Genomic DNA, 143,200 nt, shown 5'->3' with positions numbered 1-143,200 from the left:
GCGGCCACCGCTGTTTTCAATGAAGCCCTTTGTGTGAAAGAACAATGCATAACTGGCTGTAAATCAAGATGCCCAAAGATTCACTGAGAGAAATATGTGCGACAACTGGAGAGGATATTAATCTGACTTAAAAGATCTTACAGCAACTTTTTAAAATTAAGAATTTCGTGATTTTCATTGACGTCTTCTACGCACATCTGGGATATTTTTATTCTTTTTGTTTATTTTTGTTTCATCAACACATTTTCACTCACTCGCTGTTCAGGAGATTGCTTTTTTGTCACTTACTTTTTTTATTTTTGAGATTTTATTTGGTGTTAAATACAACGAAAGCTTGCACAGAAGTACACACTGACAAAGTTACAACACAGTCCCAAGAACAACAACATGAAAATGTGATTAAATAAATAGGAGCCAAGTGAAGTGGCCTCTGCTCTGCGTGCTGTCACTCTGCAGCCCTGTAATGCTACGTGGCACAGCAGGCTGTTCTCAGCAGCACTTTAGTCTTTCACTCGGGCCACGACGGTCTGACTGAGGCGGCGCACACTGCTCGAAAGGGGAAAGCACATGCGGATCAAAAAGATGAACTCAGTTTTCTCAGTTCAACCAAATGTCACGTTATTGACCACAATGCTTGCAGCTGTGTGGGCTTGGCCTTTTGCAGATGAAATGCCTGGAGCTTGAATGTGGGATCTTCAGAACTCCTTGGTGGTTTAACTATGTTTGTCTAACACTGGGTTTTAAAGATTAAGTACAAATGCAGAATGTGTGAGACGTCGCAAACATTCAAACCTTTATTTCCGTGGATTAGCCGGTTTTCTCTGATATGAAGAGATGCATGGCGGCGCTGACAGACTCCGCACACGGTGCCAGGGCCGCCGAGTGGCTTGTTTTCAAAGGCGGGGGGAGTGGTCTCGTGCTTCGCCTCCAGTCACCAAATATATGTCCTTGTTCAGGCATGAGGGTTCATTGTGTTAGTGCTCAGAACAAAGAGTCCCCTCTGAGTCCGGCTAAAAATACTGCACAGCACCTCTGCCCCGAACTACACAGCAAGGGACAGGAATACAGAGAGTAAACACACACACAAACACAAACACACACACAAACACACACACAGCTAAATGCAGTACACTTCTTAAGCATTAAAGACTTAACTAAGCTCTTAATTTAATCCACTGTTAAAATAAACAATAATATATAGACATTGCAAGATGGGGCATTTTTTGACATTTTCCTTTCTCAGAAAATAATTCATGGATTTTGATTTAAAAAAAGGACACATTTAGGGAACTGGAATCTGTCAGTGTGGGAAATTTGGAGCAGCCTGATTGAATTTCAGGGGATAATTGGTCCTTGGCGGAGGAATGTGCTCTGCTGAGGAATCCAATAATTCACCTGTATTACATCGACTGCACCGAAATGGGCTGAAACGTAAAATTCATATTTCACGACTTGTACTTGTATTTTCACAGTGTGATTTTTACTACCAACTGTTACCGTCGGAGCGTCAGAGACGAGTCTTGTGCTTTTATAACATCTGTTTAATAAAAGTAATCGTGCCAAGTCGTGGCTGATTCACGTCGTTATGAAGAAGTCGTTTTTTTTGCTGTGAAGTCTAATATTTGCAGGAATCAGGCCTGATGCTGTTGCTCGAAAAAGACTCGGAGTGAGGCGGCCTTCCGTCAAACCGAGGGTCAGCCAGTCTCACACTGGGCGACAGGAAGCCGGGGGGGCCGCCATTTGGAAACGCCTAATTAGCCTCTAATTGATATCCAGCTGAAACCCCCACAGTGTTAATGCCAGTTTGAAGGAAAGTGCAGAATGTCCCCTCTTCATTTAGCCAACAAGACACAGGAGGCCCCCGGAGCATTTTTTTCACATGGTGTCACGGAGGTAATGACACCGAGGTTCATTAGTGAGACTGTCAGTGTCTTTACTGTGGAGGATAATACAAAAACACACAGTTCATACATACTACTTAAATGTTAGAGCAGCCAGGAGTGAACTCGCTCTGTTCTGTGGTCAGTCGGAGTTTAAATTCCTCCTGCAGCTCTGTGCCTGGAATCTAAAGGAGAAGGAGAGGGAGGAGCACTTGTCACTCGATGCCTCACCACCACCACCACCGCCGTCAGTTTCGTTATTAAGCAGCAGTAATATTCCCATCATCCCACTCTTTCACGAGATGTAAACGCTGTAATGAGATGGATTTTAAGAACAGGGCTAATCTTTAAACCGGCTTCTTAACTAAGATCCCTTCTTTCGGTGCTTTGAAGGCTCCAGCCCCCCTCCAGTTTTCAGACTGTATTCGCCTCATTCATCTTGATCGGCGCTGAATAAAAGCTTGTGCTCGAAATAGCAGCGGCTGCGAAGTGTCTGCGGACTTCTAACAGGTTGTTGAGTGTGGAGGGACAGACGCCTCATGCTGGTTTAAAGCTGATCCCTGTCAATCCACCGCGTTCGGATAATGACTCGACACACTGTCATTCAAACCCCTACCCGCCACTTAACGTATTGACGCCTGCTCAGCGGCTCTATTGGTTTATCATGATATAATGGTGAGCACATGTTGGTTTGTTAAAGCGTGGCCAGGTGATGGAGGTGGTAGTGTTTTTCCTGCGGATCATTATCAGTGTGAAATTAAACATTTTTCGGGGATAGTTCGGACTTTCAGACCAATTGTAGGAAGTTGAGGTGGCATTAAACGATAGAAGAAGAAAATGTACAGGAAGTGGATCACAGGATTGTTTGTAGTCTTCACCTCCGACAATGTTTTAACAACGAGGACTGGTTCCTTTTGCTGGTAGTAAAACTATATTGATATCACAGTGTCATTGGTTCATTCAAACGGAAAGACATCTTTTAATCTTTGCACTTTATTTAAAAAAAGTTAGCGAATACTATCGGCGAATTGGACGCACGCCGCTCTGCAAACCAATCAAGTCATGGTCCCGTCCATTTTCTGTTGTCACTGTACCATTTACTGCCTTTTTATATGACAAATACAGTATTGATTTCACTCCATTTACTCCACAACACACAATCACGAGTCACTTTATTTGCTTTGAATTCAGAGACGTGTGGAGACGCTTGTTTTCTTGATCTCGCGTCACGGCTAATATAATGTAAATTAAGTGGGGATAACAACAATAGGTGTTTGTCTTATATGAGTAAGTGATCCTCCGCTCCTGTGTTTCATTTCTCAGACGTTCCAAGAATAAATAATTGGATAGAGGGAGAATTTAGTCGCCTCGCTGTGAGCGTGGCGTCTGGTCTAAGCCCGCCAATTTGCACGAGCGCCTGTTTCTGCAGAAAGAGCAGCGTTTTCTTCCCGATGTGCAGCCGTACACTTTAAACCAGCGATTAGAAGGCAAACACGAACCACTCGACTTTACACAGAGGCATTTGTATTACATGAAAGCTGCGGCACTCGTGGCCTCGGAGAAGGAGATGAGAGGGAACTCTTAAATGCCACGTTTATCAGAGAAATGGGGGGATTTCGAGTGTTGGTCGCTTAATTTGTTTTGATCTAAATTCTGGCCTTTTCAGTTAACAATACAGACACCCAGCGGACAAAGGAGAATTATGCATTCGGTCACATGGTTGAGTTTTGAGTCTGTGGGACTGGATGTTTTTTTTTTGTGTGTTACAAGCCAGATTTCGCTCCCACAGTCTGTATCGTGGTGAAGCAGACGAACAGCACAGGGAGGTGTTTGGCTCTTGTGTCTCTTCTAATCATCATCCTCTGGGGGGGGGGGGGGGGGCGGGGGGGCAGCTGCCCGGCCCCTGTGACCCGACGAGCCTCTTGTGACAGGGGGAGCTGACCTGACATATTTCTCTGACCTCAAACCATTAGCTATCTTTATACATCTCCACCAGTAACACCCTTTGTCTCGCACATAAACAAACCTTTTTTTAGAGATGTTTTTAAATACGAAACGGACAAAACATTTTTGGGGATTGACAAGATTCAATTTAATTTAAAGATAACCGACAAATATTTTGTATTTGCTTTAATTAAAAAAAGCCATATGTTGCTGTAAGCATCAGAGAAGCTGTTTAAATTCCCCCTCCAAGCGTGGAAAAGCTCCAAAACAAAATATGTGTAAGAATCCAACAGTGAATGATACTTCTCATTATTATTGCTGTAACTTCCCATTGATTGTCTCTGCTTAATTAATATGTTGGCAACGTGGTGTAAAACTCAGATTAAATCCTACAAAGTGTTCCCCACAGAGACCAATGTGCAAACTATAATTAGAAAAACTAAAAAAGAAACAGTTAAAGTCCGTGTGACGCCCCGGAGGAAACTTGATTATGGTGTTGCAGTTCTTCTCGAGACGTCTTTTTGTGCAGAAATGACATTGTGCTTCCTTCTACCTCTTTCGAGTCCTTTCTGAATAAATGAAAGTTAACTGCATTGACACTGCAGAGGCAGAGCTGAGGATTGAAACAGGGATACTGAATTCTCTTTGTTTGCTTAACAAACACTGGAACATTCTTCTCGTAATTGAACTTTAAATCAAGTCATATCCTCCGTCCAAACGATTGGGGCTGCTTAATTCTCCACAGAGCAGCTTCACAGCCTGAAGACTAAAGCAGGTCTCAGATATGAACCCGGGGAAAATGTCCGGAACATTGGGTCCAGACTTTCACATATGAAGAAGCAGCAGGAGATTGTCCAAAACCTCTCAAATCTCTGTGTCTTTCCAAGTTAACGTCTTCGTTAATTGATTGATACTAAGAAATGCTTTCATATTGTATTTGATTTCATCTTGTGACCCTCCTTCTGTGTCGTGCAACCTCCCAGGGGGTCCCGACCCCCTAGTTTGGGAGCCGCTGATTTAATGGGTTCTTCCTTTGTCATGAACCACCCTCCACAAAATCTATGGAAATCGGTTCAGTAGGTTTTGAGTAATCCTGCTGAAAGACAAACGGCAATGAAAACATGTGATGATAAACTTTAGTTTGGAGGGGAGCAAACACACATGTTTACATCTCTCCACTTCTTTTGAGTGATTCTAATTTTACAACCCCTCACCCCCGTCCTTGACTCTCCGCTTAATGGCATAATTATACGTTTGGGACTGAGCGGCTCGACATCACAGCTCCGAAAGCAGCACTTTCTGTCGGGGGACACCCCGCGAGGACACTGACAACTGTCCACTGTTCCAGGCTGCTCCCTCTGACAAGCCGCCCTTGTGGCCGCCCCAGACGAGCGCTGTGTGCATCACCGACCTCTGTTTGTGCTCTGTGTTGAAAAAGATCATCAAGAGTGACCAGTGACAGACCGTCCTCTCCACTGAGCCGGATGTCAAACTGGTGTTTCTGCTGCGACTCAATGCAGAACCTCTTCAGTCCGCTGCTCGGCCCCTAGTTAAAGATGTTTTTTATTTCATTGTTGCAGAGCAGTGCTGGGTGTCCCCTCTGGAGAGGGATCGGGACCGAGGCTCAGCGCTGCGACATGTAGCGCCTGGCTGCCCTCAAAGCCGGATTTGGAGACGCGCCTGCAGTCTACTCATGGTGAGTCATCTTTAAGGTTTCATGGCACTTGAACCAGCGTTTGTGGCTGGAAACCTCCACTGGTGCATCACAGCAAGGTCATCGTGTGAAGTAGCTTTCACAGGACAATAGATTGATTGTTAAACTTTGTGTGATGCAACTGGGCCAAGGGAAAAAAACAACATTCTCTTTGCCTACAGATTTTATTGAAGCAGTGATTCCAGTGGATATGAGTTTAAAGATGACTATTTGAACTCTGCTTTTCTTTTTAACCCCTGGTATTCGTACAGTAGACTATAGTGAGCAGTATCAGGATTTAATCACTGGGATTCTTACCATTTTTACGCAAATACAGGTTTTCCATGAAATGTTGTGGAGGGGTGGGGCTTGACCCAAGGAGGAACCCATCACATTTTGGGTGCGGATCTGAATCATGCTTTTTTTCACTTTTTTCAACATGGCTTGATTTCTCAGAGAATAATTCACCGTACTGGTATTTATGAGTTTTCGCAATCTGGTGAAGATCCACATACAAAATCTGGATCTAGTGAATTTAAATGTGGTTTCCTGAGGGGACTGTTGGGCCTTGGAGGAGCTACAGTAGGAATTCTACTGATTAAGTTTATCATTATTCAATATAAAAAACAAATCTTATGTGAATGCTTAAGAATTTTTTCTCAGAATCCACTGGTCAGTTAATGGTCTGACAATCCACCCGCCGGTTAGTTGTCTTTGTTGTGGTGCATCTTTGTGGGAGAGTTTAGCAGAATAACTCCAGGAAAACGTTCACCACCAGGAAATAGACTGATTGTGTATTTTAACGAAGCGTGAGCTGTCAAAAAGCTGTCTGTCATAAATGTTATGTTCTCAAGCACTTATCAATGTGTCAGCTTGAGGCCATATTACACAGTGAATGATGAGCCATGAAATCCCTGTTTGGCTTTGGAAAAGATTCTTTCTTAAGAAGATATTTTTTAAGGAGCAAGCCCTTCTGGTTTCTGTGAATATGACGAAGGCAGCAGCAGGAGCTGCCTGGCCCTTAAAAAATATCCAACAGTGACCTCCACAGTCTCATTTCCAGGCTCTAGCGTCCTCATGTTCATGCACATTATGTCTGTGCAGTTTTTCAGGCATGTGTCTCAGGATGAACAGCCTCCGTCAGCTGTTCACGGCAGCGTGAAGCTCCCCGGCTGCACAGAGGTTTGCAGAGTCACAGTTGCTGGCTCACGTGTGCGCAGCCTCGGCCTGTAAGATGCGGGCCGGCAAATGGAGTGGAAGAGCAGTCCCATTAAACCCTGGCCGTCCTCTGAGGAACGGGCTAACTGCTCTGAATGCCGGCCTCTCACTCCCTGGGAGAAAGTGCTGACACAAATTTTTGTGCGACTAAAATGCCTCCTGACCGCGTGACACTGGCTCTTTTCTTCCCCTGAGATTCCGCGGCTGTAAAGCCCGGGCTACACAAAAGAGACACAGTCTGCGAGCGCTGCTGAGGAGATGGCATGAATTATAATCAAACCATAAACAGGCGCAAAGGTCTGTGTTACTCACATTTTAGAGGGTCAGGGAGGAATTTCTTTGTTTGAGCATTGTTCATTTCATGCACATCACATATCCTGGGAGACATGAGGGCTTTGCTCTGCGAGGCTTTCTGTAAACCTCTCCGCTGTTTAACTGCTCCACACGGACACTATGTTCCTCGACATCTATTCAAAGACACGCATCCTGTAATTTGCATGTGTCCTGGACTGGAGAATGGCGGCCTTGTCCCTTCTGGCCCCGCAGCGTGGATGTGTCAGCTTGTGATTGACGTGGCACGGCCCCGGTGTGGGTCACTGGTGCGGAGATGCAGAAACATGACAGTGTCTCTGGGCACATGAACCACTGGCTTTTACTCCTTCACTTGAGCATGTCATCGAATGTGATGTGCTGTTAACCTGTAGGAACCTTTGGCGGCGGAGGTCTGCAGTGTGTCTTTCCACACGGTGGCTAATTCCAACATGCAGCAGGTTCCTGTTGCAGCGAAGCGACTGCATCCACAGGTTTTTCTTCCACTACTACGAGTCAGGCTTTGACCAATCTCCTGCTCCGGGCAGTAAATCTCTGGTGGGAGCTGGAGGGGACGATGATGAGGGTGATCAGTGTTGTCAAGCTGGAGAACGGGATCTGAAGAAGAGGGTCACTCCTCAGTGTGGGCGTGTGAAAGCCTTGCAGCAGCCCGCAGCCACTGAAGGGGAGCCATGTCAAATCTGACACGCTGAAACCCACAAACGCCAACACTGACAGCCACTTGTGCCGAAAACCAATCTACAGGCAAAATACATTCTGTTTGAGTTGTGGGGGAGCGATCCTCCTCCAGCTCCATCTTGCTGCTTCAGTTCATTTTCTCGTATGGTGGTTGTAGACTCGTGTCTCTTTGGGCTCTGTTAGGACTTGTCATCACAGAATCCGACATAGATCCACAGAAGATCAGGGGAGAGTTTATTTTTCTAAGTCGCTGGAATGTGCAGGGAAGGAGATGCAGGTAGCATCACATCATGTCTCCAACACGTGACCAGCAGGCAAACGCAAAGCTTTACTGGTTACATGGGCGACACATGATCACAACTCTCACCCGCAGTAAAAGGCTCAGTTCCTGGTAAAATGAACTCTGGATTAGTCATTCATTCCAGTCAGGGCTATTGTCAGTGTAAAGAAGCCAGCGAGGGACTGTTTTCCTTGTCACTGCACCTATGACTCCCTCGGTTTGTGTCTGGATCATCTGGATCTGTGCCGTCGCCTTTTCCAACACACAGAAGTTGTCAAATTTGTTCCAGTTGTCCTGTGCTCGCGTGTGGAGCCTCCTCCGCTGCCTCGGTGCGGTGGAAAGCTAACGGGTAAGCCTGCAGATTTGTTGTCAGTGAAGAGTTAGCCAGCTGCTTTGTACGAAGTCGTCAAGTGACTCTGTAGAACCCAAAATACTTTAACTCACAGAGAGATTTTTTTCAACATTTTCAACAATTTTTCCAGGAAGTAATTCATGGATCTTGATGAAAACAAACGGACATATTTAGGGAACTGGTATCTATGAGTGTGTGTGTAAGTTGGTGCAGCTTGAAGGAGACTGTTGGTCCTTGTCGGGAGTTTACGCTCCACTGAGTGTCATTCTAGTTCTATGTCGTCTGCCATATCTCAAACACGCTGCCGCTTTAAAACTGTATGGTCCACAGTGGCTTGTGTGCTTATAGCCTATAAGCTCCTCTAATTGTCATGCAGCTCATTAAAACTTCTTACGCCGGTGGCTCGGAAGCTCGGACGCACTGGTTTGCTCTGGACCCGAGATGGGAGGCGGCAGAGCAGAGCATCAAGGACATTTGTATTTGTCTCGTCAATAGAGCAAAAGACAGAAGCAACTTTGGGCAGAGTGAGATAAAGACTCAGAATTGTCATTGATGATATTTGCTGTTTGTGCCACACAGCTGCTCGTTAATGCTTCCTTTCATTCATTCGTTTTAATTAGTACCTTTAGAAACATCCAGGCCTGTGGAGCTAAAAGCATTTTAACAACAGACTCCAACTGTCCATCTGTTAAAGTTGTGTCAATAAAAATAAATAGTTTCCAGTTTTCACCAGCCCAGGAAATGAAAGACCCAGAAATCAGTGTGTGCTAATGTGTGATTTGAGAAATAACACATGACACGAGCAGCATGAGAAGAAGTCTGCATTGTCTAGACTGAGCTTAACCACAGTTTCACTTCAAATAATGTTCCTGTTTCACTTCATGCATAATAATTGTTGGGGTGTAGAAGATACAGCCCAGATGAATTGTTGTGAATTAATTTTCAATCTGTCAGAATCAAGTCTTTCTTTTTCGACAAACACACCCCTCCGCAGTGTGTCCAGTGCAATTTGTTGGGTTGTGTTAATGCAGCAACACCCACACAACATCTTGTGGGTTTTTCTGACTTTAAAGCAAATGAATGTGCAGCGGCGGCTCATTCATTTAATCTGCCAAGTCCATCACGTTTGCTTCATCTCTATCACGGTGTTTAGCATAATTAACGTCCGCATGGGATCGTAAATATGCTGCAGATTCAGATGTAACCGGAGACATCAAGTCATCATCTGGGCTTTTGAGGGGATTCTTTAAAGCGGCGTTCCTTCGGGACCGCGTGTGCACAGGTTTGTTCAATATCAGCTCCTCCCCTCTCGTCTCTGCCAGCCCTCATCGACAGCTGGGCCCGGAGAACAGCTGCCTCCCCCTCCCCCAGAAACTAATACATTAAAAAACAAAAAGAGTTGGCAGGAAGTCGGCTTCGTAAAGGAGAGTAAATTATGTTGTGAAGCCGTGGTGAATGGGTGGGTGGTCCCTCTTGAAGAGCAGCAGAAGGTGTAGCGGTCCCGCCCCTGAGATTATCTCAGGTCGGTACTTACTGGGAAAAGGGGGAATTTTGTTTGGATTTAATATTAAGTAGAGCGCATAGACCTTGTTTAAAGATGGACGACATGACCACTCCCCAAAAGTGAAGCACTTATAGGAATAAGCACAGCCTCCTCCATGTTAGTGGGTGGGACATGGACCAAACTAAAAAGTCAACGTACACATCAAATACATTTTTCTCAAACAAGGTGTCTGTCATTTTAGATAGTTCTTGATGTATATTCAAGTGACATGTTTTTCCTGGTAAGTTTTAATGAGTTATTTGATGCTTTAAAAGACGTGGTGAGATTTCACGATTGACAGCTGAGACTGACTCACAATTGGTCGAGCCAGTTCAGACTCTGGCTCCAAATGTGCAAGATGGCAGCGCTGGTATCTGGGGATATGTTGGCTTCATTTCTGGACAGTGGGAGGAAGTGAAGACAAGTTGTCCATCTTCATATGCAGTCTCTGATACAGTAACTCAGTAGGAGTAACAAGAAAAAAAGAGATTAAAAACACGGTGACTGATTTCAGCCGTTCATGATTAACTTTGAGACTTCTGTGCTACCGAAGTTTATCACCTCAGTGACACGTGACTCCTGAAACCACCCACATCCTCAGCAGACATGCATGTGGTGACCACCGCCAATTATTTTGTGGCCGAAGTGCCTGGCAGGGGTCCATTATGAGGGCGTTCTCTCCTGGGCTGCCTGCCTCTACGTAGTTCAGTAATGAAACCTAAACCGTGAGCCGACAACATGTCCACGCTTTGATGGTTAAAGCAAGATTTCACAGTTATCTTCTCTTCTGATCTTCTGTCGACAAGTTATTTTTGTAACCACACAGTGGAATTTATTCATCAGTCAGGGAAAACTTCTGACGAGTGTCCCAGAATAGACATTATAGAAAGATTCGCAATTTTGTTCCACCTGAAATTGACCTACGTTATAAACTAAACCTGCTACTGCATTGGTCTCAAGTGCTCTCGGCAGTAATGAATTAAATATGCATGCTTGTGTACCGGTAGTTCAATCCAACACGGCCATCGATGGGGAAGGTTATTTATCCTCACTTATTCTCTTCCATCGCCACAATCCCTCCCCACGGTCACACTGTTTCTGCACTATTTACACTCATGGTAGGCAGCGTGCGCGAGGCTGACACTTTCCATCTCAAGAGGGTAATGGAAGCCGGCTTCTTTTCTTCTGCTGATGTCGGCAAGGCCTGGCTCGGCCTGATAATGTGGACGGCAGAGGGCCTGATGAAAGGCGTATACTCATCCGTCGGCCTGCGACCTTCAGCAATAGGCGAAGGGCTGGAGGTGACCCTGCGTGTTTCCATCTCCATAATATCTCTGCACCCTCACCCGATTAGTCTATTTGCCACCTTAATCATCTTCTGTGTGACATGCGTTCATCACACACACACACACACACAGACACACACACACTCAGACACATGCCCTCTTGAAAACGTCTGTGCAGCTGATGTTGTGCCGACATTATCACCCAGAAGACGACGCTGGGCTCCTATTAAGAAGAACACTGCCTTGTTTAAGTGAAATTAATGAGCAGCAGACAGAATGGAGATGCCCTTTCTTGTATGTATAGCTCATTAATTTCCACAGCAGAGTCTCATCAACTCAACACTGGATTACTCATAACGGCACAAGACAAATAATTGTAATTTGACATGAAAACAATCAAAGTCGCTTAATGAAATGACTCACGATAAGTATCTTCCAATTAAAAGCCAATAAAACACTTCACTGACGAAGGGAAAATGACGCAGATGATTTCCAACATCTCAACAAGAGACTTCACATCATCTCCTCACTTTCTTTCGTATAGTTTCTTTCTAACCGAGCTCATGGGGCTATTCCATGTGAGTGGCCCAGCCTGAGCCGCTTGATTGACACATGGCGCGATAGTGGCTGGGGTCTAACAGACATTTATTGGTGACCATCAGAGGTCGGTGGCCGGCTCGCACGCTAATTGGGTCTCGGTTTCCCGTGGTCTTGTCTGCACCTTCAATCAAACGTCAGCGCCGGGCCGTCGGCAATCTGGTGGTGGGCTGAACTGGAAGAAAAAGTAATTTAAGATGTTTTCTCCCCCGCCCACACTGCCCTCTATACTTTGTACTGTCTTCTCAGATCCAGATTCACAGCCCTGGAGGTATCGCTGCACTAATGTGTCTCCTCTTTGTGGTATAGTATCGCGGGCTCTGGAGGAAATAGTGGGTCTTGGATGGAGGAAAAAAAGAAAAGTACGATTTCTTAAATCTTGAGGCCCATTTGAGAGAAATACATTACAGGCACACATCCCATTTGTAATGACAAAGCTGCACTTGGTTGTAGACCTAAATCCCTTTTTTTCTTTCTGCAGGCTAGAGTGATTACATAAAAAACCGTAGTACAGTACATCCCTGGAACCCGTCAGTGCCTCTTCTCCACCGTCACATTATGTCATTAGCATGCTAAAAGCACGCGTGCCTCCCGCTGAAAACTGTGTGGACGAGATGAAAGAAGATAAGAGAGGTGCGGCTAATTCGCAGTGGACAAAGAAGTTCTTCACAGAGTGAGTGTGAAACATGACAGCGAGCGTACATGGTAATACAGGACGGGAACAATACATAATTCATCCAGGAAACGGATTCATCTCCTATCTCAGTCAGTGTGCCTCTGCTTCAGTGGCACCACGCTTGTATCCATGCCAGTGTAATTCACAGACTTATTTCCCCAGACAGACGTGAAACAAAACCGAGGCCGACTTCAACAATCACTTTGACAATCGGACCTGCTTCTCTGTCACATTTAATGCCGACAGAAACTCATTTGGCCGGCACCAGAAGTCATTATGGATGCCTCTGTGTTCCTTTCTCTCATCCTGTTTTGGTTGGATGGTAAAAACCTTATTGATCTGTTCTGTTCTTGTGGTTTTGGAACCAGACCCACCCTCTGAATGTCTGATGAATCGCTGCCCATACCTGTGTACGTGTATGTGATGGGTTCACAGACTCTTTGTGGGATGTCATGAATAGAAAGCATCGACACACAACCTCTTCTTTCACCTTCACCTGACTGACCTGTCCATTTCTTCTTCTGTGGTAAGATATCAGAGACGTGAGATGTGAACACGTCAGCTCAGTGTCATCCATATAATGGCAGCACCTCGTGTTTCAGGTCTCGTCCTTTCTGAATGAAGTTGTGTGGCCTTTGCGTAATGAGGCAAATAACAACAGAGTGGAAACTGAAAGTTCAAGTTCTATTCTTGAACTACCTGCGTTTCCTGAAGGCGACATGATTGAGGAAGGTCTCCGGCGTCTGTGTTGTCCTGTCACTCATGACTCTGCAGGGTTGAGGTGAATCTGTGGTTTTGTATTTGATGCAAACACAAAGTTGAAGTGTTCAGCTGTCTCTGAATTTCACACACAAAAAAGGAAATGAATAGTGAGCTGTGTTTGGCTTTACGGTAAATTAACTGTATTTATATAGCACTTCCCAGTCTTATCTAACACACACTCTCATTCACCCTTTTCTATAACACATCATCTTGCCCAAGGACACTGGGAGAGCCGAGAATTGAACCACTAACGTTCTGGTTAGTGGACGACCCGCTCTACCCCCTGAGCCACGGCCCTGCAGTGCATCACGAGAAAATATACGACTGTTTTGTAGCTGCAAGCAGCAGTGCAAGGTGAAGCAGCTGAGCTTTGCAAGTGAAAGTTGTCGGCCAAGCAATTTTTTTTAAATGATGGTTGAAACTTTGACTCGTGGTTTGTGATGAATTTCAGCTGCAGACGTCGAAGGGTTTTAAACGTTGGTCCAAACGGCCGCAGTGACTTTGAGAAGAAGACTTTTGTCAATGTGACGATTCACAAAGGAAAATCCACTCAGGAGTCCCCTGGTGGTTTTACTCCACTTAGCAGCCGGGCTATAAGCCCATCAACCACTCAGCTGCAGTTGCACAACAGCCTCCGGCAAGGAAGTCCATCACTGCATCTGTGGGCAGCTGAAGTTACTACAAGTCCTCAACAGGCCTCGGGCTTAGTAACACGCGCTCCAGCATTTTAAGAAAATGAATTTAACTGGGATGTGCACATTGATTTTAATAAAATCCAGCAGGAGATTTTGGCTGCTAGTTGGTTGTGTAGTTATTCCCTTGAAGTGGCTAAATCGGCCCTTTTGCATATCATCTGAGGCCTGGTTACGTCGGGTGGAGAGAACTGACGGAGCGGCGGTTTACCATCAGGTTCAACTGGCACCGGATCCGTGTGACAGCTGAGCCGGGACAAGATGAGTGGGAATGTTAGAACAAACATCTTTTGCTTTGATTCCCAACGCCAGAGAGGTTATGTTATCTGCTGTTTGTTTGTCTGTCTGTGTGTTTATTTGCAAAAAACTCTAGATTGCCATGAAACCTGGTGGAAGGAAGTGGTATCGTCCTGGGAAGAACCAATTTAATCACTTCAGACGGGTCATTTTTTTTCAACATATTTGTTAATACGTGGATCTTATTCAAAAAAATCCGTCATGATTAAAGGAGCGATATTCATGAGGATGTGTGATTTGATGCAGAGTCTGGATGTAGTGAATTTAAATGTGGTTTCATTAGAGGACTGCTGGTCCTTGGTGGAAATAGATGATGATTAGTGGATATGATCAGGGTCACTCGACAATATTCGGCAACATGTTGGGTGTTCATGATTAAAATGGATTAAAAAAAATCCCATTAATGCCCAGTTTGGAGTGTTAAATTTCCCAACACTGCAATTCTTAGGTGTTTTTAATTTGGGAACAGGTGACACATGACGGTAAAGTGAAATGATGTAAATCTAAAAACTGAGTTGGGGTTTTAAGAGTTTTAAGATTAGGTCCTAAAGGAGAACCCACCTTAAGTTTCTTACCAGTTCAGCAGATGACATGTTAAAGCGTAATTAGGACAAACCAGTTGACACAGTTAGCCCAGAGCAGGGGCCCCTCATGTTGTGGCCCATGGGGGCTTTTACCTTCTTCACCCTGTCAGTAGTTCAGCTCTGGTGTTACCTCACGTATCACATGTTGTCACCAGCTGCTTCTCTTCACCTGCCAGGGGGCAGCGGCTCTCTTAAAATATAGGAAACTATCCGGTTTCTCCGCTGGGATCAATTGCAAATCGTTGTAATAGTTTGTTGCTAATTGCTCAATATTAGCTGGAATATCTTATGAAGTCAATGTTGGATGGTTTTATTTTAAATGAGATGAAGTTTCTGATGCAAAACACACTTAAAAGCGAGATTATTTTTCTTTTTTCCTAGAAACAAGACTCATGTTACCTTCTGTAAATCATTTTTCTGCAGTGCATCAGTTTCCACTTAACCAGAACACACAGAGATTTTAGTCTGACATGAATTCCAGTCATGATTAACAAGCAAATGAGGAGTGAATGAGACGAGGAGATGCCACAGAACCACAGGATGTTTAATTCTGAGAATGTAATTTCTCCTCCCGCCCCCAGACCAGAGACACCAGCTGACTTTTAAATGCCTCCATCTCGATGCAAATGTGCGCCTCTGCCAGTGTTGATTACCTGCCGTCAGTGGCTTTCTGCAGGATGACCTTCCCTCCTCGTGTCACAACTGTGTTTGCCCCTTTAAGCTGCCTGTCAAACACCCAGCCATTCTTCCTCCTGCAGCTCGGCTCCGTTTGTTTGAACAGGTTCAGCGTGCCAGAGGCATACAAATGGAAACCTCTGAGGGGGATTTATGCAAAACAAAATTTTCCGTGTGCTCGTCAGACGAGGGTGATGGACATCTCGGTGTCATATGTCAGCAGCAAAGATGAAAAGGCAATGATTTTAGATTAGGTTCGGATTTCTCATTTCATTAATTCCAGTCCTGGCACCTCTGCTCTGCATGTCGATGCAGCAGCAGCAGCAGCGCTTCCGAGCGGCCAGCAGGTGTAGCAGTGAGGTCTGTGGATGGAGAGGCAGGATGAAGAAGAGGAGGGAGGAGTGGAAGCAGCAGGATTCATCAAACTGTCCCGTTAACCATCCTTCTTCTGGTGAATCCAACATTTAACACAGTCTTTGACCTTTAACATCATCATTTGGCCTCATTTGTGTGTAGGTGGTAAACTTTTAAGAACACTCCAATGTGTCTGCACCTTGTTTTATTTACTGGCGTTAATCACTGGAATGGCCTCAGTTGTTAATCATCACAATTAGGAGGATGCTGATCAGCTCATTCGTCCTCCACTGTGTTTCTCTTCTGTGGCAATGCTTGTTTTTTTATTTTCCACATTCGCCGCTGCTCATCCACACAGTCCCTGCGTTATTGTTCCCAGCGACGACCAAACAAGCGGGAGGGCAGCAGTAAAGTAGCACATTCACAACATATTAAAATCAGAGTTCTGCTGCTGCTGTTGTCTTTTTGGTTTCAACAGTGAAAAAAAAAAGAAGCTTTTTCATTAAGAATCACAGAGAAACGACTGCTTCTGCTCCGTCCGCCATCGGAAAGATTACGACAGGGACGCGAGCGCAACTGACCTTTTTAAAAAGCTTCGGGAGAATAGATACAATTTCTGCATTTAAATAATTTATGCTGTGCTTTCTCTCTCGGTGAAGGAATCTTCTGCACCTGTCGTCCCTTTATTTGCTTGTGCCAAGACATCCTCTAAAACAAACAGGGGAAAGTAAAAGACAATAAATGATGTCCTCCTTCATTTGGCTCCCTGTGACTCTGATATAGGTTGACAGGCTATTTCAGTCACTTCCTTTGAATAGATTTGAAGGAGGGCGAGAGAGGTCTAAGCTGGTTTAAACTGGGCATAGATGTGGTAATGAAGCTGCGTGCCAGTTGGCCTGTGTAGGAGGACTTCTGTTTCCCCACAGGGAGATGACATAACCACAGCACATAATATTTCACTTGGCCATATGTGGGCTGTGCCAGCGAGAAGAAATAAATTAAACCTGACTTTGCCTAAGACGTATGGACCTTGCTAAAGGGGGAAATGAGGAGAATTCACCTACGCAGACACAGAACTTGTTGGCTCTACTTCTATTACATTACTTCAGAAGATCAGATGGGCAACATCAGCCAAAAGCAAAGACACGGACCTGACATATGTTCTTGGGAAGCAGGAACTTGTGCCAAATGTTGACTTTGCTCTTTAGCGTTGACCTCTCGGGGGTCGAGGTCACAGATGGTGTGCTGACAGAAAAGGTCAGCTCATGTGTCGGTGGAGAGCAGAGCGGCTACTAGCTCACACCTGCCGTTAGAATCTGTCTCTATGTATACAAAGATGGAGGCCTCCGCTTCCTCCCACTATGCAGAAGTGAAGCCAAAAAATCCTGGCTACGAACGCTGCCATCTTGTGCCGTTGACGGAGCCAGTAGATGAGGTTTGGAGGTCAAGGTTTTGGAGTCCTGCTGATTTGCACACTTCACCAATCACGAGTCGGACTCAGTTTCAAAATGTCTGTATAGCATCAAATAACCAATTAAAAAGAAAAAGTCTATATAAATTTGGACTGTGTCCTGCCTGCTAACATGGAGAACATGTGGTTTATGACATGTATTGCAGCCAGCCACCAGGGGGCGATTGATGAGGTGAATCACTTTGTGGTGCGACAAGCAAATACTGCAGTTTAAAGATATTTTTGGTTCGCTATGAAACTGTCGGGGCCACGTACATGCACACACTGCTTTAACAAGGTGTCCTCGTGCAGCTCAGACCCACAGATCTCAGTGCTGCGCTCACACCTGCACTCGGAGTCGTCCACCTCCGATCCACTCACATGAAGAATTCATAATAAAGAGCTGAGGAGCTGTCAGACAGCAATCTTAGCCTCCCTGGGACCCACCGTCTCCTCTGTGAGCGATCACACGCTCGTTCGCTGCATCATAATCCAGAAATCACCACATTTCCCTGCAAAGCAATGAGTGCAGGGGCATTAATCTAGATTGATAAATAATCTACCACAGGCAGGGCAGAAGCAAAACTTTGCTACCGGCGAGCTCCCTCTCACCTTGTGAGTCGAGCACTGACACTTCCCCTTATTGATATCAGTGTGATTTATGGACCGCCGCTCCCCTGGCCATCCTCAAACTGGAGATGGGAGTGTGATTTATTCCTGTCTGATGCTGCAGGGTGTCTACTGCTGGCGAGAGGAGGGAGAACGCTCCGACTGGATCAGCCTCCAGATCGAGTCCTGCTTTTGGGTTCTTTAAGTGCGAATATCCTCTCCACTGTGTTTGGAGATGCTCTTCTGCAGCGGGACTTTATTTTAATGAATGTGTCCATCTGCCACTCACCCTCCCCGCCCCCCCCCCCCCCCCCCCCCCCCCCCCCTCACCTCACTCCTCCTCCCTGCACCCCGACAGCGAGACTGAACAGAAACAAACGGAGGAAATCAGTAGATTGCGGACGACTTAGCTTCACTTATGCTGCAGTGCTTCCTCTGCCACTCTTCTTATTTGATTATGGTCTGACATTCATGTTTCCCGTGTCAGACAGCTGGATTCTACCATAATTGCTCCCAGAAACGTGCGTCCCCCAGGACAGAGTCCATTTGTCATTTTCCGACGCTTCAGATGCTTCACTGTGCTCGGGCTGCCCTGGGATTTTGTAACAGCTAAATTGAGCCGTATTTCATCCATGGGTGACTCCCAATTACCCATTTTAAGACAGTGTCTTATGATAGCTTTTAGTAGAAATTAGATTTTACCCTAAATTTCCTTAGTCATTCGCCTCCCTGGAAACTTCAGTGTCACAGGTAATCACAGTAAGAGCACTCCCATGGGAAACTCGTGTCCTCTCTAATTCTATGATTGTGTCTGTGTGGTTTCCTCCCAGATCAGTTTTAATTTGGAGCCCTGCTGGGGTAACATGAGATAAATCCTATTGCGCGCCCTGCAACTCTGGCCTCGGCCTCGGCTGGCCCCCATTAAAGGATACATTATTGATTGGAAATAAGATATAATTAATGGAGTATCATGGCGGTTCTCCGTCCAGACTGAGACTCAGTGGGGGGGCGTCTGCACCTGCCACCAGTTTTTAATGTTAAGAGGAGGCTTAGTCATTAAAAATTTAATTCATTCTACAGGAGGTTTGCAGGATGAGGACGACTAAAATAATCTGCTAATAATCATAACTCTGGTTTCTCAACTTCGAGCTATGACGAAGCACTTTTCAAGCAAAACTTATATTTGAAGCTTATATATATATTATTGCATCACTAAATTTACAGGAGACATCTGACGATTTTTCAATTTCCTTTCCTCTGGTGTGTTTTTGTGATTGTAAAAAGTCTGCAAAGTTAAAAAGACTAAAGTAGAGGGAGCTTCTCTCCCTGACAGAAATCTCTGATTCTGAAACGCCTTGTCTGTCATTGTCCGTTACTTCCGCACCGCTGTGATGCGACGATGCCCAACATTTGCATAACACCGGTAGACTTGGCTTTATCTGGAGGGAGGGGGGGCTTAAAGAGACAGGAGCTAAAACTAAGAGGCTGAAAAGAGGAGCTGCAATGGACAATATGAGGAAATTTATGTTTTCTGAACATTAGAGCATGTAAACCTTTCACATACCTGAATATGAGCGGAAGATGTCTCCTTTTAAATCATTTCTCACAGGTATCTGTATTTGCTCAAAGGGCAAATTGGAAACCTCCTTGATTTTGAATTCAGCCTCCGTCTGTGTTTTATTTCTCATCGGAAACAAAACAAGTGTGGCCGCTCCGGGTGACCAGAGGAAAGCGTCTCCTCGTGCAGGGCTGGTGAATGTGCCTTTAAGTGGTTTTTAACCCACTGGAGGAGCATCCTGGCCGAGCTGTGGAAGGGCCTGAGATGGGCTGCATCCGCTTACGCACATTATCGGTGAGAGCATGCTGCTTCTTGGCTTCCCTTCACAGAGGCCGGCACACAGGGTCAGAGAGAGTGGGAAAGAGAGATGTGTGTGTGCTTCCACCCTCCGATGAAACATTGCTTCAGCTCCTGCATACGGGTACATTTCTGACTGCGTCTCTCTCTCTCTCTCTCTCTCTCTCTCTCTCTCTCTCTCTCTCTCTCTCTCTGGCGAGTCTGTATGTGTGTGTGCCTCCTCACTATCCTGTCCTCTAAGATTCCAAACATTGATTACCGCCCCTAGAAACCGACGGCGGTATCTCTCCCCCATTTCTGACTCTGCAAATCAATAGGCTTGCCTGGTTAGCTCGCTGTTGTACATACCGATTCAGATTTATTGGACTTGACTGTGAAATCCTTTTATATTTTCATCCCAGCTGCGATATGTACTTACCCAGTCATGGCTTTTTAAGATTCAGATTTAGTATTATAATCACAGAATACCTTCTGGCCCTGCAGGCTAACCCAACCATACATAATAAGCAGCTCCCTGCTCATACTTTATGCCGGGGTGACGTTGCGGTGAGTTGCGCGGATACTTGCGTAGACGCCCCCCCCCCCCCCCCCCCCCCCCCCCTGCACGGCCTCGGTTGTACCTCTGGAGAGGAGCGTGCATGCCAGTGGAACTCACCCTCACACCCTCACACCGCTGTCTACATCGTGTCAAGGTAGAGCACATGACTCATACCAATTAGTTTAGCAGGGAAGGGATTTTGTGGCATTTATTAGAAGACGTGTGGTTATTAGCAGGGAAATATACAGTAAATATACTGTAATTAACTGTGTGAATTAGCTCTGAATAAATAAGCCTGATTGGATAATTGCAGTCAGCCCACAGCGCTGTGTGGCCGCTCATGGTATGTGTCACTGCTCGGACGGCCACCTTGAACTGGAAGTGCCGCTTTTGATGTGACTAATGCTTTTCATCTACCTTGCTGTAATGATTGCTGTGATGAAGTCGCCTTTAGTTCTCTCCCACCTCGACTTCTCTCCCACAGCTCAGGCCGGGCCCAATTAATACCCCTGAGGTCTGAGACCTTTTATCACACGTCGCACACATTTCAAAGACCTGAACATTCAAAAAACGGGGGAAAAAGAATAAAAGATTGTTAGAGAAAGAGGCAGAGCTCCACACAGAAAGGGTGACATTTTGAGACTTTGCTATTAGGACTATCATAGAACTGAATATAAATATGGATAATGTGTCCCTGCTATTCAGAAGTGAAGCAAAAAGATCCTGGATAAACGCTGCCAATTGGACTGATGATGTCACAGTAAAGATCAGGGTCCCGTTGATACACGCACCAACATGGAGGAGGCGGGGATCAAGACACTTTTGCTTCACTTTGGGCAGCCGTCACGTCGTCCATCTTTATATTGAGTCTTTGGCTGCTACTCAGCACATTATGTTCCCTCGTGTAACATTTGATCCAACAAGACCGAGTAGTTTCTTAATGTCATTCATTATTATTCCCCTGCATACAGTTCATACCAGTGAAATCCATTCAAACCAGACACAGCTGGAGTCGTGCCCTGAAAGCATCTGAAGTGGTAGGAGGCTGGTGTGCTCTCATGCTGGCTGCCACAGTAGCTCCCCTCGAATATCCCATGTTTTTGTTGTTCTTCAAATTGACTTCTCTTTCGGTTCTTTCTCTCTTTTTTCACTTTGCACTTGAGCTAAACTCAAAATGTGCAGCTGCCAGGGCTGCTCAGTTTTCAATCTGAGTGAGACTTAGTCCAGACGACTTCATTCTTCCAAAGAAAAGCCAGCCAGACACAGCCCGAAGACAGAAAAACATGTTTGCTAAATTGTTTGCTGGCGGAGTCGAAGGTTAAACTTAACCAGAATTCAAGATAATAAACTTGGGCTCCCTCGATTGCAAGTCGTCCACAGACACCGGGGGGCTTAAATTATTAAGTGTGACTTCCTTTCCTAACATGCTCTCAAAAATGCAAACAATCTAAATTAATCAGTAAAGACAAACAGATGTTTCTCGGCTCGGTTTCGTCCCACTTGACCTTTTTAATATCATTCACGGTCTCGTTGTCGTTTCTCCGCCTGTATCATTATGATCCTGGAGCCTTTTAAGACTCAAGGTCACGGGGGAGGAGTGTGTTTCATCAGAGCTCTTCCACGTCATCGTCCCCTTTCAGCTGATTTATTCATTTATTTGTCATTATTGTTGTTTGGCTCCAAAGCCCCCCCCCCCCCTCTGGCTGGATCCTGTCTGTGGGGCTTTGCTGAGTCACTCCCACCTAATGAAGAAAATCTGCTGCCATGTTTTTTTTGTTTTTTTTTACTACCAGGACTCACAGCAGAGGAGTCTGTAGCGTGGCTCTGTGCCGCGGGGGGTTGTCGGAGAATGTGGAGCCGGAGAGGAGGAGGAATTAGTGGAATAGAGGGAGCTGCAGTCAAGACGGGGAGATTATCTCGTGGGTTAAGGTGTTATCTGTCAGCGGAGTCCCTCCTGTTTTGTACCGGAACTCACATCCATCGCCTGTAGCGCTACGATACTCTACAAAGTATGATTTGTATCGTCTGCACAAAATGTCGCCTCCACATGCGACACAACCGAATATATCACATCTTGTAAATATGCGACACTTCGCTGCTTCGTGACCACGTTGTACAGCGATAACTCACGAGGGTTCCCCCAAAGTGAAGGAAAAGTATCGTGATCGCCCTCTGGTGGCCGGCTGCAGTATAGGTCGCTAGTTTATGCTAGTTTTACAATATTTTAATCAATACTTGTGAAGTGAACTCAAAGGAATATACACATTTCTTAATGCTCTTCCACATCAAAGCTTTATACCAGTATTCATACAGACAGCATGGATTCAGGTGTAGGTTTATCTTTTTGTCTTTAGAGGATAGTTTGATGGATTTAATAACACTGCACTATAACAGGGATACAATAATAAGTTATGGGTCCACTGTGGCTCGGCAGGTAAAGCGGACGGAACATTAACTGCACGGCTGGTGGTTCGATGCCTTGACCTCTTGCCTCCACATGTCCGCGTCCTTGGAAAAGACACTGAACCCAGTCGGTCCCGAAGGCCGTGCATGGCAGCGCCCCCTCCCATCTGTGGGTGACTGTGAATTATGAGCATAGTAAGCAGTCTGCACGGACCACACCACTGTCTGTATGAATACAGTTATTTGGAAGGAAGTAGTAATAAAAGCTCTGCTACTTCCCTGTACTTTGCCCTAATTATGAGGAAGCTTTGCACTTTGCTGACCTACATAAGATTATATGATGAACCATTAGTAGGATTTTCCCAGTTTCTGACACATGAATTTCTTTTAAAGTTTCTCTCTCCTCTCTTGTCTCGTTAATCTGGCTTCGTTGTATCGCTCTGGTGATACTTTAAACTCAAGGATTATGTTAAGATCCCAAGATCTCAGAAGCATTAATGTGTGTTGTCTTCCCCAACAGATTTCTCTGTAGTCTGGTCCAGGGCATCTGCTGCAGTGATGTTCAGGAACAGCTTGAAGATGCTGCTGACGGGGGGGAAGGCCAACCGCAAGAGCCGCAGCAGTGGTAAGTCTCCATGTTAATCCAGCAGTTACAGGTTTCATCGCTGTTTGTCACCGGAGGATCGTTTCAGTCCTTCTTCCTTCCTTCTATTTACCAGATAAGAACCACACTGTTGAATTATCGCGTTCCTGCGCTGCGCCATCCGAGCTGCAACAACATGATTCTCCTGTTGCAAAGCAAACTCAGCACTTCCTGTGTCACAGTAAAAGTTTCCCACCAGTCACTCACTATTTGCTGTTTGGGTGAATCTCAAATCATTTAACAGATCAAGAGGTCGAGGCCTGTTCATAAATATTTGTTCTTGTCTGGTTTTAGGATGTATTTTACAGTACATCGAGAATCAACAGGTTTCGATGAATAATTTATAAGTAACATTACAAGGAATTATCATTTTTGACTGGTATGACCAATTAGTTTGTTAGAGGAGACGTATTCAGCAGCAGTGTTTCTCCTTTTACTCAGGACTTTGAGCTTTTTTCAACTTTCCACACCTTGTACATTCACAAAAACAAACTATATAGCACACTAAAGGAAAGAAAAACTGAATAAATATAACATCACTGCTTAAAAAAGTCTCACCTTGATCGTAGATCTTTTTTAGCGTTCACTCAGACCCCTGCAACAAAACCATTTCTCTGTTTGCTACACAGACCAACCTCTACATCCCCTTTTCCCACAGTCAGGTGAACTAACAGGAGCCGTGTTACTTCAAGGTTCCTGGGAAAACCACCTTTTGTCTCAACACATGTATTACTGTCACTCAGGCGTTCTGAAAGACCAGGGGTCTTTGATGTGGTATAATCCCGTCCAAACACCAGACCGCTCAGCACAGTTGTTCCTATTTGAATCTAATACGTTCTGTGTGGTGAGGTTAACGTAACAGCCTCGCTCCACTCTCCTAACTGTCTCCGCTGGATCGGGTCTTTATTACAATGTGAAAATGTGCCTGCGAAGGGCTTTTGTCCAGCCGCCCACTTGATTTGCACAGATGAATGAATTTAGTCGAGCCTGAAATATCCCACAGTTTATTATGTCACTACCTCTTCCTTCAATCTAACTATACTTCAGTGGACGTGTTTATGAAAGAATCTGTGTTTGAAGCCTGTTGAATGTCCAATCACCGTCTTCTGTAGAGGTTTTGCAGAAACACAGTATTGAGAGTGAGATATGTCACATTGTTACCATGGTTGTTGGTTAAATGTTGGTGCCGATGCGGATAAAGGGGAAGATACAAGATTTCTTTTCCACACTTAAGTCCATTGGGTTATCCACTTCCTTCTTCTTTTATATTTCTATTATAAGAACGAGACGAACCTGTGTTGGACTGTTTGGCCTTGGTGGAGATGTGTTCGCTCCTCTGAGTGTTGTTCTAGTCAAAAAAGCGCTTTATTTCTGTGGCAACCTTTAGATGTTGAGTTAAAGATAATAGCTGCTCTTTAGCTGCCAGTATTGAGTAGTTCTTTCCGTCTGGACTTCAAGAGGACATTTAATACAATCCAGTGTTTGACTTCCTGGCATTTTTTTTTTTTTTTATCGTGCTTGACTTCTCCTCATGGAGCAGATCATCCGTTTTTACTGTTACATATTTTTACTCTCAATGAAATCATTGTTGTCACAGCTGACCCTCCATTTTTTACAAGCATGACTACATGTTATTGGCAAAATATGATCGTAGAAATCAAATTGAATCACAAAATTTCAAGTGCAAGTTCATATTGTGATGTCCGTCACTGCAAAGGCTCCAAAGATGAAATTAGCTGCTAACAGAACCCCGCCCCCTTCCCGCCCGTGGTGTGTTTGTGTATTTACTGAATGTGTGAAGTGGAGAGTTGTACCGAGCGCATGACTGGAGCACCCTCCAGTGTTTTGGTATCTGTTTGGTCCTGCTCTTACAATCCACCTCCTCTGAAACATCCGTAACATGCGGTGTTCTTCATACATGCTCCAACAGACACACGTGCACACTCTGCTGCTGCCACCAACACTTGTAACCCTGTTTGCCCGGAGGGTGAGCCCCAGGAAGAAAGAGTGCACAGACACGTTTTTCACTTAGCTGCTCTGTTCCTTCCAAGGACGTCTGAAGGACTGGATCCAGCAGCCCTGACTTATCAGCTTACGGCAGACAGGGAGTGCTAGAAAGCCACATCCTTCTGTTGCGACTGTGGGAGAAGCTCTTGGCTCAAAGGGACGACTTGTCAATCTAAAAACTGCCCCTTTTTATATATGGATCCACCGGCTGCTGAAATTAGTGTTGGGAACAGATGTGAGATTGTGAGATAAGATGATCATCCTCTGTCTTTGATGCAGTAAGAAGCGACTGTCTGGCTGCAGGAGCTCCAAAAGGGGAATAGGCGAGTTAATCTGAAGACAACAGACGAGCCCCCTTGTCCCCGGATCTGCACCGGAGACATTATTGTAGCCCCAAGTTGCTGAGCTGTTTGAATGCCACTTTAAAAAAAAAAAATTGAATAACACAGATAAGATGATTGCGTTGATGCAGACGTGTAAAAAATCTCTATCACGGTGTTTATCTTCTGGGTAAATGCATCATGTAGCCTGTTTTGTCCTCAGACACCGTCATCAATATTTGAGCCTGTAACTCGTTCTTCTCTCCACAATTAATCAGACGCCATTCAAACAAATAAAGTGAATGTTCACTTGAGACTGAGAGCGTTTAAAGAAATAGGACAAATGTCTTTGTACTATTGTTGCAGCATTGTTTATGTATCAGATCTCAATCTTATTTTGAAGCCAAAGATCAGAACTCAGCCTGTGTGTGTGTGTGTGTGTGTGTGTGTATATGTACGACTTTTTATTTCCTGACAACTGTTACTGTTTCATATAGTAGTTCACCAGCCTGGAAAACCAAAATGTGAACAAGAAGCAAAATATCCCCTCGTGGTTTCAGATATTACATTGTGCCTTCGACGTTCTCGCCTGAATCTGTGTGTGGGAGCGGGAGTGTGTCGGCATTAGTTTCACTTCTTTTGCGGCGTTTTGGGAAACACTTTCACCTCCATCTCTTTCTTGATCCCAAAAGGAAGGGTGGGTGGGGGTGGTGGGGGGGGAGAAGTCAGCAGCCTGACGCCGCAATTAAGGTTTGTGACATTGGCTGATTGGGGAATGAGAAATGAGGTTGAGAGGTCGGGTTGTGTGGACAGGGAGCTGTTGCGTGACTAATCAGCCCTGAGACGGGCTCGAGTTTGGCAGTTGATGAAACGTGATGTAGTTTACACACGTGCACAAGAGCGTGTCTGGAGAAAACTGAGCCCAACCCAAACCCGTCTTTTGGGTCCGAATCCGATCAAAGCACAATGATTTCTAAAAGTAGAAAGCCCCGGCAACCACGTCTGAACCCGACATGAACCTGAGTATCATTTCATAATTTGTCAGAACCCAAAATGGTCAAATATTTAGGGTTTCCTTACTATGAAATGGAAGAAAAAACTTATTCTAGAGTCATGGCTTCAGGGTTATATTTTCAAGATCAAACGGCAACATGCATCTCTCCGCAGACACATTCCACATGTCAGTTGTCATCCTGCATCATCATGTGGGGGAATCAGACAGAAAATGCAAGTCATGTTTCGCTCCACTGCACCTTCTGCTTTATTCATCCCCGCTGCTGTTCACTGAAAGAAGAAAAACCTGATTCCGAACAAATAATGTTCCAAACTGTACTTGAACCTTGTGATGTCATAAAGGATGATGAACAGACAGACATCTTGTACTTAAATAACAAGGATACTAATAATATGGGTCTGTGGAGTCGCCACATTTCATTTGAGGAACTTAAGAGAGGGACATGAGCTCAATCGGCTCCTTTTTCATTTTGTGGTGGATCTGGGGAAAATCCCTGAACCCGTGTGCTGATGTGAATACATGTGACAAACTGGTCTTGTGCAACCAAAAGCCCGCTTTGTTAACAGTTCACACATTTACCAATAGTTTGACTTTTTGAATTCATGCTTGAGTCAAATATCGACTCTCCCCCGGTCCTGTGATTATCCTGCTTTGCTCTCGCAGACTTACTGCTGCTGTCAGTCTGAGTCGTGTCATTGATGCTCTGAGATGCTTTAAAGATTAATGCTCCTCCACTTGACTGATCTAAACCGGCCTCTGTGGAGCGGAGGAGACGCTGCTGCTGCTGACCTGCTCTTGTTCTGCTCCGACACGTTAATTAGTTAAAGATATCATATGTAACGACTCGTCATTAACGTGTCTAATAACGACTATAGATCTATGTCGTGTATATATTTATCCTAAATGTTTCCAGCAAAGTTCAAACCCAGAGAAACACCTCATTATTTTTAAGGTAACAGGAAATTTAATTTTGCCTTTGTCCTTCTCTGCTTTAAGGGAAAACACACTGTTAACCAGTTGTTTGTATTGGTCACTCGTAATGGTTCAGGATTATTCACTGCTACAACTCCCATGACCCCATCTAACCAGGTCTTCTCTTTCTGTTTTGCCTGAGAGACCCCTAGTGGCCAAAGTCACGTATTGCACGTCAGCGTCCAATTCATCCTAATTGATTTATACTAACTAAACGAAATAAAAAGCCAAGCAATCTCGTTTTTTTAAAGATGTCAGAGATATTCTACTGAGCACAGACGGAATGTTCCAGTAACTCGACAAGTCTGAAGGCAGCAGGTGCTTGACAGGAATCAAATGGCCGCCCCGCCCCTCCCCTTCCTAATCACAGCTCACTAATTGATGGCTCATTTTCCACAGTGCCGGGGAAATCTAATTAGAGATCATCAGATCAGCAAACATGCTCCGAGCTCTAAGGCACGAGGAGTGACACAACAGCCAGGCCTAATGCAGTGTACAGGCAATTATTGTCAATCTCGGAGCTGCAGATAAGACCGCTTGCACTGGGCCGTACGTGGAAAGAGCTTTACCCTTTGTTTTATATATTATAGAGCAAAAATGTTTTTCTGTTCCTCCCATATAATTAGGGTTGGTCGGAATGTGAGTAAACTTGTTTTATATCTCAAAATTGAATCTTTGTGTAGTTTAGTTGTTCAAATGGAAAATAAAATGTCATGGTTTTTTGTATTTAGAGAAGGCCATAAGTGGCCCCACTCGTACTGTTGTTACAATGCTTCAGTTTTATATTTTAATACCATTTTGTTGCTTTTTGTCAGTCTGTAAAAACAAAGATGTTAGTGGTTGAAAGATAAACGTTCTGTCTGCTGATGATTTTCTCCCACACTTACAACTCTTCATATATATCAGTTTGATAAGCAACAACCTAAAATGACAGAAAAACATCTTTGAGAAGAAAATGATTTGCGTACTTTTAAGTTTTATACATCTACTAACATTAAGGAGGCAGGTTTTATGACTATTACGCAGCCTGCCACCAGGGGGTGATCGAGTCGCTTTGGCTTCACCTTTGGGGAGCAGTCATGTCGTCCATCTTTATCTCCAGACTATGCTGAGGACTTCATTCATGGTTTAATCCCTCCTTTGACTGATGTAAAATTAGCAGGACCCAAAACTAGTCAGTGAGACATTTGTGTATTATTATTCCTCCCATTATTGTGTTTGGATTTACATTTATATTTATTGTATCTGTTGAGTGGCCGATGTACTTTAAAATCTAATAAATGGAATGGGGGTGAATCTGTATGCAGATGATGCACATTTACATATATATTGCTACTTACATGCAAAGAAAAGCCTCAGAATATCTGGTGAACATTAGTGACCGCGTTGAGTGCATGGAAATGAATCATTCCACCTGGTAGAATATCATCGGATGAATGTACGCGGCTTCATGAGCAGCAGCTGAACATGTGCTGATTCTGGCGGATCTCCACCGTGCGACAGATTGGCACCTACTGCTCCACAGAATGTCCCCTTCCTGTATTAATGAGCCCAGGAGAGGGAAAACGTGAATGGATGATTTCATGGAAAAGGTCTTGTTAAGAGGAAACACTGTACTCCTGCATGGAGACATCATATAAACCACCTTTATATGGTGGTTGTAAACCAAAATAGAGCTAAATACATTTTGCATGAAGTCTTTATTTTTAATGTCAGTAAGTTGATGCTCTCACTAATTTAAGGCAACACGTAATGACCATTTGTGTCAATTATTTAATCTACTGATTATTTTCTAAATTGATTAAATTAAGACTTTAGATGCGTTGTTTTGTTCCTTGGTGGAGGTAATGATTCAAAACACTAAACTTCTCACATCGGAAAAGACCCGAACAACATATTTTTGCTTTTAAAATGATTTAAAGACTAATTCTCTTGTCTAAATTGTTGCCGTTTATTGTTTTAAGATTTAATCTCTTCTTGATTCGTAATCAGCTGATGTTTGTATTTTGTATCATTCAAGATTCATCATGTGCACGCAACAATTACATCTGCAAATACAGTCTGCAGCTCATCTGTAAACTCCTTATTATCTCACGCTGTGCTTTAGTAAACCCTCTATGTCTTAATCCCCTTTTAATGTGAACGTTCAGATGTCGTGTGAACACATATTGGAAAGCAGACGATGAATCTGTGAATCAATACGGCACGCAGCTGTCGAGTGGAGCTCTGACCTTTTGGTTTCTAAGGACGGCCGTGTGATGTCTTCAAACTCCTTGAGCTTCACAGCAACGCGTCATTTAACTTCCCTCCTTCAGCTTTTGACATTTCCGAGGTGCCTTGGTGCTGTTGTGACTGAGCACGGAGCGTCTGAGCTGCTGCATCGAGGGCGGGCGAGAGCTGTGAGGCGCCTTCTTATGAATGAGTATAATCTGTTTTCCTCATCAGAGCTCAAGAGAGGAAGTGTTTACGAAAAGTGCTTGTTTTGGGCTCTTGGTTTGGGTTCTGTCCCCTGAGGGTTGTCCCGTATAATTTCCTCATCTTATTAGAAGTTTGTGTCGGGGGGTGAAAAGGTTTCAAGGTCACCGGTTCAGAGACGGTATCACCAGCGTCGAATCGGGTGGGCGACACGGCCCCCGGAGCTGCCAACCTCCTCAGCCGCCACCTGTGGCCCCATCACCGGGAAGCCATGGCAACAAAGCTGTGGCAAAACGAAAGTGCGCCGAAGGTCAAAGACAATTCAGACGATCCTCGCAGAGGGCGGGGGGGCTGAGCGGCGATGGGCCCCAAGTGTCAGCAGTGGCACTCTCCTATCGGGTGGAGTGAGGAGGCCAATCATCATGGTGCAGTGGCGCCTCTTGACGCACACACCACCCTTGTCACCGCCGGCCGTGTGCCTCGGCTGAATGACCTCCTTCAAGTCCTCCGGCTCAATGTGATGGTGTGAAACCACTTCACCCATCGACTCTGAGAGATAAGGGAGGTTATGGTTAAAGCCAATAACATGAAATCAAAGAGTAACTGAAGTCTCGATCCACTTTTCTGACTCGGTATTTACACGTAAGTTAAGGTTTAGTTTGTGATGGTCCCGGTCAATAATGTCACAGCAGAAGAGTCGTGGTATCAAAGAATCTAACACAAACATCATATTTCCATCCTGTTTTCTATCACTGCTAATCACTGCTGATTTGATCATGAGATCTTCTTCTCTTCCTCTTCTTCTGCAGTAGTTTAATTGCATCCGACTTGAGAATTAGTTCTGGCAGCTGTTTTTATCTCGATAAACCGACTGCGAATGTTCTCATGACAGTAGAGAGTAGAAATGCGTATTCGTTGGCACTGTTTTTGTCAGATTTGGTTAAAATTGTAACCACATTGAGACGGAAACATGGCGACTGAGGATCGACACGTCGTTAATATTTTGAATAACACCAGTGCTTTTTCTTACTATGATAAATCAAAAAGTGGCAAAGTAATTTGTTTCCCTTCTATAATCGCACTACTTTAAAGAAAAGCTTTAAAGACCATATACAGTTATTTCTAACAACTGAATAAAAAAAAAAACACAATCCTGTCAAGTGCATCCTCCGCTGTAATAGCCGACTCTCACCGCTGCCAGTGGTGCTCAGCTGCACATTGTTTGTATCACCGTTGTCGCAATAAGCACAGTGAAGTACATCCTCTTATGGATTTCTGCTATACTACACTCTTATGTGTGAAAGACGGCATGAATCATGTCTCACTTTCTCAGCCCACCAGTCGGCCTTTTCTATTTCAGCAGTTCTGGATTGATTGCCGTCATAAATCTGTATTTATGGCCCTGTGCATGTCCACAGTCAGCACAGTGCATGTTAGAGTCCTTCCATCAGCCCTGAGACGGCCCTCTGCGGGGTCCTGGAAACCCCCCCCCCCGGCGCTGACACCGCGGCTGCTTTCATGGCTGTTCTCACCGCGCTCTGGGTAGTTTTCGCTCGCCATGTAGAAACATCCGGCGACGTTTAAATGGAGACCGGCACAAGAGTCCGAAGCTGTGTCTCTCCCATGCAGCTCTTTTGTGAAGGGAGCCGAGCTCCACAGTCGGAGCAGTAGGGAGTGGGCAGCCGGTGCGTGGGTGAAGAAACGTTGGTCTGACCTGTTCTCTGATCACAACGTCAATAGTGGGAAGTCTCACTCCCGTCCACTCCACGTGTGCATTTCCTTTTACTCACCCTCACGTTCCTGCTCTCCCTCTGTGGCCTCTCCCTTCTTTCATTTCCTTTCACTAAGTTTCCTGGTAATCTTTCGCTCTGTGGGCAGAGAATTGACGATGATGGTGCCCCTGTAACGCGAGCGCCCTTTGTTGCGCCTTTACGCTGGATCTGTGTCGGCTCTTTGTGTTCGCGGTGACAGCTTGATTAAAGGGACGTGTTCACGGCTGAAGTGTGACAGATATTTAGCAGTTGCTGTTACTGTGACCTAGATGTGGCGTCCTGTCTTCGGCGGCGACTGACAGCGATAACATTGAGGGAGGTTTATGGTCATGGAGAGCGATAGACCTTGAACATGTGATGACCTGGGAGAACATTCAGGGATGATCATTCAGCTTGTGTGTGGCGTCTTTGGTGCAGAAACTCTCGGGGGTCACGTTATCAATTTATCGTACGATATATGGACATGACCACGATCATTTTTTCCCGTTTGTTTATTGTAGCAACTATTGTATGATCCCCTCATCGTTCACCTATCAGAGAGCTCATTCAATCAGTCAATAATCCTACACAACTTATTAATTATCTGAACAGAATGAAACATGTAGCAGCTAAAGAAAGAGTTACTTATATTCACCAGGTGGCTGCAGACGTGACTCTGACTTGATGCTGATGTTTCTGCATTCTGCTGCCCCCAAATGGCCGAATCCATCGGGTGATGCAGCCTTTACAAGTGGTGTGTGTGCGTGTGTGTGTGTGTGTGATCTGGAAATTGTGGTTTTGAGAGAGATAATGAAATTGTTCAGTTGTCACTAAAGAAGAAGTACGAGCGAGTGTTGTTGGAGATGAATCGGCTTAGAATGAGTTCATTTTACCCTGAAAGAAGAGAGAGAGAGAGAGAAAGAGAGGAGGATGAAGGAGAGTTACTGCTGCCGGAGGAAGAGGAGGAGGAGGGTGAGAGCGAGAAAGAGTTGCCTGTGTGTGTGTGTGTGTGTGTGTGTGTGTGTGTGTGTGTGTGTGTGTGTGTGTGTGTTCTGAGTGTATGCATACTGACACCTGGCGCTCGCCCTTCCTCGCTGCTCACATTGTGGAGAGCTCTCTGCCTGTCTGCCACTCTTTACCTCTCTCTCTCTCTCTCTCTTTCTCTCTCTCCCCCTTCTATTCCCTCCCTCTATCTTTTGTCCTCCTCTCTCTGCCTTTATTCCCATGTTGCCTTTTTTCCTCTCCGTGCCCCTCCAGCCTCCTCCTTTTGTTTAGGATCTCTCTTACTATGCGGCAGGATTTTTATTGCCCCGGCAGACGAGGCGCTCAGCTGACAAAGGTGAGCCGGATGAATCGAGGGCAGGAGAATGGATGGATGGATGAACGGATGGGTGGATGGATGGATGGATGTATAAGCGGGGGATCTCCGAATTCAGCTGTGAATAAGGGGAGTGGTGGAAACTGGGTTTGCAAAGAGCCTCTATTCATGAGGATCCAGCTGTTAATTATTTGTGCTGGTTTTGGTCTCTTCACATCAGTGCATGTCTGAGCAGCTCTCCACTCGCCCAGCCTGTGTGTAGGCGTCTCGGTGTGTACTTTGAGAGGTGAAGGGTTCAAGTATGTGATTTAAGAGCAGCGTAGAGTGTGTGTGTTGTTTCGCCCGGTGTCAGCAGCGTGTGTCGTCTCGCTCTCGCTGATTCGTTTGGCTCCGGTTGTGGCGACTGCGCTCGGTGTCACCTTGACCCAGGTAGTGGGCTTCCTCAGCAATCAGTGCCTCGCCGGCATCGTGCCACACCTTGAGCACAGACTGTGTGTGTGTGTGTGTGTGTGTGTGTGTGTGTGTGTGTGTGTGTGTGTGTGTGTGTGTGTCTGTAGAATAGACACTGAAAATAGATCAAGAGGCAGTTAGCAGCTTCATTAGAGGAGAGAATTGTCTGGGGAATAAAATGAAAGCTCAAGATATTGATTCTCTCTGCTCTTCACATCTGTCGCTCTTTATATTTAAGTTTATTAACAGCACCAAGTTTCTCTCTGTTGGCATCTCTCCGTCTTTGGGCTGCTGATGTCCAGAGCGTCTGCGGGCTCAGTTTGGTATTTTGTCCATTTTGAGCCAAGTGAACTAGCCTAACTTTTACTGCGGGCGTGACACACACAGTTGAAATAAGTGTGAATTCTGTAAATACGCAGCTCGTCCTAACGTTTAATAGAAATTAAACATTTGTTCGAACCGTTTGATTAAAGAAACTTGTCGGACTGTAAACTGTGTGAGACCAAGGGGAGACCGGAGTCTTGGCCTGGATCTCACTGTCTACACCAGAAACCACAAAATATAGTGAATTTGAGACAATCAGAAGCACGACTGGCTAAAAATAAGTCCCAGGGGACAAGAAACACAGGCGATCATTCAGACATGTAGTAAACAAGCCTTTGTATTTAAAGGTTAACGTAAAAGTGAGCGTGTACTGAATGCTTAGTCATTCCTCACTGAGCAGGTGCAGGTATGTTGAAGTTAGTTGGATTAAACTGTGGTGGACTGCAAACCTGAAACCAGAGATTAGCTCAACTGTTGCTGAACCTAATTGGTTAATTGGCGACTTAAAGTGAATCCAGTAGCTGAAGATGTTGAATTTACATGAGACAAAAACCATCTCACGATCATTTGACATATTCGCTTGAAAAATGCTTTTAAACTATTAATTGAATATCAAAAATCTGTTTATCAGCTTATTGATTGATCCCCTCAGCTCTGCAGTGGTTTATATGTAATTATTTAATGTTTACCTTCACTTTCTTTTATGATTTTGTTTAATCTGGCTGCTGCCCCTTCAAAACTGACGAGGGCTTCAACCAATCTCCGTCGCTCATTAAATCCTCGGCCTTTGCTCTGTGATTTAGTGCCACTGCCTATTTTCCCCTGGAGCCTAATGAGCCTAATATTTCACCAAAAAATTAAATCATTTCGTTCTGACGTAAGCGGAGGCTCTGCTGAATCATCCCGTTATCTTTTAATTCGTACTGATTCACTCTCTCCTGTTGTTTTCTCTATTAAAATATCATTAAACCGATAAAACCATGTCAAATAATAACTGTAATGGAAAATGAAAATCAGGAAACCCATTGTCTCTGTCGCTGTTTCATCTGAAGGCGTCTGAAGATGTCGGGCCGGCTCACTTCCTCTGTCGCTTCTCTCTCTCTCTCTCTCTCTCTCTCTCTCTCTCTCTCTCTCTCTCTCTCTCTGTCATCAATTCAGTTACTGTAAGTGTTCCTTCTCTCTCCAGCACACGCTGCTACTCTCTCCTCCACCTACTCAGATATTTCTGGAGAACAAAAGGGGTGAGAAGAGAGGGAGAGAGCACGGAGGGAAGGTTTAATGTACCGGCCCTGCGTAGGCTAATGAGTCCTCACCGCCTCACCCCCACTCCTCTCTCTCTCTCTCTCGCTCTCTTCCTCCCGTCCTCCGCCTCTCTCTCAATTCCTTCTGTCTCCATTTATCCACATCATCTCATAAGCAAAGTTGCCCACCTTACTCCTTAAAGTAATTTACCTCTCCTCCATTTCTCACTGCTGCTCGTGTTCCTCCTCCATCATCCCTTCATACTTCATCAGTCCAAACATCACATCTTTTTATTCTCTCTCTTTTATTTCCCTTCCGTGAGGAGTGGTTATTTTCTTACTCCCCCTCATCTTCCTTTTTTTTGTCGTCCTACCCATTCATCATCTATCTATTCTCATAATTACAGGTGTTAACTGTTTGCCACTCCGTGTCCTCACTTTCATTTTTTGTTAACCATTTCCTTTCTCTCAATCCGCACCCTCCTGTTTCCTTCCATCACCGTTTATCCATCTTTTCTCTTCCTGGTGCACCGCACACTGAAATCCACCGTAAACAAAACAGCCTTCTGATTTGTGCGTTTAGCCGTGACAAATATGAAATAACACGGTGGTGGCCCATTTAAATTTTTTATGCCATGCCGGACTTATCACCCCACTCTCCTGCTTTCTGCAGCGGCTTCCTGTTGTTGTTGTTTTTTTGCCAGTCGGGGGAAACCGGGCTTTCATTATTCCGCTTGATGTGGATGGGCTCATTATTGCCTCTCAACGCTGTCTGTCTTTGAATTGCAGGAAGTGCCCTTGCTAGCTGAGCATACAGAGGGATGTTGTGTTTCTTCGCGCCGCATGATAAAGGCAGCGGGAAAAAAAAACACAGCGTTGCATAAGTGAGCGGCAACGTTTGTTTCCATTCACAGGAACTGCGATTGCGAGGGGCCACAGCAGCGAACCCACGCCAGCTGTGCGTCCAAAAATGCGTTTCCTCGACTGTGTCGGATTGACGGCGGTTCTCGGGCCATCTGTGAATTCCAACCTACGTTCTGTGTGTGTCTGTTCTCGTCCGTCTGACTGTCTGGTCCCTCCTCTCTCGGCGGTGGCAGCCATGATGGTGACTCCTGCTGACACTCACTGGAAGGACGAGAATATCACGTCTCCCTTTTAATGTTATTTCAACAAGAACCCTAAAACCAAGTCTTAAACCTAAACATGTTTTAGTTTGGACCTGTGGGGATCTTCAGTGACAGACTTGTCTTCACTCTTTACGTCCCCAGTAGGATTTTAAAAAGTACGCACACTGACTCATATTGTGGAATTCATGACCTTGTTTTTGATCCATTTGTGAGTTTTCTATACAGAAATGCTTTTAAAAGCTTTTTACATAAACTTGACTCTGCATCAGTTTGTTTCTGAGCTTGAGCCGATTCCTACAGTTCTTTAATCTTCACGTGTGTGTGTGTGTGTGTGTGTGTGTGTGTGTGTGTGTGTGTGTGTGTGTGTGTGTGTGTGTGTGTGTGTGTGTGTGTGTGTGTGTGTGTGTGTGTGTGTGTGTGTGTGTGTGTGTGTGTGTGTGGAATATAAAATACTAGTTTTTATTTGTGATAGAGTCACATTGAGCAGCAGCAGTTCACTCCAGGACACTTGCAAACGTTTGAACACGTGTATATATTTATATATCCACACATGTAAACTGTGGCGCAGGGTGTAGCTGTCATGTTGACGATCCAGCCACATGCAGCAGCCTGCTCTCTCCTCACCGTGGGTAAGTGTCGGTGTCTGCTGTGGCACTGCACACCCGACAGTCCCCCCAGTCTGCTTTATATTTAATGTGCGTTTCATTATTCAGGCCTTCCTTGTTTGCAACTGTACACCCATCTCCATTGCAGTTGAGATGGTCTGTGTGTTCCCTGTGTGTGCATGCAGTCGGCGTCCCCCCCCCCCCCCCCCTCTGTTATCGTCACAGTGACACTGAGAACACAGTGAATTATTGCATCGCTGTGGGCAAGCAGAGGATAAGAATAACAGAGCGCAGTGAGAGAGGGCGCAGCAGCAAGGACAGCCTCTGTCATCTCTCTGTTTCACCTCTCTCTGTCCTCCATGCTTCATCTGTTACTATGGCCACCTCTCCTTGTATTTCTCTCTGGCTGTCTCCACTTCTTCCTCCCTCCCCTAATTGCTTACCCCCCTTTGCAGGATGAAAGCTTTGCACTTTGAAAAACATCATTTCTTTTTTTCTTTTTTTTTTTTGCATCCAACATGTCCGTGTGGTTGGTTTTCTGGGATTTAGCTGATGTTTCCACGAGGAGAGATGCTCTCTGTGGCTGCAGCCGAAAGGACATCGCGCGTTAATTCATTAAAAATAAGGGAAACTTTCAGAAATGAATGTGTCCAAGTGGCCACTCGACGAGATGATGTCCATTAGTCACACAGCTCACAGACAGTTCACAGGAAGTTGGCTTGACTTCTGCGTGAACCTGCGAGAGAGTATTACAACTTTAAATGTGGCTTCATATACTAATCCAGAGCCTGGAGCTGTGTCATTGAGGCTGAACACAACACTGACCCATTGCCTTAATTGAGCTTTGTGAATTCAACACAAGGTTCCCTGCATTTGAAACATGGCGTATGATTTTGAGACACTTATTATTTATTTTTATAGAAGATGCTGTTAGAATGACTTTTACTTTCTGTGAAAGGCAGAAGCAAAGAAGGAAGATAATTACTGCTTGCGGGCGTTGTTATGACTTTGCAGTATAGAATAGAAGAGAGTTTGGTTTTGTATACGCAGGTTTACATCGATTTTTTTTTTTGAAGCAAACATTTCTCAGTCCCTTGAATTTAATTTAATTTAATGTTCTTTATCTTGAGCTAAATCGTCCTTGGCGGAGATGACGAAGGCGAGAGTTGGACAAACTCCCTTCATGTCTGGTTTTGTCGTGACGCTGCAGAAGAACCGCTGAGCAACAGGAATAAGGAATTAACCTGCATATACGTTTCTAAAGGAGACGTATGAGGCTTTTCACTTTTTATGATACTTTCGCATCGTGTACGTCACAATCCCCCACATTTGTGTCATGCATGCCTAGTGGCCAGTCTGGCATAACAACAAAGTCAGGTAAAGTGAGATCGGAGGTCGAACATTCTACAAGCGCTGGAAGTGGTTAACCAATCACAACAGAGTGGACCAGCTGGCCCAATCAGAGCAGACTGGGCTTTATCGAGAGGGGGGGCTTTAAAGAGACAGGAGCTTAAAACCGAGTGTTTGAGACAGAGGCTGAAAAGAGGAGCTGCAGCGATGCACAGTTTGAGGAAAGTGATGTGTTTTCTGAACATTAGAGCATGAAAACCTTTTACAGTAATAACCGAAATTTAAATTCTGAACCTGAATATGAGCATAATCTCTCCTGTAAGGTAACAGTCGACTGTCACTAACTCAGGCAGTCATTTGAAAGGCAGTAAACATCTTCCACCATCATGAACAGTCTGCAGCAGTGGCTCTTCCCTGTGTGAATGTATCAGGGTTCAAACCTTTTCTTCAGCGCAGAGAGAAACACTTGCAGCTGAGCAGGAGTCGCAGACGTCCTTCCTCTCACTGTCGACTGTCTGAGGTCGAAGGGAACGAAAGGTGAGGCTGCGTTTGTGCTGCAGACCGAGACATGTAGATTTAACTGAGACAAGGAGACAACACCTCAGGTTACTTCAACAGCAGGTGCAGTACGGTGGTGGAGGTGCAGCAGGAATAACGTTTACACCTGTCTACGTCTTTATTTGCCTATGAATCAACAAACCTGAAAAGATTAGTCAACTAATCGATTAATCAGACGACAGAAAAATGAATTTCCCTTTGATGGTTTGCTCCCATTTCTCCTCTTGCTCGGCACATGTGCAGTTTACAGTGATAACTGATGCAGATCTATTTGTAATTCTTAAACAATGGCTCCTTGATTTCAGACGGACGTAAGAAAAATGCTGCTTCTCATTTCTAACCAGTGACTGAAATGATAATCAGCTGCAGCCAGCGAGATGATTATAAGATTATTTGCTCCATGAGTTGTTTGAAAACACCGTCTCCTCCTCACATCAAATGATTCCTTCAGATTTTCTATTAGTTTGGTCTAAAATGGATCTTAAATTTGCACTTGATGACTATATCACATGTTATGTATTGGGCTAAAAGGCAAAATTATTCATATAAAAGACCTGGAAATATATATATTTGCAATGTAGAGTTAGTTCTTAGAGATACAAATGTAAATTGAGATTACATAACCTTAATTGTTCGCTAGCAAGGGGAAATGTAAATGGTAAATGGTTTTGTATTTATATAGCGCTTTTCTAGTCTTGATGAGCACTCAAAGCTCTTTGCAGTACAGTTTTACATTCACCCATTCACACACACATTCATACAGGGCACCTATTAGCAGTGCTTTGTTGTTCTATGAGGGGCAATTCAGGGTTCAGCATCTTGCCCAAGGACACTTCGGCATGGGGAAGACTGGGGATCGAACTGCCGACCTTCAGGTTGGAGGACGACTGCTCTACCCCTCAGCCACAGCCGCCCCCCATCATTCTCTCTGTATTAAGCTGTGTTGTGACCAAAAGTACCTGGAACCACTTGTCCTTTTTTCCAAGGATTTAAAAGTTTCCTCCCGACCTGCGTTTCCGTCGAGCACCTCTACAACATCAGCAAACACGGAGGAGATCCAGCTCTTGTTCCTGTGGATCAGAAAAGAGACGAGCATGACTAACAAAACAAACGATTGCGGAGCTTGACCAGTTGAAATATAAACGCTGGAGTACATCTCCAGCGTTGAACCCCTTTTAAAGCACTAACCCCTGAGCAGGGACTTTTCCCCTGAACTTTGTTTAGACCCTGGATCCTGCAGTGGAGAGTTCCTGCAGCATGTGATGGAGAGACCTTTAAAGAAAGGGAGATGGCACAGCTGGGATGTCTGCCTCACATTCTTTTCGTGTGGTCCCTCTGTCATTGTCAGGCACCGAAACAAAAGCATCATTCTTCACTGGAGCACCTGCAGGAAGTCCAGGAGCCGTACCAGCCTTTTTTTTTAATCTCCCCGCTCGTGCTCTCAGTCACTCTCTCAGTCTCAAGGCAGCCGAAGCAACAAAAAATCCCTCCAACACTTCCATTTCCGCTCGGTTATTTTTTGCTGCATGCTTTTCACTTCTTGCGCTCTGTGATGTAACCCCAGTGGTGTGTCAGACTGAAGGTAGGAGATGCTTGATGCAGCCGCTCTTTGTTTTCCAGACTCTTTTTCTTTTTTAAACGAAGCCCACCCACTCAGTGCTGCGACACAGCTTTTTTCAGCATCGGATGGCCGTGTAGGAGTCGAGGCATCACTCTTCTTTTTCTTTTTTCCCCGTCTCTCTCTCGCTCTCTCTCTCTCGCTCTCTCGCTTCCTCTCTCTTTCTCCGAGCTACACGTACACACATTTTCTGTTCCTACTTCCTCCATCATAACACCTCCATCCATCCAGGACACTGCTGAGTCGTGGTGCTGTCAGCCAGAGCTTGACGCACTCAGCCACTCATGTATGCGTCACCTCTCTGGCCCACCGCCGCCGCCGTGCTGCTCACTGTCCTCCAGATATACCTCCGTGGTCAGGGGTCACATGCGCTGGGCTTTTCTAGAAGGTGGGAGGCGATAGATAGTTATGTTCAGCCAAGGAAACACGTCTTCAACGCACCATACATGCATATTGTACACTGGAGATGTACAGGTTAAGAGCTAGACTTTACGGTTATTAGAAATCAGTACCAATATTGATATTTCAGAGTTTAAAAATCTTTCAGAGTTTAAAAATCTGATATTTTCCATCTAAATCTGATATTTTCCATCTTCTTATAAATAAATAAAGATAAATAAATGTAGTCATTCATGTTTTGTTTCATCAAATAACAGTCATGTAATTTAGTTTACAGCTAAAGAAAAATGCATTTAAGTGTGAAGTATCAATTTATTGTACACACCATTAATATATGCAGCAAATCTAATATTGGCCGATGTATAAACTTTATCGGTGTAGTTGTACTGGGTTATTCTCATTTTTATATTTAAATACTCTATATTTACATTGGGTCCTCTCTACGGAGGCCGCCATGTTTTTTTACAGTAGCCCAGACTGGACAAACTAAACACCTTTCTCTTTTAAGTTTGGAAGGGGAGGGGGAGGTCAGGGGTATTCAGCTGCAACATGCAACTTCACCACTAGATGTCACTAAATCCTAGACACTGAACCTTTAAATGCATGTTTGTACATTTTATTCATTTTAAACCGTAATAATCAGTATTTATATTAACAATGTCTTTAATGACCAGATGAAACTACTGAAGAGTTCAGTCTGAGTGACGAACCTCCAGAGAATCATCACCTGAAGCTGCAGCGCCCCTCACTTTCATTGTGCTTTAAACTCAGCTCATTGTTTGCTGCTTCACTCTCTCCTCTCGTAATAAACAGAAAATACAAAGAAAATATCTAAAGTCAGTCTGTTGAAATCCAGTCTGTGCATTCAGGCTTGACTTTGTGTAGGTAGAGTTTTCTGCTGCATTATTGCTTCTTTCAGCCGACAGAAAGATTCACCAGAGTCTGCTCCCACACAGTCCACCATGTTTTTGTGTGTTCGCTCGCTTGCCGGCTGGCTGGATGTTTCTTTTTTTTTTACTGTTCTTGCTTGTGAAGTAGGAGGATACACACATTAAATCAAAGCCGATATGGGCATTGTCCTAAACGCAGTTAACAGCTTGTGAAACTACCGGCTCGTCGAACCCTCCCTCCCTCAATCTCCCTCCTACTGTCCGGATCAGCATCGTTATGGCGTCCCCACAGACTCACAACTACAAAGGTCCATAACAGCATCTTCCCTCAGCTGGGAGTCCTCGTAACCAGTGCAGTTTGTCCTCCCTCCATCTAGGATTGTTTAAGCGTTGACAGGCTTGTCTTTTGGCCCATCAGTGCAGGTAATACAGCCGGGGACAAACCGGCAGCCCACCTCACTCTCAGCCTCCGACCGTCCACTGGTATCGCTTTCAAATCAACACAAGGTTCTGACCATAGACTGTTTATAAAGATGGACGACATGGCAGCTCCTCGATAGCGAGGCCAAACAGTCTGGACCGCCGCCCTGGTGGCTGGCTGCAGTATAGGTCATAACCTTGCCATCTCCATGTTAGCAGATTGGACATAGACCAAATGAAAAACTCAAAGTACACGTCCAATTAGTTTTTAGGTAGTTCTTATCACACTGATGTGTATTCAAGTGTACGTTTGAGTTATTTGATGCCATAACAACGGGTGAAACATCTTGATTGACAGTTGAGTGAACATGTGCATCACAACTGTGCAAACTCTTGTCAAAATGACATCAAAAGTGCAAGATGGAGGAAGTGTTGACGCGTTTTCATCTTTACAAACAGTTTATGTTTGAGACACTGAGCAACATGTCCCGTCTCTCACATCCAGGATACTTAAAAAGTTCTTTAAATTCTTTAAATTATTTTCTGAATTGCTGTCGCAGCCTTTATTTAGCTGCCATCTCAAATGGCCACAATTCAAAATGTTATGTTTATAGAGACATTTCTTTTATAGCGAGAATTGATTTGGAAGTGTGGCAACAATCAAGGGAAATAAACATTTCAAACCAAGTTGTCAGGGGCTTTAATAGAAAATACCACTGGTGTATTTACCGTATGTAAAATGTTGCAATCCTGCTGTTTTTTCCATCACCACTTCTCCTTTTTTCGTTTGTGATTTGTCAAAATAAAAGTCTGAATAACTGATTCTAAGGTGGATTCTCCTAACTTTACCAAGTCAATGCAGGTTACACAACTCCACAGATCCACTTTTAATTATATTCATAGTTGTCTGGGAGAGTGAGACCTCCACATGGACTGATGACATCTGGATTACTGTCCAGATGTGGATTTATCTAAGTCTGGTGTCCCTATTGTTTTTATGTATGGCTGTGTGTGTATGTATACTGTGTGTGTGTGTGTGTGTTGAGGTTTTGATGTAAGTAGATTCCCATTACTCAGTGCCAGGATGTCAGAACCTTCAGGAATGGAGACACAACACTCGACAAGCTCTCTCATAGCGGACGTGTTTGTGTGTGTGTGTGTTTATCATTCTGCGCATGAATTTTTGTGTCAGCGTACACTGAGGCTCATGCTAATGAAGCTGTCTGCCAACTTTTTACAAGCGAGCAGATGTCGGTGCTCTCTTACGGCTCGGTGCGGCGCGCTGCGGTGGAGTGATTCATTAAGACGCTCCGCTTTGTTGTGAATCTGATTAAAGAGTTTTTATCCAAGACCAAACCCCAACACTCAGTCGCACACTTTAGCACTTTGGCATACTTGTGCTGAAAGGGTGTGGCGATTAATTGGTTAATTGATTAGTTAATCAGCAGCAGGAACAGCGCGGCAATACGTCAGAAGACAAAATGTTCTAGACGTCTAATTGAGCTAAAGTTGTCAGCTCTTTTTTACAGTGTTTTGAATAACTCTGGGTTTCAGGTTATCGGCCAAACAATGGACATTTTCTTAGGGGGCTGACAGGAAAAGTTCTGGAAGATGTTGGGAGCCACTAGCTCGGACATTTGCATCGTCACATACAGCGACACCGGATCATTTCAGGAATATGTCTGGACTCCGGTGAACGTCGGAGAAGCAGCTCTAAAGACTCGCGTTTGAGAATTTTTCACTCATTTCTAACATTTACAGAGCAAAGTCTTTTCATTTAGTCAAAACAAATTATGCTGTAATTGATAATCATAATCGGAGCCCTTGTTGATACATACGTCTGCAGCTTTGTCATTTACAGGATAAACTTGACTTCCTGTAACACTCTTGAATTGAAGTATTGCAGTAAAACTTCCAGTCTCTAGTGACAGTTGCAGTTCAGCACTGATTATTACTCTCTGCAGGAATCAGCTTTTTTTTTTTCCTTCAGCTTATTTTTAACACAATCAATGTCTATTTCTGTAAATGACCCACGGTGCTCCTCTTCACACGAGAGGCGGCTCCTTGTGATATACAGGGTTCACTTTTTATTTGTGTGCCAGTTACCTGAATAAATGTCGCCGTGTCTTATTATCCCAGCTCGTGCATTTCTGCATCAGATTTATAAGGATTTAAAATCGTTAAACATTTAGCTCACGCTGGAAAAAGACGTGTATAACAGGCTTTCAGGCTTTTGCCAGGATGACGTGCACTTCATTAGAAATGTATCATTTCTTGAATCAATCTTTTATTATCCCGTCTTCGTAAACGCAGCGTTTAAGGTATGCAAAGTGCAAACAGGATTTCTGTGCCGGTAGTAAAGCGTTACAAAGGAGCTGTGATAAAATAGATGTTAAATCTGCACCTCTAACCTGGGATATTATTTTGATGAATGGAGAGAAAAATTTGCTGTGACTAACTGGTGTTTAATTAGACTACTACTCCTTCCTGGGGCTTGACAACAAGTTGGCAACACAACAGCATTAGGGCTCCGTGGAGGCAATAAGCAAAGGTAGGAAACAAAATAAGGCAGAAAGGAGCTGAACCTTAAATCACTGAGTGAAGTCATTGAGCTGGAGGATGTTAATCTCAGGGCTCCTCATGTACGGGACGTGACTCAGGCCGTTTTCAGATATGAACTCTGGATAATGTCCAGACAATTGGGTCCAGACTTTCTCCGGACTTTGCCGTTCAGGTATGAACAACGTAGAAGGAGATTGACCAGGTCAGACACTACAGCATGAAATCCTCCATAGCATTCAAGTGAAGGGTGCCTGGCGTCTGAGTGGAGGATGCAGGAGGCAGGACATGCGTGGAAATCGCTTTGCGTTCCTGCATACAGCTCCTCCGGATTATTTTAGGAATATCCAGAGTTCAGTGCAGATCTGAAAAAAGCTTCAGTTCCACGCTTTAGTTGCAATCTCTTTTTCTCTTCCTGCTGTTGGTCATTTCGGAGCGTCTCTCATATGAAAGACTGGCGGCGACTGTATTTTGGGGCGAGTACATCGGTTCCTTTTGAGCGTAACGTGATTGATCCTTCACGGCAAAAAGGAACCAAATCATCTCGGATTCTAATTTGTTCCACCCCGTTTTTTGGGATCTCCAGCAAAAACATCAAAAACCCGCTCATGTCATAACCAGCGATGATTTAGCTGTGTGTCTTTCTCTTTTTGCCAAAGGTGATCACACAAATGAACACAATTTATAGTAATAACTCTGAGACGGTAGTTGGGAGAGAAGCTTCGTGTTGGAGCAGAGGTCACGTCGAACACCGCGAACACAGACAGGTTCATCAAAGTCAGCCTGAACCATAATGATAGCGGACTTCTCCGCCGCGCTCGACAGGATCCCTATCAGAAGTCAAACTGACTTCTCCCATAATGACTCTTTGTCCAAGTGCGAAATTGGCTTGCTCCTTTGACACCCTAACACCCCACCATGGCATTAGGGCTGCAAAGAATAGCCAACAGAGTAAGTGCACCATTATTTCTTTGCTTTTACTTTCAGAGGGAGTAAAGCTTTGCTTTTCCAGCTGAATAGGATGTGGTTACAGAGCACAGATCGTCTGTTCTGACTTTGAATCAGATACTGAGCCGTGTTCAGTCGTATCCTCACGAGAGGTTGATGGATGTTCTGTAAAGAACCAGATTGATGTCCACTGTGTGTCTCTGTGGTTGCAATGAAAACACGTCTCTGTCTTCTGACGACCGTGGGTCCTCCCCTTTCATGTTCCCTGCTTAATAGGCCATTGATCTGTGTGGCAGGACAATGCAGAGTGATCACTGGTAACAAGAGAGCAATCTGCGGCGAAGAATAGAAGCTTTCTCTTTGAAATAAGAGACACAAAAGATGTGTTTCTCAAGCCTAAAAAGAAACTTCAGTCAAGAGACAGGGGGCTGCAGTAAAGAGGTGAAGCTCGGTGAGGAATTTACCTGAAACATCAGTATGAAAACAAGTATTTAAATTGCAGATTTAACCTATGTTTGTCATTAAATGGGAGGAACGTTGGTTGGAATCGTACGTGAATAAGAATTATTACGTTTGCAGCAAAGCCTGCAGATCTTTTCTGCATCAGATCAAGTCTGTGTCATAAAACAGCATGTTTTACATTCAGGAGCATTAAGTTGTGGCAATTAAACAACCTACAGACCCACGCACCTGAAGAGGATCAGGCTCAAGAAATGTGTCATCTCTTGTATCTAATCCTGCATCTTATTGTCCTCCGTTCATCTCAAAGATTAGAAGGCTCAGTCGTGACATTTCCAGCGTCTCAACTCGTCTGATGACAAGCACGTTGCTCCGAGACGTCACCCGAGGTGCTAATCAGCTCCGCCACAGGAGCGCAGCTAGTGTGCGGAGTCTGTTACTGTATGTCACCGGGCTCTCCGCTCGCAGCATCACACTCTTCATACGTGTTTGCATGTGCATGTGTTGTGCTTTTTTTCACGGCTCACTGAGCGAGCTGGGCTCACAGCGAGCGCGCATCATCTTCAAAGCCCGTATTGATTTTCACGACATTGATTTTACAGACGATATGGCTCATCAGGTAGGCGAGGTGAGAAGCTATTTTTGGTCCGATGTGCAAGCGATGGAGACATGGAGACATGGAGACGTCAGAGTGGAAGTGTCGGCAGCAGGATGCAGCAAGAACATAACAGCAAGAATGAAAAAGCTGAAAATGTTTTAAAATCCCTTCAAAACTAAATGACACTCAGGAGTGCACACATCTCTGTAAAGGCCCAGCAGTCCTTTGACCCTAACCCTTAAAACAAGCCTCTAAGGCCACATTAGGTTTCCCAGATACACCTACTTTCACCCGTATGATACCACATTTCACTAGAACTGGATTTTTCACACATACACACACACATCGATACTAATTTTCATCGAGATTCAAGCGTTATTCGCTAAGAAAATCTATGAAAATGTTGAAGGGAAGAAAAAATTGATCTGCCCATTTATTGGGACCTTTTACAAAATGTTATAAGTTCTTCTTTGGGCCCTGTCCCAGAAATCAGTTGAGTAGGTTTTACATATTCCTGCGAACTAACAAACAAACACAGACGAAAACGGAAAGAAAAAGGTTAAATTGCTGGAATTTTTACAAAATCATTCCCACATTATGTTCCGATTTCTCATATTATCAGTATACCTGTTCATACCTGACCAACTCTCTCTGCGGAAGACTCCCTCCCACAATCGGTGTCAATCTCGGCCTGGCCCAGTTCTCACACAATCATGCCCCACGGCTTATTCTATCCGTCCATCGACAAGCCTGATCTTTCCACCAGCGAGCCAATCGAGCCTGCTGCGTGGCTGCTGGCGCACTGTGTGTGTGTGTGTGTGTGTGTGTGTGTGTGTGTGTGTGTGTGTGTGTGTGTGTGTGTGTGTGTGTGTGTGTGTGTGTGTGTGTGTGTGTCCGCGATGGCGGAGATAATTCTTGCGTAGTTGTTTGGGTTTGTGCTGGGCTGGTGGCGAGAGCTGCGATGGAAACACAATGCGGGGCCGCGGCAAAACACACAGATAAAACCACTCCTTTCTCTTCCTGCGTTTGATCTTTCCACACACAGGAAATCCATGGGCTTAGACCAGTTCCTACACAAGTGGCTTAGTTTAGATTTTATTAATAGCTCATTTAATTCCAGTGGGACGTATTTATTCAGAGTATAAATCAGTTGTTCCAAAGCTCCTCTGCCGGCCTGTCGTGCTTTACAGTAGATCCCTCCACACTTGAACAGGATTATGAAACGATCCCCTGTGACACTGACTGTGCTGCCCTGTGATGCTGCCCCCCCCCCCCCCCCCTTCCAGCTCCATCCACTGTGGATAATTTTTCCTGCCCGCTCCCTTGGGCGTAATTGATCCTCGTATCATTAACGTATGTGGATCCATCCAGGGAGACGCCCACTGTTTTACTGCTAGTCCCTGCTCATTGAACCATAGAGCACAGTGAGCTCGGGGATTGCTGCTCGACCACAGGACTTTCTTCATGCTACAGTGGCTGTAATGTAAACTACGTTGTTATCTGCATGGGCAGGCCCTACCGATGTTTAGTCTAACCATGGGGAGGAGGAAAAAGTGGAGCGTGGTGGCGCGGTCCCCCTTCGCCACCATAAGGGGCCGCCTGGGCCCCAGGAGGAAGGGCGTGGAGGGGCTGTGTGTGAGCAGCCTGCTGGGAGTCCTGCGCTCCCACACCTGGCTGATCGGGGAGGAGGAGGTGGCCCTGCTGCTGGCCGGCACCTTCCCACGATGTTTCCTGCAGCGCCGAGCTCAATCCCTGTCTTTCTCTTTCTGCTCCTCCTCTGCAGATGGTGGGAGCGAGGACTTGGCAGATGCCCGCTCGCCCGGTCTAGACCCTCACCTGTGCCACGTCGGCCAAGGTAAGCTAACAACATTTATTGTGTCTGAAAACAGAGAAGCTGTAACCTCACAGATTCATGAGCTGTGCCTGTAATGTTTGAGCATCCCAGCAGTGGCTCGTCTTATTTTGAAGCTGTGAATGTGTGTATGTGAGTGAATCAGGAGCTAAATGATTGAGAACAATAACTTTTCCCACCTTTTCCTCCTGATTTCAACACTTCTCTCCCTTCGGCCTCTTTCCAGACTCCATTTCTTCTCCTTTAATGTTTTCACATGAAGGAAACCCGCGGAGGCCTTAGTTCCCGAGCTGTATTTTACTCGACTTCACAGCGAAAAAGTTTACGACTACTGGAATTGAAGTCACATTTACAGTGTATGAATTTTATAGTCTTGTAATTCTGTCTGTAAATCTCGAGTTTCTTCGGGGGGGAATCGTCTGCCTCCAGCACAGCGGTGGATGTTTATCAACAGCGGGGGGATGTCAGCGCATGGCAGGGAATGTTTTGGGCAATTATAATTTCATATCGCCTTTTGTTTTCCTCCTCGTTGCATGTTTTGAGCCGAACACCTCGACGAGTAGGTGTTTGTGTTGATTTCCAGTCATGGAGGGAACGTGGCACTCATCGTATATTAAAGTAAAGACCATCATTTCCCTCTGCAAGTGTTCGCTCAGGGGGATTTTTCCTCCCTCGCCACCTTTCCCATCTTCCCCCTGAATCACACCTTTTAGTACGAGATGATTAAGAAAAGAAATTTAACTCAGAAATTCTAAATGCAGCTCTTCGGTATCACTGTTGATTTTAAGATGCCTGTAATTCCTTTACTATACTGAGAATATTTGCAGAATCCAATACTGGAATGCATTAAAATGAAGTTGGATCTCAACCACTGATAATTGCTACCAGAATACCAAGGGGGGAACTTGGTATTCACACCACTCTCTGCATACATGAGGAGCATTTCCTGGCGGGGGATGAAACCGCAGCTCTGGCTGCTGTTTTTGCTTTTTGCAGTGACATTCCCCAGTGAATGGGTGGACAGACTCCAGCACTGAGAGAGAGAGACTGTGTGTGTACGTGTGCGTGTGTGTGTGTGCGTGTGTGTGCGTGTGTGTACGTGCGTGTGTGTGCGTACGTACGTGTGTGCGTACGTACGTACGTGTGTTTGTTGTTTCTTCCTTGTGTGCAAGTGTGTCTGAACTCGTTCTGAATCTCCATCTCAGACATGGCGCTGGCTTCCTGTGGGACTTGTCGCGGACTGGTGTCTGATAATGGCTTCACGTCTCACTGTCTGATGTGAGACTGTTGCCTGACCAGTTGGTTTTGCGGCTCCGTCTGCAGGGAGACGGGCAGCCGGAGCCAGAGCTGATTCACAAAATGGATGTTGTGTTTATAGACAGCTGGCTGGTTGTGTTCACTGGGGAGCGAGTGTGTGAAGTTTCGGGGAAAAACATCCTTAGTTGTCATGATTTGTGGCTTTTGAAGAGGAAGAGGAGGTGAGTGATTGAGAGTGGCTGTTTGTGCTCCGTCTGTAATTACTGCTCATTGTCATTTTACAATTAAAATGGTCTCTCGTGGTCACGGCTGCTTTTTATTTGGTTTATTTAAACACATATTTCAGATGGTTAGAAAAAAAATCCTCCCTAATTACATTAGAACTGTGGGGTGTTGTGTTTCCGTGGGTCTCACAGAGGTCACGCAGTGTGTAGCTCACAACTGTGAATGTAAACAGCACGTGTTGCCTGCAGGGCTGTTCCCTCTTCTGGGTCACGCCAATCTTGTTGCACTCGATACTGGTGCTGCGCCGGGATCAGAATCCAGGGAGCGGGAGCGGCCGTACGCTCAGAATACTCATGTCTGTCGTTCAAAAACACTTTCTGCAGAGGCTCAACAAACAGCAGCAGCACCGCAATCCAACGGGAGGCGTCAGATAAACACTGTGATGCTCGGTCGTTCGATTATAAAGTCGTTGTTTGTCGTTTATCAATGGAAATGACAAACAGAAGCTGCAGCTTGTCAAAATCAGTTAAAGGTCCAAGTGTGTGAGATTTAGGTGAAAGGGATCTATGGGCAGAAATTGAAAATAAAATCATCCTAGTGATGTTTTCACTAGTGTTTCATCTAAATTGAACAAATTTTGTCTTTACACTAGAATGATCCCTTTATATTTAAATACTATATATTTACATCAGGAGTGGCTCCTCTCTACGGAGGCCGCCATGTTTTTTTTTCAGTATCCCAGACTGGACAAACTAAACATATTTTGAGTTTCTATGACAACTGAAGGTCACCTCAGGTTCTCTTTCATGTTTGGAAGGGGAGGGGGAGGGGGAGGTGAGGGGTAATCAGCTGCAACATGCAACGTGTGTCAGAGAGGATATGAATCGTGTTGCATTGCATTAATAGATTATTTTTTGTTGTTTTGTCCAGTCTCACTAACTGTGAGAAATAAATATCAGCTCGTAATCATTCTCAGGAAGAGAAATAAACATCCTTTCATTAATTTATCCTCCAATGCAGAAGGGAGAGGATTGCAGCACTTTAGCAAAGTTGAATGTTATTTTTACGACAGTTTTCTACAAAGTTTAACCTCCTTTCCTTCCATGAAGTCTTTCCATGTGAAAACTGTCCCTGTGTCAGTGTTAGAATGACTTTGGATTTTTAGCAAAAGCTCCTCACACCACATTTTGTGTTCCCTCCCGTCCCGCAGGTGGCAGCATCGACAGCGACTGCGCCTTTGAAGGAGACTACGCGGTGCCGCCGCTCTCCATGACCGAGGGCATGCAGCACATTCGCATAATGGAGGGCGTGTCCCGCTCGCTGCCCTCCTCCCCGCTGCTCACCCACCAGACCATCAGTGTCCGGCTGCAGCCTGTGAAGAAGCTCACAGGTAAAGACCTGGATTTAAATAACTTTTTTAAATTAGGGAGTTTTCAAAAAATAGCTGGTTTTGGGAAGAAGCCAACAGAGATGTGAGCTGAATCTGGTTCACATCTATCTTGTACTCACATCCTGTCCTCCCCCATGGACTCATTGTACCAATACAGCCCCCCCGTTTAACCCTTCACCGGGCCCCTGTATCCAATCAGAGAATCACGCTCTGAATTAACGCAGCTTTTATGAGTCAAAGTGAAGAGGAGTGGTTTGATTCGCTGATGTGCAGTAATCACTTACCGCAGAGGAAACATGAAGCCGGGCCCGAGCTGCGGCGTGTGGCAAACACTGTAATTTCCAATTCTTGTAAACACTAAAGTCCTGCTTAATTGACAGTGCCCAGAACAGCTGACGGACTGTGAGCCGCTTCCTTTTATTGCACTCTATCTCCCACCGCTAATCGTTTCCTTCCACACTCATCTCCAGAACAGAGAAAATCCCCCTCTGTCTCCCCATTAACTGGATTATGAGTGAGGGTGTGTGTGTGTCCTGTTCTGGTGCTTCGGTTGAAGCTGTGGTCCGAGGCTCGCTGCTGCACCGGATTTCAAAATGAGAAATGAAGTATTGACACTGCAGCTTTGCCTGTAATGTGAGCACAGCCTCCACAGTGAAGGGAGAGTGGGTGTGAAGGACTTTTCAAGCTGGATTCAGCAGCCACCACTAGGGTGCACCAGCCTCTCAGCTACCTCAGATCGTTAACTGGTTCTGATGACGCCAGGGGGACCAGGATTTTTACATCACACAGAATGATTTATGGTCTTTCCCGGCGCGGGTCTTCCAAGCTGTTGATTTTAAAGAGGAAGCACGCCAAAACAGATTTTCAGCCTTGGTAAGTGGGCGAGCCGCGTCACTGTGGAGGGCTCCGTGTGTGACGGGATCGAGCTGCTGGTGGAGAGAGTTGGAAATGAGATCTGAGACAAAGTCAGGGCCAAATCTCCATATTTCACTTTGATTCTCTGAGCTTTTTCCTCCTTTGTTTCACAGTGTTTAGTGGCAGATAAATGGTAAATGAACTGTGCTTATTTAGCACTACTCACTCAAAGCACTTTACAGTACAAGTCGCATTCACAGATGCCAAGGACACTTCACAACGCAGACTGGAGGTGCTGGGGATCGAACCACCGGCCTTCTGGCTTTTTTTCTCTGCTCCCCAGATTCGATGGCTGCACTTTTTTCTCTGTGTGAATGAAAGTGAATATTTTTATCTTGATCTATCACAGTTGAATGTTGTTGTTGTCAGAGCGGCTCGATCAATGCTTCCTCTTTTGTACTCTTCTTGTTCCACGCCTGACGCAGGGAGACGTCTCTTTGCAGAATTGGCGCTCATGTCGTCACTTGGCTTGATGTGTTGTACCAGTCAGGTGATGCTGGTTGCGAGGGCTGCGTTGTATTTATAGATTTTTACGTGGGAACGTGGAATTGTCTTTTCTCAATTGTGCGTTTTCCAGCATTTTCAGGCTTGTCTGATTTGTTTTACCTTTTGGATAATTTGTCCACTTAAACTTGTCATCTTAAGTGTCCGTGTGTGTTTGTGTGCTCGACAGTGAGGGATTTAATTGTGGCAGGATTAGTCACTCGGTGTGTTAATCCTTCCAGATTTGTGTCTCTGTGTCCGGCTAGTGTGACACATGTAGCACCGCGGGACTCTCTATCTTAAAAGGTGATTTTGCTTCTGTCCGCGCTGTTTGTGAGAAGCCACCTAAACAAGGATTGTCTTTAGATCACTTGTCGATGTAACTTCACTCGGCTCATGGCGGCTAAACGGCTCTCGCGTCACGACAACGTGCACAAACGTCCTCAAGTGCCTCGAGGTGCCTTCTCCTTCAGGTCCTCGAAGACCTGCGTCTGCTCTCAAGTGGCATCGAGCACCAGATTGTTCGGCCTCATCCACCATGGCTTTCTCACCCTTTAATTAATTCAACTCAGCACCACTTCCTGCACAGCTTGACAGTACCGAGCTCGTGTGTGTGTGTGAGAAAGGCCTGATCTGCTCCCATGCCAGAGAGATGGCAGAGGTGGGAGAAAGAGAGGTGACGGAGAAGTGCATTAGAGAGCAAACAGCAGCAGGTCTGAAGGCACTCATCTTCTCCCGGTGGCCTCCGCCAACCACACCCTCTCGCTTCCCTCCTGTCTGGCAAAGTGGTGCCGGTGAGTTACTCCACCTCACGGCTCTGATAGTATGAAAACTGACCTTTCTGCAGAATCGTTGAGTTTCTGATTTAATCGCCCTCTAGTTGTGGAACAGGCAGGGACCCGTACAGCACTGCACCGTCACAGTCTGCTCGGATGGTCACGCCGGATTTTCTTTGGACATTATTGAATATAAAAGCACTTTTCCACTGCGTTTATCCCAAAAAGTGAGAAGAAGAACTTTTGCATTTTATTGGCTCATATTCTTTTTACATAACAAAGGAAAAAAAAAACTCCATCACCTTCAATTCACTGAAGTAACAATAATGTTTGAATACTTAATTTAATCCTCCTTCCTTTCAGAAAGGCCAGACCACCCGGTCAAGGCAGAGTTTTTTAACACTGCTGCTACGTGTAAAGTGTCTTTAAGAACTGTGACACCTTGACATCTGATGTCTGATTATGAAAATGTTCGTTTTATAAGACATCTTTTAGACCAAGTCCTGATTCAGGGCTTTTCTCTCTGTCCTTATAAACACTGTCTTTATGTCAGTAACAGCAGCAACACCAACAAAGTAAAAGTATAATTGACAAACTATAATTTAATTACCAAAAATAAAAGTTTGAACATTTTACTCCATTGCTCTGCTAAATGACCAGAACGTGAATCGCATGCAACTGTAGTTTCGTCTTCCTAGAAAGAATCTGTTTTAATTTGCTGCTAATTATAAGAAAAATGTACAGACTGTTCAACTGGTACAATTATAATTAATGAATTCCAATGAATTGTTAATGTTACCTAGATCGTCTCATATAGTGAGTCATTAAAAATGTAGTTGTTTCTTCCTGGAACTTTCTCGGCAAATCAGTGACCAACACAACTACAGTAATTAAACACAATTAACTGTCTTAGAACATGGAGACATCATTTGTACTGATAATAATAATAATACATTGTTTATTTCATGGTGACTTTCTAACACAACATTGTATATAAACACAAATCATTAAATTCTATTTAGAGGCACAGACTCCTGACAATAATCTTGTTTAAACTCAGGAATAAGTCAAAGTAACTCATTATAATAATAATTTAAATTAAACTAAACATTAAAACGTCTTCAGAAGCAGAGACACTTTTCAATACATGACATGTAAACACAAGAATAACTACAAATAAAAGAAAATGGGAAAATCCAGGTTTAAAACCATGAAAAAAATACAGACAGACAATGAAAGTAACTTCTTATCTGCTTTCACAGTCATAACTGAAAAAAGAACACAAATAAATCTATGAAGACACAAAAGTGACTTCCTTTCAATAGATGCTGAAATGCAGCCCCAGTTGATAAAAATAAACAACCTTTAAGTGTCAAACAGTGCGCCACACGTCAACGTTTTATCTCGCTCCGGCTGACGTCACACTTCCAGAAATTACGCACAAAGTCGAGGTGATTTCTGGGTGAAACTAACAACTACTAACTACTTTAAAGAGGTGGGTTTCTGCAGTATTGGAGGTATTTTTGATGCTGGTATCGGTATAAGAACATCTCTACTATCCGCAAAGGTCCCTGCAAAATAAGAAAGAACTTGTGCAATGTTGATTCGTTTATTCAGTAATGATGAATGTTAAAATCCTGGTACAGCTGTTGCATAAATGCAGTTGCGTGAAAAGTACAATATCCCTCTGTGATTTGTGATGGGGCAGAAGTGGTATGGGATGGAAATACTCAAGTAAAGTACGCACTCACCTGGTTTCAGATCCTCAGCATTCGCAGGTTCCTGCCCCCCCCCCCCCCTTGTTTACCTCGTTTACGTCCTGCCCTTTATTCAGCGTCATCCCTGAGACCCTGAGGGCCAAAGATTGCTCCGTCTCGCAGTGATACCTCAGCGGCTGATTGTTATGAGGGTTAATCCCCCCCCCCCCCCCCCCCCTCCAAGGTTTGATTGGGCCTCCTCCACTCTGAAACATTTAAATGGAATTATTTCAACAACTCTCTCCAGATTACACTGCTCTCTCTTAATTAATGGCAGCAATCAATACAATTACGGCCTCCCCGCGGATTGCAACGCAAAGGTAGAAAATTGCGTTTGGCCTTAAAATCTGAGAAAAACAGAGGCTCGATGTGATTTAATTATAGCACCTCATCCCCGCCCCGCCGCCCTACTCCTGCTGCAATTATTACAGTAATATGAGAATATCTGAAATTCATTGTCTCCGTGGTGCTTACCGTGAGAGCAGTATATGAATGAAGTGGTGATACACTACAGTAAGCTAACTTCTAATTGGACATGATGAAGGTATGAAAGTGCTCAGCAGCAGTGAGGACGGTCGGGATGAACGAGGCGCTGTGTGCAGAACTGCTTCGTCAGGTTTCACAGCTCATCGTGTGGGTGGTCTTATTAAAGGACCCGCGCGAAAAAAACCACACGAGCTCTGGTGAAGTAGCCGCTTGTGACGGATGCTGCATTTCTGGGAACGTTTTTTATTTCTTGAGTCTATTTTCATTTAGGCAAGATAATTGTTTCCGAATGGAGACGTGCGGGATCACCTGTTGAGCCACATCTAGATACAGTGGATTATAATCAGGAAATCTGTCCGACAGCCCTGCTATGATTATCTGATTATCTGTATTTAGATATGAGATCGACCAAGTAAGTCCGACCTCTCGGATGTGAGAATTTGCTGCTTTTCATCATCTAAACTTTATATTAAATTAATTCTCTTGGTGTTTTGAACTGTTCAGGCAAAACAAGTCATCTGAAGACATCGTGATGAGCTTCAGGAAATGTTGACACTCATTTAAACTAAATGACTAATTGATTAAATGAGAAAATATATGAATTGATGAGTTTTAGCCCTGATCTTCACCTAAAGTAGAACAATCAGAGAGCTCCTGCTTATTTGCTCTTGCATCATATTATATTCATTGTATTCCCAGATAATCAGTGCATAAACCAATAGTATCATCATGTACTTAGCATTTTTATGTTGCTTTGTATATTCATATTCTGCTGGGTAGCTAAATTTATAGCAATGCATTCATTTGTATTTAAAATCTTAACCTGCAAAGTAACTAGTAACTACAACAGTCTGATAAATGTAATGAGTAAAAAGTAATTTATTAGTGAAAGGATCTAAAGTGAAGGTGTCAGGAAGCAACATGTTCAGCTGCATCAGTAAACATTAACGTGTATAAATCCATCACTTCTGTTTTCTGTACCACCTCGACTCATATATGCATTTTTACGATATCCTGTCCGCTCGGTGCTTCCTGGAAAGGAAGGCTGACATTTGGGACATCTCAATCTCCCTCTCTCCACGCCTCCTTACCCAGCGCCGCGTTTATATGGCATCTGTATCCTCTGTGAATATTCCAGATGAACACTGACATTTGGGACATCTCAATCTCCACGCCTCCTTATCCAGCGTAGCGCCCAGAGAGAAACCGCTCTTCAATTATTGTCATTATTTCTTGCTTCAGCCGTCCCGGCCGCCACGGACCCTCCGAATCATTTGTTCTGCTGAAAGGAAATGTGACATTTTCAGCTCCACTGTCACAGGTGAAATACAAAGAGTGACGGTTAAGTGCAGAAAGGAGTAATTGAAATGGAAGTACGATGCCCTCAGGAGGAGCACTAAAGAACCATTTGGATTAAGTGCTGTGACAGACATTCTTGTCATAGTTTAGTCCTCGGCCAAATAGTCTGGATCTTCCAGTGATGAGATATCATGGCAAATCTCCATTATTCTCTATTAGATGTAAACATCAGGCCTTTTGCCGCGTATATGCAACAGCACGTCAATGTAAAGTCACTGGAGCGAATGAAAACATTTCTGTATCTGACATTTGTTGCAGAATATGAGAAGAAGAAGGAACAGGTCAACAGCTGAAAGATGGAGCGACTGATGCAAACAAACCAAAAACATTCACTGCAAATATCAGAGAAAGGGAAGGACGTCAGTTTGATGAAATCTTGATACACAAAATCAAATATGCAGCGCTTCGTATGAAATGCTGCAGTTCATCAGAGGGTTTTGTTTATGCTGTAACTTCATCGTTCAGTTTAGACATGAATTTAAAAAAAATATCTAAAGTTCACGTCGGAGATGCAAAAGTAATTTATCTTTAAGCAAGTTTATTGATGAAAGATGTTGTGAAAAACACTGTTATTAAAAGAATAATCATGTGCATTGATATCAGGACAAAGAGATCAATGATCATTAGAAAACAAATAGTTTTTAGTTATAAAACCCAAAGGGAATAATGTTGAATTACACAAAACAACTAATTAAAGTTTTCAAGATTAAACAGTTTCTAACATAAATCAAACTACTGATTGTTGCTTATTAGGAAAAATACAAGTTATGTAACAAGGGGAATAAAGAGGAGTAAACATCTAACTGCTCTCATTCATTAAAGGTCTTTTTACTTACAAATACCAGCCACTGACAAAAGTCTTGTTTCTTTTCTGCTTCTGTCTCTCACACACACTTATGCAACCTCCCCTGAGCGAGTGTATCTGTGCTTATTTTAGTGATAATAGTGTTACAGTTAAAGCCGAGCATGTGATCAGCCACCCCCACTTGTAATTCCACTGGATCCTGTTGCCTTTTGTTGACAACGTGCGACACACAAACAACACACTCCGCTCGTATCATTCCTCAGATGTAAATGTTAAGTTCAACGCGGCAGAAAAACAAGACGTTTGACAGCAGCGACAGTTTGATGAGAGGAGGATTTGGAGGTTCAGGGAGACGTGGCACTTTAAAAACTTTGACCTGTCACCGTCTTTGAGGCTTGTTGGCAACATTTTCAGGGGTTGGTCGATGTCGCCCTGGGGAAATAAGTGTGACCGGAGGAGATTAATAAAAGAGAAATACTTTGAAAACAGCAGGCTTACAAAGTAACGGATATGAACCGGGACAAAAACAAAGACGCTCCCCAATAAACTCTGGTCCCTTCGAGGGCCTGAGCCCCTTAAATAGCCTTAAAACATGGCCGCAGCTGTACAAATACAGTTTCAAGGGTAAAACAAGGACAGACGGGGATGCTTGAGCCCAAGAGGAAGATGGAGTAGGTTTTACTGAAACTCTTGTTCCTGTCAAATAATACCCCTGCTCTCTCACCCCCCCACCCCCACTCGTGGTCCGATGTCTCCCTAACGCTTCGTCCACAAACGGCAAAAAACTCCCAGTCCTCCCTCACTCCGTTCTTTTTCTTTTTTTTATGCCATTTTCCTTCCTCCCCCAATACCCACCCTTCTCCTCCCCCTCCTTTTTTTCTTTTTTTTTTTTTTGCTCCGCGGTTGCCATGACAACAGCAGCACTGCACCATTCATCTGTTGGAGACCTGGGCTCCTGTTCCCGTGGAGCGAGCGAGCGAGCGCCTCTCACATCTATACATAACACGCTAAGCGCTGATGCAGTCACGGAGAGCTCCACCGGCAGCTCGGTCCTATCTGCGCTCGTCTCGGGGAGAAACTCCCTGTTCTGCCTTGTTGTTCTCTTTCTTATTTTTTATTTATTTCATACAGCGGCGAAGGTTTCGGTCGCCGCTCAGCCCTCGGTGCGTGCTGCCAGTGTCACCTCTGTGTCCCCCCCGCTTTCCCCCAGTGACACAGTGACTGCTGCGTTCTTCCTTCCTCCTTCCCTTTGCCTCCCTCCCTCCGTTTTCTATCCTTGTCCTCCTCCTCCTCTCTCGCTCCTCCCGTCACTACCATATCTGCCTGGCTCCGTATCACTTACTGCGACTGAACTGAGCGGGCAGCATCAGCACTGAAACCTGTGGAGATTTCCTCGGCAAGGAAACAGGAGAGACGAGCGAGGAGGAGAGCATCTGTACCCCCGCACTCATCCTCCCCTGCTCCGCTGCAGACGTTCCTCTTCTTCCTGTTTTTCTTTTCTTGATTTTGATGAACTGGTCATCGCTCAGGGAGGAAGGACTGCTCGTGTCGCTGGAGGGGGAAGGTGGGGAGCTGGTGCCGTACTCCAGCCTTCAGGAATGCGAGATCTGGTTTGAGAATGGTGAGCGCTGCCACACCCTCTTTTGCTTGTTCCATTCCTCCATTTGTGCCTGAGAAACCGTTCCTCCCCTTGTCACCTGCTGCTCAACCTTTGCCCGGCCCGAGCTGGCTCCTGGTTCCGTCCGCTCTCTGATCCCGCAGCCGGGGCGGCGGTGCCAGTCGCCGTATCGAATGACGTTCATGCGGATGTGGGGCTAACGGGAGGAGTGCGGGAAAGTGATTTCTTTCCATAAAATGATGCATCTGTCAAAGGGCTGCACTGTGATGACAATGTAGGCTCGAGGACCTGTGAATCAACCACAACGCCAAGTGTTATTTTTCGTGGCGAGCTGGTCTGTTTCATGCGTCAGCGTGGGTGAGCATTCAATTGTCTTTGAGTGTGTGTGTGTGTGCGTGTGTGTGTGTGTCCAAGCACAAGCTGTGGGTGGCTAATGGTGCTTGTTCTTGTTATTGTGCGTCTCACTTTTCTTTCCAGAGCACAGCCTCATATCTACCATACGGTTGCGTAAACGGGTTGGTGGGGATAGTTTCCCCCCCTCACACTGTGCAGGCGGCGGCGGCAGCAGCAGCAGCGGCAGCTTGTTGTTGTGTACCAGAATCACCCCGTCATGTGCCGAGATGTGGTTCCTACTTCCAGCTCCAATGCTGCAGGCTCCCTGCCTCCCTGCCTCGTCCCAGGGGACTGCTAGCTGGTGTGTGAACAGAACAAAATGTCTCAATAACACTATCTGCCAGCAAAACACAAGCACCTCATCAGCAGCTGCCATCGCCGGTCTCAGGTGAATGGATTTTGATGAGGCGCCCACAGTCGGTATTCGCACCACTTAGCATCACCACCTGGAGAGTGATTTGATGAGCTGAGCATGTCAGCTGTCATTGAGGACGTGTCGGCCAATGACACAAAGGACTCAGATTCCAGGGTGGTTAAAGAGGCATGATTGTGTTCATGAGTGTTTCCTGGTTCAAGGGTTTGTTTGAACCTGATGGCGAGGGGTCGTCCATGATGATGGAGAGCGTCCTTCCACATGATTCTGCTCTCCCTGTCCTTCTAGACATTTAATGCAAGAAGTTGTTATGTCTGAAAAAGATAGTTATAGCTATTCAACAGGCACCGACAAGTGTTCGCAATAGGCTCCTTTATCAGAGAGGATATGTGATACAGTGTCTTTCCAAGGTTACTTCTCATCTCTGCGTTTCCGCTTCTGCCCGAGTTGTGGCCCACGTCATCGCCAGCGAGTTCACAGATATATGTTTAACACAAATCAGTCAAACCGGGGCTTCTCAATCGTTGTCGCCCACTTCCCCTGAAAATCCGCCAAATAGACCTTGCATACCTTTTGCTGCGCTTCAGAGTGATATTGATTTATGTAATTGCTCAATTTCCCCCTCCCTTCAATCCCTTTGAGCCTGTGTCAGACAAATGGCCTGTGAGCGTCAGATAAGTTATGAAATAAATATGTCGGAGCATCTGAAATGCAGCCTCCTGCGGAATAAACCTCGTTGGACTCATTCTGAAAATGAATATGGTCTTCATTATAGGATGTTTTTTCCCCGTGTAGTGACAGTACGGCATCTGAATTTCATGTTTCACCGGCGAAACCTGATTGCTAAAGCTGTCCACTTAGCGACTCTATTGACAGGTGGCGACACGCAGCTCTATGCAAGACGCCCCGGCTGTAAATCACACATCGGTAACACCTCTGTCCTTCTAAACCCCACACTTTGTTTTCTCCGTGAAAAATGTTACAAGAAGAATCTAATCATGGGCCGCACGCCGGGGTCGCCCTGAACTCGTCGGAGGGTGTCGTGTTCCCCGGTGATCCCCCGTCAATCGCGCGACCCGCTGACTTTCTGTTATCGTCAGGCGGCATTTTCAATAGAATCCGAATAAGTCAACGAGAGAGGCAATATGGCTCGACTTGGGTAACAACTCCCTGGGATCTAGAATTACCGTCTTTTATTATGATGAGGGAAATTGCAGTCAGTGCCGCCATTAGCAAGATGAAGTCACCCTCTTGTGTTCTCGATCCCCCCCCCCCAGGACCGAGCTCCAGTAAGTCAGCTTCTAGTGTCTGTGCCAGGTAACAACCTGCAATTAGGCCTGTTCCCCCAAAGCTTTCAAAACAGCTCCCGTATACCTTCTGCTGAAGAAATGTAACCCAGTCAAGTGCCGACCGTACAATTATAGACGCATCTGTTATCTCCCTCTCCTGGTAGACTTCTGAAGAAAGCTGTTTTAACCACATGCCCAGTCATCTCGCTGACAGCAGCATATTGCAAAAGTTTTAGAATAGTTATCAAACAAGCCACAGAGCAGAAATAGCCCTGCAGAAACTGAGACCGTTTGTTGATGCAAACAAAGAGTCTGTGTTTGACAAGCCACCGTGACACTTCGTTTACTTAACATACTTTTTTTTGGTGATGATGACGTTGGTGTTCCTCAAGGAACTCTTCTCAGCCCACTGTCTTTTACACATGATACCTCCTGGTACTGTGATCAGTGTCGTTACACAGTTATGCCGACGATACACAGTTTAATATTTAACTTTTTAGAGAACATACCAATTCTGTAACCACACAAATTCACAGAGGCAGATGAAACTCCAGAGTTAAAGGAGGAGAAAACGGATTTTCTTCACGTCGGACTCAGTTGAAAGAGATGAACTTGTGAACTTGAATAAATATTCTGCCATCAGCCCAAGATTCACAGAATTAACAGCGATTTCAGACTCGGGGAGCTGAATCTTAATTTCAATTTCAATTTGCTATAATAATATCAAGAGTCTTTAGCTGTGGGGACGTAGATAACCGCTTCTCCTGGAGCTTTAACAAATGTTCAAAGAAAAGAGCACATTAAGCTAGTGACTCTGTACTGGCTGAACTGGTTCTTATTGTTTGTTTTATCTTTAAACAACCTACCACCCTTATATCATCCCCACTTCTCTTATACTGGAGAGGTTGCGTTTTTCTGAAATAGCTTTTCCACTTGATCCTAGAATAGAAAAAGTTGCTCTGTCTTATGTTCTTCAATGAGAAAACCCATATTTTAAACTCCACCTGGTTTTCATTGGCATTTGTTTGTTTGTCTGTTAGTTCTCAGACAAAATACTGTTTGGACTTCTATGATTTCTGATATGTATGAGTGTGTGTATTTTTGTGTGGCTGCATTGAATTTAACGGGGCTTAGCGGAGGTATATGTATCTTTGCATGAGAGCTGCTGTATAAATAAAGTTACTATTACTGTCTCACCACCCCTGAGCGCGGCTGCTGCTTACGTTTGGTTTTACCTGGATCTTTAGCAGCACCGTCTGGGGAAAAAAGTGGAAAAGAGAAACCCGCAGTGTGCTATTAATAGCCGTGATAATGATTTGCTTACAAAACAGAGCAGTGGGTTACATACACCACCTCACTGCTTTCCGTGAATGCTGGTGGTGGAGAGCTGAGCAAACATTTTTCCTGCGATATACGCAAACGCTCACTCACAGGGGCCTCGAGAAGTGTGTTGTTGTGTGTGTACGCGTGTCCGTGCATATCCGAACCCCTTCCAGACGACTGCACAATGACACCAGCCTCTGCATTAGCATTCATCACTCGTCTGTCTGCCGTTAACTTATTTGCTCAGTCATTTCAGGGCGCTGAACCGCTATGAGGCATTTGTCTGGATCACAGCTCTGACTTTGTGCGGCTGCAGTCAGTCTGCTAACTACTGTATGTCTGCGGGGTTGCATAAGAGCAACGATTGATTACGGCGTTTGTCAGACATGAGAGGAATTCAGGGGCAGCGGCGGCGGCGGCGGCTTTGCTGTTCATTTCATGTCCTGCTAAATATAGCAGCAGATGATCTCAACATCTTAATCAGAAGCTTAATTGGAAGCCTTAAAACTCAGTCATGTAGAGCATCTCCTCTTTTGTGGAGTTGTTTTAATTGAATTCCTTAATTGAAAAGCAGCAGAGAAAACTCAAAGCTCGTCCTGATTTTCTCAATGACGAGGGCGTGGTCGTCGGGTATGTGCAGCCTGCAGGTTAAAAATACTTCCACTAGGGACAGAGGTCAACGCAGCCCGGCTATTATTAGACCGCGGTGTCCTTGGCAATTACGCTACTTTCCCTCTGTTAAAGTGGTGTCACATTTAACTTCATAGCTCTGCTGGTGTATCCCCCAGACCTCAGGAGAGCCGGCCTCTGTGGCCCCCCTGCTGACGAGGGGGGGGGGGGGGGGGGCGTGTGATAAGTTCGTAGTCAGGCCTCCGAGTCGTTCTGTCACAGAAGGAGCAGAACCATGTGAAAAGAAAGTTAACAGTTGCTGCCCGAGCTGCTACGGCGGAGACATAATGGCGGAGTCCTTCAAGAATGAAGGGATTGTTCACCAGAGTAGACAGCTGGCCACAAAGCTTTCAGTATGGACGTGAAGAGGAAACACACGACAGGGACCAAGAGATGTGACGGTAAAAAATGAAGCATCTCGGAGCAAATACAAGGTTCAGTTGGGTGAATTTTAATAAAACGCCACACTATGTTTTTATTCCTGTCTTTATACAAGAGTGTGGTCTTTGAGTTTCAGAGCAGGCCTTGTAAATTTCACGGTCAGATTTTGTAATGCTTTAACTTTAAACCCTGTCAGATATCTTCAGCTCCAGCTCTTCTCCTTGTTGCTTCTGCTTCGGTTTCTGCTGGAAACCCAGTTTAAGTAACCACCCGTACCGGAGTCTCAAAGAAGTAAAGATAACACAGCCACAACGAGGGCAGGACAGTTACATTTGTCAACACCTGGCATTTTATTAGTTGATTGCTGATTAACAGAATCAGGCTGAGTGCGAGGAGAAGAGCTGAAGCTGGCGAGCTGGAAATCTGTCCAAGAAAGAAAATATCTGAGTGAAAGCACAAGCAGGAGTTATTTGAGTGCAAGCGCAGGGGTTGAGTGAAAGCATTTCAAAATCTGATCGTGAAATCAATAAGTCCTGAAAGACTCTCTTGAATAAGGATTGTAAAAAAAACATACATACTTGATAAATAACATTTTAAAATGCTATATATGTACAACAAGGGATAATAACAAGCTGGATTAAAAAAATGTGTATAAAAAAACTGAAGCTTCAACTGCTGATGGAGGATGTTCCTCATGTGGGTCCAACTTCAGTCGTAACTTGAGGAACTGCTTTGAAAGCCCCGTGCGAGCAGAAGCTAACTCTGATTCACTGTTAACTTCTTTTCAAAAAGCTTTGTGAAAGATCTCTGTGCTTTCGGACTCTTCGGTGGATGAACAGCTCCTACGACAACATCTCCCCCCTGCCTAGATCCAGGGCCTCCACATTATCCTGCTCATTTGTTGATGCAGCTTTGATATCACTGGTGAGCAGCATCCGAGCTCAATGAGGTTACGTGAAATGCTGAATTAACGGCTTTTTGGGGCGAGGGAGAGCTCGTCTAATGAAGGTTCTTAGAACATCAGCCCCTCCTTCCGCCCTCTTAAAATTCTGCCTGTGCTTCACCTTGCTTGGCTAATCCTCCCAGGGCTGTAATGATGGATACACACTCCCACGCAGACACTCGCACGCATGCACAAAAGAGGGAGAGGCAGCCAAGCTAATGGACTTACACTTGCTGCTGACTGTCAGCAGCCTGTGTTTTGAGGCTGGGACTGAAACGACTCGCTGTGTTGCACATCTGCATTGTTTTGTTCAACAAGTCAACAAGACGAGCGCACGAAAATCCTCTGAGCTCCCTGAGCCGGATAACTGTACACACGCTGGGAACAAGCCTCTGGGTCAGACATTAATAAAACAGGCGGAATTCATATGAAACAGCAGTGTTCAGTATTAAGTCCCCGACTGTTTATCAGCCACATCTGTGTGATTTTATTCATGGAAAATGCATCAAATGAGTCACAGAAGATTAAAATGTTTATAATTGAATTGACTAAATCTTTTGTACTTGCATCTCTTTTGAATTCATAAGCCTCCGTGTTAACAACCTGCTTTGTTGTCGAAGAGATTGTATTCAAAGTCCTGCTCGACCTTTTCACAGACGACACATGATCGAATACATGTTTACCTTTGCCAAGGAGGTCATGTTGTTATTGACGATAGTTTGTTTGTTTGTTGGATTCATTCAAAATAAATGTACCATTTACATGGGCAATATTATCCATATCTTTTATTATTGTTTGTCACTGAAACAATGTCTTGATCATAGATTATCATAGAATATCCTGGATATGAACGTCGCCATCTTGTGCCATAGACATTATTTAAAACCAGTCAGCCCAGTAGTGATCAGGGGAGATTTTGATCATATAACTAATTACAACCAAATTGACTGGAATAATGTGAACATACATCCGTGTGACGAGAAATAACTAAAATTGAAAGTGTACTTTGACTTTTGACTTCTATTAACATGGAGGAGGCAGGGTTTTCCACCTCTATATACGATTTATCATCTTGATCTTGAAGATTTTAATACATTCTTCCAGCTCTATTGGGGGATATTCTATAAATGCAGGAACTCAAACATATGTAAATTACCTGTAAAGGCCTCTTCGTTGTCCTCACATTTTTAAAGAAGCTTGATAATGTTGGTTTAATAGCTACAAAGCTCAAAGTGTCGGCTGCAGCGTCTTTCTGAGCTGAATTCTTCGAATAGCGAGGACGAGGGGAAGACCTGGTCCCGTGAAGCAGCTGAGAACCGTCAATACCGACAAGTTGTTGGGATTATATCTCAGCAAATGCGTTGGGACCTTGAAGCTTTCAGTGTCGGTGGAATCTCCGTCTCCCTGCATTTGTTGCCGCCACCTCAGACAAGTGGACAGGACTCGTCATTTCCCCCGTGCTCCGCTGTTGCCATAGCGACCAGGGCAGCGTGTTTGGTTTCTGTAGAGCTGTGCTTGAGTTGCAGACAGCTGGGCAATATACACGTCCACACCCACATTATTGTTCTATATATGTGTGTGTGTGCGTATGTTAGTGCGCGCACGTGTGGGCACATGTCTTTGTCTGAGCGTGTGCCCGAGGTGACATGTAACTGAGACACTGCAGACAAATACTGCGACGCTATGGAAATGTGTCTGTGCACTCATCGGCCTCTTATCTGAAGCAAATGAGAAACTGTGCGTTGCATATAAGAGTTTCCGATTCATATTCACGTCTTGTCATGTGTTTGTTGAGAGCCCAGGTTGTGTCTGAGGGGACTGTCACGTTGAAACGAAGCTTCGCTCTTTCATATGCACAACACCCCATGAATTTGAATCACAATATTGACTTAGGGCTTTTCTTTTTTTGTGTTGGTAATTTCACCAAAGGCATTGTGTGTGTGTGTGTGTGTGTGTGTCTGTGTGTTTGTGCGCTCGCTCGACAATCTTGGGAATAGAGATCAGCTCTTTTAAATGTTCACATTGCTGTGTAGCCTATTTATTGACACCAGTCTCTCTCTGCATCGCCTCCCCTCTCTCACTCTAATCTCACATGTACACTTGCATACGTGCCACATGCATATTCATATTCACACCCTCACATCCAGCGCATGTAACAAATATCTATTTCACGGCCACGTGCATCTGCACGCCCCGGACTAGATATATTTATTCATAAGCTCATTAGAGGAGTGGATTTGCCTGCTGCCATCCATCACACTGTCACCCATCCTCAGCCTGGCACACAGTGACAACAGGAGAGGAGAGAAGTCCCTGGGATTTAGTCTCGTGGAGCCAGTGCTACAGAGGGGATTTACTCCAATAGACAGTGTCACTTCACCATTTTATAGAGGTGAGATCAGGGAGGCAAATACAAAAGGAATGGTAATCTCCCATCCACCGTAGAGTTTATCCAGAAATTGATATTCTGCAGGAGGAATAAAATGTTTAAAAAAAAGAAAGTCGTAGTCTCTCAGCGTAGATGTTCAGCAGCACGGGAGCTAAAAACTGCAGAGTAAATGCAAAATCTGATTCTGCATGTGTATATATATATATACGAGTATCTCTGTGCTGATGCCCTTGCAGACACACAGTCACGTGAAGGCTCAGTCCTTCACACTCACCTTGTAGCTGGTTACAAGCTGTTGCAAGCTTGTCAGTGCAGGTGCAAGAGCAGCTTAATGATATAAGTCAGGGCTGTGGTGTGAAGGAGAAAATAGAGAAATGACTTGATTGACTTTGGTAAAGAATACTGAGCTCAACTATATGTTTCCACCTTTTCAGTGGCCTGATGTGGATTTCTCTCAAGCAGGGACAGAAAGGTACCATGTCAGAATGTATCATGTGCATCTCCCTCATGGTTTCTGTCATTGCAGTGGATCCAGTCGTGGATAACTCAGGTCCCTTCCTCCTCCTGGCTGTCAGCTGTAGTTTCTCACTGTGGCATCTGTGCTGGCTCCCTTCCTAGATGTGGTCGATTACCAGAGTCCTCTCCAGACCACACACACACACGCACATAGAGTATTAACACTATTTCTGTGTGTGTGTGTGTGTGTGTGTGTGTGTGTGTGTGTGTGTGTCAAGTGCACACATCTACTTCTCATGCATGCACGCAGCTCCGGTACAGAACTATCTGCCCCTTGCCAAGTGGAGTTTGTTATTGTTTGTTTGACTGAGTGTATGTGAGTGAGCAGAATGTCTCAAATCTTGACAACAGATTTCTGTGTTTTGTTGGAAGCACAAAGAAACACAAGGAAACAAAGAACAAGTCGTTTTTAGCGTCGATCTGGATCCAGGGATTCTTTTGGTTGAAAAACATTGCTATATGGGGCGCTGCAAAAATACCTGGTGCTTGCATCACATTATTTGTCAGTTTATCATCTCTGACAGATTTTCTGTGTTTTTCTTTCAGCCACAGGAATGATTTGTCTCTAGGGATGAAATTGTCACTTGGTTGGTTTGTACTTTGACTGAAGGACATTCATACCCTCCACGGGAATGTTTTAAAAACCTTAGTCCAGCACCAACATCAGGTGAAAGTTTCATGTTGTCAATATTTGTTTTATGAACAAGTGCCTGCAAAACTAAGGACACTAACACTCTAGACTAACATGCTAAACAATGATAATTCCAACATTATAAACAACAGGTTAGCATGTTCACATGTAGCTCTAAGCATCACTGTGCAGTACGGCCTCACTAACTAATAAAGTTCATTTCATAACAGAAGTAAATCCATAAAATTTAAAACTAGACAAGGACATTGGCCAGACGCTTTCACAAAGATAGAAGTTTTAAGGTTGTGTGGCTGAGACTTGTCGGCACAAAGCGGTGCCAAGGGCGACGCTAGTTGTCAAGCGCCGTCATTGTTCAAATAGTAAATGATACTTGCAGCCGTCTGAGCACCCATGGGCGTGTTGGTCTTGAAATGAGCTGTGGTCAGGTTCATTGTTGTTTTGCGTCGCTGTCTTTAAACAGTGGGAAGCAATTTCACTTTTGCCAAACAAAAAACAGATGATGGTGAAGTCAGTGGTGCAGTGTTTTCAGGTGCATGAGATAACGCATGCACCCATAGGCAGGTGCAAAGCTCCTATCATAACAACAATCTGACGTGTAAACACACTGGGGGTATTTAGGAGAAGGGGGGGGGGGTGCTGCTCTAATTCCTTAGTTCCATGTTTTGCGCAAAACACACACACATGATTAATTACAACACCACGAGTCTGATCCATGCACCTGCAGCAGTTAAACTAACAAAAATGGATTTGGACACGCCCTAAACGCACTCGCTCCATGTGCTTCAGACCGAGAGCTGAGATCATTAAAACAGAGCCCTTGGTCCCGTGCAGATAAAAATGAAGGATTACATGTTCCCCTATGGGTGGAGATGTTTTATCACTGCCATATGTTGCGAAGCCCTTTTCAAAACCCATTGAATTAGCGAAAGTAATTGAAAGTTCAACATTTGTAGGGTTTTAAATCACATTACCGATGGCGTAGAATGAATAGATGAACACAGATCAGCCACAACATTAAAAACACTCAAGTTGTGTTTTATTCATAAAGCAGAAAATCTGTACAGCTGCAGTTTGGTCTGATCTAACCAATGTCTCTCTGATAAACTAAGACACACAGTGTATAGACGGAGGGGTAACTACACATTACACACACGCACGATCACGTACTGTACGATATACGAGCAGTAATTGTAACACGGGTCTTAAGCAGCCTGTGCTTGTTCTCTAGTCGTCGTTGCTTGAACACATGTTTCAGCTGCTCCTCGTGACTTCCTGCTCCTCCTGCTCCGGTACCGTGTTGCTGCAGCCGATAGCTTTGGACATGTGCACTCACCCGCGGTATGAATGGTTAACACTTGCAGCATATAGTGCATAATCGAGTTTAAACCCCTAATTTCAACCAGATTAGTCCATTATGGAGAAATTATGCTGAGCTCCTGCCCGTCCCACATCCCCAGCAGTACAAAAAAAAAAAGATTAGATAAAAGAAACTAGTCTTGCGTATAATTCAAACACAATCTGTGATTTACAGTAAAAAACCTGCAATGTTTTTCTACTAACTGCAGGATTACACTGAATGGATGTTTGCACATTGTCGGCTATAAGACTCCTCTCATTTTACTGCTGCCGCCGCCACACTGCACACGCACTCACCATATGCAGACTATAAGCTGGCGTGGGAAACAGCGCTGTGAATCCCTGTGCTGTGCCCGAGAACCCAGAAAAAGATCGTGTCACAACCAGCACCCACGGCTTTCAGCGCTCCCTCCCTCTGTCGCTGTGAACTTGGTGGTGAAGGGGCTCGTTTGATGTCTCAGACTTTGTGCTCGACTCAGGCGTGAGGACATTCCCAAAACAGATCTCATTTGCATCCTCGGTGTGATCATGACATTGGAGGAACTGACACAGCGGGCGTTTTCTCTGCAGAGATGTTCCGATGCCACTTTCACCTTCCTGATATCGATCCCGATACCTGGTGCCGATCTGATACCAGTGCATTTGCCGAAATAACAATGTATTTAAAGCTGTGTGAAATCCTGTATGGAAGTGATCAGTATTATTGTTGTACGACCTGGCTCATGTTAAACCCTTTCGAAAAACAAATATATACAAAGAATGAATGCCATAGAACTTCTTTTATTATCTACAGAGACAGAATTAACTGAAAAAGAACACAAATAGATAAATCTAAGAATACACGACAATGAACACGACAGGTTTGTCAGTTAGCGCTCTTCCTTTGGGGGGGGGGTCTTAGTCGGATTTATCGCGCCGTTTAAACGATGGGTTTCCTTTTGGCCTTGGTGAAGTCTTTGTGCTCTTTCGTGTGATGATTCATAAAAAGGCTTCATGAGATCGGCAATGCTTGAGCCACAAAGAAGTGGCGAAGAAGAAGAAGATTGCAGTTTAATCTTGGTTAAACTAATTTACTATAACGACGTGGTATTGGTTTGGTCCGACACTGGAATCGGAACATCTCAAATTCTCTGCACTCCATCTTTTGAGTTTTCTGAAACTATATTTTCAGTTTTCAGTTGGTGCATTGAGCTTCTTCTGGTTTAGAGGTTTCGCTTTAGCTCAGCACCCGACTGCCCACTCTGCTTGTTCGCTCCTGCTTTAGCTTTATTTGACCCGAGACGAATACAAACCTGCCTCAGAGAGCTTTGAGGATGTCTTCATTTTATCAGTGTGCTGCTTCAAGTTCATACTCTCTGTCTTCCTCCCTCTCTGTCCTGTCCCTGTCACTCCTCTCTTTCTTCCATCTCCCTGATCTGTGTGTGTCTGTGTGTGTGTGTGCATGTTGTCTCACTCTCTATATGTGTGTATGCTTTCTGCTCCCAGCCCCTCTGCGGAAAGCAAAGTTTGTGGAGAGCCCGCGCATTCCACAATCAGAGCTTGGCTCCCCTACACACACCTGCACCACTGCCAAGAATCCAGACCTGGACACATACTGCCCTGGTAAGTTTTTGGCCGGCTCATCCCTCATTCCGCTGTGTTGCTTTTCTGCATGTCGGTTCCTCGTTGGTCGGTTCCTGTCAGAGAGAGAGAGAGAGAGAAACACACACATACAGACAGCGATGAGGATCATTTGTCGGTTTTGCCAGTTATGGTGCAGGCTGCTGTGAAGATGAAAACATTGCTAAGGTCATTAATGGAGTAGCTGGTGCCCACTGTGTCCACCGTCATCTCCTCCTCCCTCTCCGTCGCTCTAATCCTCCCCCTCTGCCTCCCCACTCCGCTCAGCTCCTCGGCCGCAGAGCCTGTTTAGGTGGCACTGCCGTTTTCGGTTCACAGTCGGCGGTTGCTCTGTAATCCCGCGTCCAGATTTCCCCCCACCCCCCTTTCTATCCGTCCCTGTCAAACCCCTCCTCTCACCGGAGGGAGGACAGTAAAAAGGGTCACTCGAGGATAGCGCTCTGCTGAGATTTGGTTCGGGTATATCTGCCTTCTCATCTTGCCTCTCCTCTTCCTGTTGCTGCTGAGAAACGCAGCGTCAGCTTCCTGACCCGGCTCGTTGGCTCGACCTCTGGTGGCCCTCGGTCTCCACAGCGGAGCAGGACGATGCTGAGACGTCCTCCCGAGGTGGACGAAGACTCGAGGGAAACAGTGATGGGATGTTAGGGCTTAAGTGTCGTAACTTAGAAGGGAAATGGTTGACAGGGTGCTACCAGCTTTCTCCATCTGTCAGCCTCTTCTGCTGAGTCTCTGCTCAATGGGAGGTCTAAGTAGGTGATCTGTATTAGAGTATATAGTATAGTAGATAAGTCTAAATACTTTGTAGCACCGCAGGATGGAACCTTTAGTTTTAGCACCTGGATTTACATGCATGTTGGAAATCCCACGGATGGAAAAACTGTCGCTTTATTTCGCGTCACTCCCGCGAAGCCGACTTTGGAATAATCTATCGGTTGCGATGAGCGGCTATAAGCTGCTGCAGATGTGACATTTCGGGGGTTGAAGTGGTAATCTCTGCTGCACACGGAGGCAGCACAACAGTTGATCACCAACAGGAGCCCGCTGTCTGAACCAGGAGGGCCGAGACAAAGAGAGGGAGAGAGGGGGGGAGAGAGTTTTCAGGCGTGACGTCTCACACCTCCCAGGTGGACAGATGGACATCTTAGCTCTTAACAAGGACTCGCTGGCACCAGTCGCAGCAGGGCAGTGACTTAAACATCTGATCGCGCTGCCGCTCCGAACCCTGCAGCTGACGTTCTCTGCTGCCTGGAAGGAAGTCAGGTATCGGCTGATTGTTACGAGCCCACAAAGAGATTTGCGGGGTCGTAAATATGGTTTGTGAATAATTTGTGAGGTTCGCTTGTAAAAATCCGCCTCCAGCCGTCCTCCGTACATTATGGAGTGAAAGCTTTTCTAATGATGTTAGAGCTCAACCTGCTTACAGCAAGTAGCGGGGACTATAGGTGTGGATACTAATCCTGAGTCCTGCTGTGCTTTTATACCTGAGACATCGAAGTGTTGTTTTGTAGATAAGAAAACCGTGCACATGAGGAATGTGATATTCACTCCTGTTATCTCTTAAATCAGCCTTCCACCCCCTCGATGTCGTTGCCAGTGCACACGTGCAATATCTGTTCGTTGTTATTCATATCTTTATTACACCTGAAGCTCTGGAACAAGTGTGAATCTACCGCTCTGCAAATGTATTTACACCTTTTGATCAGACGGATTCCTCTCGTCTGCATTTTGGCTTCTGTGTGGACTGAGTTAGAATCCCCAGGTGAACCAGGAGCCGCCGCATGGTTCATCTTCACCTGCAGCTCCGGGCCCCCCGTTGATGCTAATCTCCTGTCCCCTCCAGTCCCCCCCCCGTGCAGCACACATGCTTCCCTTCTCTCTCGGCTGCGCGAGGGCAGATCTGCGGACGGTCCGGGGGTAGAAGCGGAATGCGCCTGCACAGAAACATATTCCGAGCTGCGCGCAAAGATAGTTGCCATGGCAACCATCTGTCTCCTTCGCAGCTCAGGAATCCAATAGAGGTGTGTGTGTGTGTGTGTGTGTGTGTGTGTGTGTGTGTGTGTGTGTGTGTGTGTGTGTGTGTGTGTGTGTGTGTGTGTGTGTGTGTGTGTGTGTGTGTGTGTGTGTGTGTGTGTGTGTGTGTGTAAGAGAAATAGAAAAATAAGATTTTTTTTTTCATATTCAAATGTGTTCATTAAGGATTTCACGGTGTCACTGTGATGAGAGACGACGCTCCTCCCGGGTCGAGTGTCTCAGTGTTCTCGGCGCCGTCGTGAGGCTTTGAAGTCGCGTCTACATGTTTGTCGCCGGTGGCGTTAGTGAGAGGACGTGCGTGTGATTGTCATCATGTGTATTCAGAGAACAAAAATAAACCCATACACACAAAGAAATCAATACGAAAGCATTATGGTAATGTCCTGTATGTTTCCTCTTTGATAGTAACTCATTAGTGTTTGGTTACATTCAGAGGAAGGTTTAAAAACAGGATGTAGATGAAATGGTCTTTATTATCATCATCCAATCAAACGTTTAGATTCAGTTTTTATTCTGACAGCTTTTTGACAGTGTAGTTGACAGCAGCATCGTGTGTTTGACTGTGTTATAGGTTTTATTTGGAGTGTGACAGTTACAGGATGCACAAAGGGGACGGTCTATGTTTAGCAGAAGGGAGGGACTGTGGGCTTCAGCGTCCAGATTAAGGATTTTGCTCCCACATGAGAAGAAACACACACAAACGTAATACACAAGAAGAAGAAAAGGGCAACGGGGGGGAACAGGAAGTGAGAGCGACAGGTAGACAAAGAGACGGGTGAGAGGGACGAAGACAAACACTCACACCGAGGCCGAGAGAGACAGACAGAGCTTGATCACAGTCACGACCACAAACCCCCCCCCCCCCCAAGGAGCAGTTGACTAATCAGTGCTAATGTATTCACTGCTTACTACTGCCAGTCTGTCAACTGGGAGGCCTTCACTGCCTCCATGTCCAGACACACACACACACACACACACACACACACACACACACACACACACTGGAACACACACGCACACGCAAGGTTCAACGAGGAGACGTTTTGCTTTTCGCTCGTGTTCCCCTGTGATATTAGATGTAGGTGCAACATCCATCTGATTCCATCTACCTGCAGCTTCTCCATTACTGCCCCCCCCTCTGGGAGTCTGTGACCTTGGAGGCCTTCGTAAACGTATTCAGCTCCGTGTTAAGTGTATCCAGCTGCATTACTGAGCAGCCATATCCATCTCATCAGAGCTCATATACGTAATTAGCCGCTTTGGACCTAATATGCTGTGATTAGCTCATTATTGGTGGCTGCTGTGTGTGCGTGTGTTTTCTTTTTTGAGGCACAGCAACATGTCATCTCCATTTGCTTCAAAGCTTCCTCAGGAAACACCCGTCTTCCTCGCTTGCTCTTAGAGTAAATGGAACCAGGACCCTGACTGGCCTGGCTGTCCGTCCACCGGCGAGCGGTGAGGGGAGTCCAAGCTTTAGATTGCCCGTCTGTCTGCAGGTTCCCTGAGCAGACGAGTGCGAGAGTGAGAGGCCCACAGGCTTCAGACGAGCTGTCTGTCCTCAGAGAGGTGGAGCTGTGGCCGGGCCTGTCTATTGGTTGTCAGTCAGGATTCAGCAGCAGCTACCTGTCAGTCTGGTTCAACCTGTCCTGCAGGAAACCCAGCGAGGAGCGGAGCAGCAGCAGCAGAGAGCGGTTAGCCCGGCTGCTAGCTGTCTCCTCGCCACAGCTTATTTAAACAAATAGCCATCTCGTTCTGTCGCCGTCAATGTCCTCAATGTCGAGGCCAATTCAGCGGTTGATACAATCCAATTACAGCTGTTTGTGTTTCGCCACCAGTTACTCCTTCTACGACCAGGGAGAGTAATTAGAGTGATACTAGTGAATAAAGTGACATTGAATTGAATTTGATATAGTCGGGACCTCAGGGGGGGGCGCCACGGCCAGGTGTTATTGGAAAAACACGACACCACAGGTGACGGCTTGTTGTGGGCTGGGCAGTAACCCGGCAACACGGAAAAAAGAGATTAGTTTGTTAAGGGATCTTAGTTTTTGGGTTCCGGGTTCATAGTTGGCAACTGAAATACCTCAGCTCCATGAGCGTGTGTTTGCTTGTGTGCGTGCGTGTGTGTGTCTGTGTGTGTATTTTGATCATCTGATCATCACGCAGGCTCTCCCTGGTGTTGTCTTTTCTCTCTTTAGTGCTCGCAGTCCTCTGTAAACAGGATAAGGAGGATAAGGAGGTGGATACACACCCACTTTGTCTTGAAAAGTCACACGCCGTTGCTCTCTCACTCTCCCTCCCTCCCTCCCTCCCTCCCACACACACACACACACACACACACACACACACACACACACCAGGTGAAGGGCGTATCTCATTACACAGGGCGCAGTGGTGACGAGTGGTGCGGAAGGAGTTGCCGTCAGTGTCGATATGGCTTTTGCTCGTCGGCGTGGAGAGAGGGGGCTTTTATAAACAGTTTGAACGGATTATCGTACTTGTGGCTGAAGGGATTTTGGACTTTATGTAAGCAGACGCCGAAAAAAAAAGTCCAGCTGTTGAGGAATGAGTGTGTAATGCACAGCTCTGAGCTCCAGCAAAACTCAGGTAGGGTGTTTTTCATTTCATTTCCTGAGCGCAGGTGCTGTGTATCCTCTGTCCAGGTCCGTTGTGAAAGAAGAGCGTGTGTTTCTAGAAAGAGAGAATTAAGTGGGTTTTTTCGAGCCGTGTGAAAATGTCAAAAAAAAAAGCTACTGCTGTGTTCCTGCCCACCACTGACACATATTCTCTCTCTCTCTCTCTTCATCTCTCGTCTTCTCTCTCTTCCACCTCCTCCTTCCTCCTCCCATCGCTCTGCCTCTGCAGGGGAGTCAAGCCGGGAGCTGGGCCCCCCTCCGTCGGTGGATGAGGCAGCCAACACATTGATGACGCGCCTGGGTTTCCTTCTGGGAGACAAAGCGAGCGAGGGGCCAGCCGGCAACCAGTACAGCATGGAGGAACCCGAGGCGAGACAGGTAATGGTGCCGCTAATGAATTAGAAATCCTTTCCAGGAGCCTCGGGGTAAAAAAGGAGACTTGGAAACATTGCTTGTGGTTGGACTGGTGTCAAAAATCAATCAATCAACCTAAACGCTTGATATGCTTTATCATAAGGTTTTATGATAAAGGTGAGGTTTTGCTTGGGAACTTGATCCGTTTTGACATTTATCTTGGTAACATCCTTGTTTGCACTCGTTTTGGAAGTCAGGAAAAAACAGAAATTCTCAGACACGATTCATTCCTGCCTTTCCATAAAACATCACATATCTGTAACTAGATTTCTATTCAACAGATGTTGACTTGCAGCAGGCTGCTCCTAAAGCTTCTCTCCTGCACCCAAACCTTTCTATTTACCAGTTGTGCAACAAACAGCTCTCGGCACAAGGATCCTGCTTGAAGCCCTGTAGCAGATCCCCTCGTTTCTCTACCTAAACCTGATTTGACGGGTGTGAGTTTCCCCAAACTGAGGGAGAAACACAGAGTGAGAGGGAGAAACGAGGAGGAGGGGAGGGGAAAGAAGGGGGCGAAACTGTTGCATGAAGTATTTGGAGCAGGCTCAGGTACAAGGTTTCCACTAAAGCAGTGTGGATAAGCGATTACAGGCTGATGGTCTGCCTGTGCTCCATGTGAGCGCTGCAGTGGGGGTGTTTGAATTGAGAGAGGTTTATTCAAGCGGCACTTTTTGGAGACGTGACTCATACGAGAGCACCGTGTTGAATCGTTCACGCAGCACAAACGTATTAGTGTGGATATTTGCTCCAAATGCTGTTCTACACTTTGTCAATCTGTTTGACTCATTAGACAGCAAAAGATTACGAGAACAACATCTGATGAGCAAATAAGAGAGCAGGCTTTTGTTGGTATTGTTGTCATTTATTTAGGATTTACTTGCTTTCAGTGGACGACAGGAAGTTAGTAACGTTTTTACTTCTGCCAACGGATTTCCACGAAACTCGATGGATCAGAAAATCTAAATGAGAGTTGACGATATTTGGGTTTGCTTTATTTGTCCAATTATCATATTTATTGGAAGTAAAGGTATTAAAATAGCTAAAAATCTTAAATTTAAAAAAACTTAATTTTAGTATGTAGAATTAAATTAAACTGAATGTACATAATATATTTTTGTATACATAACATAAAAAAATTGAGTAGACAATACTCAAAAATAGTTGAGCTGAAAATTTAAATATTAAGATATATTTATATTAATATATCTAAAACATAACAAGTACACTTAACTTAGACTTCACTTAAAAATTATTCGTAGACAACTTAAAAGATGTGTCTAAATTTACATGAAGATATTTCTTGCAACCATTTGGCACAATGAAATTAAGTAAATTCAACAAAACACTTTTAGTGTGTGTAATTTGGAGCATATATATACATTGTATATTATACTGTAGGTAATCAACAGTAAAAATCACAAAAAGGAACCACAGGTTGAGGGTTTGACATTATTTTTCATATCCTATCGTCGTGGTTAAATTCCTTCAGTAGCTGACGTCTGCAGGACCTCAGCAGCTGAAGGAACAAGGTGACCTTAACTCGCAGACACACTGCAGTTAATTGCCTTTCGTACTCTCGTGCTCTCGCTCCCCGAATAGATGCAGCGTTCCCAAGTTCAATCCAATTCTCGCGTGGCGTTTAAGGTCAGGCCTGCACAAGACGAGGTTCATTAGCCCGCCGGATGGAGCTGCGCTGTCGCCGAAGGGCGCGCAGAGGTCTGAAGGTTTATCCATTCGTGTGTGTGTGTTCAGTTTGCGACCAGGTCAAGCTCCTGTAAACATGACACTCGAGCGCTCCCATGCACTAAGAGAGCAGAGTCCACCGGTGAATGAAAGAGCAAGTTGTTTCTCATTCTCTCAGTCAATCAGTTGGACACAGACAGCAGGGGCTAGAGGTCACATGTCCTGATAGACAGCGTGTTGATGATGTGTTTACAGATGTTGTGTGTGATCCTGTGGCTCAGGAGGAACAGAGGCTCATCCACTAACGTCTCCTCGGGCTAAATGCTGAACCCCCTTGTTGGGTGAATGCGACGTTATGGTGGATAAGATTGGGAAAGAGCTTTATAAAAACTGTCCATTTACACTCCGTCAAGGCCAGTGCTTGTGTTTTGTTTCTGACAGATCTGAGTGCTTATTACTGAGCTCCTAGCGAGTCATGTTGTGTTGGAAAGCTTTACAATATATCGACGTGTGTTTCTAATATTCTTCCGCCTCATGTTTGTAAATTGACGGAGCAAAACCCTCAGTCTGATTGTGTCCAGTGGCTGTAAATAAGATTATGATAACACCTTCCTGACAGTGTCGATCAAAACTGAACATTATCGTTGACAAGGGAGAACGCACGGCTGAGCTTTTGTTTCTGCAATTTGATGTCGATCCAAATAAAAGTCTGGATCTTTTGGGATTTGCTCGCAGTGCAGCTTTTAGGGATGACGATGGATCAGGGCAGCACTTTGTTTTGGACACTAGTGGATGGATCGCTGTGACATTTTGCTCCAGATATCCCTGGTTTCCTGAGGATAAATCCTGACGCCGATCCTCTGACTCTCCCTTCCGTTTCAGCTCCAGTCATTTGGTTTTAAGTGAAATGGGTTGAAAACTGACTGAATCGATCGCCATTAAATAAAGTGCTCAAATTCAGATTTGCCCACAGGATTAACTGGAATAATCTCATGAACGACTTTTTAATCCGTCCAAAACTTTGGTTTATGATCAAATTCGGCCCAAAATCTAATGACAGCCCCATCAGCTGCAGCTTTTTTTAGGGCTTTTTCTCAAATGAAAACACGACGTCACAACCTGCTGAGCACATGGTGTCATTGTGAGCAAGCTTTAAAGCCTCAGTGTGCATGACTACAGTTTTCAACAGGGGCTTGTTAATTCACTGAGTTTCACTTGAGAACGGGAGGAAGTGGAGTTGAGCCGACTGACCACGTGTTTGATTGACGAGCCTCAGCCGCCCCAGCAGATAATTGACAGATCGATCGATGATGAAAATAATGATGAGGTGCAGCTCCTGACTGTAAACGTGTGGGTGTGGGTATCAGCTGAGCGCATCCTGTCAGTCTTCCTCTCGCACATGAAACAAGACTTAATTTTTAATTTTGATCTAAGCAAGACTTCGCTGCTCCTCCTGTTCTCTGTCCGTCTTCACCCCAGCATTGACCTGATCTCTCTCTCTCTCTCTAACTGTTGAATAGACACCTCCTTGTGATTCTGTGTTTCAAATATTCGGCATTCCTTGTTTTTCTTGTGCTTCTGTATATCCCTGTGTATGCGTGGATCTCTTTGTTACGTGTGCCTGTGTGTTTGTGCACCTGTGGGTCCTCGCAGCAGCAGATTAGACTCCAGCGGAGTGTTTTTTTATTTTGTTCCCCCCCGTGGTCTCTCGTCTCCTCACCTGAACCGAAGCAGAAGAGGGTCACAGCAGGGGGCCCGAACAATGCTGGGGCTGGAAAGGACACACAGTCACTTGCTTTTTTTAGACTTAATTGTAGTCATGGCAGTCAAGATGAAAACAAATGAAAATAGATCTGTCAGTGAGCATAAGATCCTGTGTTCAAAATCATGTTATCTATTACCTCCGCCAAGGAGGTTTTTGCTGGTTTGTTTGTTATTGAGCAAGATTATGGAAAAACTACTGGAGGGATCACCAGGAAAGATGGTGGAACTTGGTGGAAGGATGGCTCATGAGTCATGGAAGAAGCCATTAAACGTTGCTGCAGATCTGCATCAGTTTTCCCATCTCGATGAAAAAAATCTGGCGTGTTCAGGGAAATGATGACGATATCAATGCGTGTGTGAAATTTGGCGCAGTTACTTCAGTTTGTTTTAAGGGTTGTTCCACACTTTCAACAAACCTCCCCTCCTCACTACATTTACATGTTCTGCATCACATGTCTGATATGTACACAACATCTGGTTTGTTCTGCCAACTCAGTTCTATTTGTATAGCACCAAATCACAACAAACATTATCTCATGGCACTTTATATAATAAGATCCATCCGCAGTATAATTTTTAACATTAGTACACTGACTGTAGATGTTACAGGTGGTTTGAGTATTTAAACACACTGGATACTTGTATTTTTATACTTGCTGTGTAGTATTGTCTGTTTTGTGAGGCAACTTCTCACAAAAATGCCACAAATCATTAGATATTATGATGATTACTGTGTTTTTGTGAGTGTGGGGGAGAGACGATCCTAAGAAGGACTTGACTCATGTGGTGAAAGCTGCAATATTGAAATGACATTTTCCTTTGTTTCTGACTCAGACATAAAAAGTTCAGACATTGTACTTTGCCACGTGTTCTCATTGAGCTCATTTAAAACCAAACGGAGCTCATGAAATGTGATTTTTTTTAATTTTTTTTATCTGCGACTCCGTTCCAGGGCCAGAACCAGAGGATCAGCCCGTGCTCCACCCTGACCAGCAGCACTGCCTCCCCCCCTGCAGGCAGCCCCTGCTCCACCCTCCCCCCTGCCATGCCAGGCCAAGCCGGCGGCAGGGACTGCGCCTACGGCTCCGTCACCAGTCCCACCTCAACACTGGAGAGCAGGGACAGCGGGATAATCGGTGAGATTTGCTGCACTTATTTACAAATACATGTATAAAGGTATATAAAGGATAAGACTGGTAAACACTTCCCTGCTGTGTATGTGGCACCTGCTGTGGTGGATACACAATAAATCCTAATAACAATAGATTAGTGGTGAAAATGCAGGCGAGGCAGTGACGTCATAAAAGAAAATAAAGACAAATCTACAAAACATGTGATGCCAGCTACAAAGTCTGGGATCTGTGAAGAGATAAAAGCCTGTGACAGTCAGCAGGAACATGCCAGAGGTCGTAGCTTGATGTTCTTTTAACCCCAAAATGATTATATCTCACTGCCAGAACCGTCCCTATTGGTCGATAAGTAGAAACCAGGGCGTGGTTCACATTGAGATTTGGTAAAATGAATGAAAACGATTCCTCACTTCACTCCTCTCTGTCTGAGTTTCTAGTCAGGCTGTGGTAACCTGTCATGAACCCGTCTGCGGAAGATGACTCAAGTGCAAATGTCATGTAGACATCAGCTGGGTCATTCCTGGACTGTTAGTAAAAAAATACTACGTCAGGACTTATGTCATTCAGTGTTTCCTGGTAACAGCTGGGGTTTGATGATGCAAACATCACATCAACAAGCCGCAGGTGGATTCAGAGCAGCGGTAAATGTACGAAAGCAGATGTGTTGGGTAAAGTTGAAGGAAGGAGAATTAAATTCAAACAAACCCAGTGTGGAAATGGACTAAAATTAAAGCTAAATGTTGTATCTGTATGCGCAGCACTGATGACGCTATCTTTCCTTCTGTTGCAGCCACTCTGACCAGCTATTCCGAGAACATGGAGCGAGGCGGCAAATACGGCGAGGGCTCCCGGGCCAACCTCAAGCTGTGGCAGTCCCAGAAATCAGGCATGGACTCGTTCCTGTACAGGGTGGATGAAAACATGACAGCCTCCACTTACAGCCTCAACAAAATCCCCGAGCGCAGCCTGGAGAGCATGTCCTCCCACTCCGCCCACTCCATCCCTCTGTACCTCATGCCCCGCCCTAACTCTGTGGCAGGTGAGTCCCTTCCTCGTTCCTCCCCCCCCCCCCCGCTCTCCCTGTGAAAGGCAGCAGTTACTTAGCGGTGCATGTGCATGCAGTAAATATTCTGCCAAGATGGAGAGCTGTCTCTGGCAAAATTAGATTGAACTGCTGGTTTTCAGTCCTCGTGCTCCCTCTTCACTCCTATCGAGCTTTCTCTCCTTGCCTGTTTTCTGCCGAGGTGAACTGTGATCCCTCCCTTTGAATTCCTCCATGTCCGACTGTGTGGCCCCAACATGTAGCAATGAAACCCTGTTGAGAAGAGAAGAATATATCTGTGGTTTGGAGGAGCAGCTTCACACAAGGTTAAAACTTTTAACAGCGAGAACCATAAGATTTTATTCGTCATATTTCTGCCAGATGCTCCCCAAACTCATCTGCCAGAACGGAGCCAATGAAATACCGTGTTCTATTAGACTGGAATGCTATCAACTGTGGTTATTAAGAGGTGATGTCATTCTGAGGGCGGAGCTCCGAGGTGGAACACGGCATAAACCCCTCCTCTTTACAGTCGCTACATCACTATCTCGTCTCTCATTGGCTATTAGTAGTAACAATCCAGATTTTTAATATACAAAACTCACATATTTTTATATATGAGTGGGACTAGTGTCGTCCTCGGCCTAAACCTGCCTGTTCAGGAGGCCAATATTCAATTACCGGACATAAAAATATGCTCCAGACCACATTTCTCCTGAAAATCTGTGATATATCAACTTTAACTTCCAAAAATCTGAGCCTGGCCTTTTGAAAGAGCTGCATTATGGTTTGATTTGATTAAATTTGTTGTCAGTTTTATAAAGAATCTAAATATATGTATATTTAGTGAGGAAATAGCTAGGTTGGATTTTTTGGGGAGCTGCAAATCCGCAGTGGTATTTATTTCTCTAAACTCTCATCCCTCTCGTGTGGAGTGAAACCAGAGAGCAGGAGGAAGGGAAATAAAACGGCTTCAGCAGAACGTACTGGGAGAATATCGCATAAGGAAAGCTTCCATTTGTGTTGCTGACAGGGGTCTTATTGATGTGTGTTGTTGTCGACCGCAGCTGCCTCAGAAAGTTCTCCCAAAAGTAGCAGTAAATATATCAGGAGAAATGCAAGTTTCATAACGCCGAGGCCGCCCTAATGGGCCTGATTGTATTATTGTTCTCATCATCAGACGATGAGCTCCACTCTGCACTTCTCGCACTCCCACTGGAAAAAAAGTGTGTGTGCACGTACCGCGGACACACGCCTGCATTTCACTAAACACTGTAAATGTGCCTGACGAGGCCCGTCGCCGCGGCCGTGACCCGCTCTTTATGCTGGTCATGCTCGGCTGTTTGACACGGCTGTCTGGCAGCGCCGCGACTCTGCCGGGTTTAGAGATGCACCCTTGATCTCATCGCCGCCCCTCAGTGCCCAGACCTTCAAAAGATACTGAGCTAGAGCTGCAGACAGATTTAAAAAAAAAAAAAAAACATGAAAAACTATGAGCTGCAGATGATGCAAACAAAATAAAATAGAGGGGGAGTGAGAAAAAAAAAAAACCCTTGTGTTTGTCAGGAACAGGAATTCCATATCGAGGAGAGGGATGGATACGTGCGGAAGAGGAGTGGAAGAGAGTTTCATAATCTCTCTCTCTCTCTCCCTCCTCTCTCCTCCACAAAGAATTATTAGAGGATGCAGGGATGGGAGGGAGAGAGGCAGGCTGAGGATTGGCTGGGCTCACGCAGCAGTGGAACATCAAAGCCCCAGGCATTAACCGTTTCTATCCCCCAGAGTGACAGAGAGACACTCGCTTTGAAGTGCGGGGCCAGAGAGGGAGAGAGATACGGAGCGCGAGCAGAAGGCGACTGGGGAGGAAAATGAGGAGGGAGGCGGGTGGTGGTGGTGGTGGGGGGGTACTCTATTACCTAATGAAGGCAGTGCGTTGGCAGAGCTGAAGATGGATACGGAGGAAGGAGTAACCGAGACCGAGTTATCTCTACCTTTGTGGTGATGGAATTTAGAGACGAGTGAATCTCTCAGTTGTTTTCCAAGTTTTCATTCAGGGAAATATATATATATATAAGCAAGAACAGAGAAGAAGAGCAGGGACCTGCCCTGCTTGTATAAAGATTCCTACAAGATGAATCCACAAAGGGATGTTCAGGAGATTCAATAGTGCTAAAGTCAGGGAGGATGAGGAAGATGAAACCTTATGAAACCACATTTAAATTCACTGCATCCAGATTTTTCTTTCGGATCTTCACCAAAATTTCATGGGTTCGTTCCTGATCCAAACCGCTTACTTCCTCCAAATTTCATGGTAATCTGATTTGTCATTTTTGTGTAATGCTGCTCACAAACAGACAAACCTTGGCAGAGGAAACACTCAATTGATATTAAGCAGATACCTGACTTTTAAGCCCCGTTAACATCTGGTATTTTCAGGCTGTTTGAATCTGGATATGAAATTACATTTGCATTTAAACAAAAAACAAACCCCAGGTGAAGAGAGGCGGCGCCACAGATGTCTCGGTGCCTTATTTAATCACTGTGTGCAGCTGAAAATACGTCGTTTTTGGTGGATTTGCTCAAAATTTGACTTTAATCAGCTTGAAAACAGGATGTTTTTTAAAGGTTTGATTCAAATTATTCAAATAAAAACAGCTTGAGTATGGAATAATTTGTCCATGTTTTAAAATAGGAAAATCCAGGTTTTCCTGAAACGATGCAGCTTTTATTCTTTATATAATCCACAGATATTTTGCATTGTAGTTTAATTCACTTCTCTTATTTTGGGGTTGAGGCACAAACATCTTTGAGATATTGATTTAAAAGCTGAGAAATCGCCTCCTCACACGGATAAGTTATTTTTCTAATCTGTGTGAACTGACCCTTTAAGCCACGATGAAGCATCTATATGCACCAGCTTATGTAACAGCCTAGGGAGTGAGGAATCCCTCCGACTTAAACAAAGGCTAAAGGGATATAAACGACACTGTGAGCTTCTCCTTCTCTCGCCTCTAATTTCACTAAATGAAGATAACAGCTCATCGGAGACAACACTTTTCAATTTGAGGGCCGGACGAGTGTCATTGATTTCCTTTTCCAACATCTTTCCCTGATTTCCTGTTTGTCCCTGGTCTGCTCATACACACTGAGTAACACCCGGAAGCATTATTGTTTAAATACCAGGACCTCCATTATTTATCGTCCCAGGTTATCTCCTGGGGAGATGTGAGGCGAATACTGAGGTGTTTTAAATCACCAGCAGCCTCATATCGGAGCTGATACTGGGACTGGCTCTGGACGGCAGCCCAGCTCGTGTGTGTGTGAGCATGCGGTCTTTGAAACAGGAAGTGTCTGATGTATCGTTACCCAAAGCGCCCGAGCTCTCTGCTGCACTGTCAGACTTTTTATCACTTTCTTTTTTTTTTTCTCCACTCCCTCTGTCCATTCACTCTCTGTCTTCCTCACTCAGTTTCTCTTTCCTCTTCATTTCTCCTCACCATGCGTGCCGTCTCAGCGCACCGGCACAGGAACTGTGGATGTGATCCCCAGCAGCCTGCTGCATTGCAGATAGAGATGATGAGCGCACAGATTTGAGTCCTCACATTCAAAACGCAGTTGAAAGAGACGAGCAGAAACATGGAACTTTTCAGCCCGTCAGCCCTGAGTCACCCTTCCTGGGTTTAGCTGCAGATTAATGCCTCCACTGTCTCCGCTCTGAGCCCAGTTGGGTGACCAGCAGGCCCCTTCCCCTCGTTCCCGCCGGGGCCAAGCCTCCAGCATTCTCAGCTGCCATTTTCCCTCCATTTTGGGAAACCCATGTGGCTCGTTTTTTGGGTCCATGGTTGTGGTGACTCAGGCAGTCAGCAACACACACACACACACACACACACACACACACACACACACACACACACACACACACACACACACACACACACACACACACACACGCTGAGCACTTCACTGAGCCTATCTCCCCCGACACAGAAACCACTCTTTGAATGGAGGACAGCTCAGGATCAGTGTTGATGTTGAGTTTTACACCAGGGAGAGCTGGTGGGCTCAGAGGTCGGCCATTTGGAGGGATTATTGGGCCTTACTTTTTGGACCGACTGGAGACACACACACACACAGAGGATATTACTGAGAAGAAGCAGGCATTGACAGTTCCTGCCTCCCTCAACTCCTTGAATTTGACTTGGGATCTCAGGACCTCAGAGTATTACAGGTAGAGTGGTAGAGAAAAGGGAAAAGTACAATCATATTGTACATATTTTTACATATTCTCTATTATTGATATTATTGTATTTTCATCTATGTTACACCAAACTACTGCACAGTTTGCCATGAAACTCGGTGGAAGGATTTGGTATTGGTCAGGAAAGAACCCATTAAAGTTTGGTCTGGATCAACGAGGTGGATCCATTCACTTTTTTGCCCAATTCACCAATTTCCCAGATAATAATTCACGGGTCTAGATGAAAAAACAATCAGGCATATTTCGAGGTTGGGCCCTGGCAGTGATACTGAGCTCCCCTTCTCGTTTTTCACTTTTTAACTTCCTGTCTTTATCTTTCTCCTTGTACTTGAAGTACGTCCTTTTTAACTTGCTTCAGCTATTTCTATAAAAAAATGCAATAAATATGATTCTGGTTCTGTTTTCACTGAGGTAATTGCCAAGATCCGGTGAACGCATTAATCAAATGGAGCAAGAAACACAAGCAGCCAGAACAGACAGGATTTAAACCCAACCTCCGTGTTCGTCAGATTTATTTAGGCGAGAAAAAATGGCAAACTGTAAAAATTATGAGCGAAGCTGTCTGTTGGAAGCATCTATCACAGTTCACAGACTGGGTTCTCGCTGCCTCCCTGTGCTTTCAGGCGTTATTACTGACATTTCAGGTGCACTCACTTTCAGGTTCACCTCCAAATAAATCTCCAAATCTGCTCATCTGACTGCTCGTGTTTCTCGGCCCATTGCATTTTAACGACGTCGCCGTGCTCCTCAGATGCTCAGATATTTCTACGGTGAATAAAAGTGTTTTCATGACTGATGGAAACGCTGAGTGGAAATTCAAAGTCATTGACGATGTCCCCTCACCCATCAAGGTACCGGCAACCTCTGGATGCTAAAGACTCTTAATCCTCCTTCACCCCAAACTGAATCGCGGGGTTCGGGTGTGACGGAGGAACGAGTCCGTCGCTCACCCTCACTGGCGACGTCTTATCTCATTTAACACTCACTCGTTTTGAGCGTCGGCCCCGAAGACACAGCGAGGTGTGAACATTCAAGCAGCCAGCGTTAGACAACATTCAGGCCATGAATAAAACATTTGTCTGCAGAGCTAATTAATCCTGAGAGGGGTCGGATGGCATCTGCCTCGGTGCCGCGTGACAGACACTGAGAGGAGGGAGTTTGGAGCAGAACCACGTAGGGTCGACTCTTGGTCGCCTGACAACCGCCACCGGCTGGTCGTGACCCGCTGTCGCCTTCTATTCTGTGCATTTATGGGCTTTTTTTGACTGTATATGTTTCATAATGTGAACACATGTTGACAGCAGTGTCCTTTTTTTGTCCTCTGTCTCCCTCCCTGCCTCCCTCCCTCTCTCTCTCTATCCCCCACATGAATGCAGCGACTAGCTCAGCCCACCTGGAGGACCTGGCCTACCTGGATGAGCAGAGGCACACGCCGTTACGCACCTCGTTGCGCATGCCCAGGCAGAGCACCACCTGCGGGCCGGGTCGCTCCGGGCAGGACCTGAGAGGTGAGCGACCAGGCTGAGAGAGCATGCACACACACACACACACACACACACACACGAACGCACAATGAAAGGCCTTCATGCGTGTGCCCTGAAAGCTGTTGAGTCTGTGAGGTGTGTCTCGTGCGGCCAATCACACTGAGTGATGTAACACTGTGTTTCTGTGCTATGTGATGTATATAGACTTTATATAAAGATGGACGCCATGACGGCTCCCCAGAAGTGAAGCCAAAGTGTCTTGATCACCACCTGGTGGCTGGCTGCAGTGTAAACCCCTCAGCCAGCACAAATATTGAATTCAGACTAAAAATAAACTAAAAGAAACAATAAGCTGAGAGATGTTGCTGTGGTTAAGAACCTCCATGTGACCCTCTGTGTAGGTGAAAAACAGTGCAAACCACAAGTCTAAGCATTCAACCATCGTTTACTTAGATTTTGTTTAGCTGTAAAAATGCAGTTTTGTCTCAGGCCGGGCTGTGATTAGCTTCACATTAGACACAGTGCACAAGTGAACAATAGGACACTGTTCTGTTCTCCATCCACAAACAACACAAAGCAGCTGAGCATCGCAAGGCGACGGCAGCATGACGGGCGAGTTATTTTTAAAAATTCAAATGAAAAGTCAGTGACGGTTGATTTGCAGTTATGTTATGTGTGGCAGATGCGTCTGCAAGTGTGTGTGTGTGTGTGTGTGTGTGTGTGTGTGTGTGTGTGTGTGTGTGTGTGTGTGTGTGTGTGTGTGTGTGTGTGTGTGTGTGTGTGTGTGTGTGTGTGTGTGTGTGTGTGTGTGTGTGAGAGACTGAGGCAACACACATTGAGCATTTTGTCAGGTTGTGTCACCACTAAGCCAAAGAGATAAAGATTTGTCTCTGCACTAAAGATTCACGTTCAGGTCCAGCACACAGCACGCTCCTCCGTATCCAGCAAACCTCGGCCTCCTCACCAAATGACCGAACGGCCTGATGTCACAACATTACGTGTCCCCCCTTGCCCCTCTTCCTGCGTCACTTAGCCAGTAACGAGCGCCCTAATGGCCGCCCTCTGCCATCCAAGCGAACACAAATATGCGTCCCTGTGTATTTTAAACACCTGTTAAGACAACACTTAGCTGAGAGCTCGCTCCACTGAGCGGCGATGTGATTCCCCTGCCAGGGTGAGAGAGAGAGAGAGAGAGAGAGAGAGAGAGAGAGAGAGAGAGAGAGAGAGAGAGAGAGAGAGAGAGAGAGAGAGATGGAAGAAAAGAGGGAGAGGGAGGTAAAGCAGGAGCTTCACTTCCTCCTCGGAGTTTCACTGTTACTGCCACAGCCACTTGTTTCAACCTTCGTCCTCTAAGGGCAGCCAAGTGTGTTTACAAGCCAGCCGACTGCGTCCTAGCATGCTTTCTGCCTCCTCGGATCAGCGTCAGCGCCTCCCCGAGTGCACGGCTCCTGCCGTTTCACTGGGAGAGACAGCGAGAGAGACAGAGGCAGACAGGACGTGGAGGAGAGCAAGTTGAACAACAGACTTTTTTTCTCTGCTGATCTTATAGGAGAAAACACTTTTTAATCCCGATGTTTGTAATAAGAGACTAATGGGTAAAGAATCACCGGATAAAGGATGAGTTTGTTATGTGATTGGTTGATGTTTTTATCACATGGTCCTCCGGGAACACATTCACGCTTCCCCAGAACATTCTCCATCACACACTTATCCAGTTCCACCCTCGGCCCAGTCCAAATGATATCGTCTGGCTGGTTCGATGTTCAGGAAGATGAACCACATCCATCCATCCATCCATTATCGATACCGCTTAGTGTGCCACTGAGCCACCTGATCAGCCACAGTGATTTCCTTTTGATTCTGCATCAAACAAACAAATGGACGGAAGAAAACACAACCTCCTTAAATCTTTAATATTTTCCAACTCTGTGACATTATCAGGAATTAAACTAACTTTTTTCACATTTATTTTAATATTTGGATCCTCACGCTTTAGAAAACACAGATATTTTTGGCTCATTCAGCGTCACAGAAGGCGTCTTGTTGGTCCTCTCCTGTGAGAAGCTGAGGAGGAGAGACGTCCTCTGGTTATGTGTTGGTCAGGTGCTAACAGCTGACTGAGGCAGCTCTATCTCTGGCCGGCTTCAGTCGAAGCTGCTTTTGATGTCGGCCATCGGGGGCCCGAGCTGTGCTGCTGTTTTGAGGAGTGTGAGTCAGACTGTAATGGACCTTCTTGCTCCTCCTGCCTGCCTACGTCCAAGATTTACCACCCACCTTTATCTATTCACCGCAAACTCCATCACGTAACTGAGCACTGGCACACACACACTTTCTCCATCGTTTATCTTTGGTCCTCCTCGCTCCGTCTCTGTCGCGCTCCGTCCCTCCGTCCCTCCCTCTGCTCTCGGACACAGAGCAGGCCTTGTGTTCGCCGAAGCTTCTAGCTTTTGGTTTTATCACATATTCACTCTCTGACCCGGGAGAAACATGAATAATAAGTCGCAGAAATCCATCCAGGCACTTTAATCGATTAGACATTTAAAGGATGAGGCTGCTGATGAATGAATATTTTTCTCACAGCCGTCAAATCCCTGAAAAACACCAAGAGCAGCAATGAATTGATTCTAATAACAAGAATCGTCTGTGTATCCAGAGCCTGACAGAGTTTAGAGCTCCATTGTTGTTGTTGAGCTTGGCCCTGTAATTTACTTCAAGTCAATTCCACATACAGTGTTCTGCTGCTGCAATAAACCACGGCTGAAAATAGACCCAAACTAATTCACTCACGGTTTGTGAAAAACTATAAGTCCCAGTCGTGTTTAGGAAATTACTGAGCCTTTAAAATAATGAAACCCAAACATTATTTTGTCTACATCTTTGGTAAGAACAATAGGCATTGAGCTCACTACCACAGATAGATGGGTGGCACGGTGGTGCAGTGGTTGGTCACAGCAAGAAGGCTCAGGGTTCAAATCTGACACCTTACGTCGGTGGTTCGATCCCCGGTTCCTTGGGCAATATAGTGAATCCAAATTGTCCCTGAGACTGGAAAAAGCGCAAGATAAATACAGTTCAATTTATGCAGTAGGTGTGATATAGACACATTGTTTATTATATGTTATTATTTTTATATCCACTTGTTGGCAGGATGGAACATGGATTCAAGAAAGCCTTATTTGACATTTTGACCAATTTCCCCAGGAAATAATTCATGGATCTTGATGAAAACACGAAGACATGTTTAGATATTTATGAGTGTGAGCAATTTTGGTGCAGATCCAAATAACAATCTGGATCTAGGCGATGTGAATGTGTTTTCATGAGGGGTCTGATGGGCCCTGTCGGAGGTGTGCGCGCTCTAATCTATTAGTAAACATGTATTTACAGCAAACAGGCCCCTATCGCTGTCTCAGTCGAGGGAGTAGATAAGAGTCCAGATGTGATGACGGTGCAGGAACCTGATTACAGCAAAACAACCATGACTCGTTTCAGGTCGTTACCTTGCCTGTAGCTACTTACTTTGTTTTAATCTTAATCTGATAAATGTTTATTTTCATTTAATCTGGATTTTGAGAAGGAATGTGTGGTTTGTCTTGGAACACAGGTTTTTTTATCTTATATAACTGTTGCTTGGCTGTAAGACACGAAGTCAGTCGACATCAGAAGGGAAATAGTGTTGAATCAATCTTTGCAGGAAGATTAGAGTTTATTTTTAATGAAGGAACATGTAGATTTATACTGTTGCTCTATAAACCTACTGTGCAAATTACATAAGATTAGATTTTTTTTTGGAAGACGGAAATTGCATAAGACCCTGTTGCTGTTGCGTATGCTAGCTGTGTAGCTCTGCATCCGCTGTGAGAAGAGATGTCTGGAATTTTAACCGTGCATCTGAAAAACCAGACAAAGGAATAAAAACCACAATCCTTAGACAAACTCGCACATCCACCAACTCCCACATCAGCCATCACAAATGTCTTAGGCTTGACCTTAGATAAACCATCGCCGCACTCCCAGCAACCCTCACGGAAAGCATAATCACCTGAGCCCCTCTTCCTCCTCCTCCTCCTCCTCCCATCATTTCCTCTCCTTCTCCGCCTCTGTGCCAACTCCACTCTCCTCCACTACCCATCCTCTACTCCTCCTCCTCCTCCTCCCATCATTTCCTCTCCTTCTCCGCCTCTGTGCCAACTCCACTCTCCTCCACTTCCCATCCTCTTCTCCTCCTCCGCACCTCATCCTCCTCCTCCTCCTCCTCCTCCTCTTCCTCCCCTCCCTCTCAAGCCTGCTCAGCCACCGTGAGTCATCCTCACCTGGTGAATAATTAAAACGTCTGAGACTCTGCTCTCCGTCTGGCCATGGAGGGTGGGGATGGGGGGGGGGGGGTGATACCTTGCTCAGTGTTGCCTGAGGGGGAGTGTTATGAGCAGGATTACGAGCAACTGCCATCCATCCGCCCCTCACTCACGCGCGCACGCACCGGAAACAACTCCCCCGGCCGCCCTTCACAACATGGCTGCCATGTTTTTTTCCTGGAACACCTGACACAGAGGAGCAGTAGTGGCTGCACGACTTAACGCGCAGGAACGCGTAATCGCTTCTGCCATTTGGAGAAGTGTGTGTTTTACAATTCCACGAGGAGCGAACGGAGCTTTCCAGACACGTTTGGCATCAAGTCACCCACAAGTTAATTGAGTTAGTGGCACTTAAGACGGAGGAGGTTTGGGTATTTAGCCTCTTACTTCAGGGGCCTGTGCTTTTATAGATGCCAGCGTCGGGTAGTTTTTTGCATTTCCCATCGCCAGAGTTGCATCAGGTCCATTCTTTCACAGCATGACACACAACTGGAGGAATATTACATCAGTTTGTGAATTATAGACATAATAGAGTCGTCGGTCTCTCTCTGATTGTGTGTGTGTGTTTGTGTTGTGTTGTGTGTGTGTGTGTGTGTGTGTGTGTGTTTGTGTTGTGTGTGTGTGTGTGTGTGTGTGTGTGTGTGTGTGTGTGTTTGTGTTGTGTTGTGTTAGTGCTAAAATAATCTGACTGGGGAATATGGATGAAATGTCTTTTATTACATCGGGCTGCAGCCTGGCTCTGAGCTCGGTGCAGCAGAACTCGTTGTACTCGGTAGAAGCTCGTCACCCACTTTCAGGTATAGCGGCCACTTTTTTGCTGATTGTATAAGTATTGTATAATATATTCCTCGCATTTCTTTCTTCATTCTGTATAATTAGCATTTCCTGGGAAGATGAAGTCCTGCTTGCGACAGCACTCTGGTGTGATGTGCGGTAAAAGAATACATCAAGAGCCGTATCAGCTCATTATGTTCTGTCCCCGCGCTCTAAATCGGGACTGGACTCGTTTACAGAACACACGCAGCTCTAACGCAACACACACTCACACACTGCTGAACCCTACCTGCACCCAGTGAAGACATTTCTGCCGACACATAAAAATTCAGCAGCGTCTCATCCTGCCAGTCCACTATATGATACATACGGCCCTGACTCACTGTGCTTATTGCTCGTACGCTGCAGAGTGTGAAATGAGCTGCTGCCCTCGCCCAGTCTCTGACCAGCAGCGATATATTTCTCTCAGCACCCTGTTCGAGAATCTGATCAAATAAAGGAACCGAGAGAAGAAAATAGCATTTTAACAGTTTGTTTTAGCTCCTCTGTAATAACTCCAAATTCTGGACTCATTCTGCAGTAGATTACTTTGTGGTGAGATGTAACTAACAAACTTACTCAGAAACCTCATATAGATAAGATATAAATATATATACAGAGGAAAGTGAGTTAAAGTTTTGCAGTTCTGTACGAAGCAAGGGACACTTCAGACACTTTATACTTTGTATTCACATATTCTTCCATATTGTGGGGTAACATATACAAACTAATATTAGACCCTTGTATGTTTTACAGACTTATAAACATGTTATGATGATGGCTATTAATTAAAGTATAATTGATTTTGCTATGTGATTTGTGAAAGGAAATCTAAATCAGGTCGGCCTTGTGTATTGTTATGTGTATGTTATTTTTTTGAATTGTTTTTTGTATTACACTGAACTGACTTCAGCAGCCTGTGATACCAACACTATAGACTGTGGTTGGAGTTGAGGTTGAATTACTACCACCACCACTTTTATGGGATTGATTGATCTCGGCCCCGCGCAGTGGAACCAATTAGATTCTCCCAAAAGTGCGAACTTTCCCCAACACACCGCGCCCCCCCCCCCCCCCCCCCCCCCCCCCCCCCCGCAGACACGCTGAGGAACGCGTTCGGCGTAATTCACTGGATTTCAATTAGTGATCGACCTCTGGTCTGGTGGTTCCCAATACTTCGGACATCACGATGTGCTGACTCTACTGCTGCCTCGTCACGTTGTGTTGTGTTCCATTGAGCTACACCTTTGCCCTGTGCTGTGACAACACTGCAGCCACACTCACTGCCTTTTCTCTCCTCCCTCCCTCATCTCTCTCTCTCTCTCTCTCTCTCTCTCTCTCTCTCTCTCTCTCTCTCTCTCTCTCTCTCTGTCTGTCTGTCTGTCTTCTGTCTTTTGCTTGATGTTCGTCGCAGCTTCCGCAAATAACACCCATGCCTGGCAATCCCAGTCACGTAAGTTACTTTGATTTTCATCTGTTGCATTAAGCAGTTTACACACACACACACACACACACACACACTTCCCTAGCAAAGTTGTTTGTGTCACTCATTCATTCGGAATCTGGCGTGATTCATAACATTTCCAGAGATGACACACAAAGCTCAGATCAGTTTAAAGGAGCCGACCCGGGAGACGACACCCAGAAGCAGCCGCAGAGCAAATTTCACACAGAATTTATCGCGCCGCTTCAGAAGTTCATACCAGATCCATTTTACCCTCGTTAGCCTTTAATGGTCCATATGTTGTGCTGAAAAGAAGCCCGACCTCTGGAGGGCTTTAGTTGAACGACTCCCCCTAGTGAGTAAAACCAACAGTCGCTCCCTTGACTTTTCTGCAAATTCTCCTCCGCAGCAGAATGAGCGAAAACACACACTTAAATTTTAGTAGTTTGTAAATTAAAGGCTCGCGATCGCAACGGAATCTCAATAATATTACAATTGTTTTATGAACTTTAAAGTGAGTCACCAGCTTTAAACTTTGAGCTCAACAATAAACGAGCTGTGTTATTTCAAAATGAGCTTTACTTCAAAGTGAATTCATGGCGAACACGCATCAAATTAAACTTTGCTGTGACGTTTTAAATCAGGTTCTTCCATAAATCTTTCTCAAGCACATTAACATACCTTTCACTACATTTGATACCAGAACATTTACCTGTGGTGTCAATCTTTAATGTGAAATAATATAAATATAATTTATTATGACTTTTTTTTTTTAGAAAACACAATTATTGATTATGAATGAGATATTATGCATAGATATGAATGTGTTTATGTTGTTGTCATCTGTACAGTATGTTTGCACCCATCACTGAGTATTATAAGTATTTAAACACAGTAACTCACCTTATTTTAGCTTCCAAGGGGAGATTTCAGCTGTAAAACCTTCATACAACTATACGTTTTGCTTAAAGCTGTAATATTAATAACCAATTTTCTGTTTCCCTGACCCGACAGTACGGTTTGCGCCTTATCGGCCTCAAGACATCGCCCTCAAACCTCTGCTGTTCGAGGTGCCCAGCATCACCATGGACTCCGTCTTCACGGGCCGCGAGTGGCTCTTCCAGGAGATCGACGCCCACCTCAACAGCCCCAACGCCACCACCAACCGCGGCGTGGTGGTAGTCGGCAATATCGGCTTCGGAAAGACTGCGATCATGTCCGCCTGGTGGCGCTCAGCTGCCACGGCACGCCGCATGAGACAGATCGCCTCCGACAGCCCGCAGGCCTCGCCCAAACGTAGGCATCCACACGTTTCTAAACATCCTTTAGAAAAGCTGGACAAAAGCATGCAAGCCTATTGTTTTGAGATTGCATGAATGTGACACAAGTAGGCAACTGTCCCCTGAGTGTGCTGCGTTGTCTCGTCCTGTTATGTCCAGATGGAGAGGGGCTCCCTCTCACCCAGCCTCAGCCCACGCACGGCACCCTGGGAGGAGGCAGCTGTCCAGGGACCCCTGAGATGAGGCGACGTCAGGAAGAAGGCATGAGGAGGCTGGCGTCTCAGGTACACACACGCACACACACACACACACACACACACACACACACACACACACACACACACACACCGCACACACTTTTACATTTCAGCGTCTGATTTACAGACACAACATCCCAGACATCCAGAATAATATAGGTGGAACATTTATTTCTGAATAGTTTTATTCTAATGGTCCATTTGTTTCTTCTCCCATTGCCTCCTTTTTACAAATCTGAATTATTCAAAAGTTTCAGCCACAGACTCTAAACAAGTGTGTTTGTGATGATTTTAATATAAAATCCTCTGCTCTCATTTAATAGACGAGTGCACAATCCCAGACCACTTAGGAACATTTCTGCCTCCCCACACCCCCACTTCCTGTTTTTTCACAGCCATTTGAAATGAAAAAAAAACAAAATTTGAATAACCAAATATTGTGTCAAGGGTCTCATTTGCTTGCTAATAGTTTTTTTTTCCTTTCATATTTTACTGCAACAAAGGAAATTTTGTTGTAAAATGAAAAAGCTCATTTTACTATAATAGTGAATTTGTGGTTCAGGGTGAAATTTCCAAGCCGCAGTTTGTCTCTAATTGGAAAAAATGCAAGATAATTTAACGCGGCTCCTTTTTTTAAGTCTTCAGTTGGTGACAGCTCAGGTGGAAGCCAATGATACGCTCTTGTGAAAGTGCACGTTCGTGGTTCAAACGCGCACGTGGCTCGGCAATGTCATCGACTCAGAACTTCAAAATAAGTTACGATAAATGAGCAACTTTTCTTTCTTGTTCCCGGGCTGTTCAGCGTCTCGTCACCTGCGTGGAACCGATGTGTGAAACCGCCTCTTTTTCCCGCTCTTCCTCTCGTCTGCTGTTGCGCCTCGGTCCCCCCCCCCACCCCCCCACCACACCCCTCCCCTGCTGCTCAGCCATCTGCATCCCCACTCCCAGCCTGATGCATTATGCAGATGTGTTTAAAAAAGAAAAAACAACTTTGCCAGGGAGCCTTATGAAATATTTATACCTGCAGAAAGCCATTTCCCAGCCAAGCTATTAGATCTTGTTAACTCTGTGCATTAATAATTGAGCTCACTCCCTTTTTCACCCCTTTTGTTTTAAAGCCCTTTATTCCATTGTGACCAAAAATTAGCATTTCATTTTGATTAATCTTTTTTTTGTTGTATTGTCCTCCCCCTCGCCTTTTTCCTCGCTGCCCTCTGATCACCGCCACCGCCTCCGAAAAATCGAACTCCTTGTGATCTCTCGGTCCGTCTGAGCTCTCGGTCACACCTGCTGCCTCAGAACATCCACCGGGCTCCTCCTAGTCGCCGCACGTCCGTCCTCAGACAACTTTTTTAATTCATTCAAACATTCATCTGAGTACATGGCCGGGGAAATACGACAGTTTAACACTTGACTCCTTCGTGCCACAGACATCTCACACATGAGCATGCATGAGCTAACTCCAGCCGGAAGCCATGAATTATTAATGGCTGAAACCGTGCAGCGAAACGAGAAGTATTATGTTTCATTATACTGCAATCATCCACCATGAAGTTGAGTCAATCCCACATGAGTTGTAGAAAACTGGCTTTGCCGCGGCAGAGCCCTGAGAAAAGAAGACTTGTTTTTATAACCGTGTCCTCTGGGTCCCGTGCTCCTTGACACTGATATCAATCGTTTTTTGCAATATTCAAAGGTTGTTGAGGTGTGAGGATTAACCAGATTAACACACTCACTTTCTCATTTCTCTACTGGTTCATCATCTTCTCCCAACTCTCTGTCGCCCCCAGGTGGTGGCGTATCACTACTCTGCCAGGCGGATAACGCCTACACCTGCCTGGTGCCGGAGTTCGTGCACAACGTGGGCCGCTCTGCTGTGCCGCTCGCCGCACCTCGTCGCCTACAGGGAGCAGCTGCTGAGGGAGCCGCACCTCCAGAGCATCCTAGCCTGCGCTCCTGCGTCCAGGAACCCTCTGGCCTCCTTCAGGAGGGGGGTGCTCGAGCCCCTGGATACACTTTACAAAGGTGAGACGGCTGCAGGTGGAAATAGTGTTGACTCCCAGAGGGGCCAAGTACTTTTTACTCCTATACATTTATCTGAAAGAGGTAGTTTCCACTTACTTTGCAGATTAAGATTTCACCTAAATATCGATAAATAAAGGGGCTGTGGCTCAGGAGGTAGAGCGGGTCGTCCACTAACCAGAAAGTCGTGTTTGATCCCCGGCTCCTCCAGTTTGCATTCTGAAGTGTCCTTGGGCAAAATACTGAACCCAACAGTGTTTGATAGAAAAAGCACAGCATTCAGAATGTGTGTGTAAATGCATAAAGTGACGTTTCACCTCAAAACAGATTATTTGATTTAAATAAAAAATTGAGACTCATAGAAGTGAAAGAATCCAAGAGCAGAGACATGAATCCAAATTAATACACTTTTCAGTGAATGAAATCAGTGAATGGCAAAGTTATTTACTTTATATTCATGCAATAAATATACAAATGTCAATTATATTGTAATTTTGATGAGGAATTAAAAAAAGGGAAAAGTGTTTAATTCAATTATTCGTAATAAGATCAATTTGAGTTGAACAGAGTTAAAAACAAGACGTGGTTTCCACTGTCACTTTAATTTATCAATTCACACACAGTGAATTTTTTGTTAATTTAACAGTAATTGATGTTCAGACTCCTTCGTCTATAAGAGCACAGTATTCTTAATTTAATCAACATTAAAGTTCACTGGCAAGTTGTTGCAAGTTTTCCTTTTAAAATAAATGAAAACTAAATCCATCAGGATGACTTTCAGAATATAGTGAAGTTTGACTTTCTACCCAGGATGCAACTTGCCTCAGACATGTTGCTAAGATGTGCTGAGGAGAGAGAGAATCATTTTCAAAGACGTTTCCTAAACACGTGTCTCAGTTTTCCCGCCACCTGTTTGTTTTTCAGAGAGGAAGATCAGCTCGGAGGAGGACCTCATCATCCTCATCGACGGTTTGAACGAGGCGGAGTTCCACAAACCGGACTACGGAGACACCATCGTGTCCTTCCTCACCAAAACCATCAACAAGTTCCCTCCCTGGCTGAAGCTGGTGGTCACAGTCAGAACCACGTTACAGGTACAGGACAGTAAATCCACATCTTCTCCTCTAAGTACTCGTTGTTTGTGTTGTTTCCACTTCCAGCACAGAGGGTTTTACATCAGCGTTTCCAGTGGGTTATGTTTGCATCACCTGTGGGCCACTGACCAACAATATTGAATTTGTCTTGAATGCGTCTCTGCCCTCTTTGTCTCTGACCTCTTCCTCGTTCCTCTGCGAGCATTATGCAGACGACATGGATAGAAGTGGCTTTAATCAGATTTTCTTTGGGTTTGGTTTCCTCTCTCCTTTCACTTCATCTTTTATTCATGAGGAAGAACTCCACTAGTTATTCACAGCATTTACCTGTGGTAGCGAGTATGTCGGCTGTTCTATTATTAAGACGATTTTGCCAAAAACAAGTCCCCTGACTGAAAACCACTCTGATTCCTCAGGAGATCACCAACGCGCTGCCGTCCCCACCGCATCTCTCTGGACGGCCTGGAGGAAAACGATGCCATCGACCAGGACCTACAGGGCTACATCCTGCACCGCATCCACAGCAGCCCGGAGATCCAGAACAACATCTCGCTCAACGGCAAGATGGACAACACCACGTTCGGCAAGCTCAGCGCCCACCTCAAGGCCCTGAGTCAGGGCTCCTATCTGTACCTCAAGCTCACCTTTGACCTCATCGAGAAGGGCTACCTGGTTCTGAAGAGCTCCAGCTATAAGGTGCGTTTGTGATGGGTTGTCACAGGCTCAGAGATGTAGAGGCAGAGAAGATGTCCTGAAATAACTGGCAACCCCCGAGTGGAGAATCAGTTTGTCGTTGCCATCGTTGTGTAATGCGTCCCAGCCACTGATGCTGCAGATTGATTTAGTTTATTAATAAAGAACATATCACCCTGTCCAAATCGTATCAACACTGAAGCCGATGAGATGAATGGTTGTTGAGAAAATAGGGGAAATTAAGTCAAATCTCCAGACATAGACATAGTGCACATATTTTTAGATTTATTTCTTTCCCTTGCAAGGTTATTATTATGTCAGTCATGAAATAAATCCACCGGTCTACTGGGAAAACAATGTTCTTAGAGCCCCAGACTTTTCCTTTAGTATCAAAGTCCCCGAGTAATGGTCGTCATCCACTGCTCTTTGAAAACATCACCTGCTAATCGCTCATTCAGCACATTTAAAGGTGCCACTTGGCCATATGCAAACATATTTAGGCCAAAAACCAGGCTGGCGTTGTAGCCCACAGCAGAAACTACTGAGTTCACAGCAACAGGGAAGAGATGAGGGGGATGTTGGGGTCCGGAGTCGTCAGGGTTTAGTTTTTACCTGCACTCGGACATGCTTTGTGTAGCAGTAGCAGCTCAAATCTCCCTGACAGGCAGAATCCAACACCTTTTTCATAAATAATGCTGTATATTTCATGATGAGGAAGACCACGAGGACGAGATAAAGATGTGCTCGACAAACACAATCCATTATTCATGCTGTGTTGTGGTGATCAGCATTGTGATGCACGTTGTCTCCGTCCTGCCCACAGGTGGTCCCAGTCAACCTGGCCGAGGTCTACCTGCTGCAGTGCAACATGCGCTTCCCCACGCAGTCGTCGTTCGAGCGGGCGCTGCCTCTGCTCAACGTGGCCGTGGCGTCGCTGCATCCGCTGAACGACGAGCAGATATACCAGGCCATCAACGCCGGCTCGATGCAGGTACCAACATTAGACAGGACCTCCAACCTGGAGACCTTTAACCTTCTTAACCCTCATTTGGTGGCTTTCTGCAGGAATTTGAAGAATTTGAAGATTTTGGTACTTTTGATCTTTAGAGAAATACATTTAAACAAATGTTTTCATTGCACTGTAGGACAGAGTTATCTTTTCTTAACTTGTGTTAAGTTAAGTGTTTAATGTGAAATACTTAAAAGTTAAAGCCAACTTTCCTGAGGTTTAATAATATAATATATAAATGAATAAATGCATATTATATTTAATTTATTTAATAAGATGGTTTTATGGGTGGAGTCAGCACATATGGCTTTGTCAACAAGATTCCTCATGTCTCAGGTTACATCACACTTTTTTTGTTTTCAGAGATAATTTCGATGAGAAAAACTATTTGTAAAGACTTTTTAAAATATATTAAATTGTATCTATCCTTTATTTAACCATGAAGGTCAGATTGAGATACAAAATCTCCTCTGCCAAGGATTCCTGCCCCAGATGGGCAGCGATAAAATACAGTGTTTCAAATATTAAAATAGATTAAAAAGACAGACATACAGGAATCATTCGCAAACTGTGTTTTTATAAAATAACGTGGAGCCGATGTCTGTGGCTGCAGGGCACACTGGACTGGGAGGACTTCCAGCAACGTGTGGACAACCTGTCGGTCTTCCTGGTGAAGAGGAGAGACGGCACCAGGATGTTTGTTCACCCGTCCTTCAGGGAGTGGTTGATCTGGAGAGAGGAAGGAGAAAAGACAAAGTTCCTGTGTGACCCAAGGTGAGGACGGACAGGAGACACGGTGGATTATTTCCTGTGATGCTGAAAGTCATTGTATGTGGAGGAGGAAGGTTCCCAGACTCTGACGTAAGGTCACTAGAAAACAGACGCTTTGCTTCAGGAGTTTTAATCACCCCAGGTGGAAAGAGGACGTCGGGGTGGGACAGAGAAAAGAGAGGGACCGTTAAAGCAAAGGAATTAAAACAAGAACAAAATGCCCTGTCTCACTATAATGTCACATTATCCTGCAGGTTTTATGAAAACCTCGAGAGAATCCTATCAGAATTGCTGCAAATGTTCACTCAGACTCATAAATTAACAGATTTCGATGGTCGAAGGTCACACAACCTCATTTGAGTCTGTAAAGAAATGTATGTAGATCGCATTAGTTCTATAAATTAGTTATTTTATTGCTTTAACAGAAATATGATGGTTGATTTTTCTACAAGCAGCTCTGTGTAACTTACAGTCGTGTTTTAATAGAAGTCTCTCTGTCGGTCACAGGAACATTATATTTATCTAGCAGGGGACGTATTATATTTTCAACCCTGGAACATTTTATTCCTTGTATTATATTTTGTGGATCGTGACGCGGGGTAACGACCTCTGGAGAACTGAACTGCTTTGTGCTTGTCGTCTCTGCAGGAGCGGTCACACCCTTCCTGGCCTTCTGGTTTTCCTCGGCAGGAGAACAAGCTGAACAGACAACAGACTATCGAACAGGGCCATCACATCCTCAAAGCACATATCTTCAAGGTGAACTACACGAGTCTCCACCTCTGTCTGCAGTATACATGCACAGCAGTGGGGGTGTGGAGCCAGAGTAATGAATGTGTTCTCTCCTTCTCTCTGTTCAAGGGTCTCAGCAAGAAAGTTGGGGTTTCCTCATCTATCTTGCAAGGCCTGTGGGTATCCTACAGCTCCGAGGGCCTTTCAGCTGCACTTTCTTCACTGAGAAACCTCTACACCCCCAACATCAAGGTACAGGCTCTCACGTGGCAGAGGGGGGGTCATGCTTGAAGAATTTGAAATGCGCTCCACAGGCGTCCACCTCTCTCCGGATGAAGTTTGAATCCTCACGCCGTTGCTTTTGTGTTTACTCATTTTCTTCTCCGTCCAGGTGAGCCGGTTATTGATGATGGGCGGCGGCAATGTGAACTACCGTACGGAGGTGCTGAACAACGCCCCCGTCCTGTGCGTCCACTCCCACCTGGGCTACATGGACATGGTGGCTCTGCTGCTGGAGTTCGGCGCCTCTGTCGACGCCCCGTCTGAAAGTGGTCTGACGCCGCTGGGCTACGCCGCCGCCGGGGGACACATGTCCATCGTGACCGCTCTTTGCCGCAGGAGAGCAAAGGTATGAATGTCCGACAGATAACGCCACTTGTCCGCCTCCTGGTGCTTTACTCGTGTGCCTGATCAAATACTCATCCCGTCAACAGGTGGACCACTTGGATAAGAACGGCCAGTGCGCCCTGGTTCACGCGGCGCTGAGGGGCCACATGGAGGTGGTGAAGTACCTCATCCAGAGCGACTGGAGCATGGGGCCGCATCAGCAGCAACAGTCACCACAGACACAACAACAGGCGGCGTTTACCAAGAGCCACGCCGTGCAGCAGGCGCTCATCGCTGCAGCCAGTATGGGATACACAGAGGTACGGGGGGGGGGGGGTGAGATGATGAAGGTGGTGATGGTGGTGACGATGGTGGTGGGAATAATGGGGATGATGATGATGATGATCGAAAAATTTAGGCTTTTCGATCTGAAGGAAAATACATTTATCTAACAAGTGGTTTTATTTCGATCAAACATCTTCATCTTCGTGTTCTTCAAGTGAACTTGGAGGTTAATCCGTGTCACATCGACTCTTGTCCCCCCCCCCATCAGATCGTGTCCTACCTGCTGGACCTGCCGGAGAAAGACGAAGAGGAGGTGGAGCGGGCTCAGATCAATAACTTCGACACCCTGTGGGGGGAGACAGGTGGGGATACCTGCTGCAGCCAGACACTACACCGATAAAACCCTGAAATCAATACGGACACACGACGTGTGTGTGTGTGTGTGTGTGTGTGTGTGTGTGTGTGTGTGTGTGTGTGTGTGTGTGTGTGTGTGTGTGTGTGTGTGTGTGTGTGTGTGTGTGTGTGTGTGTGTGTGTGTGTGTGTGTGTGCGCTCTGCTCTGCAGTGCGGATGTGAGGGATCGTGTGTGTGTGTCTGCTGCTGCTGCGTCAGATTGCTGCTGGCAGTGCAGTGGTGTCATCGGAGCAGAGACGGGGCTGGGCTCACAGAGGAGGGGGGGGGGGGGGGGGGGGGTGGGGGGGGGGGGGGGGGGGGGGGGGGGGGTATGGATGGGAGTGTGCTCCAGGGTGCCAGAAATGACGAGTCTGATTGCACTGTGGAATGGTGTTGAGGAATATAATGTGCCATCGTAACCTGGAGCGATGAAACCTCATTGCAGCGCTACCCCCCCCCCCCCACGTGGGAGGGCTGGAGCGGCTGCTCCTCGCCGTCAGGGGGGAGGGGACGTGTTCTCATTCAGGCGTCACCTCCTCGTTCATCAGGGATCAGAGGCAGGATTCTAAAGGATGTTTTTTTTGTTTTTATGTATGCGTTGCAGTGTAGGTCAACTGAAAGTACAGGATTCAGCCTGAGGGAGTATATGTATATATCTGTATGTACTACTCACTGTGAACTGTGGGGATTGTAGAGGTTTGACCAGGGTCACGCTCCACTCGCTGCCTCTGATTATGAGACATATATTCACTCTGCTTTAATTATTCACATCATAATCAGTACATTTGAGAAGATGTCTGTTCAAAGGCCTTTGCTCCCAAAACGTCTCGAGTGGGCTCCACTTCTCGTCTTCTCCTCTTCTTGTCTTATCTCCTCTTTCCTTCTATCCTCTTTACCTCTCTCCTCTTCTCCACTTCTCCTCTTCTCCACTTCTCGTCTTCTTCTCTTTACTTCTCTTCTCCTCGTCTCCTTTTTACTTCTCTACTCCTCTTCTTCTCTTCTCTTCTCTTCTCTTCTCTTCTCTTCTCTCTCCTCTCTCTCTTCTCTTCTCCTCGTACTTCTTCTCTTCTTCTCCCTATCTCCCCTAAAAAAGCTATGTTTTCCCATAGACTTTTTTATTCCCTTATATTAAAAACTCATACATGTAAAAATCTCATTTCTCCACACCGTGTTTACCAGACTAACTTCCCTGACTGTGTGTCTGTGTGTTTCCAGCTCTGACCGCAGCCTCCGGTCGGGGGAAGCTGGAGGTTTGTCGCCTGTTACTGGAACAAGGTGCGGCCGTGGCCCAGCCCAACAGACGAGGCATCGTCCCGCTGTTCAGCGCCGTTCGACAGGGACACTGGCAGGTTCGTGCTCTTCTTTTTTAGTATAATTTCTCATTGAATGGATATTTAGATTTTCACCTCACAATATAATGACCTTTTAGATCGTGGACCTCCTCCTCACACACGGAGCAGATGTCAACCTGGCGGACAAGCAGGGTCGAAGCCTCTGATGATGGCCGCCTCAGAGGGCACCTGGGGACTGTGGAGTTTTTACTAGCTCAAGGTAAATCATCATTAAAAAGTATGTAAATGGGATGTAATATATATAAAAGACGTAAGATTGAAAGGCAGTTTGCTGTGTCTCACCTCCTCCATGTCTTTCTACAGGAGCTTCTCTGTCTCTGATGGATAAGGAGGGTCTGACCGCTCTGAGCTGGGCGTGTCTGAAGGGCCACTTACCTGTCGTCCACTGCCTGGTGGAGAACGGAGCCGCCACCGACCACGCGGACAAGAACGGACGCACGCCCCTCGACCTGGCGGCTTTCTATGGCGACTCTGAAGTGGTAGGTGGCCAGTTAAAGAGTTATGCCTACAGTATATAAACACAGGTCATCTGATCTCTTTGTTGTTTGAGGCAGTTATGAGATATAATTCCCAGTTTTTTGACTGTTCTCCTCACAACATTTCTCTGTGTTGGTCAGGTCCAGTTCTTGGTCGACCACGGGGCCATGATAGAGCACGTCGACTACAGCGGGATGCGTCCCCTCGACAGGGCGGTGGGCTGCAGGAACACGTCGGTGGTGGTCGCCCTGCTCAAGAAAGGAGCCAAGATAGGTAAGAGCGGCGTTGGCGGACTGAAGACGTTTAGCACCCAGAGGATCTCTTGCACCCGCAGCATCGTAATTAAAAAAAAGTCACTTGCCTGCCGTGAAGTGACAAGTTGAGATTTTTGGTTGAAAGGATCACGCTCTGGAGCTAAAGCATGAGCTGCATGACGGAGAATCCAGTGATGGAACACGCTTCCCTTTTTTTTTTTAGTTCTCGCCTCCCGCTGCTTATTATCGAGCACCGTGGCATTTTACTGCAATGAGCCATTGATTCAAGAATGTGTCTCCATGTAGCTTAAACCACTTCCTGCTACTGTACGTATGTCATCCTCTCTCTCCCCCCCCACGCTGCCGCATCATGCTGCTTCTCCTCAGCTATTTATGGCTCTGATGTGTTCTTTCCGTTTCTTCTTGTACCACTGTTGTTTTGCTGCGTCTCTCTCTCTCTTTCTCTCTCTCTGTCATGTTTGTCTCTATCGCTTATGATATCTCCCAGTTCTTCCTCCCTCTCTTCTCCTCTCCTCCTCTGCGGTTGCTCAGAGACAGGTTGTTATTAGCGCTTGTGGTGTTTCTTTTAAATGTTTCCCTTTTTTTTGTTATTTTTTATTTTGCCGAGGCACTTATCTCCGCTTCTCACTGCTGCTTTTTTGTGTTCCTTTTTCTCACTTTTCCTCCTCCACCACCACCACCCACCATCACCTCTCTCACCCACCTGCTGTTTCTGTCTCTCTCTCTCTCTCTTTCTCTCTCTCTCTCTCTCTGTCTTTCTTTCTTTCCTCTCGCTCCTACGCACTCCCACACCCCTGTTTTCTCTGGCAATTCTGTCGCCCTCCCTCCTCACACTCCTCTCCCTCGCTCATGACCTCCTCCCTCTTTCTCCTCCTCCCTACACTCACCCCCCTCTCTCTCTCTCTCTCTCTCTCTCTCTCTCTCTCTCTCTCTCTCTCTCTCTCTCTCTCTCTCTCTCTCTTTTACCCCCCCATCCCTCGCCTCTCTCTCTCCGGCCCCAGGATGTCAGACGCTGCCCAGTCGGCCCCGAGGTAAAGCCAAGGCTGTCGACTTCTCACCCCACCAGGCATTTTGACAGCTCTATCTCCTCTCTCTGTGTTGTCTGTGTCGTCCTAAGTGTCGGCAGGCGAGCTTAGCTACCAAAACCATCTCAAACTGACAAATAATAACACGCAAAGGTATTAGCACTGACAGAGATGCAGTCGAGGATTGCCTAGAGGTAGACGCTAACATTCAAGTGGTCAATGACAGCATGCCCGAACCTCCAGCCTGTGACGTCGTACCAAGGTGTTGACCTCCCATCCCACAGATGCATGCCGGAAAGCCCTCAGTAACACTTGCGTGGGTCGTGATTTAGCGGAAGTGCATGTATTTGTTGATTCCTTTGTACCACCACCACCACAGACCGGGGTGATACACCACTGTACTGTGCATCGCTCATCTTCCAGACGATTCGTCAGTGTCAGCTAGGCCAGTCAGCAGCATTCCTGCACCTCCTCCACCACCTCCTCCAGCTCAGAGGACAGCTAACGCCTGCAGAGCTCCGTTATATCCCCTCCTGCTTGCCTCTCTTGTTTATTGTACCTGCCCCCGTGTCCCCCCTTGTGCAAGATCCCCTCTCCTCCTCCATCTCTGTGGTGTGTGTGTGTGTGTGTGTGTGTGTGTTTACGTGTGTCAAGGATTGCTGTCGCTCAGTTACAGAACATGCACCTCAGTTCCAGTCAAGGGATTGTGTTTGATTCTCAGTCATGAAACACTGTGCGGTGATGAAGTGTGAAGAAATGTGCAGCTCCAGTTTTTTTTAAAGGGAGATGAGTGTTCTTCTGCTTTTCTGCCGTTACTGAATTAGTCAGTAGCACAAAGAACTAGAAAACCTCCGCCAAGGTCCATTTGTCCCCCGTGAAGCCACGTTTAAATTCACTAGATCCCGATTTAGATCTGGATCTGCACCAAATTGTCAGTCCCCTAAAGATGCTGGATCTCGTGAAAAATAGATAGTAATACGCCCCATGATCCAGATCTTTCCTGATCCTTCCACCAAATTCAATGTTAATCCGTCCATAAGTTATTTGAGTAATCCTGCTGACAGTCATACGAACACAGAGGAAAACAAAACCTCCTTGGTGGAGGTAGTTACATCTGCACTTCTTGACAAGACCAAAGAAATGTGTCTCAACTGAAAGACATGACCATGTGACTTTTCTTTTTTTGTATTGTACATCTACAGTGAGTTTACCTGGGCCAAAACCTATTTGCAGGTAATCGCTAAAGTTCATTTTAATGAAAGGCTAAAAAGAAAAATTCTAGTCGTGCTCATTCTGCACTTCAGTCAGACCAACTTCCAGCTCCCTGCGACTCCCAGCAGATTTTTTAAAAAGCCTCATAGTTATCAGCAAATACTCTTTGGCCCAGGTGGGACGTCCCACGGCGAGGTCACAGTGTTCTCGGGATTTCACAGCAGATTTTTTTGTAATCTTTGCCTGTCTTTTCTCATCCATTAACCATTTTGACTGTTGTACTCATCCCTGATATTATGTGTGTGTAGTGTGACTCCCAGTCGCTCCTTCCTTCCTTCCTTCCTTCCTTCCTCCCTCCTCTTCTGCTCAGGACTGTCGAGTCGGTCTCACTGTGGTTTTCTTTTCCATCTGCTCCTCCCTGTGTTCCCCAGGTCCAGCCACATGGGCCATGGCCACCTCCAAACCCGACATCATGATCATCTTACTCAGCAAACTCATCGAGGAGGGGGACGGCTTCTACAAGGTCAGAGAGCAGGCGATCTGTCGCTCACATTTCAGAGTGTGAATTACAGATCATCGGTGATATGATAAATATCCTTTAAATGTGAAACTCAAAGATACTTTTCCAGCAAGGTCTGATCCGTGTAGTGTCGTTTTTGTTTGGGGTCACTGGGGATAAATTATACAGCATTTTCTACAGACTATTAAAAAGGGAAGTAGAATGTTATCCCTCCGCCAAGGTCGAACAGTCCCCTTGAATCCTCTGAATAGTTTTTGCATAACAAACAAATGCAGATGAAAACACGGCGTGGGTAATTATTAGCAGCAATGGATGTTTTTTCGTGATTAGCTCTGGTTTCAGATTTATTTGTTCATGGTGAACGAAGGACGACCAGGTTTTTCTCTCTGTGTGTCCGACAGAAGGGGAAGGTGAAGGAGGCGGCGCAGCGTTATCAGTATGCCCTCAAAAAGTTTCCACGCGAAGGCTTCAGCGAGGACCTCAAGACGTTCAGGGAACTCAAAGTATCGCTCTTCCTCAACCTGTCCCGATGTCGGAGGAAAATGAACGTAAGTCGGCGGAAGTGCAACAACGAGCGTCTGGTAAAGACTGCATAGAATGTCACCGTTTTAGATGAACTTTTTAGAATAAAACCAAACACCAAACCAAATTTAAACATCGCACGATAATGAGGATATTGCTGTCGACAACCTTTTCCTATGTGGGTGTTGTTCCATATTGTTCTGCTTTGCTCCATCTCTCCAGGACTTTGGGATGGCTGAGGAATTTGCTACGAAGGCACTTGAACTGAAACCAAAATCTTACGAAGCTTATTACGCCAGGGCCCGCGCCAAGCGTAGCAGCAGGTACACACTCACACACCGCCACACATCACAGAGTCGATACGTGTCATCGTAATGAATCACATTCTGACAGATTTCTTCCATAGCTCTGAACATTTCGTCAATTGTTCGACATTCCATGTTTATCCATCTTTCTATCATTGTCCCCATTCCAGACAATTTCCTGAAGCCTTAGAGGACTTGAATGAAGCCATGAAGCAGTGCCCCAACAACCGAGAGATCCAGCGGCTGCTCCAGAGGGTGGAGGAGGAGTTTCACATGCTCAGCCAGGAGGAGCACCAGCAGCAGGACCTGGAAATGGAGCCTCCTCCCTCCCCGCCTCCTACGCCTCCCCCGGAAGAGGAGGAGTCACTGTCCCTCTCCATGCCTCTCCCCCCTCCCCCAGAGCCCCGCCTGGAGGACATGGAGCCGGTCCAGGACCTGTTTGAGGATGAGGACTACCTGGAGCAGGAGCTGGAGGCCATGTCGATGGGTCTTCCCCCGCCCGATTCCCTCTCCAACCCCTCCAGCCTTCCCATCATTCATAGCCCACCGCTCTCCCCCACACATCCAGATCAGATCTATTTAACCGGAGGCTCGCCCATGGGCCAGCCCTACGAGTATCACCCCACCTCGTCCTCCATGTCCTCTCCAACCCGCGGGACGTACCATTCAACGTCGCCCTCTTTATCCCCAACGCATCAGAACTCCCACTACCGCCATAGCCCGCCTCACACCTCCCCGGTGCACCAGCCATCCTACCGTTTCAGCCCGCCTCCTATGGGCACCGGGGGTCAGGGAATGGATCACCAGAGCCCACCGCCTTCCCCTTTACGTCGGGCTGCACAATACAGAGCCAGTCCGCCGGTAGAGAGTGTTTGTCTGTACCGGTCCCAGTCCGGGTCTCCTGTGCGGTACCAGACAGAGCAGCACCCCGGCCGACCCAAATCCCCCCTCTCTAAGATGAGCAGTCAGCGTTCTTTCCAACTGAGCTCCCAGCCCTCGTTATCCTCCCAGCACCACCAAGCCCAGGGCCTTCGCCTCCAGCCTTCTATAGCCCAGATAGTCCGCACAAACCAGCCCAGCAATGTAATGGGCAACAGCAGTTACGTAGGCCAGATGGGCCACTCCATGGGTGGTCGCTACCAAGGGGGCTCGGTGGATGTGGAGAGCCGACTGGTGTATCAGCCCTCCCTGGATGGACGGTCCATGCCCCAGGTCCAGGCCAGCCTCAGCTCTGGGGCCCTCTGTCAGCACGGCGGCCGAGGAGGGGTTATGGAGTCGAGCCTATTGAAGGATGAGCTACCCCAGCGCCCCTCCTCTGCCTACCGCGCCAGCAGCGGGGGCCCAGGGGGCATCCGTTACAGCCAGACACCTCAGATAAGCCGCAGTCAGTCGGCCGCCTACTACCCAGTCTCTGAACATGTACTGGAGCGTGCAAACGCCATGCCCCCCTGTCAGCTGGGCTCGCCTGAGATCCCTCATATGGTGAGACGCCCCGTCAGTGCCAATACTACTGAGTTGAAGCAGCACGTGCCCACCCCCAGGCCTCTCATCCATTCTCAGAGCGTAGGCCTTCGGTTCTCCCCCTCCAGCAACAACATCTCAACTGGATCCACCTCGAATTTGGCACCGGGCTTCAGGCCTTCCTCTTCCATTCAGCAGATGGAGATCCCCCTGCAAGCTACATATGAGCGCAGCTGTGATGACATCTCTCCCATCTCTCCCTCGCAGGGCGGCGGGGGGCTGTATCAGGGCGAGACCAGCCGCTCTCGGAACACGCCCTTCATGGGCATCATAGACAAGACGGCGCGGACTCAGCAGTACCTGCATCAGCCCACGTGGTCCAGGGGCATGACGTCCATGGACTCTGCGATCAGCCCCACCTCTCCCGGCCAGCTGGTCCAGCAAGGCTCCACTTACAGCCCCCCCGCCTCACTGGGCAACATCGCCTACTATAACAAGACTAACAACGCCCAAAACGGACACCTGCTGGAGGAGGACTACTACACCCAGCCCCAGCCCCCCTCCCTGGGCAAACTGGCTAACGGCTCCCGCGGCGGTGGGGACATCCTGGAGCGGGTCAGCCAGGTGCCCACCTACCCGGACGTCAAGGTGGCGAGGACTCTGCCCGTGGCACAGGCCTACCAGGACAACATGTACCGCCAGCTCTCGCGTGACTCCCGCACCCAAGGCCCCACGTCCCCCATCAAACCAAAGAGACCATTTGTGGAGTCGAACGTGTGATGGCCTGTCTGTGACTGGTTGGTGGGACTGGGCTTGTTAGAGGCGAACGGACGGTTGGACAGACCCTTGTACATGTGACACGGACGAACTTGTCCTAGAGAAACTCACGAGAGACAATCCAGTCGGAGAGAGAAACCACACAGCAGGCACAACGGTGAAGCGATTATTTCATTATCATACTCTGCACACAGGTAAGAAAACGGGAGGCTCTCCGCAATTCTGATCTCACACTGATTCAAAGACCAGTGCACTTCCAAAATGGTGGTGAGGCACAAAGTTCCCACAGGTGAACACAACAGAGCGAAAAGTACCAATAATCGGACTCTACTCGTGGACTCTGTATCCATCCTCTGTTCTTTCAAAGTGTGCTCTTAAGCAAGGTTGCTAGTAGGCTCTATTCTATGTAATACAATACTATATGTTCAATACTGTACATTGCTCAGAAAAAACTAAAATGGCTCAACAACTCAGTACTTAGAGAAAAATGACAATATTTATAATTAAGTTATATATTGTACATAGAAATAAAACAAAACATAGTTTGCGTTTGAATTGTATTCTGTTACTCCTGCCTTTGTGTCCCACTGCTAGTCATATGGAAAGCGACCAGGAGGAGGGAGGAGGGACAGAGACCAACTTTGAGAGACATTAATACCTCTGTGTTTGACAAAATAGAAGAAAAACATACTTTGTCGTGGTTTATGCTTTTCCTGCTGCAATACGCCCTCGATGTAAACTACTGCTGCAACCAACGATTTTCATTTTCCGTTAATCTCCAGCACATGTTTTTGATTTATCTCTTTATAATAATGAGACAAACGACCATCAGTCCAAAACCCAAAGATGTTCAAAAGCAAAATCTGACTGAAATGATGAACTCATTATCAAAACGCTTGCCCGTCAATCAATTGATCAACAAATTGTTTCAAGTTTGAGTCGATCACAGGATCTAACTGATCCCAGAATATTAGAAAGTAAATACGTGCACCTTTAAAAGGCTGAGACATTTCTGAGGTTGAGACACTCGATTTTCTGTTTTTCATTTTTTAAGCATCATTCCTGTGAACGTTTTATAACATATTTGTCTCCGGCTCCTTGTCAAGAACTTACTTAACCATCGTCTTGTATAAACAAGCAAATCATCAGTTGCTGTGGTTTTGAACAAGCTAATATTTTTTTACAGAACTCTTTAATCTTTGTTTTGAGGACAGTTTGCTCTATTGGGAGAAAAGAAAAAAGGCCTTAAGTGCAATAACTGTGTTTACAGTTTGAATCCTTGTCGACAGAAACGTTCAATCATCTTTTATCTGAATGATCCTGATCAAATGATAAACACTAAAAGAATCTTTAAGAGTCAAAGTTCGTCTTAGTCCCTCCTCAGTTCGTAACGACACTGTACGTTCATACATGCCAGTGATGGGTTAACATGGTGAGTGCTCAGCGACTATAAGCAAGCAAATGCATCCACACGACCACTGTTGCAGACGTTCTCCCTCTAACTCCTGCATTATCTCGTGCCGTTTCTTTTTACCCATAATGCATTTTTACGCCGCCACCTCTGCACTAAAAATGCCTGTTAAGTTCTTAACTAAGGGTGCACTTTATGTATTTTACTTACTGTGTTGTTCTGATTGTTGACATTTTGGAGAACGTGGGTGTGTGATGGGTCAGACCTCTGGCCACTGATACCAGACTATCATGGACACTTATTATTATTATTACCATATGATTTACAAAGCAGTGATGAATGACAATATGAAGAGCAAACAATGTTTTTAAACAGGTGAAGATGTATAGACTTTCTAGCACAAGTTGTATATACTGGCTCAGATGTTCCACTCCGTCCAGCTCGGGTTCGTTAGTTAAGCAAAGTCTGTTTGAAGAAGCCGATCATATTTAAGTAATGATAAAAAAATAAACTAAAAAAAATCAATAAGTCTCCAAATGAGCCAGTCCAATCCACTGGTCCTGCACACGCCTTGAAAATAAGTGGAATCTACTGCAAACAAAAAAAATGAAAGACTGACATTTCAGAAACTCTGTATCTGGAGTTTGACTTGAAAAAAGTGGGATAATGAGAATATTCAAGTTATTTGTATATGTGGGAAAAAGTTATAGACCGTTTGTCTGTAACGTTTTATTTTGGTTCTAGATAAAGAATATCTAAGAGGAGACGGCTCCTCCTGAACGTCTCCTCTTTATCCTCAGTTCACCTGCTACCAGAGAATCGCCCGACTTATCTTTACAGAGATTAAGGTATAAACTGTAAGATACTTAATTTAAACTGGACTTCTCAGTTGAGGCTATTTGAGGGTGTATGGTTTCAAGCTGTGTGTGTATATTAGTTTGCTGTACATAGTCTGATGCATGTTCTATTCTTTCCACGAGCTCAAGCGGAAACATGTATAGCAGTGTCCCGGCTCTGGTGTGTGATACAGTGTTTGGATCAAGATAAGGAGACTGCGATCCCTGAACTGTCCTTATCATTTTCCTCAAACCTCGCCAGACAAAAGGGAAAAGGTTCTTTTCTTTTCTTTTAATGTATTTGCTTGCTGAGCAGAGTTCTCTTGTCTGTAAATGTGAGCTTTCAGATCGCTGTGACAAAAAGTTTAATTAAAAACAAATAAAAAGAATGTGTTTTTATCTCATGATAACTGATTGTAATCTGTACAGTCAAAAACAAAAAAGAGCATATTTATAAATGGTTACCAACTGAAACACGCCCTGCATGTCAGTTATTTATTTTACTCATCGTGTGCATTCAAAGAACAAATGTAATGTATTGATTTTAGTCCAAGAAACGACATAACGTCAGTGTGTTGACACAAAAATCAATTACTATGTTATAATACACTATTACCCAATATAATGCAATTCAGTACAATGACAAAAATATGTGTAAAGCTTACAAACAGAACAAACTGTAAACAACTGAAACAACTGAAATATACTTTTATGATGAACCTCAAGAGTAAACAACAGACTGATATTCTCTCTGTTAAAGCTCTGACCTACTGTCCATCTCCGGAGGAACATACTTGGCCAGGTTTTAATTTATCAGGTCTCATTGACAGATTTATAAATCAAAATTATTGAATATATAATAAATCCGCCCAGACTATTTACACACACATCAATGAGGTTTTAGACCTCGGACCCGTCATCTTTTGTACCAAATCGATGACCTGATGAAGCTCTGTGAAACGAAACGTTTTATAAATGCTGATTGAATTCGAAGAGCAAGACGAAAAGTGCAGTGACTGTACCTACAACAGTACCAATGAAATCCATTAGATGTTTAAAGTATTTACAGACACTGTCCTGTAAGAGGAAAGCTACAGTCCCCAGAGGTGTGGAAAACACCTGATGGACAAAACGGTCTCTAGTCCTTCTTCTTTTTGTGTGTGAAGAGGTGAACCACTCCAGGGACGAGAACTATCACAATCTGAGGCACGATGACGAATTTGACAAAGAAGAGGCCATAGAAGACGGCCTGTGGTCGGACTGGGAGTGGCAGCCGATTCACGTGGTACAGTCCCATGGATGAAATAGCCAAAGATAAAGCGCGTGGAGCCCAAGGCAGAGACCATCCTCCAGGCTTCCAGTACTGCGCCAGCCCCAAACCAAGGAGGGCCCCACAATCTCGGGTCAGGGAGGAGAACGGAGCTGTGTCCAGACGAATCCACTCGGCGCGGCTGCACCATTTCTTAGCCAAAGCAATAGACCTGTGGGAAAGAATAAGTGGTATCAAGGTAGGACAGGTTTCTTGTACCTGACAGATCAGTCAGTGTCGCTACTCACCAGGAGAGGTCGATTCCCAGCTGCTCTAATCCAGCATGCAGAATCAGAGCACTTAGCAGCAGACCCATGCTGACGCCAAAGAAGAACAGCAGGGGGCGACCTTCTGGTACTCTGCGGCTCAAGACAACCCCCAGAATGAAACCTGACAAGAACCAAATAATCAGTTTCAAAAATCTAATAATCCCCATGATATATATATACCATGAGACAGTATACATTTTTACCTATCAGATATTTTCCCATGGTATATATGCAGATTGTCTTTAAGTGCATTAGGCTGCAGCAGGAATTCAAATCAACAGAGATTTTATGGTAATTTTGGATTCATCAGTGTGAAGAAGTGCTGGTTATGGATTGAATCCTTGCAGCCCACTCATACTCCATACGTCCACTTGTACGTGTCACTGTAGACAGACCTGTAATGGAGCCGGCGATGACCTGGTGAGGGAAGTGGGCGAGGATGAAGATCCTGGACATTCCAACGGCCACCAGCATCAGCACATAGAACAGGAAGGGAGCAGCTGATAGCACCAAACTGGAGACACAGAGAAAGACGTTAATAGGGAAACAGCTCTGATGTGCTCAGTTTTCATATTGTGCTCATTTTCAAGACATCATTTTTTAATTTAAGTAGCACACCTGCGGGTACGTGAGTACAGGTATGAACCCAGCGAGGACACCACGACCCACCAGCATGCTGCTGTCACCATCGCATGTCCCGACGGACTGCCTGAGAAACAGATGCCAGTTTAAAGCTCTGGCTGGACAATGAAGTAAGTTTCATCTGTGTTACAAAGTGAGGACGTCTCACCTGGCCCCGTCTCACAGGTGGAGGAAAACTGCTGAACTATCAGCTGCTTGTCCACAAATAGACGAGATTCACCAATCCACCAGAACGGCCTTTCTCCAAACAGCATCCTGGGGGAAAAAACCTTTTCAACACATAACTGACACCACTGTCTCCACCCACTGTGCCACAGTTTGCTTCCTGACTTCATGTTTGCCCTTTGAATTATGAAAAACCTGTTTCTGTCTTTCCCCTCTAGCAATAATTTCTACTACCTGAGTCTTATTTTGAACTTCTTAAATCCTGTCAGTGCATATTTTCCCACATACTTCACATTTACTGATACTTGTTCATATATAACCTTGAATTGAATCCTGTATGTCCTAACCTTAATCTTGACAGAATAGTCCTTCTCTCTAAAACCAAACAGTCCACCTCTTACATGCATTCTATAATAATCCCTCTGACTTTAATATCATTATCCTGTTTAACTCATTATGCAATCGTGTCAATGATGAACATTAAATTATCTTTTGACAGAACTGTTTATTTGATTGATTATCATTCCATGGTGTCTTTATTTAACTCCTATTTAACAATACATTTCACTTTAAGTAATAACTACTTAAATATTGGGTATTTTCTATTGTTCTTTGGTTAATATTTGATTGGTTTAAAATCTATAAAAGAACATGACCTTGACTTTTTATTTTATTTAGGTTAACTAAAAACTATTTCTATCATATCAATATATGTTGCATGTGGTAAATGTTGAGAATTAAATGAAAACGAAAGCGAAAAGGAAAACTAGACAGAAACGTATTGGTTCCTCTTTTGTCTGTTTCCAATCGGACGACACAGAGAGCTGGACCGGGGGTCGAACCCCACCATTTACAGTTCTGTCCCGGAAACTCCAACATCAACAAAATAAACTACACAACTGTGTCTAACTTCCATTGTTGCCATTGATAATACTTGAAAAATAAAAACTATGGTGTGTGACGCTGCAGCTTCGTGACACTGACGGCTTTTCTATGAGGAGGAGGGGTGGGAGGGGTTTGACTCTAGCTAGCTACATGCTAACATGCTACAGACCACTGCAGGGACTTCACTCTGCACATTGAAAGCCCTGTTTTAAAAAAAAACACACACACAATGGCGGCCCTTACCATTTAAACACCAGGTTGAGCCACTCGGACAGAGCCGCCACCCACAGCACCGCCACCCCGGCTCGCCTGCTGATGAAGTAGGTGAAGGGGAAGAGGAGCAGGAAGGCAGCTTTGGGGTCTCCCATGTGAGTGACGACCTGCCACAGCCGCTCCTGGTCCATCGTCCTCTGCTGCAGGGACTCGGCCATTAAGACGCCTTGGGTGTGGAGCTCCTCCATCTTTACGAGCTTCTTCAAAAACACAGGGGAAAAGTGACAAAGTGGAGAGGGTGTTTGTTTTGGGAGGGGAGGAAACCCGCAGTGTCGCCTCACCTCCAGCAGGGGGCGGCCATCTCTGAACCGGGAGACAAAGCCCCAACTTCCTCCTTCGATTAATCAAATAAAATCCAATTTAATCGATTATTAAAACGCCCCGTGGGTCATCTACGGATTTAAATTGAGTTTAAATTAATCCAAAGGGTCAAAAATAATCGAATAAAAAGGACCCCTCCCCCCCCCTCCCCCCCCTCCCCCTTGTCGCGTTTGGCCACGCCCAGGTCGCGTCGCTCCACGTCACCACGTCGCTTTTACGTAAGGGCAGGCGCTCCGGTTTCCTGGCGGAGAAGATGGCGGCTCCTGGACCGGGGGAGTATTTCAACGTCGGGAGCCATGTCTCTTGCCTCACCTGCTTGGGCCAACGTCTGCAAGGAGAAGTGGTCGCCTTCGACTACCAGTCCAAGATGCTGACCCTGAGTATCCTTTGTCGGTTTGGGCCGGCGGACGTCGAGCTGGCCTGCCGGGCTGCAAGGGCCTGTAGGGTAACCGACGCTGTGTCAAATAGTGATCCGCGCAGGCGTAATTGGTGGTCGCCGAGCTCCACATCTCTAACCGCGTTAAAGTGGGTTTAATCCCCGAGCTCGTCCTCCGTTCGCGTCTCGGCCTGCGCGGGGCTCGACCGTGTCGCGGGCTCGGTGCCGCGGCTCTCGCGCCGTCCGCCACCGGCTGCATGTGTTTTGAATCCACTCATTGTGGAGCCAGACCTCAGCACGGATCACTATCTGGCAGCGGGTCCCGGAGAGGCATCATGGCTGTGTGCTCTCCACAGGCACAAGCCGTTGCTAGTTAGCCAGCTAGCCTGCTAGCTAGCTGACACCCAGCGTCCCTCGCCGTGCGGCGTGGGGACACTTATTTCTGCCTCCCGTCCCCCACCCCGTCCCCCGGGGTCCGCGGCGCCCTTACGCGGGGATGCTAACAGCTATTTCGAAATGCTAACGATGAATGGAGACCGAGGGGCTTCCACGCTGCAGTCGGTCCGATGCTAACTCGGCTAACATGCTATGTTTCGGTCATCCACACACACACACACGGCCGCTACCAGCTCATCCAATGTAATTAGCATCCACAGCTTCATCAACCACCATTCACGTGAATCCGGTCATAATGTAATATTTAATCCAACATGGAGGCTTTTCAACGTGATTCCGGTGACACGGGCATCATGAGTTCATTAGAGCCGGTGCTAGCTCGCTGGTGGACGTGTCTACACCCATTCATGATGTGTGTGTGTGTGTGTGTGTGTGTAACATCATTCAGGGGTCAATCCTGGACCACCTCATGTTTTACACCGATTTAAATGATTACATGAGGTGGACATGCTGTTGCCCGAGACACCAGATGAATGTATATATTAATACTTTGTGGATCTGACATCACAGGCCTGAGCCTTTTGACAGTATTTCGTTTTGCATGATCGTTGAATCACCTCACAGGTAAATTAGATTTTAGTAAACCAGCCAATACATTAGAGCCGTTAATGAAAATGCATGATGCTGTCTTTTAATGTAGTCGTGTGATCTTCTGAATTAATGAATGCGTTGCACGTTCAATTACAATTGACATTGAGTAGATTTGATCTGCTTCTGTTCAGGTCAAACTGTTCTGCCACCACTTTAACTACAAGTCAAACCCTGTCTTAGTTTGTAATTTTTTTTAAAGAGCAGAGATTTGATACCCTCGATAATCACAATTTGATCTAAAATACAAGGAAACGCCTGCGATTCACCAGAAGCCACAAAAAGACAACTGACCAGCCGTCTGTATCACTGACAGGACATGCGAGGTTCACGCCTCAAGATTGTGGCCTGTCAGGGGAAACCAGAGATTTGTGTTAAGATGGAGAAACATTTACTGAAAAAAGAAATGGGAGGATTTCATTCAACAGGAAATGGGGGGCAATTAAAGATCAAGAACTCATGAGTCATTTTAATGTGTTAATCAAGCACAAAATAAGCCAGGACTTATTGAAGTGGAAGAGAATTTGGGAAAGCTGCCATCGGCTAATTTACTCAAACCCCCATTTGATTTAGTGGATTTCCAGCAAAGGAAGTCATTCAAAATCTCAGGAAATGCTTCGGTGTAATGTGCAGGAGCTTTGCACAATTCAACTCGTTTCAAACAAGTCTTCATTCATCCATGGTTACTATAGGTGGCAGCACAGCCATTGGTAGTGGGCCTGCTGTAACTGGCACCACCTTTCACTGGCCATGTCCGTCAGACACAGCGCTCTGTGTCACAAGCTCCTCTGTGCAGTGCGTCTGCTGGTGTTCAGGTTAATCAGGGGTTAGAGGTCAGTAGTTGTCATGAAGTTGTGTCCCTTAACTTAACTTGTTGAAGAATGTGCTTCCTCCAGCGGAAAGCCAAACCTCTACGACGTCATCCTGATCAACTTAGCCTATGTGTCTGAGGTGGACATAATAAATGACCGCACTGAGACTCCACCCCCACTAGCATCACTGAATGTTAGCAAGGTGAGTCCGTCATCTGTTTTTTTTGTGTGTTGCTTTATGCCTCCGTTGATAATTATCATGAGGGAGATGTGAGTCTTAATTGAAATGAAAAGTTTCTGTGATGTGAGGTTCCTGTGTTCTAAGTGACAGGTGCGTCAGGAAAAAGTAAGTGGACCAAACGTTAATTAAAAAATCCCCCACACTCTGTTACTTGCAGTGACATATTTGTGTTGTTTCTGTGCTCGGGCTTCATCTGATATCTTAGTGAAGGTCTAGCTCTGAAACTTAGCAAATATACAAATTACTGCGAGTAAGACGTGTGCTGGAATGTTTTTAATAACGCTTGGGTTGATTTCCAATTGACATGATCCACAAAAGCTTCTCCAAGGGATCGAAGTAAACCAAACTAATGGGAATCTTTGTCCACTGTAAAGTTACAAAAGTTCATCCAAAGTTTACTTAACGGTCAGCAGTGGGAGGTTAATGGGATTTGTTGCTTGAAAGCATGATGGACAGTTGGATTTACATCTTCCAGTCCCTATTTATTTAGTCCAATTCCGTTACTGTGTGTACTGGTGACTGGTCACTATGGAAATGCAAATATTAGGCTGACATTTTCTAGATGAGCAGGAATGCTCCAAAAAAGTGAGAAGGGACGTGCTGATTAATACACATCCTCCAAATTTGACCAAAATGACGCTGAAGTTCTCGCTGCATTTTGAGGAACCTGTAAAACCCGACTGGTTTTGTGGAAATCTGGATTATTCAGTGTCTTGACCCTGAACTGAAGAAACACTAAATGTTAATAGATTGCTTATAAATTGTATATAGGTGTAAAGTACGCCTGACCTGTGGACTCAGAGTCACAATTAAGAATAAGAGGCTGTTCCTGGGTGGAAGCTGGTAAACTCCAACCCTTAATGTTAAAAAAGCCCCTTTGTTCTGTTAATCTCTTCACAGCTTGCCAATCGAGCACGGTCAGAAAAGGAGGACAAGCTGTCCCAAGCCTATGCAATCAGTGCTGGGGTTTCTGTGGAGGGCCAACAGCTATTCCAGACTATTCACAAAACGTAAGAACCTCCGTCATGTTCCTCTCCCTAATGTCACTCATCAGGGCAGTAGGATCGAGTAAAGCCAAAGCAAAGTCTTAAACGGTGAAGATCAGAAGCATCAGAACATCCTGACAGAACATTATACACTCTAGGTGTGTCCTCAACAAGATAATAACAGGCTTTTATGCCATCTGTTATTGGCTGACCTCAACGTAAAGGGCGGGACAGTCTGATCTGAAACATCCCATGGAAAGCCACGCAAATTTAGTTTCAGAAAGGAATCCAGGGACGTTTAAACATGATCCAAAATGTAGTCAGCCCGAAAAGTATGAAAACAGCAAGACTCCCCTGAAGATCAGGGATAAGGTCTGAAGACCAGTGTCGTGTCGGTGCTAGTCTGAACAAACAAATTCAGAAAACTTGTGGACAAATCTCTTCAAATCAAAAACAGCAGCTCAGCAGAAACACACTATTAGTTTATTATTGTGGCAGCGGAAACGACACAATTAACTTTCCTTGTTAGGAGACATTTCAGTCCACCTGTTCTACCTGCTGTCAGGTTTAGAGTAATAGAAACAATAGAAACCTGTGATTTGTAAGTAAGTCTTACTTTTAATTCTTACTGGTTATTTTTGAACAGGTTTTAGTCCTGTAAATCCGTCCTTGGACACTTGTGGGTGTTTTCATACTTTGTGTCACAGCTCTAACTGCAGTCAGTGTTCACGACACTATTTCAATGAATATAATTTCTTGCAGGGGAGTTAACATTAGTTTTGTGCGTCTGTATTTCATGGTCATGTCAGATCCTTTAGTGTCCCAGGCCTCATCGTCTTTGATTTAATGATTAGATTAAATCTGAACCCGTTACGTTGTTATATCTAGTTTCCACTTCATATGGTTACACCAATAAGACAAATATTCACAGATATGATGAGTGGACACTGTTTCCATTCATCAGCCTGTCGGTGTCAAACCACATGTTGCATTGATTGCTTCACAGATAAGATGAGGTTCCCACAGCTCCTTTTAAAAAGTCTTAAATTAAATTGACCATAAATTAGCTACAATGCATTCAATTTGCAGACGGTGCATTTATGGCTGATGAGAAAATTGTCACACAAACTGTCCTGCCATTAAAAACGTCTTTAAACCTTTAGTACTCGGACACTGCCAATTTTTAAAAGCGTAACATCGATGGGCGTTGATTTATTCTACGCTGAATATTAAGTATTCACGACACAGCGCCACACAATTCTCAGTCTTCCAAATCTGTGTTTTTAGCTTTTATGGACACGAACGTTACCTTGACACTTCTGATGGTCGCCTGTGTTTATCCCTCTGTGGTAGATCAGAACCTTCTTGTGTGGTCGTCAGGTTTATGTAAAGGATTAGTGAGCACTTGAATTTATTTACCCTCACTCAATGTTCTTTTTCTGAAATCTTATTAAGCTTATCAATAGGTTTAGATAAACGTTTTAAATTGTATGTCTTAAATAACATTTATCAAGGTCTTTTAAAAGCATAAAATTTGATATAAATCACCCTGTAAGATTTCCACTTTTCTTTGCAGCATCAAAGACTGTAAATGGCAGGAGAAGAACATTATTGTGATGGACGACGTCGTAATCTCACCGCCTTACCAGGTCGAGAACTGCAAAGGCAAAGAGGGAAGCGCTTTAAGTCATGTACGCAAAATAGTAAGTAAGCTTCACATCTTTACAATATCTCACTAACGCTGCATCGCTTATGGATTTGTTTGCAGATTTCTTTTTCCTTGATTAATCATCAGGTAAATCTGTCAGTGCACTTGGTTACTTCAGTTAGCGGCTGAGTGGAGAACTGGTTGTAAAGGTTTTGAAATCTCCCTGCCAGTACAGAGAAAGGTTCAAGTTCACCACAGCTGATTGAGACTCTTTAACGTCCCTCTGCCGTTAACACAACATAACAAGTTTCACACCCTGTGAGAGTGAGCAGGACCTCAACACCTCAGTGTGACACTGGCATTGATTTGCGTTGTACAGATGGAATCACAAAACAGAAAAGTTAAAATCATTCGGATGCAAAACTCAGTCTGTAACATAAAATAAATAATAATGGGACATTTGACCCTGAGATCATTTTGGGTCACATCGCCCTGAATGTTATTGAGTTATCAAATTGATATATAGATATTTTAAATCCAGTAAGCATCAAATTCTCACGTTTAGGAAGCTGAAACTTTTTGCTTTAAACAAATGAGAGTAAAATACTGTTAATTGAGGGAATTAAAAAATCTGCAATGATTTATTTGCCAATATTGTTTTTAATATAAACATACTGCAGGTTGTTGGTCCATTATCAGTGGAGATGATGCAATTTGTGTTTTCTTGTCTCTCCTCTTGTCCCTGGGCACAAAACAACAAATTTAAACTAGCTAGGAGTTGAATTTGGTATAATTTATTTTTATTTAAATAGTGTTAATCTATTTACATCTTATTAATATTTCTAAATCACCCAAAGCATCTTTTTCCATATTGTTTTTCTTAAAAAACATAATATTGGAGTTAATTTACGTCAACCCCCGATATATTTTTGTCTGATCTAATTTGAGGAATGTCAGGGAGCTTGAGCGATTCTCGTTTCGATTTTTCTCAGAACTGATGTCGAGATTTGTCCATAAAATGTCGCTGTTCTGCCCCCCCGCAGGTCGAGAAACATTTTAGAGACGTGGAAAGTCAGAAGTCCATGCAACGTTCACAAGCACAGCAAACACAGAAGGACTCCACTTTATCTTCTTGAGTTGGCAGCGCGGGTCGTTCGGGGGAAGGCGACGCAGGTGGTTTTGTTCCCGCTGCCAGACTAAGTCGGCATTCCTTGTCCTCAGTCTGAGACCACAAGGAGGAGCGCTGAGGGCCCTGGATCCAGAAGATCAAAATACCATTAAATGAAAAAGACAAAAAAGAAAGAGGAAAGATTAAATCTTAAATTAGACTTTATAAAGAATAATTTAAACATGAACCATAAAGCAACCATAGTTTCCTTAACTAACTTGTCTCATTCTGCCCCCACTCCTCCCCCCCCTCCCTCCCTTCCTGTCCCCTGAAGCCTTTTCTTTTTTTCCACCCTTCTTCCTTTGCCTTCAGTTCCATTTCAAAAAGAGAAAACTAGCGCAGTCAGAAAGGCTTGTTAGCTTTATTTTCTGTCATTGTTTCCTTTTTTGCTGTATCCATGTTCTATTGTCTGTATTTTCTGTATTTTAAACAAAATGTGACTTGAAATGCCACACTTTAAAGGACATTTTCTAAAATAAAAGTAACAAAAATTCTGACTGTAATACTGTAATTTTCAACAAGTTTTTGAACACATTCCAACTTTGTCGGCTCCAACTGTGAGATCATGAGGATTATTGGAAAGTATCTGAACGGTGAGAGGTAATTTAATCTGTCTGGAGTCCGTCCACGTTGTTCTTAAACAAACAGGTTTCTTTTAAGTTTCATTATTACACTGCTCATGTTTCACTTCCAGATTATTAAATAAGCTTCTGGTTTCTGCAAAGCTGACGTCCTCTGGGCGACACTTGACAGCAAATGTTTTCAATTTGTTAATTAAAAATGTGATTTATGAAGTTAAATTAATTTGGCTAATTGCTCCGGACTTATGTGGGAAATATTGGAAGAAAAGCAGTGATTTTGTGCTTTTAGGTGGAAATGCAACTACATTTTGTTTTGATGTGTATTTATCTCAGAGCAGCAACCAACAATAACTTAGCGTTAGTCTATTGATCTGGGAATTGTTTGGTTTATAAAATGGCTGACAACAAAGACAATGCAGATCCCAATTTCCCAAATCATGACTTGGCACATTCACTTCATTGTTTTAGTATTTTTCCCTCAACGAACAAAACAAACACCTGTATTTTGCTTAGAAAATGACTTCATGATTTATTATTAGAATTAAGTGAAAGTATTTTTCCCCCGGTGCTGCTCGGAAAACATCCTGTGGTTTTTGCGGTGATGAAGTTTGATGCTGGAAAAGAGTCAGATTTCACTTTGACATATTAAATTTGGACAGATATTTACGTCTTGTAACAACTAATCAAGAAAAGAATGATTAACATAACTTCTGGTTTCCTCAGCAACCAGATTTATTCATAAAAATCTATTATTCTCGTGCAATGTGATGCTGAAATTCCAGGATACAGTAACTGCAGTCATAAAGAACAGACCCGGTTTATTCACCAGATAAATAAATGTCCTGTGATTATCTGACTTATCATAATCCCTCTAATCAAAAACATGCGATGTCTGTTCACATACACTTCACTGACGTGTCTATCGCTCCACTGGAACCGGTTCTCTTGGTTTTGTTGTTGCCCTGAGGGAAATACTTTCAGAAGTATTCACCTCTTATGAATGTGGCGTTGGGCTTGAAGCTGCGTCACGGCTCCTGCCTCGAATCCCCCGACCTGCACAGGTGGATCATGATCTAATAACAGCATCCAAACCACAGGTACTGCTGTAGTTTAACAAAGTATTTCATTTTATTGTGCTTATTCTACATTTTATACTTAGTTTTAGACCACAAATGGAAATAATCAGCAGTTTCAAGTCAGAATAAGTACTATCAGTGTAAAATGGAGGTACAGCAGTATTTAGAGCTGAATTAAGTCAATCTATAAACAATCAAATTACAAAGCAATTATGAAATAAGCAAATTAGGCCCCTAGATAATGATTTTCAGTTTAGATCAATTTATTTTTGTCATTCACTTTAACATTGAAGGGCATTCAAGGACATTTTCAACTATTTCCCACAGAACACTTCATGAGTCTTGATTGAACTTCAGCGAACAGTTGAGCCGTGGAGCAGCTGTGATCTCTACTAAATTTATTTTGTACAAAAATGTGAACAATTTACACAGAAGATAAAAAAAAGCTTTGCTTATTAAATTTAATGAAAGTCTAGATACAATAATGCACCAGATAAAAGCAACAATAGTGTTTTCTATCAGAAGATCCGAACTGTAGTCATTCCATTTCATAAGCAATAACACAAATGTTTATTACAGTTTCCCCTTAACCTGTGAAATACTTCAACCATATACTGAAAAACATTATCAAAGACTTTACGTTTTGGAATAGCAGGTGTTGTTTCATGTAGCTTTACAGTATCATTACTCAGCGTCATGCTTCAGAGCATAGAGACAAAGTGTAAACATGAATTCAAATAAATTATTAAATCGCAAAAAAAAGGAAGCTTGGAATTTTCTTGTTCTTGCAGGTTAAGTTACAAACTGGAAGGCAAAGACAATCATCGAGTTTTACATCCAGTCGTCTCAGCTTGGAGCGTTTGAGTCCTGAGGGTCACCGAGCCGCAGCAACTTTGAGATCAAGGTCGGGCAGCGACGAACAGTCAAGGTCAACGATCCCGTCCCGCGCACGCGAGAGCATCTCTGTTCGCAAAAGTTCCCTGAGAGAGTCCGGGGGGGGGTGGTTCAGCCGTCAGTAGCTAGGATCAGCGCAGCGGCAAAGATGCCCACGTTATGTCCGATCAGCTTCATCTGGTTCCAGAACTCCACCTTGCGGGTGTGGTGCCAGTAGCCCAGGTTACCGTCGATGAGCAGGATCACCAGAGGCAGGATGGTGGCGAGGATCTGAGCCGCCAGACGGATGTAGCAGCCAGAGAGGAAGGCCAGAGCCAGAACGCCAAACAGCACCTCCAGTGCCATCAGGGTGATCTCCCCCCCGGCGATGTGGTTCAGATAGGCCTGTCTGTCTTCCTTGCTGTGTTGCAGGGAGTACACCTAGTGGGAAGATAGTGGTACTGCAACATTTAAAATGACACTGGAACATGCATGTTTTACACACTGTTTTAACTCCATCACTTTTAAGGTTAATTCATGTTTTACTTGACATAGACAAATATAGTATAATATCTTAAACACTAAATGATCTTGGTCAGACACTGAATTCAAAGAGAAAAAAGTTTAACTTAGCAGCAGCTAACAATTATGGGATGTTTTAACAAAATTCACTTTATGATATTGTCCAGAAAACCTTATCTGTCTCATCCTGACTGTCCTAATGTCTCTGAGCTCAGACAATCTGTCAGGGTCTTACCATGCAGATGAGATAGACTCCCAGGAAAACCTGTCCCGTCGACTGCAAGGACCTGCTGCGAGCTTTCTGTCTGTACACCTCCCCCGCCCCGCTGGCCAGAACCAGGAAGCCTCCAATGTTTGCCAGCGCTCTGGAATACATTCGCACCTGCAGGGAAACACAGGTTTAACTATAACAGTCTGCGGCAGGTTCCTGCTGCAGTTATATTCTCTGATAAACCCACTTCCACTTTTGTAGTGGTGACCCAGAATCCAAATTGTCCCTTCACGTGTGACACAGATCTGTTTTTGATGAGTATTTCAGCCCTGATAGGAGCTCATGAGTATAAAAGACTGCCAAGAAATGCTGCTTCATTGTGTTTTAATAAACCCTATTGAAAGAGAGGTGACTCACCTTGAGCCAGTCGCCGTAGTGCACCTGCTCTCCGATGTACGCTGCGTACGTGCTGACCGCCAGCTGGACGGCGGCGGCCATCGCAAACCACCTCCTCTTCACCCCGAAGGACATGAAGCTGGCGCAGAGCACCGCCGCCCCCATGTCCACAAACAGGTACGGCACGTTGATGTCTGGCTTCCTGGAGACGACAATGAACACAGAGTCAGGTTAAATCAAACAACGTGGCCTGATTTCATTTATACAGCGATTACCTTATCTTTATTTATTTATTATACATGGTTTGTGCCAGGTTTTTTTTATTCAAGACGGTAAATAAGAACCAAAGACGTCTAATAAACATTAAACATTGATTAACAATACTTTCACGACCCCTCCTTAAAGATGTGACTGTTTTTACATCCTCTACTGTCTAATTATGATCTGTTTTTAAGCACCAACCCTGTGAAGCACCTTGAGCTGCACTTTCATGCCATGGAAACTATGATGAAAGTTTCAGGATCATGAACAGAGGCTCAGATAAGTACTGGGTAATTCAGAGGGGTGTGGTTCTTCTCAGGGGCAGACCCACCCACCACAGACTCAAACAACACACACACACACACACACACACGCCCTGTGAACACGAGAGATTCGAACTACGGTTACAATGCGGGACATGAGAGACTCGGTTCTGTCCACAGAGAAAATTACAGACCAGGAAGAACAGAGGTGGATTCAAACAAGTCCACATGTCTGCAGCCTCACGTGAGGCCCCGTCTAATTGTTGGAGAGTTAAGTAGCTAGTTAGCACGAGCAGGGAAATGCACGAGAAAAAAAGTTGGTACGTACGCATTTTTTTGTTTTGTTTAACTTTACCATCTATAAACTGTTCAGATAAATGTGTTTCAATAAAAATGTGTTCATGTAAAAGTGGGAGTTTTTAGTTAGCTCGTTAGCTAGCGTTAGCTCCCGCAGCGTTAGCCCCGCTCACCGTTTGGAATCCGCCCGCTCCGCGAACAGCATCAACATGCAGAAGCAGTTCCAGAAGCCGAACCGGGTCAGAATAAAAGCTCCCAACTGGCTGATGAACTTTAAAACCTGCTTCCTGCTGGGAGCCGCCATGTTTGCTGCTCAGCGCTCGCCCATCCGCCGACAGAGCGCCGGAAGCCGAGAGGAATATCCGGTCACAACACCAGCGGCCTTTCAGAATAAGCCCACGGAGCGCTCCACGTGCTTTTGGGAAATCGCGAAGTATTGAACCGAAGCTCTTGTTTTGAAAATATGTTCTGTTCCGGGGCAAAGGCGTCCTCTGATTGGTTGATAGGTCGAAGGGAGCTGGACAAAAGAAAGGTTCGATTGCGCCACCTACAGGTCGAAAAGTGAATCACAGAAAATGTGAATAAACTTAATTTATACAGCACTTATTAAACACAGTTACAATAAGCACGACATTCATATTTGTATATCTTCTATATGATCCTCACACGTAAGTATCGCATGTTACTTATTAAAACTTATTGATGCCTATTTTTGACTCTTGCTGCTGTAATATTGTAAATTTTACTCATTGTGGGACTAATAAAGGATTATTTTATTTTATCTTATCTTAACAAATCAATTTAATATGCAGATAATAAAATGAACAAACAGCCCAGATGAAACCAGGAAAGGTTTGCAGGTAGAAGTACATTTTAAATACGATAATTACAATAAACAAACTGTCAAGTGTCTTTAGAGGTACAAGAGTTTTTGGCTGATACCCAGACCAGAGTCTCCCTGTTAATCCTAAAAAATGTTTTGTTAGGCACCAATCTCAATATTTTAAAACCTTTATGATCGTATACTTCTCAAAGCCTTCACCACAATGTCATAATTGTTGCGATAAAGAAATACACATTTTCTATCTTAAATAAATTGTTCTATTTGCAGTTTTGTATTTAATATATATGTATTTAAACACAATGTAAACTCATCAGATTTCTAAACCCATTGAAGCTCTTAAAACAAGACAACATGGTGTCTTCTGCTTCTTGTGTCGGCCCAAGAGTCAAAAACCCAGAGATATTAATTTCACTACATTATCAAACAATATCATACAACTCTTGAAACATTAAACAAGTTCACACAAGCATCAGATGCAAAAGGTAGAAGAAGTTTGACAATGAAAGTGTTTAATGAGGCGCTCGGTGACACACACCAGGCTTTCATGATCAGGTGCATTTCCACGCTGCTGTTAATCCAGTGACGTGTATGAGGTTAATCTGGAGCAGATGAGACTAACCCAGATCCTGAAAAAGGCTTAGAGTGAGTCCTGCTGACGGTTTAGTGAAGGATCAGTAGCTTGTGATGTCTCAGGTGAAAAGTCAGGTGAAGGCGAAAGGCACAGGAGAGAGGATCTCACTTTATAAAACTTGTAGTAGCATTTCATCGTGGATGGTGCAGGTACTTTATTTGTTCCAGATTCAGCTGCATCAGCTACATTATCATCGCTGGTAATGAAACTGGGTCTTCGGTTCATCTAGATGAAGCCAGTCGGGGTTCAGAGACAAAGAAAGCCTCAGATTGTATTGAAAGAAACACACTGACATGAAAAGTGCTACACAAGTGCTTAAAGAGAATATATGCCGTGGTTAGATTTTCCCAAAACATTATAAACAGGAATAAATCGGTATCTGTAAAAGGCTCAAAACCAAATCAGACTAATCAATTTATTCTCAAAAGCTTGAATATCTGTCCTACAATATAAACTTCTGTTTCCTACTTTGAGACTGACGTTCGAAAACTAAGAGGAACTGATTGGATTGACGGATATAATCAAATCAGCGATGAAGACTTGGTCTCCTTCCTCTTGGCACCAGGCCCTGATGTGCCCACGATGCACGACACAAAACGAATTCAACTCTCAAAATTAACGTCAGAGCTAATATTCTTCATCCTTCATTTTATTTTTCCAAGCCAAACATCTGCAAAGTCAAACTCTTATAATGGCTAAATCATTTTAAATGCTTTGATTCTACAGAAGTAATATTGATGATGCACAGATAAAACTGAGTCCCACAGTTTACACTCAGTGACAGATCTATCATTTCTATTTCTCTGTCACACTTTCTCTCACAGCTGTTGGAAATCTATGTGCTTGCTTCCCTTCCTCCTTCCTGTTCAGGGGGGGGGTCATGGCACCTGATTGTTTAATCTCATCACGGGGGATTGGTGACATCAGGCCCAATCCTGCGCCGACCTCGCCCAAAAGCCGGCAGCCGGGGATCAGCCGGGGATGAAGAGCAGTGGGACGGCACAGATCAGTCAGTCAGTGTGAAGCAGCGATCGGACCAGAGGAGGTCATACAGTCGATGAGCTCTTAGGAGCCAACACATTTCTCAGATTGTCGGGGGTCCTACTTTTCAACAGGTGAGGATTCATTCATCGTTGATGCTTGTGTCTCTCTTGGATTTATATCTAGTGTATTTAGTCAAATTTGAACACAAATAGGAATGAGAACTACAGTTTTAGCACTTTTATCAACTGTATGTGATGTTGTAGCATCTTTCAAAAACGACGATGTTGCTTTCCTCTTGCAGCCAAGATGGCTCGGGATATGTCAGATAAGGAAATCTTGAAAATGGAGCTGGATCAGCTGAAGAAGGAAGTGAGCACCCCTAGAACACCAGTAAGTCATCACAACAGGATTTCATATTCTCTTGAAATCAGTTGTGGAGGGGAAAAAACATTTTCCTGTAAATGAAGGCACCAAAAACAAAGCATGCACGTTTAAATGTTTCCTGCCTTGTAATGATAATAATACTAATCATTTCTAACTTTGGTTTCCGTCCCTCCAGGTGAATTCAAACTGTGCAGAGACGGTTGAGTTCGTCGAGGGACTGCTACCAAACGACCCGCTGATCAAGGGCGTTTCGGACGAGAAGAACCCCTACAAGGGAGACAAGGGAGGCTGCATAATAACATAGCACACAATGCAACCAGGGAAACGCCACACGGTTTTTATACGGGAGCTGGTTGCATTGCTGTAATTTCCCCTGTAGAGGAGTTATTGTGGATAAAGATGTACAGTAGAGAGCAAACTAAGAGAATACTGCCAGAAGAGAAATCCATCACTGGATTACTGTCTGTATCTGTGAAAAATGTTCATGTGTCAATTTGTAATTAAATGCAAATAGCTGTACAAAGCTTTGACCTGACCCGGCTGCTCTGATTATTGATGCACTTTAGTAGATCTCACTTTTATTGCTCTCCCGTCTTGTTTTATCTAATCGATTCAGGGTGCATGAAACTCACCTGTGTCACAGCACGAAACAGGGCAAAGTCAAAGGAGTCGTGCAGCTGCCGCTTAGTCTAAATCTTAATAGGATTTCTTTATCTGCAGCAGTCGGTGACACGGGAGCTGCTTCCTGTATCAGAGTCTTTAAGCTTCTTGCCTTTCAAGCTCTGCATCCAATTAGTGTCACTTTCAATCCGGGGCAACAACAAAATACGCCCTCGACAAGAATATAATGACCTACTTATGGGTCACTTATCATTTAGAGGACGAAGGTGATAAAGCAGTGTTTTACCACAGGGTTAAAGTTTTAGCTCGGCTGAACACTGAGGTCAGAACGTCCTCTAAACTTTGAGCTCCTGTCGTAGCACTGGTGAGAACAGATTACACATCAGACAGCAGTAATCTGAGATTCAACACACACAATAAAATACTTAATCCACAATACATGAAGATAAAACCACTGCTCAGGAGGTTTTGTGTGATCCTGCAAACTAACAGACACACAGAAGAAAACATATTCACCTTGATGGAGGTTAAAATGATCTGAATGGGTTCAAATATGATAATATCCTTGTTTATATTTATACTTAATTGCTTTTGTGAACATTTTCAAGGAAATTAAAAACCAAGAAACTTCAGCAGACCTCTCTATTCTGTGTTAAAACACACATATGTAACCTAGCCTTAGAAAAACAGGACCCTGGCAAAAGATAATTATCAGTTACAGCAGTTTCCGCCCAGTTTGACTAAATATTCACTGTTTCCATAACAGCTTTTTCTGGGCTTCCTGTTATCTGTGGCTGCAGATTGAATCTCTGGCTCAAAGTCAACTGATGAAGTGTTTCACCGGAACGCAAAGTCCATGCAAAGATTACACAAAACAAGTGTGTTCGGAAAACAAAGTTATAACAGAGATCACAGGAGCTTCGATTCACGCTTATTATTCTCTTTCAGAAGAAACTGTTTTGAGATGTGGTTGATTATTGCTTTCGGTGTAATTGTATAAAGATTTAAAAAGTAGATTTCTTGTTGTATTCAATTCTGAAATGTTGAAACTCTCGTTCAGGTTTATGTCTCTTGTAAAGTTATAAAACCGGACACAGTGTGTAAAAGCCTCGGATGTCTGGTTCATAGTTTATTCTTTATCTTAATTGTCTTATCTGATAAGAGCATTTGTGGATATTACTAATCTATTGAAGTTATAAGCTCCTTGGAATCAATGAATACTGTTCATATGACATACAGGAGGAAAATTATATTTTATAACTTTTAGAGTGCAACCTTAGTGGGGATGTGCCCATTGACTTCAAAACGACTGCATTTCAAATATTAATATACAGATTCCTTACACAATTGTTTTTTTATAACGGTACATATCTTTGTAAACAAGTGAAATGTTAAGTCATTTTTAAGGCGTGCGGCAGTTAGCACACTTTATCTATGCAGTTTCATAACAAGAGAAAATGGGTCTTTATCTTTATTACTCACCTGAACATTAAATCCCTCCTGTCCTGCAGACCTTTGGCTCTGGGCGTTATAAAAGGAGCCCTGTGAGGACAGCACAGTTCTGAAGCTGCTGTGAACACTGTGCTCTGCAACTCTTCACAATGTGGCTGCTGATTTTCTTAGTGTGGTTGGTGATATGGGCCGGCGGGACGTACTGGTACCTGTTTGGGAAACCGAGCCCTTTCTCCCTGGAGTCGGTGAGACCACCAGGACCTCGAGAGTTTGATCAGAAGAAGCGGGACAAAGTCATCAAGCAAGGTACAACGAGTCAGGATCATCCCAGTTGAAGTGATGTAATGATTTGATGTATGTTTTTCTACCAGTTAAGCCCGATGAGCTCTGTGGGAACTGAATTCAACACAAAATAACATCAAATACGTAAAATATTATATTGATATGTTGTGACATAAGTTGACAATGATACTCTGAATAATCTTGAATGAATTCACACTTAAACTTGAGAAAAATATCAAATCTACTAATTGTGTAATCGTTAAAATTCTTTATATCTGTTGTAATATTCATAGCAAGTGTTTCAGTTTGAGAAGTAAACATTTCATGGAACAAAAACCTGATTAATTTTGAACCCTACCGAGTTTTTGGATATGTCACAGCTGTAAAAAGTGTCTATGAAATCTCAATGGAAGACTTCATATCTGTCAGTAGTTACACTTCAGTCAAACATGTGAGCTGTGGAAAAAAGAAAATCACATAAAATAACCACATTGGTCATGTTTTTTATTAAAGAATTATATTTCAGATTAAATTCACGAGGAGGTTTTGTGTCTGTTTCAAAGTGAAGCTTGACCAAATCAAACAAATCAGATATAACATACTAAGAAGTGGAATTTACAAGTAATGAAAGTGTATGAATGTGTGTGTAAAGTTCTTTTCCGACACTTTAATCCAGATTCAAATGAGTCCATTGTAAATAAAGTCACAGTTAAACAAGAGTTTGATGCAAGAATCCCTCTCCAATTATAAAAACGAGTAAAATATGTTTTTAAAAACTAACTCACTCTCGTTCTTACAACAGATCTGTGCTGATACAGTGTTATCTAAATTACCCTGTTAGCTGCCCTATACGAGCAAACAGGTCATTTAGATAAGCAGAAGAACAGTAATTGTTTTTCATCTATGTGTTTTATCTTAATTGGATTATGACCTAAAGATTAACTTAGCACACTAATATACTTTTTACAGCCAGCATGGAAACACAGGTGTGCAGAGCAACCTTCAGACCTCATCGTGTAACCCAATTATACAACACGTTTACAATATAATAATAATAATATAATACTATTACAATATAATAATTATAATATCATCTATAATACTTAATTTGAAGATATCTGGATCAGTTTGACCAGGTTTACATCAGCTCTGTGCGTTTCCGTCCAGGTTTCAGCCTCGACAAGGTTCCTGAGGACCTGGACGTCATCGTCATCGGCAGTGGGATCGGTGGACTGACGGCCGGCGCCACGCTGGCCAAAGCAGGGAAGAAGGTCCTGGTGCTGGAGCAACACGACCAGGCCGGCGGCTGCTGCCACACCTACATAGACAAAGGCTTCGAGTTTGATGTCGGTAAGAAAACCTGGGATGTGATGCAGGAAGCAGCTCTTCATCATTTTTAAAGGCTGCACCAAATTTCACACACTCATAGATAGAATTTCCCTAAATGTGCCTATTTTTTTCATCAAGATCCATGAATTACTTCCTGGGAAATCAGTGAAAATGTCCAAAAATGCTTTATCTTGCAATGTTAAAGAAAGTAAAATAGAAAATGAAAAAAAGAATGGGTTCTTCCGTGACCCATATCCCAACCTTCCACCAGGTTTCATGACATCCCTTCAGTAGTTTTTACATAATCCTTCTTACAATCAAACAAACCAACAAACCAACAAACAGGGGTGAAAACATAACCTCCTAAAGGTAAATAAGAAAGAAAGAAAGGAACTGCAGATAAAGAATTGAGAGGATGCATTTACAAGAGGTTTTAAAAACACAAATACATTTAAACATCGTCTTAATGAGACGTTCTTGCTCACATATGTATTCATGGGTTTGATATGTGAGTTTCTTGACAACGTGACCTTACAACAATAACGATTAAAGCTCAAAGCAAATGTTGAAAAGACTATTTCCCTCCCTTGTTTGATTTAGATAAGAAACACCATCACACCTTCAGTATCTCCAGGAAATAGCTCGTTCCCTTTCTGCCTCTCTCTCCTCCAGGGCTTCACTACATCGGCCAGGTCCACGAGAACAGTCTGCTGCGTATCGCCTTTGACCAGATCTCTGAGGGTCAGCTGGAGTTCAAACAGCTGAAGCCCCACTTCGACACCATCCAGATCGGCCTGGGCGACGACAAACGCGAGTACACGATGTTGTCTGGTAAGACGGAGATGAAAGCTCATCTGATCAAGCAATTTCCAGATGAAACCGAGGCCATCGAGACCTTCTTCAATATCATGAAGGTACAGCGCTTGATGCCATCGGTCTGACGCCCGCCTCCAAAAGACAAACCATACATTTAAAACCCCCCTTTACAAACTGCCTCCATGTTCCCACAGATCTCAGCGAAGAAGACCCACTACCTGGCGACGCTGAAGCTGATCCCTCAGTGGGTGTCTTTATTCCTGCTGAAGTCGGGCCTCGCAGACCTCTTCTCCCCGGTCTTCCGCCTCTCTGGCACAGGCGCGACCGATTTGGTGAACACGCTGACGAAAAACAAGGACCTGCACGTCATGTTCTCCTACCTCTTCTACGGTGGGTTCCACAAACAAGCTGCTAGGGCAGAAAGTACAGTGCAGACGGAAAGAAGGACAGGGACACATTTCAGATTGGTACTTGAACTCACTGAGTTTTAAATGAAACAGGTGACTGCGGGGGCAATAAGGTGTTGTCTTTAAGTTTTGATTTGAGGATGTCTAGGTACTATAGACCATATATATACAGTCAGGTACATAAGTATCTGGACAGTGACTACATCTTTGTAATTATGCCTCTGTACACCACCGCAATGGATTTGATTTGGATATAAACTCACATAGTAGAGTGGAGGGATAACCTAGATTTCCATTTTATTCAATCAGTTTCAAAAAGGTTGTTGGAGTTTAGAGAGCGACTAGAACTTAAGCTAAATGAATAATTAAGTATTTACTCGTTGTACTCAGGCGTTCCTCCAAAGGACTCCAGTGTCCTGATCAATGCCCTCCTGATTCATCACTACAAACGAGGGGCCTACTACCCCAAAGGTGGTGCCAGTGAAATCGCCTTCCACATCATCCGCACCATCCAGAGATATGGAGGAAACTGCCTGGTCAGAGCTCCTGTCACCCAGATCCTGGTGAATGAGAAGGGGGCAGCTTATGGTGAGAACCGCAGCCACTTCATTAACAAACCAGTTTAAGGTAAAGAGATGTCGTCCAGGCAACTGACCGCTTCATTTCTGTGACAGGCGTGAAGGTGAGGAAAGGTCAGGAGGAGCTGGAGGTTCACGCGCCTGTGGTCGTCTCCAACTGTGGAATCTTCACCACCTTCGAGAAACTTCTTCCACCTGAGATTCGGGTCAAACACGGTGAGACAGATAGAACCCTAAATGGACGAAGTCTCAAAAATAAAATACATTCTTTTGTAAAAACAAATCAAGATGCAGTAGTTTGATTTATTTTCCCACACTTTAGATATTCAGGAGCGACTGAACATGATGAAACACGCCCGGGGGTCGTTCTTGGTCTTCAGCGGCTTCGATGGGACTGAGGAGGAGGTGGGCCTCGAGTCCACAAACTTCTGGCTGTTCAAGAACAATGATATGGACAAGTCGTAAGTATGCAGAGCAGTGATGTCTCTGGCATTTAGTAGCCACAAGGGGGCGCTATTGTATAAACAGAAGCGATACATCTGTCTCCTCAATGAAGACCAGGGGCATTGAACATATTTAGCATTTCTGGTATGGGCCACGTTTTATTTATCAGTAGAGAAACAAAACAGTGTAACTTAAGATTTACTGTAAAGTTTAAATAAAGGAACATGTTGTATTTTAAGTAGTTTAATCAATGAGGGAGTTAAAAATCCCCTTTTCACCCTCTAGATGGAGTCGAGGATCAGGTGATGATGATGCTCTGCATTTTGATGTATAATTTTACATTTGTTTTTAGGATGGACGACTTCTTTGCACTGAGCAAAGAGGAAGCACCAGATAACATCCCCATGATGTTCATCACGATGCCGTCCGCTAAAGACCCAGAGGCCAAAATCAGAAACCCAGGTACAAACGATACCCATCATAATAACAGAAGTTAAAGATTGAAGGGGAATTCCCTAATAAAACATGTTTTAAAGCTGCACTGCAATTAGAATATATCCTTACGTTATGTATTTTGATATGATCTGACATGAAAATAACACATCTGAGTGTCTACATGGATTAAATGTGAGGTCCTATGTGTTTCGTGTTCACAGGAAAATGTTGCATGACAATTCTGACCATGGTGAAGTACGAGTGGTTCGAGGAATGGAAGGACACGACCGTGCGAAAACGGGGCAACGAATACTACGACTACAAAATGCGGTTTGCGAAGAACCTTTTCAACTGGGCCTGCACGCTGTTCCCTAAAATCAGAGACAAGGTAGATGTGGCAAAGTCTCAAAACTAAGCTCTGCTGTCTGTGCATGAACATGACAATGATTTCAAACATTTCATTTAGTTAAACAAGATCAATTCATTAGCTGTGAGAGATTTGTTTGTGTTTGAATATGAACTGTAGTGTATCTTTGTTTCTCTCCAGCTGGTTTTCCAGGATGTGGCGACCCCGCTGACCAACATGCACTACCTTGGTGCCCAACGTGGAGCCATGTACTCCGCAGAGCATAACCTCGAGCGTTTCTATGCCGAGGCCGTGGCGAGGAACAGGTGCAACACCCCCGTCAAAAACCTCTACATGTCAGGTATGGAAATCTTAAACTACTGCACATGCATTTGTGTTTTGTGACTGAAGGTGTCCCAGGCATAGAGACGTCTCAATGAGCCCTCAGATTGATGCTTGAGGTGGGACGGTTGATAACTTTATGAAATGCAGGAATTTATCAAACTAAACCTGGTAGTTTTGGCTGCAAAAGCCATAAAGAGTTTGTGAAGAAAAAGTCATAATCTAAAGGGAAGCACAGACAGGAATCTGATGCCAGGTCCAGACATACATGTGTATGTAGTCTTCTCTCATCCAGTAAATTGTATGTGTCCCTCTGTTCCAGGCCAAGACGTGTTCAGCTGTGGGATAGCAGGAGCTCTACATGGCGGACTCCTCTGCTCCTCTGCCGTGTTAGACCACATCGTCTACGTCGACTTGCTGCTTCTTAAGAAGAAGCTGAAGAGGAGGAAAGCCAGAGAACTGGCCCAGCTCACTGAGAAGAAACTGCATTGAGTCCGCTTGGTGCTTCCCCTGCAGGACATTAGTGAAACTGCACAAACCTGATGCAGAATGACCCTTGATTATGACGGGAACACACCTCCGCTGTGTTCTAGTTCTATATGACCTCCATCTTCTGCCTCCATGCCTTCCAAACTTGAATTAACTTTATCTTGGGAACATACTGTAGATTGTAAAATATTCCAGAATGATCGATGCCCTCCTGGTAGATTGTTCAGTCTGGTGGTGCCAACCATAGATTTTATATAAAAAGGTGGACATGACAGCTCCCAAAAGTGAAGCCGAATCATCTTGATCGCCCCCTAGTGGCCGGCTGCAGTGTTGATCACAAACCTAAACGTTGACTAATTGGAAATGGACCAAACTAGAAAGTCTTTTTCTCAAAAGTTTCTGTTAAGTTAGGTATAGTTCTTATCACACTGATGTTTGTTCGAATGCCAATTTTCCCTTTAAGTTTGGTTCTTATTAGTTATTTGACGATATGAAAACGGGTGAAACACTATGATTGACAGCTGAGACTGACTCGTGATTGGTCGAGAACCTTGATACTGCAACTTTAGCAAGTGGAGACATGTTGTCCATCTTTATTTGTAGCCTATTAACACTGTGCCACTTTCTATGCTTACTACCTGATATGTTTATCCTCTGTTTACATACTTTTGAATTATAATATTGTTTTTACTATAATCACGTGCACATAAATACAAAAATTATGTGGACAAATATTTGTCTTTATTTTACTGTCTTATTTACTGACCTATGTAAGATTTATTTTCTTAATGTACAGTAAATCTTTTTGCTTTATTTTTGTTTTGTGCAAAAATACGTTTGCATTTTTGCTCAATAAACTTTAAAAGATTCTAATGTCTAAATGCTGAGAACATTTTCTGTGATAAAACTCATCATATTACAGCTTCAGGGGTAATAGGTGAGTATTTTTTACTAATTATTTATATATCAGCTACTGGTTCAGTGACATTTTAAACTCCTCAGGATTTAGTTCCCACCTATGTTGTTCTGCCCTCGTCTATAACCCTGCTGTTGTTTGGGTAACTTCTGGAATCAAACGTTTGGGGGGAAACCTCAGACTTCCTGCACTAAGTGAACATTTCCCCACTAAACGGCGAGTAGATGTGCCGACAAACTGTGGTCTGTAGGACACGACCGGGGGGATCCGAAGATATGAATGCCCCTTCTGTCCAGGCTGCCGGTGGGACGCCAGTACCTCTCTCGCTCTGCTAACCTCCATCCCTCTGCTGTGCAAACCCAGGGAAGGCTCTCTCTGTCTCAGCTGCTGGTTGCACACGTTCACCACCAGTGCTTGAGAATGAAAAATTCAAGGGCTGAGGATCAAAATGGGAGAGAGAAGTTAATTATACTGACTTTGCCTGGCTGGAACTTCTAGCCGACCAAACCGTATAATTACCATTGCATGATAAAGTGCACAGCTCCACCAGAAATAAACGTGACATCCATCCACAGTAACTCACTTTCCTGCGCTGGGCCTCTGACTGACTCACAAGGCAATAAACAGACGCACCTAAACCCGGTAAAACCAGCTTTTAAGAAAAGAATAAAGTCAACCCCAACCATATAAGTCATGCTAGCTAGATAACTATTGGATTCAGTGCTACAAGGGTTTTACAGTTATTCATGATCCCCAGAGTGGAATAACTCAACAATGCATGGACAGATTTTGCCACGAATCTTGGTGGTAATATTACTTTGGAGGATATCTCCAGATGATTAACTGTTGGAGCTGATCAGTCAAAGAACTAGCTCAAGGTCAACAGAAATATGGTCAGAAAAACACATTTTATAAACATTCTCTGAAAACAATAGGGTTAGACAAACAATCTAAAGGTTATATAAGTGACATTATAAAGAAGTCACTTTAAAAAGATATTAAAATCTGCTTATGGGGAACCTGAAATGATTTTGTATGATGTTTGATTGACAGAGTCGTCTAAAATCCTGGACTCTTAATCCAGTCCATTAAAAAAGCCACGTCTTACCATTTGTAATCTCTTTATGAAGTGTGTCTAATTAAAAAGTGGTACTTCTATTTATTTTAAGAAAAACGTGAATATATGATGTATTCTGGTAATTTGTATTGGTGTTTTTTAAATCCTTATAATAATCACTGACCAAAGGAATCTGTTCATTACTGGTTGTTGTTTCTTTCAGGGAAATTGTACAAAGTAAGAACAGAGACAATGAACTGAAGAGGAAATCTCAGATTGAACAAAGAAAGACGTCAAGGTTTTGGAAAGAAAAGTGTGTTACGTCCACTAAAGTAAAAAGAAATGAGGAGGAAAAGTTTTTCTTGACCAGCACAAGCACCAAACTCAACCCCCCCTTCCTTCTTTCTCCTTTTACAGGCGGCTCCCACATGTTTAGACACGCTGTTACATCGAGAGAGGCCCATAGGGTCGGATCTCAACAACAGCAGTCCACTCTTTCCGTTGGGTCGACCCCTCTGTCTTACTCTCTCTCTCTCAAACAGACAAACGCTTTTTAAATCAACTTCACACACTGCATCGGTTCGATGCTCATCCAACAACACCGGCATCTGAAACCTTTAATTCACATAAAGTTAAGTTGCAAACACTCTGGCAGCAGCACTGGCTCGGAGAGCAACCATGTCGCTGCGCTCTCGTCTCTGTGTCTCAGCCAGCTTTCCTTCTTTTCCAGATGTTGGAGCTCCTCCCTGCTGGCCTGCTGCAGCCTCCCACAGCATGAACCCAGCCAACAGCCACAGCTGCAATCAATCTGAACACTCTCATAAGAAAGTTTCAGACAATCCAGATGAGAGGAAGACCCAGTTTAAAGAAAGCAGCCAGGCTCAGACTGAGCTTACAGGCCTGAGCAGGTGATGGAAAACAACTAGATACTCAATGCCCTTGATTGGTAAAATGAAAGAGAGAAACAAAGAATTCTTCATGTCAAACTGTAGATGTTTTCCTGCTCTGCACAGATAGCCTCGTCTCCAATGTCGGCTAGAAGCTGCAGCTCCAGGCCAACTTTCTGTTGAGCTGGATGGAAAATCCAAGGAAAATGGCAGCTTCCCCGATTCTCTGCTCTTCTTTCGACAGTCTGAGCACAACTGCTGGTCTCAAAGCTCAGACAGCAGTTTTACACTGCTCTACAGTTTAGTCGGTCATGTTGTTGTCAAATGTACATAAATGAGCATTTGGACTGAGCTGAAACAATGAGCTGATTAGTCTATTGGCAGAAAAACAAGAGCCAAATATGAAAATGTTAGTGAGATTCACTTTTTCAAGCTAAAATGGGAAATATTCAATTTCCCAGCTTGTCAATTGAGGAGACTTAGCAACTTTTTGTTTATCTGAGCCATGTGTTGAGGAGAAACAATCGACTGTATATACATAAATAAACTAATTGTAAGTCAGTTTCAGCTGTAGATCATAAAGTTTTATCCTGTTTTTATAGCACCAAATAAATAATTAAAAGCAAACGTATAAACTATCAAAAATGACAGAAGTAATCTCTGAGAAAAATGTGTTTAGTCCATGTGCCCATTCCATTAACATGGAGGAGGAGGAGCTTTAAGGGAGTTGTCACGTCGTCCATGTTTATAAGGAGTCTGGTGCAGAAACTCACTGTAAAGCTGCAGGTGATAATTCTACCCTTTCAAATTGTCACTTTGCTTTCACATCGTCATTCTTAAAATTTATTTAAAGCGCTGCAGCTGAATCTAAAGGGAGACACACGTTGTTATAGAGAAAACAAAAGTAATCACCACCCGTTGAACCACAAAGCTACAACACTCTATTATGTGATCATCATAGTTCACAGGGTTTCACAGAAGCTTTTATCCAGTGAGAGGGACAAGGATAATACTGAAATAATTGTGCTTTTAGTTACCTTGCATATTAAAAAAGGAAGAAACCCACATTTAACCAATAATAACCCGAATGAAAGAGTTAATCTCTTTGCTTTTTCACACCCATCTGCACTATGTGAGTGCAGCTCCTCCTTCCAGCGGATGCTTCAGACATGATCCAGAGGGCTCACATTTCACCTTCTCCCATCCACCTCCCCCCTTCCACGTTTTCCCGATGGAATAAGCCCACCCTTCCACTGAGTAATCCTCATCACAAGAGACGCATCCGCATTCGTCATCGCTTCTCTTTCTGCCTTGGTGTGTTTACATGGAGAGCCAGCTTGTAAAGTTGGGGGTGAGCCGAACTCTGGGACGTCGTGCGCTAGAGGGGGCTCTTCTGTGGGTGCAGCTCCCAGCCAACGCTCACAGGGAGATGACTCCTCAACACATGGCTCAGATACAG

At 44.7% G+C, this 143,200-nt stretch overlaps 6 protein-coding genes across 7 annotated transcripts; 4 read left to right on the top strand and 2 right to left on the bottom strand.

Moving 5' to 3' along the window:
* Window positions 1–22,828: 22,828 nt before the first annotated feature.
* tanc2b (tetratricopeptide repeat, ankyrin repeat and coiled-coil containing 2b) lies at window positions 22,829–112,083 on the top strand. Its single transcript, XM_034570886.1, is given in 36 exon segments — window positions 22,829–22,865; window positions 23,217–23,321; window positions 48,467–48,538; window positions 51,228–51,407; window positions 71,376–71,492; window positions 76,407–76,555; window positions 80,991–81,174; window positions 81,959–82,207; window positions 87,845–87,976; window positions 95,579–95,860; window positions 96,004–96,128; window positions 97,892–97,909; window positions 97,912–97,965; window positions 97,967–98,126; window positions 99,048–99,217; window positions 99,634–99,657; window positions 99,659–99,913; window positions 100,734–100,901; window positions 101,533–101,693; window positions 102,339–102,354; window positions 102,356–102,373; window positions 102,375–102,449; window positions 102,552–102,674; window positions 102,814–103,050; window positions 103,136–103,348; window positions 103,582–103,675; window positions 104,921–105,054; window positions 105,135–105,192; window positions 105,195–105,215; window positions 105,218–105,256; window positions 105,361–105,536; window positions 105,675–105,807; window positions 108,478–108,569; window positions 108,968–109,114; window positions 109,311–109,411; window positions 109,564–112,083. Coding segments are annotated over 36 exon segments (6,375 nt in total). The 5' UTR covers window positions 22,829–22,843; the 3' UTR covers window positions 111,635–112,083.
* A 261-nt stretch (window positions 112,084–112,344) lies between these two features.
* Window positions 112,345–117,796, bottom strand: g6pc3 (glucose 6 phosphatase, catalytic, 3). The gene is made up of 7 exons (XM_034570951.1): window positions 117,703–117,796; window positions 117,392–117,621; window positions 116,247–116,353; window positions 116,075–116,165; window positions 115,852–115,970; window positions 115,436–115,577; window positions 112,345–115,359 (listed from the first exon to the last, which is right to left on the bottom strand). The coding sequence occupies exons 2-7, from the start codon at window positions 117,607–117,609 to the stop codon at window positions 115,017–115,019; spliced, it is 1,020 nt and encodes a 339-aa protein (XP_034426842.1). The 5' UTR covers window positions 117,610–117,621; window positions 117,703–117,796; the 3' UTR covers window positions 112,345–115,016.
* Window positions 117,797–117,957: 161 nt separating this feature from the next.
* lsm12b (LSM12 homolog b) lies at window positions 117,958–124,520 on the top strand. Its single transcript, XM_034570974.1, has 5 exons — window positions 117,958–118,122; window positions 120,043–120,176; window positions 121,116–121,225; window positions 122,778–122,904; window positions 123,893–124,520. The coding sequence occupies exons 1-5, from the start codon at window positions 117,996–117,998 to the stop codon at window positions 123,983–123,985; spliced, it is 591 nt and encodes a 196-aa protein (XP_034426865.1). The 5' UTR covers window positions 117,958–117,995; the 3' UTR covers window positions 123,986–124,520.
* Window positions 124,521–125,926: 1,406 nt separating this feature from the next.
* Window positions 125,927–128,852, bottom strand: tmem101 (transmembrane protein 101). Its single transcript, XM_034570962.1, has 4 exons — window positions 128,671–128,852; window positions 127,698–127,878; window positions 127,305–127,451; window positions 125,927–126,988 (listed from the first exon to the last, which is right to left on the bottom strand). The coding sequence occupies exons 1-4, from the start codon at window positions 128,799–128,801 to the stop codon at window positions 126,680–126,682; spliced, it is 768 nt and encodes a 255-aa protein (XP_034426853.1). The 5' UTR covers window positions 128,802–128,852; the 3' UTR covers window positions 125,927–126,679.
* Window positions 128,456–131,875, top strand: gngt2b (guanine nucleotide binding protein (G protein), gamma transducing activity polypeptide 2b). Of its 2 annotated transcripts, XR_004612201.1 has the most exons (4): window positions 128,456–128,470; window positions 130,843–131,087; window positions 131,258–131,346; window positions 131,516–131,875. XR_004612201.1 is itself a non-coding variant. In XM_034570988.1 (3 exons), exons 2-3 carry the CDS (start codon window positions 131,263–131,265, stop codon window positions 131,642–131,644), a joined length of 213 nt encoding a protein of 70 aa, XP_034426879.1. In that variant the 5' UTR covers window positions 130,907–131,087; window positions 131,258–131,262; the 3' UTR covers window positions 131,645–131,875. The 2 variants fall into 2 exon arrangements, 1 of the variants encoding a protein (XP_034426879.1); XM_034570988.1 differs by lacking the exon at window positions 128,456–128,470 and having other exon boundaries at window positions 130,907–131,087.
* A 1,578-nt stretch (window positions 131,876–133,453) lies between these two features.
* si:ch1073-13h15.3 (inactive all-trans-retinol 13,14-reductase) lies at window positions 133,454–139,750 on the top strand. The gene is made up of 11 exons (XM_034570920.1): window positions 133,454–133,719; window positions 134,863–135,045; window positions 135,697–135,938; window positions 136,035–136,230; window positions 136,638–136,835; window positions 136,922–137,041; window positions 137,148–137,286; window positions 137,622–137,731; window positions 137,926–138,092; window positions 138,252–138,411; window positions 138,715–139,750. Exons 1-11 carry the CDS (start codon window positions 133,563–133,565, stop codon window positions 138,882–138,884), a joined length of 1,842 nt encoding a protein of 613 aa, XP_034426811.1. The 5' UTR covers window positions 133,454–133,562; the 3' UTR covers window positions 138,885–139,750.
* The last annotated feature ends 3,450 nt before the right edge of the window (window positions 139,751–143,200 follow it).

The sequence above is a fragment of the Hippoglossus hippoglossus genome, chromosome 19 (genome assembly GCF_009819705.1).
Source record: "Hippoglossus hippoglossus isolate fHipHip1 chromosome 19, fHipHip1.pri, whole genome shotgun sequence".
In the NCBI taxonomy this organism is placed as follows: domain Eukaryota; kingdom Metazoa; phylum Chordata; class Actinopteri; order Pleuronectiformes; family Pleuronectidae; genus Hippoglossus; species Hippoglossus hippoglossus.
The sequence above is the reverse complement of the archived record's forward strand: the minus strand, read 5'-3'. Positions and strand labels throughout refer to the sequence as shown.

Coding starts and splice junctions, on each gene's coding strand:
- si:ch1073-13h15.3 (XM_034570920.1), top strand. CDS start 133,563: ATGTGGCTGCTGATTTTCTTAGTGTGGTTGGTGATATGGGCCGGCGGG. Junction 138,093..138,251: donor TCCCTAAAATCAGAGACAAG/GTAGATGTGGCA, acceptor GTTTCTCTCCAG/CTGGTTTTCCAGGATGTGGC. Junction 138,412..138,714: donor CAAAAACCTCTACATGTCAG/GTATGGAAATCT, acceptor CCTCTGTTCCAG/GCCAAGACGTGTTCAGCTGT.
- gngt2b (XM_034570988.1), top strand. CDS start 131,263: ATGGCTCGGGATATGTCAGATAAGGAAATCTTGAAAATGGAGCTGGAT. Junction 131,347..131,515: donor TGAGCACCCCTAGAACACCA/GTAAGTCATCAC, acceptor CCGTCCCTCCAG/GTGAATTCAAACTGTGCAGA.
- g6pc3 (XM_034570951.1), bottom strand. CDS start 117,609: ATGGAGGAGCTCCACACCCAAGGCGTCTTAATGGCCGAGTCCCTGCAG. Junction 115,578..115,851: donor CATCGCCGGCTCCATTACAG/GTCTGTCTACAG, acceptor GGTTCTTGTCAG/GTTTCATTCTGGGGGTTGTC. Junction 115,360..115,435: donor CTGGGAATCGACCTCTCCTG/GTGAGTAGCGAC, acceptor TCTTTCCCACAG/GTCTATTGCTTTGGCTAAGA.
- lsm12b (XM_034570974.1), top strand. CDS start 117,996: ATGGCGGCTCCTGGACCGGGGGAGTATTTCAACGTCGGGAGCCATGTC. Junction 120,177..121,115: donor CATCACTGAATGTTAGCAAG/GTGAGTCCGTCA, acceptor ATCTCTTCACAG/CTTGCCAATCGAGCACGGTC. Junction 122,905..123,892: donor TAAGTCATGTACGCAAAATA/GTAAGTAAGCTT, acceptor GCCCCCCCGCAG/GTCGAGAAACATTTTAGAGA.
- tmem101 (XM_034570962.1), bottom strand. CDS start 128,801: ATGGCGGCTCCCAGCAGGAAGCAGGTTTTAAAGTTCATCAGCCAGTTG. Junction 127,452..127,697: donor ACTACGGCGACTGGCTCAAG/GTGAGTCACCTC, acceptor GTTTCCCTGCAG/GTGCGAATGTATTCCAGAGC. Junction 126,989..127,304: donor GAGTCTATCTCATCTGCATG/GTAAGACCCTGA, acceptor TCTTCCCACTAG/GTGTACTCCCTGCAACACAG.